Consider the following 144179-nt stretch of genomic DNA (forward strand, 5'->3'; position numbering starts at 1 on the left):
ATAATTCTGGACCTAACTGTATATGCCACTCCAAACTACTGCTACATGTGACCAAATCTATTTATTTTTTAGTCTATGTTTTCGGTGGTGTTTGTAACATACATTTCAAATGTTGGAAACATGACCCCTAATGTAACAATAAATATACGCTGATTAGCCATAACATTAAAACCACCTGCCTAATATTGTGTAGTTCCCCTTGTGCCATCAAAATGGCTCTGACCTGTCGAGGCATGGACACCATGAGACCTCTGGAATTCTATTGTATCTGGAACCAAGACTTTAGCAGCAGATCCTATAAGTTGAGAGATAGGGCCTCCATGGATTGGACTTGTTTTTCCAGCACATCCCACAGACGCTGGGGAATTTTGAGGTAAAGTCAACACCTTCAACTCTTTGTCATGTTCCTCAAACCATTCAAACCAACAATTTTTGTAGTGTGGCTGGGAGCATTATCCTGCTGAAAGAGGCCACTAGGCCATTAGGGAATACTGTTGCCATGAAGGGATGTCCTTGGTCTGCAACAATGCTTATGTAGACGGTATGTGTTGACATCCACATGATTGCCAGGACTCAAGGTTTCCCAGCAGAACATTCGCCAGGCCAGCACACTGCCTCCGCCGGCTTGCATTCCTTCCTTAGTGCATCCCGGTGCCATTTCATACCCAGGTAAGTAACGCACACACACCCAACCGTCCACAGGATTCAAAAGAAAATGGGATTTACCAGGCTGAGGCTATCTTCTTCCATTGCACCATGATCCAGTTATGCTCACTTGCCCGTTGTAGGCGGTTTTTCATGGTGGGCAGGGCTCAGCATGGTCGCACTGACAGGTCTGTGGCTACAATTTGGCCCCTATCAAAGGTTCTCAAATCCTTACGGTATCACCACGATCGTAACGACCTGTATAAATAATGTTAACATGTTGTTATAACCGCACATTGAACAGCTTAAAAAGACATCCGTAAAATAGATTTATTTTTCCATTCCCCTTCCCATAACCTGTGACTGGGAGGTGCAGATAGGTTGCTATAGTAACAATGGTCTGCCATCTCGTAGGGCATAATAGGCTGCCAGTAAGTTTTTCCACAGTCAGACATAATACAATAAAATACAGAAGTATTGTAGCGTTTTATGTAAGCGATCAAATGATTGCATGGTCAAGTCCCCTAGTGGTTCTCAAAAGTAAAGAAAAGTTTAATAAAGACTGTAGAAAATAAAAACTCAGACAAAACACTTTTTTCCTTTGCAAAGTCCTGAAATATCTAAAAAAATAAAAATGGAAGAACGGTACATAATTTGTATGACCACGTCTGTAACAACATTAAAAAAACAATAAAATGAATATATTATTTATCCCGCACGGTGAACAAAGTACAAAAAACAAAAACTAAATAGCAATACCAAAATGGAATGCAAAGTGATCAAAAAGTCATACAATATGTATCCTAAAATGGTGCCAATGATAACTAAATGTCGTCCCACAAAAAACAGGCCCTGACAACAGCTTCACCAACAGAAAATTAAAATGTTGAGTCTCTGAATGCAGCGACATAAAAACAAATTGTTTTGTAAAAAAAAAAAAAGTGGTTTTATAGTGTAAAGGTAGAAAAACATTAAAAAAACAAAACATAAATTTGGTATCGTCGTAATAGAGACTCGGAAAATAAAGTAATCATGTCATTTAAACCGCATGGTGAATTTACCCCATCTGGCCGGGTTATTTGCTATGGACTTTTTATACTTTTGCTTATAATAAACCATTACTCTATGGTGCTGGAATTTCTTTGCATTTAGGGTCCTCTTTCACAAGGAGCAATGATTGGTTATGTATGGGGAGGAGCGATGGTTACTACGATCACTCGTCCTCGTACATTTCTATCATGTTGTCAGCACGTCTCCCTGTTTATACAGGGAGATGTGCTGCTGTCAAGGATAATATTTTCTGCTGCATAAACGATACAATCCGCTGATAAATGAGCGTTTGCTTGTTCATCGGCTGATCCTTGCCCTGTTTACACGGGGCAATGATCGGGGAACAAGCGTTCTGTGAATGCTCGTTTTCCCGATAATTGGCCCGTGTAAAAGGGCCCTTACACTAAAACGAAACTTGTTGTATATTTGGATTAGCTTTTGAGATTTGTTTGAGTGGGGGAAGACGCTGCATGAAGAGATTAAATAAAATGTCAGTTTGTTGCTGCTTTGTGGCCCACTTATTTCCTTATTAACCTACAATAGGGGGTAAAACTAAACTCCTCATTCAAACTGCCAGGATCAATGTATTTTAATCTGTAAATCCATCTAGCTTCAACAATCTACAGTATTTAGATTGCCCTTCGTTGGTTCTTACTGAACGTAATGAGTTCTCAAAAATGTAAAAACATTTCTCATGGTTAGGGCTCATGCACACAGACACCGACTGTATGGCTCCTTAGTACCCAGCGGCACCCTACGTCGCGATCAGGAAATCGCATGTTTTAGTCCCTTAGGAGTACTAAAACAAAATGTAGAAAAAGTTTAATAAAATGTTCAATAATTATATATATCTATATATATATACATAATATGCAACCTATTTAACCCCTTCCTTGATATCTGATGTACTATTAAATCATAGCAAGCCGGTCGTTTTCATAAACTGACGTAATAGTATGTCACAAGGATGGCGTGTTATAGGAGGTGAGGAAAAACTGGATTAACTTGCTCATCGCTGCTCCTCGTTAGTAGCATAGTGGTGCAGATCTTTTGAAAACGTTTCCCAACGGAGTATCCCTATGAAAATAGTGGAAGCGAAATAAACTAAAAGTATTCTTCAGGCTTAAAAAACACATGATGCTGAAATGCCAGCAGTGATTATATATCTTAAAAAGACCAAAGCCAAACTGAGCTGTCAAAGGGGTCAGATGTTAAAAATCAAACTTTTTTTTTTACGTACATAAAAAGTTACTGCAAACTAAAAGGCATTCGTTATAATAAAGGAAGTGAGACTGTGTATATTTAGGTGCAAATGAATAGTGGGGGGGGTACGTATTGGAGTGCTATGTCAGAGGCGTAGCTAGGTTCTCCAGCACCCGGTGCAAAGATTCAGTTTGGCGCCCCCCAACCTCTTTCCCGACATTTTCCCCCCTTGCCATGTTTGTTTTCTCTACCAATCAATGATGTGTCATTTCTTTTCCACATTTCTTTTTATGTAACTCGAGCATAAAAACATTTGTACATTTTACAAGCAATGTAGTTCTATACACAACACCAGAACAAAGCTCAGTACATATATACAGCACCAGAACCAAGTTCAGTACATAAATACAACAACAGCACAAATACAGCTCAATTTAGTGCAACCCCTGCCGTATAGGTTTGTACGGCGTAAAACTACAGCTCCCAGCATGCCCCGAACACTGGTAAGGATATGCAGGGAGATGCTGTTTCACAAAAAATAAATCATATCATAATCCTACCACCCATCATCTCACTGCAGATCATACAGTGACTACAGTGCTGATTAGAGGCAGAATAAACATTTACATTAAATGACTCACCGGTGATGTCTCAGATTCTAGCTCTTTTTCTCCATCCGGTCCAGACCTCTATGATGACTTCTCCCGGTCACAGACCATTTCTGCAGTTTGCCGCTCAGATGTCTTCAGCTTCTCACTTTTCCAACATTTCTACACCTATAAATAAAGATAAAGTTCTCATTATATCACACACTACGCCCCTAAATATAATAGCGCTATACACTGCACCTCTAATTTATAATAGCACCATACACTGTGTCTCACACACACACCGTGCCCCCTATAGATAGTGCCTGCCATAGAGCCCCCTGTAGATAGTGCCCCCATATAGCCCACCTCTGTATATAGTGTCCCACAAATAGCTCCCCCTATAGTGCTCCACAGATAGCACACCCCTGTATATAGCCCCCTGTAGATATAGCCCACCCCTGTATATAGTGCTCCACAGATAGCCCACCCCTGTATATAGCCCCCCTGTAGATATCCAAAAAAGAGAACGTGAAGCAGCACTCAAATAAAGTGAATTTATTCATCCAACATGGAACCATATCTAGCCCTCCTGTAGATATAGCCCACCCCTGTATATAGTGCTCCATAGATAGCCCACCCCTGTATATAGCCCCCCTGTAGATATAGCCCACCCCTGTATATAGTGCTCCATAGATAGCCCACCCCTGTATATAGCCCCCCCGTAGATATAGCCCCCCGTAGATATAGCCCCCCCGTAGATAAAGCCCCCCGTAGATAAAGCCACACACTTTTGTATTACAATAAAATAACAAACTATTCAAGCTCACCTTAATCCCGTTCCCACGCTGGCCGGCAGCAATGGAGACCTGCTCTCTTCTGCACAGGTCTCCTGGGGTTGAACGAAGCGTCTATGAAAGGCGCTGATTGGCTGGGCAGGATGACTTTCCCTCAGTCAGCGCCTTTCAATGACGGAAGCGTGATACTGCTTCACTCGTGGAAAAGCGCTGAATGGCCGGGCACGGAACGTACCCGGCCATTCATTGCTTATAATTGTACCTGTGTCCTATAGACGCAGGTACAATTATAGTCCTGGAGAGGGTGGCGCTGTCGCACCCTCTATGTTGCGCCCGGGGCACATGCCCCGCCTGCCCCCTAGCTACGCCCCTGGTTATGTGATCACAGTTGCGCTGACAAGTGTCAGAAAATCCATTATGTCAGGTATGGTCATCCGATCAAGTTACGGACGGAGGGAGGAAGCTATATGTCTGTGACACTTAAAGGGAATGTGTCGCTAGAAAATGTTTTTTTTTTTTTTTAGTCAAACAATTATTATTTAAGTGATTACACATTGTTTTAATTTTTTTACAAGTCAGGAAATATTATAAATTAGATTCTAATTTATAACATTTCCATGTGCTGGCCACTAGAGGGAGCAGTTCCCAAAATTGCAGCATGGTCAATGTGGTAAAGCAACCTCATTGATTTACACCGTGTTCCAAATTATTATGCACATTGGATTTAAGTGTCAAACATTTAATTATTAGTTTTTCAATTAAACTCATGGATGGTATTGTGTCTTAGGGCTCTTGGATCATTGTAATCAATCTCAGACACCTGTGATAATTAGTTTGCCAGGTGTGCCCAATCAAAGGAAAACTACTTAAGAAGGACGTTCCACATTATTAAGCAAGCCACAGGTTTCAAGCAATATTGAAAAGAAAAAGGATCTCTCTGCTGCCGAAAAGTGTGAAATAGTGCAATACCTTGGACAAGGTATGAAAACATTGGATATTTCAAGAAAACTTAGGCGTGATCATCGTACTGTGAAAAGATTTTTGGCTGATTCAGAGCACAGATGGGTTCGTTCAGATAAAGGCATAATGAGGAAGGTTTCTGCTAGACAAATTAATAGGATTAGGAGAGCAGCTGCTAAAATGCCATTGCAAAGCAGCAAACAGGTATTTGAAGCCGCTAGTGCCTCTGGAGTCCCGCGAACCTCAAGGTGCAGGATCTTCCAGAGGTTTGCAAGTGTGCATAAAGCTATTATTCGGCCACCCCTAAACAATGCTCACAAGTAGAAACGGTTGCAGTGGGCTCAGAAATACATGAAGACTAATTTTGAAACTGTGTTTACTGATGAGTGCCGTGCAACCCTGGATGGTCCAGATGAATGGAGTAGTGGATGGTTGGTGTATGGCCACTATGTCCCAACAAGGCTGCGACGTCAACAAGGAGGTGGCGGAGTCATGTTTTGGGCTGGAATCATGGGGAGAGAGCTGGTAGGCCCCTTTAGGGTCCCTGACTGTGTGAAAATGACCTCTGCAAAGTACGTAGAGTTTATGACTGACCACTTTCTTCCGTGGTACAAAAAGAAGAACCGTGCCTTCCGTAGCAAAATTATCTTCATGCATGACAATGCACCATCTCATGCTGCAAAGAATACCTCTGTGTCATTGGCTGCTATGGGCATAAAAGGAGAGAAACTCATGGTGTGGCCCCCATGTTCCCCTGACCTCAACCCTATTGAGAATCTTTGGAGCATCCTCAAGCAAAATATCTATGAGGGTGGGAGGCAGTTCACATCAAAACAGAAGCTCTGGGAGTCTATTCTGACATCCTGCAAAGATATTCAAGCAGAAACTGTCCAAATACTCACAAATTCAATGGATACAAGAATTGTGAAGGTGATATCAAAGAAGGGGTCCTATGTTAACATGTAACTTGGTCTGTTAAGATTTTTTGATTCAAATAGCTTTTGATTTCTGTAAATATGACCTCCTGATGCTGCAAATTCAATAAATTACCATTTTAGTTCTCTTTACAACCTTTAAAATGTTTTGATCTCTGTTGTGCATAATAATTTGAAACAGTGCATTTTGAGTTTTTTACTTCTAAAAAAAAAACTTATCATTAGGAGATTTGTTCAATAAAATTTGCATTATACTCCAACGGTTGATGGTTTGAAGATTATACTGACTGTCATTTACATCGACTATTTAGGAAAATCAGCGAAAAATAACATTTGCATAATAATTTGGAACGCGGTGTATCTTGCAAATTTGGGGTGGAGACACTCTCTCTATTGTGTCCTCACACAATCCCCCCTCCCTTCTTCTGGCTAGTGCCAGAAGAAGGAAGGGTTTGAATCTTCAAACCTCCTACACTGTGTGCTGCCATTTTCTGAGCGACTGCACAGTGTAGGAGGATTAGATACAGTGCTCAGCAGACAGTATAACACGAACATAATACACACATCACATACACAAACATAAATTACCTTCTCCTGCCGCCGCCTCCGCTCCTATTCCTTGTGTCTTCGCTTCCTTGAACATATGGCCGGAAGCCGCGGCCGGAAGTCATCTTACTGTCCAGCAGCGGCTTCTGGTCCACATGAAAATGGCGCTGGATTTCGCTTTGCGAACGAGCTTCGTTTTGGTCTGGGTGGGAGCGGCGCATGCGCCGTTCCCACACAGACGGCGTACACTTCAGAGAATGGAATGGCTCCCGTTAATCGACACATACAGAGATGAAAAAAAAATGGCAGCCCCCATGGAGAAGTAAAAGTAGAACATGAGAACACAAATAAATAAAATTTATGTTAATATCATATTAAAAGCAATATGATAAAAATAAAATATTTCATGACACCTTCCTTTTAATAACTTTCGTGCGGTGTTGCCCATGATAGACACCGACAGTGAGTATATTAGATGGGACTAATGGTCTATAGTTTGAATCTGTGTCATTTTCTGCCAGCTTCCCCGGTTGTGGTGGTAGTAAGCGGGGACTACGGAAGTCTAGGGGTATCAAAAAGAAGTGGGACAGTAGTCGACATCCTTAACCGGTACTGATCAACTGATCAAATCACAGTGATCACTCGCCGGGGTTGATCTCAGAAGAGACCGTGGGTCTGAAACCCTCGTTGGGATCTATGTACTATGCTAATAGCATCTCCGTTTTTTATGGAAACATACGGAGGACTACGGAAGCCAGGGGACACCAAAAAGGAAATTAAAACGGACATTTGTATGACATCCTTGGTGGTTGTGGAGTCTGAGAAGTGTTCTTGATCGCTGTGTTGGTATGCAGAACTGCAGCAGAGGGCTGAGGAGGGCCACGAGAGGCAAGTAAAATGTATTTATAAAGTTGGACCGTAACTTGATTCTTTCAAAGTGACTAAAACAATGTGTTGTAAAGACATCTGATTTGGGAAAAAAGTGAGAATCGGGGTGACTTGGATGGTTGGGATACTATGTACCTATATGTATCTCAAGCATAAAATAAAAGATCAAGACAAATATATCCATAACAAAAACTATGGTCTTCTGAAACACAGATTAAGACATGGGTCTGACAAAAATGTGGTAAGGTTTATTTCTGGGTACAACAAACAATGGAATGTTATGCGTGATGTCTTCTATAAACACTGGTCTATATTATAAACTGATATACGCTTGTCTAAGATACACATGAACGTGTTATACGTCCTTGCTACGCGCGTGATTTTCACGCGAGTCGCACGGAGCTATGTTAGCGAATGGGGCCATTCAGACTGTCAGTTATTTTCACACAGCGTATGTGCGCTGAGTAAAACTCCCGACATGTCCTATACTTGCCCGTGGTTCGTGCAGCACGCACCCATTGAAGTCAATGGGTGCGTGCAAATCGCGCTCGGCACACGGAAGCACAACCGGGTGCCATGTGTGATTCGCGCAACAGTAGTAAAAAGAATGAATGAAAGCAAAATCACCCTCTTCTTTTATGTTTGTAAACATAAAAACAGTGTCATGATGATGCCGGCTGTGTGAAAATCACGCAGCCACGCACCATATACAGATGCCACACTGAGCTTTTACGCGCGCAAAACGGACATGTTCGTGTGAATAAGGCCTCACTCATGATCCAGCTATGACACCTTGTTGTAGTCCTAATCTACGTGATATGCTCATTCAGATTCACTATGTGAACCAATATATTTTTGCATCTAAGGGGCCGAAATGGGGTAATGTATCGTGTGGAAGATGTGGGGCTTGTCAGGTAATGGAGAGAACGGATTCCTTCTAGGGCTCAGATTGCACTCGAGTGTACAAGATTGTGCACTTTGTAAGTTGTAACACCAGGAATGATCTATTATGCGCAGAGTCCCTTCAGTAAGATCTATGTGGGGATGACTTTGAGGGAACTCAAAGTGCGCGTGATGGAGCACATTCGTGATATAAATGGCATCTTGAGCAAAGATAGTGAGGTGGAATTTGGAGACAGGAGTAAACCCCTTGCAAGACACTTTAGGGATCACCATGACTGCAATTGGAGGTTACTTAAGGTCAAAGGGATTGATCGTATTTAACCGGGTAATCGTGGGGGTGACATCTTTAAAAACCTTTTACGGAGTGAGATGAAGTGGATTGTGACTTTGGACACTACATCTCCAAAGGGTTTAAATGAATCACAGTTTTGCATCTTTTTTTGTAAATAATGTGTTGTATAGTATATGGCTAATTTTATTTTATTTTATTACTTTACTAGTTAATGGATACCGACCCTTACTAAAAGTGATGATAATGAATGATATTTGTTCGGGAGATTGGAGGAATACAACTCTGATAAGGAAATTTTAATTCTTATAGCTCAATTTTTTATTTGAATTATATATGTGCAATTTTGGACTGCGTATTTGTGACGCTTGTCTCTGCTCCCGGGAATAAATATATATATATATATATATATATACTTATTGTATTTTTCATCACCATATTGGATATTTTTACTTTTCACATATTGGTTTTTAATAATAATGATTGTGTATTTTTGTGAGTCGGGGATTTTTTCTATTTCCCCTTTTGCCAATTTAATATTGGTAGCATTTTTCATTCATTGATTGTGGGCTTGCCTATAGATTTGGACATATGCACAGACACATATATATATATATTTTATTATACAGCACACAAGAAAATGGCGACAGCACACTGCGAACAATATATCCCAGTTGAGCCACTAAATATAAATATATATGCATTACTGCTAAATCTACTTACAATAGGGAGGTTCTTAGCGCACATTTTGATCAAATTGTGTGAGCCCACCTGCCACGACAAGACGACCTCTATGAGGTGGGAACTTATGCTGCACATACACCCAGAACTGGAACTAAACATACATATTCTTGGGGATGGTAGGAACCAGCATTAAACTAATTAAAATCAGCCAGGGCAAAATGGGAGGAGGGCAAGATCAAAAAATGGATGCAGTCACTAACCCCACACATATGCATTACATAAACACAAAAGTTTGAACAGCACATTCTAACAAAATAAAACAAAAAGTGATACAGGTGAAAATCTCTTGGCAAATCTCTTTATTCAACACATCTTCCTCTTGTATGGCTTGCCCCTTCACATAGTGTCCGATCGGGGGGTTCAATTCACCTCAAAATTCTGGAGAACCTTCTGTAAACTCCTGGATGTGAGATTGGACTTTTCTTCAGTCTACCACCCTTAGTCCAATGGTCAGGTCGAGAGGATTAACCAGATCATGGGGAATTATCTCCGCCACTTCATCTCCATTCAGCATGATAACTGGGTATAGCTTCTTCCATGGGCCGAATTCTTGTATAACAACCACACAAGTGAGTCCACCACTTCCACACCAATCTACATTGTATACGGTCAACATCCTAGAATCCCACTTCCTGTGTCAGCTACATCTCAGGTACCCGCAGCTGACCCTGCATTTGGGGACTTTCTGCAAATCTGGCATGGCAATAGACCCAGTCCTCTATTCTGCTGGCAGTTGATCGCACGAAGCGAAAGGCGAATAGAAGAAGAGAGCCGCCCCAGTATCTTCCGGATACCAAAGTCTAGCTATCCTCCAGGAGTATCCGTCTGAAGGTGCCTTCATACAAATTTTCTCCCTGGTTCCTCGGACCTTTAGAGATCCTGCAAAAGATTAACCCCCTGTCTCCTACAAGCTTCGGCTGCCTCCTTTCCTCAGAATCCCCAACTCATTTCATGTGTTGCTCCTGAAGACTGTGGCCCTGAACTGCTACACTAAAACCCCTAGCAATGCAGTTGCTCCCAGCGGTTCGTCTGACGTGTTTGATGTAAAGGAGATCCTGGACTTCAAGAAAGTAGGAGGAAGAACTTTTTATTTGGTGGATTGGAAGGGGTTTGGTCCTGAGGAGAGGTCCCGGGAGCCAGAAGAGAACCTCAATGTCCCTATCCTCATGAAGGATAAATGGAGGTTTTAGAAACAAATAGGATCTGTGATGGCGCTGCTGCGTGGTGGAGACGAGAAACATATACGGGAAGCGGTCCTATAAAAGGATTTTATTGCAACGCGTTTCAACGCCGAACTGGCGTCTTCATCAGGCATAGTGAGCACAAAAAGAAAACATGTATATATACAAAGATGGACACATCTTGATTGGGCCAATTCAGACGGAGCAAATGAGCAAAAAGCTGCCAAAACCGGGCAGGTCAAAGTTCACTAGGTACAATGAGTAAAAAGACATCTTATATACATTTTAGTACAATCGTATGGAAAATAAAAAGACACAAATGGTAAAACAGTGAGATGTCACATTTAAAAGGATAAAATTACAAATGAGAATAGTGTGACATGCATGGGGAAACTCGGCAAAGTCTTTCCCCGATCGTTTGCCATTATTAGCAATGTCGAAAAGAACGTATAATAAACAGGCAATGTATTCATTTATTTACAAAAAGTCTGTTTGCGGTGTCTGTTTGAACTTTTGAGTAGTTGGTTGCGATAGTTGGATAGGGCAAGTTCCTGTGTTGTAAATATCGGTCGTAGTCAAGGAGATTGTCTAAACTACGGGAGCCGGTGAGGTGCAAATGACGGTGGAACGCATGGTGACCCGCAAAACGCTAAGGGTCGCTTGTCTGCGCATTGGAAGGATGAAAAGGCAACACGCCCACTGACAGCAAGGTAGTAAATATGAAATAGATACATAATCGATTTCGGAATAATACATTAATTAACAGGGTACGTTGATGTGCATAAAAGATTGTGCTGGGAATAATATCAGTTGGTCCTGTTAAAGTGACCTAGATCGTAACTGTAGTCAAATGTTAATGATCAGTTAAAATATGATAGTAGATTAGTGCATATCTTTTTAATTATGTACAGAATTAGTTTTCTTAGAAACTCTCTATTAAAAGCCATGTAGGCCAAGGGCTTATGTGGAAATAGTGAGATTTATGCAGAAGAAGGTTTTAATTGCTATAATATTTGATGGATGCTAGAACTGCGTGGAACGGAGATGTATCAAAACAAAAGGACGGTAATGGACCAATATGTTTATATATGGCCATTAAAGATGCGATCCATAATTCTTCGAAAGACGTTTACATATGCTTAATAGATATCACATGTATTTGATATTATATATGTGCATGTCTACAGACAGATTCAATGTTACGATAACTGCCGAATACCTTGAACAAACGGAGTGGTCTGGTAAAGGTCAATCCAATGAGGACTCTGAGATGTCATTTAGACCCAATGGGTGTAGTGTATTCCTTTTGAAAATCCAAAAGTTTTCTCTTTGTTTTAGCTTGCTAAACCTGTTCGGAACATCAGGATGGATGTGTTCGATTGGTGTAATCCTGATTTTATTGAATTGGCACTCATGTGCCTGAGAAAAGTGACGGGACACACTGTGTTTGAGAAAACCAGTGTTTACATTAAATCGATGGTTATTGACTCGGGTCCGCAAGCATTGGGTAGTCCTGCCTATATACTGCAACTGGCAGGGGCACTCCATTAGGTAGATGACATATGAGCTACCACAGTTGAACTTTGACCTGCCCGGTTTTGGCGGCTTTTTGCTCATTTGCTCCGTCTGAATTGGCCCAATCAAGATGTGTCCATCTTTGTATATATACATGTTTTCTTTTTGTGCTCACTATGCCTGATGAAGACGCCAGTTCGGCGTTGAAACGCGTTGCAATAAAATCCTTTTATAGGACCGGTTCCCGTATATGTTTCTCGTCTCCACCACGCAGCAGCGCCATCACAGATCCTATTTGTTTCTAAAACCTCCATTAATCCTACCAAAGCGGTTACTCTGTAAACCGGCTCGGATCTGGCAGCAGCTTTTCGTGGACCCCATTGCTCAATGTATATGACCTCATGGTGAGCATGGTTTTTTTATTCCTTCACCTGTCTATCTCATTGATCCGCACTATGTGGCGCCGTGGTTTTTGCTCTCTTTCCTACCCTCATGAAGAAGTTCCTCTCTCGATCTGACCCCAAGAAGAGGGGGAGATACTGTAACATCCAAGGCCGCGGATGGCAGGACTACTTATCCCCCAACGGCCGCAGCCATGGACTTGTGAGCGCTGGTCCGCATCTCCTCCCCAGGAGACGCCAGCGCTCACTTCCGCTCCACTCTGCTGTGTCCCATAGGGCCCGCGCACATGCTCGCGCCCGGCCTTATAGGGCCAGTGTGTGCATATGTTAAACATCTCTAATTAGCCCATGATCACCCTGGACTTAAGTAGAGCCCTGCCCTTTTGCTCATTGCCTGAGCGTTGTTTGTATTCCTCTGTTAGTCTTGCAAATGGTCCTTTAGCTGTATCCTGTTACCTGTATCCCATGCTGTATTTGTTCCTGTGCCATCTCTAGTGTTGGAGTCTTGTGCCGTCTACTACGCCTGCTGACTTGGCACCAGACGTTGTGTATCTGCAACGTTTTGCATCAGCTGCCTCCAAGGCCCCATCTGTGCCATTGCTACTGTCTGGACTATTACAGGTATCCTTGTGCTGGACTTTGTATGAACTTTGTACACTGTTTGGCCAGCTGCTACCCCGCTACGGTGGTGCGGCCTAGTGGGTCCACATACCCACAGACCGTGACAGGTATCGGTACTTTTAGCAGTCTGCCAAGTCCTGCTGGAAAATGAAATCAGCATCTCCATAAAGCTTGTCAGCAGAGGGAAGCATGAACTATTCTAAAATGTCCTGGTAGACGGCTGCATTGACTCTGGACTTGATATGACAAGGATCAAATCCCCCTTATGTTTCATTGTGCAATGTCTGGATATACTATGTTGCAGGAAGTTGTTCATGCAATTGGATCTAGGTTTATTTAGTCGGTAGTGCAGAGTTTGTATAGTTCTACCGACATATTGCATGTGCAATTTATCAGGTATATTACGTAGCTGGATTTGAAGTTGAGGTTGAGCTTTGTACTAAAAATTTCCCCAGAATGGGTTGATTTAAATATTGTTTGTTTGTGGGTAATAATCATACAACATAGTTGTCCTGCATTTGTAGCTCCCTGGAGGTTCTGTGGGTTTAGAGGAGATTTTTTTCTTTTTTCCAATGGCAGATTTTACTGGGGGCTAACATGGTTTTTAGAGTAGGGGCTCGGCTAAATGTTATAATGGGTTTGATGGGTAGGATGGCTGTTAAATATGGGTCGAGCTCTATTATATGCCAGTGTTTATTAAGGCCTTCACTGATTATTATAATTATTTTTTTTTATGAGCAGTATTATAGGTTGTAATGAAGTTCAGGTTATAATGGGATGATGTTGAAGGCATTTTTTTGTTGCCAGGCATTCTTCTTGGGATAGTTTGGATGTTTTTTAAAAGCTTCTGTTAGTAAGTGCTTCAGGTAGCCCTTTTCTCTGAAGCGGGTGTTGAATATTTTGGATTGGGTGAAGTCTTTGTCAATGGAACCGTTTTTCCTTATTCTTTTATATTTGCTGAAGGAGATGTTGCTAATCCATTTGGAGACCTGGCCGCTAGTATATTTAAAATAATTGTTTGTGTCAACTTTTTTGAAAAAGGTTTTCGTTACAAATGCACAGTTGGTATGAGTGATGACCAGATCTAAGAATTCTATTTCCGTATCATTTACGGTGCTGATGAATGTGAGACCCCGGGTATTGTTGTTTAAAGTAATGCAGAAAAGGCGAGCTTCCTCCATATCTCCCTTCCACAGGAAAAAAATGGTTGTCGATCGCTTATATATTATTATGTGAGATTTTGCCCAGGAGTGAACCCAAATATGAGTGTAGTCAAAATCCCTCATAAAAAGGATGGAGTGGGCACACTAGGGCGTGCCTGCTGTATTTTACAGCCAACACCATGATTTATTGGCCAGGTTTGAACATAACTCCAATCCGGGCGTTAACCCCTTAAATGCTATTGGAACATACCACCAATCAGAAAGAGAAAAAAATTAGAGGCATAATAAGGTACAGTAAAGGCCCCATGCACCTCTATGGCAATTCTATTATGGTTCCATACAAAACAGAGCCGTAATATGGCCGTGTGTATGAGCCCTATGGAGTCTGTATAGCCTTGAATCGAGGCTGTGTTGCTCTGTGTTAAGGAGACGTACAGGCTCTGTGCCTGAGCCCTTAGAGTGAAAGAAGCGGACATGTTTTGCTAATGGGGTGTAAACATTCCTGGTTATGGAGCCCACATATTTTAGGACTCTACGTCTTAGCTACCTGATTAGATTTTCTTATTAGTGTAACAAAATAGTCAGTCAGTCAGCCCTCTCACAAAGTGATCATGGGGTGCCGATGGGTTGCTATGGCAGCTGGGAGCCTAACAATGGCTCCCATGCCTGCCATTTTAGTGCACCTAATAGGATGCCTGTCACAGTTAAGCCGACAGGAATAATACACTGCAATACAGAAGTTTTGCAGTGTATTATACCACTGACCAATCTGGCGATCCCATGGTCAAGTTACCCTGAACGCCATAAAAAAAATAGGAATTAAACCTACCGGTAATGTATTTCCAGGAATCCATCATGACAGCACTACAGGAGGTTGCCCTATTGACCTCTGTAGGGACAGGAAGACAGAGAGGTTAAAAGGCCCCTCCCACCACCCACTTGCCAGTGTTTTTCAATTACTACACCAGGATGGATGCAACCCTATTTTATTTCTAGGGATAATAACTGACATGTTAATTGCACAAATCAGAATTCAATAAGGGAGGGAATGTAAGGGTGCTGTCATGATGGATTCCTGGAAATACAATTACCGGTAGGTCTAATTCCTATTTTCCAGTACATCCCTCATGACAGCACTACAGGAGCAATACCAGATTATAATGCTCAGGGCGGGACTACGGATTGAAGGACTTTCCGTCCAAAACTTAAATCCGTATCGGACAGAACATCGAGCCTATAATGTTTGCAAAACGTATGATGGCTTGACCAAGTGGCAGCTCTGCAGATTTGGTCCATAGAGGCTTCTCTTCTTTCTGCCCAGGATGCCGAAACTGCCCTCGTTGAATGGGCTCTGATGCCTTGTGGGGCACATAGTCCTTGGGACTTGTAGGCTTCTTGTATGGTAGTTTTTACCCATCTCGCTAGAGAGCCTTTTGAGGCTCTTTTTCCTCTATTCTTTCCCCCAAACAGGACAAATAGATTTTTATCTCGTCTCCAGGAGGAGGTTCTATCCAGATACTGAAGAATTGTTCGCCTGACATCCAGGCAATGGAATTTTTCTTCTTGTTGGTTTTTTGGATCTGGATAAAAGGAAGGTAGAATTATTTCTTGTTCTCTATGGAAAGCAGTAGATACCTTTGGAATAAAGGAAGGATCCAGCTTTAGAATGATCTTATTCTCTTGTACTTTTAGGTACGGTTCTATGACTGACAGAGATTGGATTTCTCCAATCCTTTTTGCTGAAGTAATAGCGACTATGAATGCAGCTTTTAGAGTTAAAAGGTGCATACTAATTGTGTCGAGCGGCTCAAAGGGAGGCTCACAAAGAAAGAGTCGTTAACACCACATTCAAATCCCAGGTAGGAACTGATTTCTTTAGGGAAGGTTTCAGTTTAGAGACCGCTTGAGTGAATCTTCTGATCCACCGATGTTCAGCCAGGGGAGTATTAAAAAAATTTCCTAAGGCTGAAATCTGTACTTTTAAGGTACTAGGACTAAGCCCTTTTTTGAATCCCGATTGTAAAAAATATAGGATTTTCGCGATGTTGGGAGAAAAGGGGTCTGGTCCTGGGTCTCCATACCAGGAACAGAATTTCTTCCAAATTTTTTGATAGATTTTTGAGGTAACTTCTTTATGACTTGATAAGATAGTTGAAATTACCTCATCTGACAGACCGTGGTTCCTCAAGATCTGCCTTTCAGGATCCAGGCTGACAATTTCAGAGTTTCTATTCCCTGAAAGAATAAGGGACCCTGGGAGAGAAGATTCTCCCTGACTGGGAGCATGATAGGGTCTTCCAACGCTCTGTATTTTACGATTGGAAACCAACTTCTTTTTGGCCAATAGGGAAGAATAATGATGAGCTTTGTCAAATCTTCCTGGATTTTTCTTAATACCATTGGTATTAGAGGAAACGGAGGAAAGGCATAGGCCAGATCCTTGCCCCAGGGTTGGGACAATGCATCTACTCCCCATGGGTTGTCTCTGAGATTTAGGGAGAAGAATGTCTCTACCTGGGAGTTCTTCCTCGTGGCAAACAGGTCTATTTGTGGATAACCCCACCTTCGGGTTAAGGACAGAAAGACTTCCCTGTTTAGGGACCATTCTCCAGGGACTCCCTTGTCTATGTTGTTTGTGCAGAGCCACCACAGGAGGGATGATTTCACAGTCTCGGAAATTTGAATTCAGGGAGTTCTGTTTTCGATCCCACTGGGACAAGATCAGATTCTGTAAGGGTCTGGAGTGAAATTGGCTCTATGGAATAGATTGGATGCAAGACGTCATCATTCCCAACATCCGCATACATTCCCTTATGGAACAGGCGTCTTTCCCCCAAAATGTCCTTACTTCTGCCAGTAGGAGTATTTGTTTCTCTCTTGGGAGGAAGGAATGTTGAAGGGAGGAGTCTAGCAGTACTCCTAAGAAGACCTTCTGTTTTTGGGGAGGAAGTCTCGACTTCTGAAAGTTGATTATCCATCCCAATTCCTGTAGTATGGAAAGAACCTGTAACCGATGACCGTCTAAGATAGACGGAGTATCTGCCGTCAACAAGAAGTCGTCTAGATATGGGATAATTACTATGCCCTGACTTCTTACGAATGCCATGTTCTCTGCCATAATTTTTGTAAAAAATTCTGGGGGCGGAGGAAATGCCGAAAGGGAGGCAGACAAACTGGAAGTGGAGAATGGAAGGACCGTCCTGAATTGCGAATCTGAGGAATCTCAGGTACGCGGGGTGGAGAGGAACGTGATAATACGCATCCTTTAAATCGATCGTACACATTGATGCCTCTTCCCTTATTAGAGGAATAGTCGATCTGATAGACTCCATCTTGAATTTTCGATATTTCACCCATTTGTTTAGGACCTTCAGGTTGATTATTGTCCTGTAGGAACCGTTTGGTTTTTTGACTAAGAAGATTTTTGAATAGTGGCCTTTGCATATTTCGTTGTGGGGAACTGGAGAAATGGCTCTCAATTTGAGTAGTTTCTGGACGTCCTGGATAAGGATCTGATGAAGGTCTTTTGCTTGGTACTGGGTTATTAGAAATTTCTCTGGAGGAATGGAGGAAAATTCTATTTTGTACCCTTCTTCTATGATCTTTAGAACCCAGGGGTTCTGGGTTATTCTCGACCATTTGGGATAAAATTCCGTCAGGAAACCCCTTTTTCCTATCTGCTGCATTCTCCAGCATGTTATCGAGGAGAGGACCGAACATCAGAGACCCTGTAAACGGGATAGAACACAATTTATTCTTGGACTTCGTATCTCCTGACCACATTTTGAGCCATAATGCTCTTCTAGCAGCATTTGAGAGAGCCCCATTCCTGGCAGCAAATCTAATAGATTCCGCTGAAGCGTCTACCAAGAATCCGGTTGCCATTTTTAGTAAGGGTAGAGATTCTATTAGATCTTGTCGTGATGTCTTCATCATCAAATGGGTCTCCAGCTGGTTTAACCATATAAACATTGCTCTTGCTACTGATGTGGCCGCGATATTAGTTGAGATCAAAGCAGAGGAAGATTCCCACGCTCTTTTCAGTAGCCCGTCTGCCTTTCGGTCCATGGCGTCCTTCAACTGCGAGGAATCTTCAAATGGGATTGCGTTTTTTTTTAGCAACCCTGGCTACTGGGACATCTACTTTTGGGATCTCATCCCAAGGTTTAGTGTCTTCTGGATCAAAGAGAAGTCTGTTTTTAAAATCTCTTGAAATGAAAAACCTTTTTTCTGAATCTTCCCATTCAGTTGTCACCATTCTTTTGAGATTTTCGTTTACCGGAAAAACCTTTGTTTTCTTTTCCGTTAGACCTCCAAACATCTCATCCTGGATGGTATGTGGTTGGTCTTCTTCGGGAATATCCATGGTTTCGCGTATTGCCTGAATTAAGGTATCGGACATCTCGGAAGAGAAAATAAATAAAAATGTTTTCTCTTGAGTGGAAGAAGTTGAAGGCAAGAGTTCCTCTCCTTCTTCTAACTCACCCTCCGATACGTAATAACACTCCTGCTCCGAGTCAGACCCCTGAGAGGGAGGACAATATTTTTGATCCACTTCCATCCCTGGTCTTTTTGCCCGGGAGTGGGAGGGAGTTTCTTGAGGAGGGGCGAGGGAGGCTACTGACTGACCCACTTCTTCACGAATCATAGCCCTAAGTTCAGACATGAACGTTGGTTGTTCCTCCTTTAGTATTTTTGCAATACAATCCTGACACAATTGTTTCCTATGTGACTCTGGCAATTTTTTTGCACAAGTCGCACATTTTTTAACCTTCTTTTTATCAGTTTGTCTCGGAGAGGAATCTTTATCCTAGAGAAAACAGAAGGTAGGTAAAGTATGGTGTGCATACATAAGGAGTCATAACCCTTACCCCAAGGGTGAGACTCACGTGACCCTGGGACATATCTGGAGTTCCATCAGGACGAGGAAGTTCCATACCGCGACAGGTAACAGGCAATGCAATATGTAATCCACAAAAATAATCCAAGTTAAAGTTATCAGCTCAAACTACATACCTGTGCGTGTCCCTTTAAATGCGGGCGTTTTGAATTTCCCGCCTTCCAAGATGGCCGCGGACGGAAGTAGCCCGACGTAATTTCCGGTCGGCTATTCGTTCTTTCCTTTGGAGTGCAGCCGCCATAGCCGGCGACTGAGGCTTGCTATGCGGCGCAGCGAGGATCCCTGCCGGTGCGTCCACGTTTATGGAGCTGCCGGTCCCCGCCTGGTCCGCGGCCAGGCCGAAGCCTGCTTGGGAATCCCCAGCCCCCACACACTACCCGAACCCTGCCTAGGATTCCTCCGGTAGGTGTCTCAGGGTGGGAGCTAAGGGACCCCTCGTTCGAGGGGTGTTAGCCTGGGATTTAGGGGGAAGAGAAGGGGGAGTGCACGGACCCCCCGATCTTGCCCCCTGCCCGAGTTTTTTTTCTGCAGTAATACAGGAGCGACGTCTCTCTGCTCCTGACCCTGTGGGGACAGGAAGAACACTGGCAATTGGGTGGTGGGAGGGGCCTTTTAACCTCTCTGTCTTCCTGTCCCTACAGAGGTCAATAGGGCAACCTCCTGTAGTGCTGTCATGAGGGATGTACTGGGAAAAAACAATTCCAGAATTGCTTTAAAAAAAAACAAAAAAAACAGTCCTATGTACCCCAAAATTTTACTAATGAAAATGTATCTCAACAAGTCCTCACACAGCTCCGTCAGCAGAAAAATAAAAAAGTAATACGTTTTAGAAAAAACTATTCGGCAAAAGTGCTTTTATTGGGCAAAAAGTTTATGGTGAATGTCCTAAAAACCAAACCTGAAAAATTAAGGATTTGCTGTTTTATTACAAATAATAATAAAAAAACTATTATGAGAAGTTTTATTCAATACATTACACACTCCTCAACATTGAAATTGCAACACCAGGAAGGAAAACTTTTGGAATTGTGTAAATCACAGGATTGATAGACATGTTAATGATATGCAAATAATAAAATGTAAACAAAATATTCCAAACATCTTGATTTATTTAGTATCGAGTATGAGCGCCACGCGCAGAAATCCATGCACTTACACGCCTTGGCAAGCTTTCAATGAGGTTATTAATGGTTATCTAAGAAATGTTATGCCACGCTAAATGCACTTCAGCACGCAAACTATTAAGATTGGCAACTCCCTGCAGTTGCCGACCAATGACATCCCAGATTTTCACGATGGGAGACGCTGCAGGCCAGGTTAGCACGTTTAGTCCACGCAGGCTACTCACAGTAGCACGAGCAATATGTGGCCTGGGGTTGACCTGTTGAAAAATTGCTTCTGGGACACTGTGGAGAAATGACCGTATCACTGGTTCCACAACCAAATCAATGTAACACCGAGCTGTTAGTGTACCTGAAGACTACAGGGGTCCGGCTACCAAACATTATGCCACCCCAGACCATAATCCCGCGAATAGGACCAGTGTGATGTTCCTTTGTGAAGGCCTCGTCATGTAGTTGCCCATGTTGCCGCAAGACTAATCTCCAGCTATCATTGCATCTGAGACCAAAGCGGGACTGAAGAGGATAGACCGCCAATGCAGCCTAGTTGTGCACTATGATAGCCTTTGAGAGTGGTAGCATGTGGTAAATGGAACACCTGCAGCTGCATATCTGTCTTGTAGCCCAATGTCGTGCAAACGCCTTCTGATGGCTTTGCCTAGGTTCGGGATGTGACGTCTAATTTCACTTGCAGTATAGAATGGATCACTACATGCCATTCTTCCAATAAGACGATTCGCTCATGCAGAGGCGCACCTCTTGCTGTCAATTCCCGTTGATTGTTGTTCTCCCATCCTCGGCTGCGATCTGCCAGAGCCAGAGAGATAAAAAAAGGTCTCTCAGTTCAAGGATTCTGTCCCTCTCAGTTTGCAACAAGTGGTGATACCTGGCACGTCAACGAATAGGAGGCATCGCACAATCATCCCACAACACTTGATCCGATTTTTGAGGTTTCATGTGGCTAAAGAACTTTGCGTTCAATCTGGCTTTCTACTCCCACATGCCACAGTTTGGAGCAGGGTGATTGAAAATGTGATCATTTGCAGATCTTAGTGACACCTACTACTTCCTCGATTTGCCTAAAATTGGTGTTGCAATTTCAATGTTGAGGAGTGTATGTACCCCAAAATGGTGCCATTAACAAATACAACTCGACCCTCAAAAAACAAACCCTCCACAAGCCCTCATGCGTCTACAGAGAAAATAAACAAGTGATGGCTCCCGGAAATCAGGAATGAAAAGCCCCCCCCCCCCAAAAAAAAAGCCGTATCATAAAAGGCCAAAATTGGCTGTGGCGGGAAAGGACTGTCAGCTCTCCTGACAGTCCATTTTAATTAAAATGTGTATTCCACACAAAATACCAATTCTGGAGCATCCTTTCTTAGAAATCTGTGTTGTGCCTTTCCTTGTTATTCCCCCTGGAAAAGTATGAATAGCTTGACAACTGGGTGTTACCATTCCCTTTGTCAATTGTGTGTCCCTACATACTCTTAGAGCAAGACGCACATAGTGTTCCGGGGCAGCAACACATAAAGCCATAATGCATTTTAGCGCAAATTAGTGCTGTTTCTAAATGATTTCTATTGTTACGGTCTGGTTTCTGTGATAAGACAAAGAGCCAACCAAGCGGCACCACTCACCTATACCACCCTCTTTTTCCACTAATTCGGTTAGGGTCAAAGTTACTCATCTTGCACCAGGACTTTGGTTCCCCTCCATAGCCCAGTGGTTGATTTTCTGGATAAAATCAGCGGAATGGGAATCAGACTAATGATTAGAAGATTAGACATACAGTTGTTAAGAGTAACGGCCAACAGTCCAATAGCACATTTTGGGGGTAGAGAAGGAGGACTCACGTAATAAGGGATCAGCAACGGGTTTGAAGCAGTGTCGAGTATGTGCTATTCCTCCGGAGTTCAGTAGGGTAGTAAGACAATCCAGGATTTAGGCTCAGGCGATTTAGCAAAGTCAAGTATGTGTGCAATGGCAGGGGGTAGGGAGACGGACAAGTGAGCCCTAATCTACCCGCCACTCTGTCCCTGCCTACTTGCAACGACCCGCCCTAGGCGACGGGGTACAACTGGGCGGCGGTCCCTGCGCTCAGTAAGTGCACGACAAACACGACAAACATACAAAGGAACACAAGCAAGGAAAAGGGGCCGTTGCCCACGGCAACACCGTGAGCAACCAGAGTGGTGAACGAGCCGAGTCAAGCCAGGAGTGTGCGAGGTACAAAATGAAAAGCAGAAGAGTAGTCGGTAAGCCAGGGTCTGTATGGAGCAGGATCAAAAATAGCAGGAGCTGTAGCTGGGCCAGGAAACCACAAGGAAAGAATCACAAGCACCGAGGGACAGGAAGTGCAGGCTTAAATAGACCGAGGGCGGGAGCTAGCTGAGTCTGGCCAGGTTACGATAGGCTCTCCCACTCCTAAGCCTGCCAGCCTGAATGGTGGAAGCAGGAGTCAGTCTCAGGGATGTATTCTCAGGTGCTGACTGATTAGTTCTGGGAGTTAACCCCGAAGCTGTGCCTGGCAGATCCTTTACAATGTGATACAGTTCTGAATTTTAAGAGGGTAGTTAGACAATCGAGGGTTCAGAAACAACGAATGATGAATCGGGTATGCGGTATAGAGGATAAAGCCTTGCTCACACAGCGTGTATTTGGCGTGTTTTTGCCACGTTTTACGCGCCGAAAAACACAAGCTTTAAGCTTCTCATTGACATCAATAGGAAAACGCATTGTAGCGCATACAACGCTTTTATTTTACGTTGTTTAAAAAATGCATCATGTAAAAAAGCAGCATCAGGTCAATTCCTAATTATGCACCCAAAAAACAGCGCTTTGCAAAAACGCTAGCATTTTTGACGCGTTTACACGTTGTTTTTTTTGAGTGCCATGTCAACAAAGCTAATTCAAAAGAGTAGTCAGGACAAAAAAAATCAGGTCAAAACAGTAAGGTACAGGTGGAAACGAGCAAGAACATGTAGGGAAACTAACAATAACAAGCACTGAGGCCAACGTGCTGGCACGAATAAGGTGCCTAGCACTCTGACAGGTTAGATGTCCGTGCGCATTGCGCATGCACTGCCCGCCATCCTTACTGAGACATTCAGGTGTATTGCGGAAGGGTAGGTAGGTTACAGTTCTTGTCTGCTTGTTTTTGAAGGTAAACAGCAGTTTAAACCCTTAACCACTTCCTGACCAGAGGCTTTACCCCCCTTTCTGACCAAGCCCATTTTCAAGTTTTAGGCTATATTCACACCTCTCTGTATATGATGCCACACAGCCTCCCTGTATATGATGCCACACAGACCCCCTGTATATTATGCCATGCAGACCCCCTGTATACTATGTCACACAGCCTCACTGTAGATGCCACATCGCCCCGATGTGTATGATGCCACACCGCCCCGATGTATATGATGCCAATAAGCCCGACATGAATGCCCTACATACTCACCGATGCACCGCTGTGTTCTTCAGGTAAGGCCTCTCGTCTTCACGGGATCTGCAGCGACGCGATGACACATACTCACCGATGCAGCGCCGACTTCTCCTGGTCTGGTCACTAGTCTCACGGGATCTGCAAAGGTGAAGACGTCATCGCGCCACCTTCGCAGAACCCGTGAGACTAGTGACCAGACCAGGAGAAGTCGGCACTGTATCGGTGAGTGTGTGTCATCGAGCCGCCGATAGCCAGAAAAGTGATGCAGCGATGCAGTGCCGACTTCTCCTGCTCTGGTCACTAGTCTCGCGGGTTCTGCGAAGGCGGCGCGATGACGTCATCACTTTTGCAAATCCCGTGAGACTAACGACCAGACCAGGAGAAGTCGGCGCTGCATCGGTGAGTATCTATCATCGCGTCGCTGCAGATCCCGTGAGGACGAGAGGCCTTACCTGAAGAACACAGCGGTGCATCGGTGAGTATGTGTCATTGCGTCGCTGCAGATCCCGTGAAGACGAGAGGCCTTACCTGAAGAACTAGTAGTTCCCTTGCAAATCCCCATGTCACAGATCCGTTTTTAACGATTGTTACATGTATTGACAGCCGTTAAAAACTGATTAATTGACTTCTATGGGGGCCGTCAAAAAGGCCAAAAATAGGACGTCCTATTTTTGGACGGCCATTATTCATGGGCCGTTAAAAAAACGGCCGTGTGAATACACCCATAGAACATCATTGTTCTGAAAATGGTCGTGTGACGGCCGTTAAAAGAACGGCCGTCACACAGCCGTTTATCACTGTCGTGTGAATAAGGCCTTAGGCTATATTCACGCAATAGTAAAAAAAAAAAAAAAAAAAAGGCCATTAACCCCTTAGTGACCACTAATACGCCTTTTTACGTGATACACTAATGGGCTTTAGGCTAGGCTGACGCCTTTTCACGTCAGCCTAGTCTAAGTCCTGCACGGGTCTCCCGTGCAGGCAGGAGCCGGGGCTCTGCTGTCTGACGAAGTTTACTTCGATCGCGGCCGTTTAACCCGTTAAATGCCGCCGTCAATAGCGACCGCGGCATTTAACTTTGTTTACAGAGGGAGTGCGCTCCCTCTGTCACCCATCGGCGGCCCGCGAATGCAATCGCGGGTCTCCGATGGGGTGTCATGGCAGCCGGGGGACTGATAAAAGCCCCCAGGTCTGCCCTGGACATATGCCTGTTAGGACGCGCCGGAGGCACGTCCTAACAGATTGCCTGTCAGATTTACACTGACAGGCAATAATGCTCTGGTATACGAAGTATACCAGAGCATTATAGCAGCGATCGGAACATCGCACAGTAAAGTCCCCTAGTGGGACTAATGAAATAAGTCGTCAAAGTGAAATAAAGATTATTAATAAAAAGTACAGTAAAAAAATAAATAAAACCATTTTTTTCCCTAAAAAGTGGTTTTAATTAGTAAAAGTGTAAAAAAAAAAAAAAAGTACACATATGTGGTATCGCCGCGACCGTAATGACTCCATTAATAAAGTTAATATGTAATTTAAACCGCAAAGTGAACACCGTAAAAAAAAAAACGCAAAAAACGATGGCGAAATTGCCATTTTTTTCCATTGCCCCCCAAAAAAGTCATAATAAAAATGAATCAATAAGTCCCATGTACCCCAAAACAGTACCATTCAAAACTACGTCTTGTCCCGCAGAAAACAAGCCCAAAAAATCACTACATTGATGGAAAAATAAAAAAATTACGGCTCTTGGAAAGCGACGATGCAAAAACAAATAATTTTAGTTCAAGTATTTTTATTGTGCAAAAGTAGTAAAACATAAAAAAACCTCCACATATGTGGTATCGCCGTAATCGTACCGACTCATAGAATAAAGGTAACATGTTATTTACGTCGCATAGTGAACGGCGTCAATTTAAAAACGCATAGAACAATGGCGGAATTTCCGTTTTTTTTTATAATCCCCCCCAAAAAGGTTAATAAAAGTTAATATAAAAATTATATGTACCCAAAAATGGTGCTATTAAAAAGCACAACTAATCCCGCAAAAAACAAGTCCTCATACAGCTATGTAGACGAAAAAATAAAAACGTTATAGCTCTTTGAATGCGACTATAGAAAAACGAATAAAATAGCTTGGTCATTAAGGCCTAAAATGGGCTGGTCACTAAGGGGTTAAAAAATGATCAACTGTCAGTTTTTCATGGCTGTTTTGCATCAGTGTGTCTCCAAATTTTCATCCTTTTCCAGGCGGTCTGTCCGTTTTTAATGGCCGTTTTATATCCTTTTTGCATTCGTTTGTCATGGCCATTAAAAAAAACTGATGTGTTTCATTTGTCAGGCTTTCTTTGTCCCAACCCCCTGAAAACACCCAAAGGAAGGTCATTGTCATGATTGTCTCACAGCCCCTCTGTAGATGATGCCACAGACCCCCCCCCCCCGTAGGAATTTTCAGGGACTGTCTCTGTATATTCTGGACAGTCCCAGAAAATTCACTACAGTTGACCACTACGTAGAATGCCCCCTACACTAGCGCCACACTACCCTTGTAGTGAGCGCAACAATACACTACATTTAACGTTTGGCTGCCCTACATACTCACTGATGCAGCGCCGCCTCTCATCTGCACGGGATCTGCCAAGGCCGCATAATGACATCATCGCGTCACCTTCGCAGAACCCGTAAAGACGAGAAACACCTGAAGAGGACGGCGCTGCATCGGTGAGTATGCCAACGATAGCCAGGAAGGGAAGTAGTAGTTCCCTTGCCAATCCCCATGTCACAGATGCGTTTTTAACATGTATTGACAGCCGTTAAAAACGGTTCTATTGACTTCCATGGGGGCAGTATGGCCTCCCCTGTAGATAAGGCCCCACATAAAGCCTCCCCTGTAGATATGCCACTCACACTTTTCAGTGGAAAGAAAACAACAACTTTACATACTCCACCTTGATTCCGTTCCCACACCATCCTGTGCCAATGCAGGCCTTCTCTCGTTTGAGCAGGTCTTCTGCGGCTGAACAATGGCACGGATTGGCAGGGCAGAATGACTCGCCGCGTCAATCAGCGTCTTTCAACAACGGATGCGGTGCGATGACGTCATCGCGCCGCTAGCATCGTTGAAAGGCGCTAATTGGCAAGACAAGTCATTCTGTCCTGCCAATCAGCGTTATTGTAAGGCAGATACAATTAGTGCAGGAGGGGATGACGGCGGCTGGTTTCAGTGGCACCACCGCCCCCTCAGAGAGGCATTAGGCCACTGGGCGGCCAGCAGGCGGCCCACTATTCACCGGCCCATCTGGCATTTGCCAGAACTGCCAGATGGCCAGTACAGCACCGTGTGGAGGTATTATTCAGTCACTATGTGGTAGTAATATGTGGTCATAGTGTGGTGGTATTATTCAGTAACAGTATGGTGGTATTATTCAGTCACTATGTGGTGGTAATATGTGGTCATGGTGTGGAGGGATTATTCAGTAACAGTATGGTGGTATTATTCAGTCACTATGTGGTAGTAATATGTGGTCATGGTGTGGAGGGATTCTTCAGTAACAGTATGGTGGTATTATTCAGTCACTAGTGGTGGTAATATGTGGTCATGATGTGGAGAGATTATTCAGTAACCGTATGGTGGTATTATTCAGTCACTATGTGGTAGTAATATGTGGTCATGGTGTGGAGGGATTATTCAGTAACAGCATGGTGGTATTATTCAGTCACTATGTGGTAGTAATATGTGGTCATAGTGTGGAGGGATTATTCAGTAACAGTATGGTGGTATTATTCAGTCACTATGTGGTAGTAATATGTGATCATGGTGTGGAGGGATTATTCAGTAACAGCATGGTGGTATTATTCAGTCACTATGTGGTAGTAATATGTGGTCATAGTGTGGTGGTATTATTCAGTAACAGTATGGTGGTATTATTCAGTCACTATGTGGTAGTAATATGTGTTCATAGTGTGGTGGTATTATTCAGTAACAGCATGGTGGTATTATTCAGTCACTATGCGGTGGTAATATATGGTCATGGTGTGGAGGGATTCTTCAGTAACAGTATGGTGGTATTATTCAGTCACTATGTAGTAGTAATATGTGGTCATTGTGTGGAGGGATTATTCAGTAACAGTATGGTGGTATTATTCAGTCACTATGTGGTAGTAATATGTGGTCATGGTGTGGAGGGATTATTCAGTAACAGTATGGTGGTATTATTCAGTCACTATGTGGTAGTAATATGTGATCATGGTGTGGAGGGATTATTCAGTAACAGCATGGTGGTATTATTCAGTCACTATGTGGTAGTAATATGTGGTCATAGTGTGGTGGTATTATTCAGTAACAGTATGGTGGTATTATTCAGTCACTATGTGGTAGTAATATGTGGTCATAGTGTGGAGGGATTCTTCAGTAACAGTATGGTGGTATTATTCAGTCACTAGTGGTGGTAATATGTGGTCATGATGTGGAGAGATTATTCAGTAACAGTATGGTGGTATTATTCAGTCACTATGTGGTAGTAATATGTGGTCATGGTGTGGAGGGATTATTCAGTAACAGCATGGTGGTATTATTCAGTCACTATGTGGTAGTAATATGTGGTCATAGTGTGGAGGGATTATTCAGTAACAGTATGGTGGTATTATTCAGTCACTATGTGGTAGTAATATGTGATCATGGTGTGGAGGGATTATTCAGTAACAGCATGGTGGTATTATTCAGTCACTATGTGGTAGTAATATGTGGTCATAGTGTGGTGGTATTATTCAGTAACAGTATGGTGGTATTATTCAGTCACTATGTGGTAGTAATATGTGTTCATAGTGTGGTGGTATTATTCAGTAACAGCATGGTGGTATTATTCAGTCACTATGCGGTGGTAATATATGGTCATGGTGTGGAGGGATTCTTCAGTAACAGTATGGTGGTATTATTCAGTCACTATGTAGTAGTAATATGTGGTCATAGTGTGGAGGGATTATTCAGTAACAGTATGGTGGTATTATTCAGTCACTATGTGGTAGTAATATGTGGTCATGGTGTGGAGGGATTATTCAGTAACAGTATGGTGGTATTATTCAGTCACTATGTGGTAGTAATATGTGATCATGGTGTGGAGGGATTATTCAGTAACAGCATGGTGGTATTATTCAGTCACTATGTGGTAGTAATATGTGGTCATAGTGTGGTGGTATTATTCAGTAACAGTATGGTGGTATTATTCAGTCACTATGTGGTAGTAATATGTGGTCATAGTGTGGTGGTATTATTCAGTAACAGCATGGTGGTATTATTCAGTCACTATGTGGTGGTAATATATGGTCATGGTGTGGAGGGATTCTTCAGTAACAGTATGGTGGTATTATTCAGTAACAGTATGGTGGTATTATTTAGTCACTATGTGGTAGTAATATGTGGTCATTGTGTGGAGTTATTATTCAGTAACAGTATCGTGGTATTATTCAGTCACTATGTAGTAGTAATATGTGGTCATTGTGTGGAGGGATTATTCAGTAACAGTATGGTGGTATTATTCAGTCACTATGTAGTAGTAATATGTGGTCATTGTGTGGAGGGATTATTCAGTAACAGTATGGTGGTATTATTCAGTCACTATGTGGTAGTAATATGTGGTCATGGTGTGGAGGGATTATTCAGTAACAGTATGGTGGTATTATTCAGTCACTATGTGGTAGTAATATGTGATCATGGTGTGGAGGGATTATTCAGTAACAGCATGGTGGTATTATTCAGTCACTATGTGGTAGTAATATGTGGTCATAGTGTGGTGGTATTATTCAGTAACAGTATGGTGGTATTATTCAGTCACTATGTGGTAGTAATATGTGGTCATAGTGTGGTGGTATTATTCAGTAACAGCATGGTGGTATTATTCAGTCACTATGTGGTGGTAATATATGGTCATGATGTGGAGAGATTATTCAGTAACAGTATGGTGGTATTATTCAGTCACTATGCGGTAGTAATATGTGGTCATAGTGTGGTGGTATTATTCAGTAACAGTATGGTGGTATTATTCAGTCACTATGTGGTGGTAATATGTGGTCATGGTGTGGAGGGATTCTTCAGTAACAGTATGGTGGTATTCTTCAGTAACAGTATGGTGGTATTATTCAGTAACAGTATGGTGGTATTATTCAGTCACTATGTGGTAGTAATATGTGGTCATAGTGTGCAGAGATTATTCAGTAACAGTATGGTGGTATTATTCAGTCACTATGTGGTAGTAATATGTGGTCATAGTGTGGAGAGATTATTCAGTAACAGTATGGTGGTATTATTCAGTCACTATGTGGTGGTAATATATGGTCATGATGGGGAGAGATTATTCAGTAACAGTATGGTGGTATTATTCAGTCACTATGTGGTAGTAATATGTGGTCATGGTGTGGAGGGATTCTTCAGTAACAGTATGGTGGTATTATTCAGTCACTATGTGGTGGTAATATGTGGTCATGATGTGGAGAGATTATTCAGTTACAGTATGGTGGTATTATTCAGTCACTATGTGGTAGTAATATGTGGTCATGGTGTGGAGGGATTATTCAGTAACAGCATGGTGGTATTATTCAGTCACTATGTGGTAGTAATATGTGGTCATAGTGTGGTGGTATTATTCAGTAACAGTATGGTGGTATTATTCAGTCACTATGTGGTAGTAATATGTGTTCATAGTGTGGTGGTATTATTCAGTAACAGCATGGTGGTATTATTCAGTCACTATGCGGTGGTAATATATGGTCATGGTGTGGAGGGATTCTTCAGTAACAGTATGGTGGTATTATTCAGTCACTATGTAGTAGTAATATGTGGTCATTGTGTGGAGGGATTATTCAGTAACAGTATGGTGGTATTATTCAGTCACTATGTGGTAGTAATATGTGGTCATGGTGTGGAGGGATTATTCAGTAACAGTATGGTGGTATTATTCAGTCACTATGTGGTAGTAATATGTGATCATGGTGTGGAGGGATTATTCAGTAACAGCATGGTGGTATTATTCAGTCACTATGTGGTAGTAATATGTGGTCATAGTGTGGTGGTATTATTCAGTAACAGTATGGTGGTATTAGTCAGTCACTATGTGGTAGTAATATGTGGTCATAGTGTGGTGGTATTATTCAGTAACAGCATGGTGGTATTATTCAGTCACTATGTGGTGGTAATATATGGTCATGGTGTGGAGGGATTCTTCAGTAACAGTATGGTGGTATTATTCAGTAACAGTATGGTGGTATTATTCAGTAACAGTATGGTGGTATTATTTAGTCACTATGTGGTAGTAATATGTGGTCATTGTGTGGAGGTATTATTCAGTAACAGTATGGTGGTATTATTCAGTCACTATGTGGTAGTAATATGTGGTCATAGTGTGCAGAGATTATTCAGTAACAGTATGGTGGTATTATTCAGTCACTATGTGGTAGTAATATGTGGTCATAGTGTGGAGAGATTATTCAGTAACAGTATGGTGGTATTATTCAGTCACTAGTGGTGGTAATATGTGGTCATGATGTGGAGGGATTATTCAGTAACAGTATGGTGGTATTATTCAGTCACTATGTGGTAGTAATATGTGGTCATAGTGTGGAGAGATTATTCAGTAACAGTATGGTGGTATTATTCAGTCACTATGTGGTAGTAATATGTGGTCATAGTGTGGAGAGATTATTCAGTAGCAGTATGGTGGTATTATTCAGTCACTATGTGGTAGTAATATGTGGTCATAGTGTGGAGAGATTATTCAGTAACAGTATGGTGGTATTATTCAGTCACTATGTGGTGGTAATATATGGTCATGATGTGGAGAGATTATTCAGTAACAGTATGGTGGTATTATTCAGTCACTATGTGGTAGTAATATGTGGTCATGGTGTGGAGGGATTATTCAGTAACAGCATGGTGGTATTATTCAGTCACTATGTGGTAGTAATATGTGGTCATGGTGTGGAGGGATTATTCAGTAACAGCATGGTGGTATTATTCAGTCACTATGTGGTGGTAATATGTGGCCATGGGGAGGAGATATTATTCAGTAATAGTATGGTGGTATTATTCAGTCACTATGTGGTAGTAATATGTGGTCATAGTGTGGTGGTATTATTCAGTAACAGTGTGGTGGTATTATTCAGTAACAGCATGGTGGTATTATTCAGTCACTATGTGGTGGTAATATGTGGTCATTGTGTGGAGGGATTATTCAGTAACAGTATGGTGGTATTATTCAGTCACTATGTAGTAGTAATATGTGGTCATTGTGTGGAGGGATTATTCAGTAACAGTATGGTGGTATTATTCAGTCACTATGTGGTAGTAATATGTGGTCATGGTGTGGAGGGATTATTCAGTAACAGTATGGTGGTATTATTCAGTCACTATGTAGTAGTAATATGTGGTCATTGTGTGGAGGGATTATTCAGTAACAGTATGGTGGTATTATTCAGTCACTATGTAGTAGTAATATGTGGTCATTGTGTGGAGGGATTATTCAGTAACAGTATGGTGGTATTATTCAGTCACTATGTGGTAGTAATATGTGGTCATGGTGTGGAGGGATTATTCAGTAACAGCATGGTGGTATTATTCAGTCACTATGTGGTAGTAATATGTGGTCATAGTGTGGTGGTATTATTCAGTAACAGTATGGTGGTATTATTCAGTAACAGTATGGTGGTATTATTCAGTCACTATGTGGTAGTAATATGTGGTCATAGTGTGGTGGTATTATTCAGTCACTATGTGGTAGTAATATGTGATCATGGTGTGGAGGGATTATTCAGTAACAGCATGGTGGTATTATTCAGTCACTATGTGGTAGTAATATGTGGTCATAGTGTGGTGGTATTATTCAGTAACAGTATGGTGGTATTATTCAGTCACTATGTGGTAGTAATATGTGGTCATAGTGTGGTGGTATTATTCAGTCACTATGTGGTAGTAATATGTGATCATGGTGTGGAGGGATTATTCAGTAACAGCATGGTGGTATTATTCAGTCACTATGTGGTAGTAATATGTGGTCATAGTGTGGTGGTATTATTCAGTAACAGTATGGTGGTATTATTCAGTAACAGTATGGTGGTATTATTCAGTCACTATGTGGTAGTAATATGTGGTCATAGTGTGGTGGTATTTTTCTGTAACAGCATGGTGGTATTATTCAGTCACTATGTGGTGGTAATATATGGTCATGGTGTGGAGGGATTCTTCAGTAACAGTATGGTGGTATTATACAGTCACTATGTAGCAGTAATACTATAGGCATGTCCCTGGTTAGCACCTGCTGTAAGAATACATTCACGTGCATCGGCACAGGACACCCCCCCCCCCCCCCCCCCCCCAATAATAATATGTCATTTATAACCATAATGCCCCCTTTTGTGGCAGAGGAGCCTTTGGAGCCACTTCGACACTAGGGTCCGGATGAAACTACAAACTCTGCACCTGTGACGCCCTTGTGTATTCATGTAATGCAACATCTGGCTGCGGCGATTCTAGGAGTATGTTCATACGCAGAGTTTTCAGGCGTATTTCGGGGACGTAAACGCCTCAAAATACTCCTGGAAAAAACATCTGGCCATTAAAATAAATGGGAAATACGGCGTTTAGTTCAGACAGGGCGTTTTTTTATGCTGCGGTTTTAAAGAACTGCTCGTAAAAAGGAGCATGCCAATTCTTGAGCGACTTTTCATTGGGTCAATGGAGAAACAGCTTCAAAAACGGCTGAAAATCAGAGGTGGTTTTCCCTTAAAAGCCGGTCTTCTTAAGCCGGTTTTTAATTTTGCATGTGAACATACCCCAACACTGAGAACGCACAGGAGGGATGACAGTGCATGAGAAAAGTGTAGCAGTTGCCTATAGCAACTACATTCAGTCATGTTTTAGAGGCCCTTTGGAAAATGAAAGCTGCGACCTAATTGGCTGCCACGGGGAACAGCTCTTTGCATCCGAATAGGTCATTATTTAGGATTTTATTTATAGACGCTCCTTCGCTGCGGTATTATTAAGAGTCTTGCGCATTTACGATGTACATTAGGGATAGGAGGAAAGCGGTTTTACATAACCTGTTTACAACGCGCAGACACTGACATTTGTAGACGTGGAACCTCCTATAGGTCTAGCGAGCGGAAAAATAGATCAGTGACTGACAGCTGTGGGTATCCAGCCCCGCCCTTTCATTTGACAGCCAGTCCCACCCCTTAGTCACACGTTCTGCAGCCAGCCAAGTCCACTAATGAGTGAGGGACCTGCGCTATGCCTTCGTTACAGACCGCACGAGCAGTGCAGTGCGCCCTTGTAATGTCACCTGGCATACATGACGCAGCGCAGTTCTGCGTCGCTGGGCTGTGGGAGCTGCTCTTCTGGCCGAAGAGGCCACACCGCGCATATTCAACCGCGTATCCTACCCACACCGCTCAGATAATGGCAACGCGGGAAAAAACCTGGATTCAAGCGAACAAGCCCCGCCCTGTTTTTATCATCTCTCCCTCCCCATGTGCGTTCATTGGTACCGCCCCTTTCAACAAAACTTTCTATTGGGTGACTGCGTAGGGCTGGCTGGTAGGCCACGCCCTCGTGTCAGCGGCGCTGGTGAGTGCGAGTGCCCGGGTCTAACATAGGGCTCGGGACAGGGGGAGCTCGGGACGTAGCCGTTGGCATCTTGCGTAGTTTACAATTGCTCGGAGACGTGGAGAGGTAACTACGGGGGTACGGGACCGCCTGACATGCTGCCTGGCACCTGTCGTGAAACTTATCGGTGGAGACTTTCTGTAGTACTTTATACACGTATATAATGGCTGGACGATCTCGCAGGTAAGAGCTGGGCACAATTCTCTGGGTATAACCATGCAATCAGTTGACAGATCAGTGTGTTGCCCTGGTGACCGCTGCCCATGACTGCATTGCTCATTACGCTGTTGTACCATGACACATGCTGATCTGTACTAGTCTGGGATGAGAATCGCAGCCTGATGCCCTCTAGCTGCCAGGAAACTACAAAACTCAGGATACACCCAGAAAGAAAATGATGGGTCTAGTAGTTCTTTTATGCCAGCCGGAAAACCGCGGGTCTCGGTTCAATTAAAAAATCGGTGTCCTGCTTGTGTCATCACCCGGTGTTTTGTGGTCTTTTCTCTATTCGTCACCAAATGCAAATTGTGATCCCTACCTTATTTATATAACCTGTATCAGTCTCACCCCTCATGTTATTATATCTGTAATACACACTATATACATCGTGTAAACAGTATATGTCGCCTAGATCAACAATACCCGACGACTTTACTGCAGCAATTCACCTGTCCGTGTAGACCGACTAAAGCTCAGCTTCTCAATGTAACATTCTGATCACATGCCCGGAATATTTATCCTATGTATGTATAGAGATGGGTATATATATATATATATATTTGTGACCTCTATCTTCTATAATATCTAGTCTTCCCCGTCAGCATCCTGTCTAAACATCTGCCCATTAACCCCTGCAGTTTGATAAATACATCTCCCTGTCTGTCACCTGCTGCTGAGTCTTCCTCTGCACTGGTGCCTGTGTTATTTGGCTCATCCATATCCAAGACCTAGGTAAACCTGTTGAGGATGGGTATATAGGGTATATAGGTAGGTGCACTATGTACTGTGATCTTGGCTGTAATGTCACAACAATGAATGTTGTGTGAAGTCCTCGGTCTCTACCTGCTGCTGGACCTGATATTTGGATGTGGTGTAATATTTTTTTATTATTTCGATGTTGTAAGTAAATATTGGTTTTCAGGCAAATGAATAAGTGCTGGAAAAAGTTCCGCAGGAGCATCAAATAATATATAATAGCAATGTTTGCTAGACTGGCAGCGGTGCCATGTGCAATGATATTGTGCCCATTCTTTCAGACTGTCAGACTTTGTTACAGTGCAGATCAAACAGTTTGTTTCTCTATTTTTTATACCTCCCTCACTATTTTTTTTACATTTAGAAACGTATATTTGGTCTATAAATGTTATAAATCTATAAATGTTATTGTTAAAAATTCAGCTGTTATTTGAATGTTTTTGCATTTTTTTTTGCATCTGTTTTCTGTGGTCCGAAAAGCAGTTACAAATGGCCATTCTAATATTAGAATTTTATTTTATTTATTTGGTTACCTGACCAAAATAATGTTCAGATTTTTTTTTTGAAGGCCAATATTATCTGAATTTATGGCATCTTGTATACAAATGGCCTAAATGGCATTTTACCAATTATTATTTTTTTTGTCCACAATGTACACTTTGCACATCCTAAGAAGTGTCCTGCACTTCTTTGACGCGGGCGTATTTTTACTCGCCGTCTTTTGGCAGCGACGCGTAAAATTACAGGTCGTCTGAACAGAACATCGTAAAACCCATTGCAAGCAATGGGCAGATGATTGCAGACATAATGGAGCCGTCTTTCCAGGCGTAATTTGAGGCGTAAAACGCCTGAATTACGTCTGAAAATGGGTGGTGTGAACATACCCTTACTAGGCAAGAGTACATGGTGTTCGCAAAATTGTATTATTTGACACACTTTCTACACTCTATCGTTTTGAAAGTCTAGAAAAGCAGATGAGGCTAAAAAGTTTTGTAAAATGGGCCAAATTTATGTGCTAAATCGTGCACCATTTTTGTGGTGCAAAATATTGTTGTAAATGTATGCCAACTGTGAGGTGGTGTAAGGAAAATAAATGTTTCTACCATGCCCAGAGGGCTGCACCAAATTTACCATGTCGCATGGAATATTTTAATTAATTTGGCAAAATTTGTGCCATTTTCGTAAACTCCTAAATGTATGTATCTTATAACACCATTGATTATTAATGTTGCAGAATGCATTTTTTTTAACTTAAATGAGGTCTAATAAGCTTCATCATTCTAAACATATTTTGTGATCATTACATAGAAATCTATACATGGATTGAGTACTATGAGTAGTAGTGACTGAATACATAGTTGTAAAGATTATTTAATCATATGTTATCTGACTCTAATTTATCATGGATTCCTCTTAGTATAAATATCAATATTCTCATGGTTGGCCGTTCTATCAATGCTTGTGTTGGGACACACTTCGTGAAATTGGATTTAGTTTTCCCATTCGAATCCAGATCATCAGTGGTAGAAAAGTATTTTGACTTGGTAACCACACATTTAATAAGCCGTCATAAAGCACATCCTTTCCAAGCTTCTTTTCATACTAGCTGCAATTCCGCAGAAACCCCAGTGTAATGTAGCCCTGCTATTATGCATAATTCATGTGTGTGTGTCTAGGATGTTTGCACAACCCAGCGCCTAAGCGTGATCCAAGATGTGCAGTGAGGATGTTTATTGTGCAGATAAATTACAAGTGTGTGTGTTTGTATATCTAGCTCTGACAAAAGTATTGGGACACCTACAGGAGCTTTTGTGACATCCCTTTCTAAATCCATAGGCATTAATATGAAGCTCATCCCTCCTTCGCTGCTAAAACAGCTTCCACTCTTCTGGGAAGACTTTCTACAAGATTTAGGAGTGTGTCTGTGGGAATTTTTGCCTATTCATTCAGAAGAGCATTTGTGAGGTCAGACACTGATGTTGGATGAGAGGGCCGGGCTCCCAATCTCCATTCTAGTTCATCCCAAAGGTGTTGGATGGGGTTGAGGTCAGGGCTCTGTGTGGCCCAGTCAAGTTCTTCTACATCAACCATCTTCCAACCATGCCTTTATGGATCTTGCTTTGTGCACTGGGGCACAGTCATGCTGGAACAGAAAAGGGCCTTCCCCAAACTGTTCCCATAAAGTTAGAAGCATACAATTGTCCAAAACGTCTTGGTATGCTGAAGCATTAGGTTTTGTCACGGGCACAGGGTATGTGGACCCACTAGGCCGCTCCGCCGTAGCGGGGAGGCAGCTGACCAGGTCACAGTCCATGCGGAAGTAAATGGCAGACAGTAATGCTTGGGTACCTGAAATAGTCCGGGGCTGTGGCTTCAGCACGGATGGAGGCAGGTGCGGCAAGTGGCGCCAGACGTGGCGGGCAGTATCCGATGAAGCGGTAGACACTAGACGTGGCAGCAGACACTTGGCGTGGCAGAAGACACTTGGCGTGGCAGATGGCACTTGATGTGGCAGATGGCACTTGACGTGGCAGACACAGGAACAATACGGAATACAGGAACGGTAACAGGGCACGGGTAACAGCTGGAACGGGAGACAATAAGGAACCATTTGCGAGACAGACTGGGAAAGACTAACAACGCTCAGGCATCGAACTAGGGGGCTGGACCCCTCTTATAGCCCAGGGTACTCACGGGTCAAAGGTCGTTCAAGATGTCCGGTGCGCGCGCTGCCCCTTTAAGAGCGGGGACGAGCGTGCGCGCGCACCCTGCGGGCTCCGGCGAAGGTGAGTGGATGCAAGCGCTGGCGTCTCCTGAGGAGGAGGCTGGGGCCAGCGATTGCCGACTCGTGGCTGCGGCTGTCAGCGAGAGGCTGGAGCGGACAGCCCGCAGCCACGGACATTACAGTATTCCCCCTCTTACGCCCCCTCTTCTTGGGACCGGAGCGAGAGAGAAACTTCTTTAGAAGAGTAGGGGCATTGAGGTTCTCCTCTGGTTCCCAGGACCTCTCTTCGGGACCAAACCCCCTCCAATCCACCAAATAAAAGGTCTTTCCTCTCACTATCTTGGTGTCCAAGATCTCCTTGACCTCAAAGATGTCCGAGGAGCCGCTGGGAGCAACCGCAGGGCTGGGAGCCTTGGAATAGCGGTTTAGGATCACAGGCTTCAGGAGGGAGACGTGGAAGGAGTTAGGAATCCTGAGGGTAGGAGGCAGCCGAAGCTTGTAGGTGACAGGGTTGATCTGCTGCAGGACCTCCAATGGTCCAAGGAACCTGGGAGCGAACTTGTATGAGGGCACCTTCAAGCGAATGTTCCGAGAGGACAGCCAGACTTTAGTCCCCAGAAGATACTGAGGCGGCTCTCTTCTCTTGGTATCTGTCTTTCGCTTCATGCGATCTACTGCCAGCAAAATAGAGGACCGGGTCTGTTGCCAGATTTGCAGGAAGTCCCCATATGCAGAGTCAGCAGCGGGAACCTGAGATGAAGTCGACACAGGAAGAGGGACTCTGGGATGTTGACTGTACACGATGTGAAATGGAGTGGAGGTTGTGGACTCACTTGTGTGGTTGTTATATGAAAACTCGGCCCAAGGAAGAAGCTGTACCCAGTTATCGTGCTGAGAAGAGATGAAGTGGTGGAGATAATTTTCCATGATCTGGTTGATCCTCTCAACTTGCCCATTGGATTGGGGGTGATAGGCAGAGGAAAAGTCCAAATTCACATCCAGGGGTTTACAGAGTGCTCTCCAGAATTTAGAGGTAAACTGAACCCCCCCCGGTCGGACACGATGTGAAGAGGCAGGCCATGCAATCGAAATATGTGCTGAATGAAGAGACTCGCCAGTCAGGGAGCAGAAGGTAGGCCGGTCAGCGGGATAAAATGTGCCATCTTAGAGAACCGGTCCACCACCAACCAGATGGTGTTGCATCCTGCTGAGAGAGGAAGGTCTGTGACGAAGTCCATTGCGATGTGCTGCCAGGGGGCACTGGGTACAGGCAGGGGTTGAAGCAGGCCGGCAGGCTTGGAGTGAGTCACTTTATTAGAGGCACACACCGTGCAAGCAGAGACAAAGTCCAGAACATCCTTAGGTAGCGTGGGCCACCAAAAGTGACGAGTAATCAGGTCTTGGGTTTTACGGACACCAGCGTGCCCAGCTAGTTTAGAACTGTGTCCCCAGCGGAGAATTCTTTTACTGTCTGCCAACCGAACAAAAGTTCTCCCCGGAGGGATATTCCTAAGCTGCAGAGGATTGGCGGTGACAACGCAGGATGGGTCTATGATCGTCTGAAGGGACTCCACCGTGTCTTCCGTCTCAAATGATCTGGACAGGGCATCGGCCCTCACATTCTTGTCAGCGGGACGGTAGTTGAGCAGAAATTGGAAACGGGTGAAGAACAGTGACCATCTGGCTTGACGGGGATTCAGTCTTTGAGCGGACTGAAGGTAGGTGAGGTTCTTGTGGTCGGTGAAGATCAGGATGGAGTGAGCTGCGCCTTCTAAAAGATGTCTCCACTCCTCCAGGGCCAATTTGATAGCCAGTAGCTCCCGATCTCCAATGGAGTAATTGCGCTCAGCAGAGGAAAACAGTCTTGAGTAGTAGCCACATACTACTGCCTTTCCTTTGGAGCTCCTCTGGAACAGAAGTGCGCCTGCACCAACAGAGGAAGCGTCCACCTCTAGTGAGAACTGCTGAGATACGTCAGGGTGATGGAGGATCGAAGCTGAAGTGAAGGCTTTCTTGAGGCTAATGAATGCGGACTCTGCCTCTGGAGTCCACACCTTGGCGTTTACGCCCGTCTTGGTAAGGGTAGAGATTGGAGCCGTCAGAGAAGAAAAGTTTGGAATAAACTGCCGGTAGAAATTGGCGAAACCCAGGAACCGCTGTATGGCCCTTAGGCCTTGAGGACGTGGCCATTCCAGGACAGACTTTAGCTTCTCAGGGTCCATCTTAAGGCCTTGATCCGAGATGACATAGCCCAGGAAGGGCAAAGACCTCTTTTCAAAGGTGCATTTCTCTAACTTGGCATACAAGCGATTCTCTCTTAATCGCAAGAGAACTTGACGAACATGCCTCCGATGAGTCATCAGATCTGGGGAGAAAATTATAATTTCATCGAGATAAACTACAACACACATATAGAGGAGATCTCGGAAGATATCATTAACGAACTCCTGAAATACTGCGGGAGCGTTACACAGTCCGAAGGGCATCACTAGGTATTCGTAGTGCCCATCGCGGGTGTTAAATGCCGTCTTCCATTCGTCACCCCGGCGAATCCGGATTAGATTATAGGCCCCCCGCAGATCTAGCTTGGAAAAAATTTTGGCTCCTCGTATGCATTGAAACCGCTCGGAAATAAGTGGCAACGGGTATTTGTTCTTGACCGTGATCTGATTGAGACCACGGTAGTCAATGCAGGGTCGGAGAGATCCATCTCTCTTTTTAACGAAGAAGAAGCCTGCCCCGGCCGGGGAGGAAGATTTTCGAATAAAACCCCTCTCCAAGTTCTCCTTGATATAGGCTGATATCGATAAAGTCTCTGGCAAGGACAGAGGATATACTCGTCCACGGGGAAGAGAAGCATTGGGAACCAGTTCAATGGGACAGTCATAATTCCGATGTGGAGGCAACGTCTCAGCCTCTCGTTTACAAAAGACATCCGCAAAACTGGCATACTGAGAAGGTAGATCGGAGAGTAACTGAGGCAGAGGGGGCACAACAGGACTGACTTGTGACAGGCAATGGCTATGGCATCTGGGACCCCATTGAAGAACCTCTCCAGAGCTCCAGTCGAGTGTCGGGGCGTGTAGACGGAGCCATGGCAGACCCAGCAGGATAGGATTGATAGCCTTGGGTAGTACCAGGAAGGTGATCTGTTCTGAGTGAAGAGCTCCGACCCGTAGTGTCAACAGCTCAGTGATGAGCATGATTGGATCAGGCAACGGTAGACCATTCACAGAGGCAACTGCCAGGGGTCTCTCCAGACGGACTGTGGGTAGTTGAAACTGATCCACTAGATCCTGGTGGATAAAATTAGCAGCCGCTCCAGAGTCAAGATAGGCGGAGGAAGGATGTGATGTCTGTCCGGTGACGATGGCCACAGGTATCGATAATCTGGAAGAGGTTTTAACGTTTGGAGACGTTCCACCTAGAGTTGCCTCTCCAACCAACCCTAGGTACTGGAGTTTCCCGGTTTCTGTGGGCATTGGCGCACAAAATGACCCTTGAGGCCACAATACATACAAAGTCCAGAGGAGCGTCTGCGCTGCTTCTGTTCAGATAACCGGACTCTGTCTACCTGCATGGGTTCCTCAGGTAGCGCACTAGGAGTGGACAATAGTGGTTTCTGGGCAGAGGGTGCTGGTCTGTGGGCCCGGCTCTCCTGACGAACCTCTTGAGAGCGCTCCCGGATTCTCATATCAACCCGGGTGGCTAACAGGATGAGGGCATCCAAGGTAGAAGGAAGGTCGCGGGCTGCCAGTTCGTCCTTGATGTGAGAGGACTGTCCCTGCCAGAAGGTCGCCACCAGTGCCTCATTGTTCCATGCCAGCTCGGCTGCTAGGGTACGGAAGGAGATCGCATACTCCCCTACTGTGGAGCCTTCTTGCTTGAGGGTCAACAGAGTGGCTGCGGCAGAGGATGTTCGACCCGGCTCCTCGAACACGGCACGAAAGGACTGCAGGAACAAGGCTAGGTCCGAGGATACAGGTCCTTGTTGCTCCAAGATTGGGTTCGCCCATGCGAGGGCCTTGCCAGCGAGGAGGGAGATAATAAATGCCACTTTGGCCTCCTCGGAGGGGAAGAGATGAGGCCGTAGCCTAAAATGCACCGTGCATTGATTGAGAAATCCTCTGCATGCTCTGGGGTCACCGTCGTAGCGAGGAGGAAGAGGCAGAGGAAATGAGGATCCGGAACAAACGGGGAGCAACAGGCAGTGGCACGGCAACCGCTTCAGGGGAAGAACCGGGGGTGGAACAGCGAGTAGATCCAGGCGGACCAGGATAGAATTCACCGCCTCAAGGAGTTGATCCTGACGTGTGCGTAGGTCATGCATCTCTGTCTAAATCTTCTGTACTGGGGTCTTGGGCTTGCCAGCGGGTTCCATGGCCTGAGCGTACTGGTTTGGTGTATTGATGCTATAGTACAGTGTGCTTATGAAGCCAACATCATCTGGATCCTCAGCAGTTATTCTGGCAACACTAGTCCCTGGGTTCTGTTCCTCCGGAATGGTAAATGTTCTGCTTGTCCTGAAATAGTCTGGGCGGTGGCTGTGGCTTCAGCATGGATGGAGGCAGGTGCGGCAATTTGCGCCAGACGTGGCGGGCAGTATCCGATGAAGCGGTAGACACTTGGCGTGGCAGATTACACTTCGCGTGGCAGAAGACACTTGGCGTGGCAGATGACACTTGATGTGGCAGATGGCACTTGACGTGGCAGACACAGGAACAATACGGAATACAGGAACGGTAACGGGGCACGGGTAACAGCTGGAACGGGAGACCATAAGGAACCATTTGCAAGACAGACTGGGAAAGACTAACAACGCTCAGGCATCGAACTAGGGGGCTGGACCCCTCTTATAGCCCAGGGTACTCACGGGTCAAAGGTCGTTCAAGATGTCCGGTGCGCGCGCTGCCCCTTTAAGAGCGGGGACGAGCGTGCGCGTTCACCCTTCGAGCTCCGGCGGAGGTGAGTGGATGCAAGCGCTGGCGTCTCCTGAGGAGGAGGCTTGGGCCAGCGCTTGCCGACGCGTGGCTGCGGCTGTCAGCGGGAGGCTGGAGTGGACAGCCCGCAGCCACGGACATTACAGTTTTTCCCTTTACTGGAATTAAGGGGCCTAGGGCAACCCCTGAAAAACTAGCAACCCATAGAATTATCCCTCCTCCACCAAACTTTACAGTTGGCACAATGCAGACAGACAGGTAATGTTCTCCTGGCATTCCCCAAACCCAGACATGTTCATCAGATTGCCAATTAGAAGTGTGATTCATCACTCCACAGAACACATTTCCACTCTCCAGAGTCCAGTGGCGGCTGCTTTACACCACTCCATACGATGCTTGGCATTGTGCTTGGTGATGTAAGGCTTGCATGCAGCTGCTCGGCCATGGAAACTCATGCCATGAAACTCCCGGCGCAGAGTTTTTGTGCGGATGTTCATGCCAGAGGAGGTTTGGTACTCTGGAGTTATTGGGTCCGCAGAACGTTGGTGACTTTTATGCACTATGCACCTAAACACTCGGTGACCCCGCTCTGTAACTTTACGTGGTCTCCCACTTCATGGCTGAGTTGCTGTGGTCCTCTAACCTGATGCTACACTTCTCTCATATAAGAACTGTTTAGGGCCGGTTATGAATAAGCACGACCCCTCTTTATCTGGGATGAGGTGTATCATGAATCATCAATAGGAGTTGGTATCTGTCCTATCTATCTATCTATCTATCTATCTATCTATCTATCTATCTATCTATCTATCTATCTATCTATCTATCTCGTATGTACCACACTGCATACATTTGTGAGTTCCTCTATAACATCCTAACTTTTTAATGAAAAAACAAAAAACCCTGCATCCTCTTTACTGCTCATGTCATCTCTACAACTCTGGCCGCCCAGCCCTTGGCTTCACAGCAAAGGAATGCACTCTGGAAAATGTGACTCTCTCTTTATTGGATAAACCATGTAATGACAGAGACGCTTGTGTTGAATAATTTCAAAGGTATTAACTGTTGCCTTTCAAGCAACTTGTAAGTTCCAACTGTAAACATCATGTTTTGTACCTGCAAAAATTGTGACTGAACATTTAGTGTTATTTCAACCATAATAGCGATACGCTCTATATAAAATTGTTACATTATACTATGTGTGTGAAAGTATTGACCGTAAAATGACAAGGAATTGTTAAATAGATTGAATTGTTTATTGTAAATAAAGTTTATTGAAACGAGCATAAGGCTTCGTTCACATCTGCGCTATGGCTCCGTGCAGCCGTTTTGACGGAATCAATAGCGTAGTCTACTACGCTACTCATTCCGTCAAAATGACGCTACCCTTGCACAACGGAGACCAACGGTAACCATTGCCACCAGATCCATCACCACTGAAATCAATGGTGATGCAAAAGGAAATCTATGATTTCCGTTTGTGTCTGTTAGGGCTCCGTTCCGCCGGAAAGCTCAGACGGAACAGGGGTGTTGACTGATTTATAACAATTTTCCGCCACTTGCTACTATAAAAACGCAGATGAAGTACCTGACGGGTACATTAGTCTTTGTAAATCTGACCCTGTGTTCATGTTGTAATATACAGTATTTTTTTGCACAAAGAGCATTGTTTCAATAAACTTGATTAACAATCAGTTTGATAACCCCTTTAATTGATGTATAGCGTTCATTAAAATGGGCACTGGGTCCTACAAGCTTTGCATGAACTCAGGGGTGTACGTTGAAGTAAAGGGGCACCATTACAATAATCAGATTGTTCACATGATCCCATTCCTACACCCAGTTTGTTCACCCCCTTCCTCAAATTAGCGAAGGACAATGTGGCCACTGAGTCTGTTCTTCCCTCATTTTTGAGCGGTTTGTAAATGGGGGAGAGCCCTGTGTAAATCTTTACTGCACGTGTGGTAGGAGGAGGAGGGTAACCTGAGCCCCTTCTTTCACTGGGCCCATAGTAGTTGTCTTTACTGCCTGTATGACACGTATGTCCTTATATGAACTATCTTCTCTGAAGCTCTTCCTCTTCTCTGTCCCCAGTGAGGGCGAAGATGACAATCTTCATTATGCTGACCATGATTATGAAGTTCCAGTTCAGAAAATTGTGAAGAAAGTCTGGAATAGAGTCAAATGGTCCAAAGAAGAGGTAGCATTTACATGGTGTCTGACTTACTACTGCATCTCTTCCTGTACTCTTCAGTATTTATTTAAGATGTGTTTTTTTAACAGGATGAAAAGTTGAAGAAACTAGTTGAACAGCATGGGACAGATGACTGGGCTCTAGTTGCTTGCCATTTTATGGTAAGTTTTCTATAAATCGGCAGTAATAACCGAGGGCATAGTACAGGTGTGTGTTGACCTTTTCACATATATTGGCTTGATTGTAATAACCGCTATTCGTATATACTATACTGCTATTCGCTATACTATTCGTACATATTGTTGTAAAATATTAAACATTTTTGCCCGATTCTTTTGTGAATTTTAAATTGTCCAACATTCATAAAAATAAGTAAAATCCAAGCAGGTGGAAACAAGTGTTCGTATTCTGAGCATCCAGAAGGAGTCTGTAACCTCATTGGCTGTGCAAAGTTTTATCAGTGCAGGACTATTGGTCTGTTTATGAATTGTGATTAATAAATCCGATGTGTTGATCTGGTAATATGGAACCTACATCATATTGACGATGGATTATTGGCGTTTGATGTATAATAAACAAAAGGCACTACTATAAATGCTGCCAGAGATCTGATCCATCCAGTATCTATGAAAAATGAGAATAATCCCTGTCTTTTGTAAGTATATTTTCCAACACTTAAAAAAAAAAAAATCCTCTCGTGTAATAACATGGCGCTTAGTATCTTCCCCAGCAGGGCTACCCTGTTTGGCCATGTGTGGCCTCCTTATCTTGGATCACAGGTTTTCAGTTGCCCATGTAAAATACAATGGCAAACATGGATTACTCTTTGCCAACTAACAAGCACCTGGCTAAAGTATGAGCTCACACCAGAGACTTGAACTTGTAAAACAGGTTTGTGGGAAGTAGAACTTAATATATTTATGATGCAACTCAAAGTAATGAAAGATAGCGCATTTACATAAATGACATTTCCAATGAAAGTGGATCTGTCAGCTTATGCCGTCTTATGTATGGGCAGCATATTACAGCTACAGGCCCGTACCCTTAGTAGCCAAAATGGCACTTCATATATATATTATAGACAGCAGCCTGTCAATCACCAGCCAGAAGGGCATATATGTATTCTTTCAGGGCTCCTATTATCCTATTGCTACAACCTTTTCTTCATGCTGTTTGGGCTACTAGTAGCACAGTAGGGCAGCATATTAAGCTGCATAGATCTGTGTAAATTCTTGATGTGTTATTGCGGGTATTTTTCCATTAGCATGCTTTTTTACTAATATGGTCCTCTATTCGTCTTTTAGAACCGGTCAGATATTCAGTGTCAGCATCGATGGCAGAAGGTTTTAAATCCTGAACTTGTAAAGGGACCTTGGACCAAAGAGGAGGATCAAAGGGTAATTTGAGTGTCTATACCATCTTGTTTGACTCTATCACCGTTTTCAGTTATATTTTACACTTTGCAGTGCACACACATATATAACCTCTCACTCAATAATATATTCTCATATATATATATATATATATATATATATATATATATATATATATATATATATATATATGTGCACTTGTTTAAAGACATGACATAAATTCACAGTTATCTGTGTATTCTTGCCTATCCATATGGAAAGTCCTGTGCAGTCAAAACAACCCCTTCCCGCAGCCGAGGTGTTTGGGGATGGAATTTTAACATTGTATACTAGAAAGTGTGGGCGCTATGTGTGCTCTGTTATTTGTGCAATCTATGAATTCCTGGAAGCCCTTTTATTTTCAACTTTTATATGGAGGCTTCAGTTTTTGGAACCTTGACTCTATTTTAATAGAAAAATGTAATGCATTCTTATGATTTTTCTTTCTTCCAAAATCAGTGGCGCATGTGAATAATCTATATCTTAATAGATCATATTATGGGAAAGGGATTTCTTCCAACAGCCCGTAGTTTCCATTTTTACTTTTCTTATTATTATGGCCTGTCCCTCAAATGTCAGGAAAGACCTTTTGGGGGACTTTATTTATCTTTTTCTTTTACACCTTATTTGTCACTGTAACTGAGGCTGCCCAGCAGCCCCAGTTACAGGGGAAATCATCCCTCTTATAGTGACTATTGTCACTATTAGGGCTGTGCTGGGTCCAGTTAGACCCAACAGCAGCCTGCCACTAACGAGATCCCGGCAATCGTGTGACCAGTCACATGATCACTGGGACTAATAGAGGCAGCGGCGCTACCTCTATTCTATACACATTGCTCATTGAGCGAAAGCTGCTTCTATCTTCAAAACGGCTCCAAAAAGATATCAAGAAGTGACATGCAGTTCTTTTTATGGGGCGTTTTTTTAAGCAGCGTTTTTTCAAATGGCCGCGTAAAAAAGACGCCCCGTCGGAACGAAACGCAGTTTTTCCCATTGAAATCATTGGGCAGATGTTTGGAGGCGTTCAGCTTCTGTCTTTTTTTTTTTTTGTTTTTCAGCGCGTTTACGGACAGAAAAACATCTGAAAATAAGCCGTGTGAACATACCATAATCCTGCCTAAGAAGTGATTGTGATTGTTTTTCTGTAACAATAGTTGTGCTTTAGAGTTTCAAAAATAGGTTTGGCCTCTAACAAAATTCATTAGGTATGCCATTGCTTTCAATAAAATGAGTGTATGTTATCTTAGCGGCAGTGAAACCAAGAAGTGATTGGAGTGTTTTAGGCTTCATGCACATGGCCGTAGCCATATGCACGGTCCGTGGGTACGGCACAGATGGCCGCGGAGTGTCACCCACAATTCACGGACCATGCACACATTGATGTCAATGAGCCCGGACCGCAAATCCGGACAGTATATTGACATGTCCAATTTTTTTTGTGGTCCAGGCTCAGGGCATTACACGGCCTGTGGAAACCACGGTCGTGTGCATTGACCCATAGGTTAACCCGTGTTTTATACTATCTGCAACACGTTTGTGTGCATGAGGCCTTAGAGTAGCCATAATATGTATAAAAACATAACAACTTATATATTTTTCTTTAAATAATGTATAATAAAATCATGTGTGTAGTATATCTAAAATGTTTTATAAACAACAATAATTTATGTAGCAAAAAATATTTTTTTTATTTTTAAATGAATTATTTGTAAACACATTTTTTTCTCTTGCTGGGTATTAGGTGATTGAATTGGTTCACAAATATGGTCCAAAAAGATGGTCTCTTATTGCAAAGCATTTGAAGGGGAGAATTGGCAAACAGTGCAGAGAGCGATGGCACAATCACTTAAACCCGGAAGTGAAAAAGTCTTCTTGGACATTAGAAGAGGACAGCATAATCTACAATGCTCATGAACGACTTGGAAATCGATGGGCTGAAATTGCAAAACTACTTCCGGGAAGGTATATGTCTATTGTTATTTGTAGCTAGGTATCGTTATTTTTTTTTTTAGAATTTGTTGTGGAGCTCTGTTTTTGATGAATATTCATTTTGCTTGGTTTCATTAATAATATTTACACAAAAGAATGAGATTTCTTTTATCCGTGCGCTTGTTTTTGTGAAATTCCACATTACTGGAGGCTACAACAGAGAGATCCGATTAGGAAAATTCTGACTAAAGAAACAAACCGATGTTGTGTTAATTTTTTAGTATGGGCTTTTGTTCCGAAGGCTCTTTACCCTTACTTTTTATATACTTTTCTATGACTATCCAATAATCCAGAATATCTCTGACAACACTTAGGTTACACATTTGTAATTGTAATGCATTTATTATACAAAAATTCAAAATTTGTATTGCCTGGATGAAATAATAAAGATTTCTGGATATTTTAAGTTACATTTCACTGTAATGAAGTTGCAGATTGCATTGGGACTTGACTGTGGTGCTTTTGTTCATGCTTGTGTATGAATTATACAGAAGGAAGAAAAAGTAAATTAACCCTTTGGAATTACCTGGATTTCTGCATTGATTACTGAGTCACAATTCTAGACAAACACAATGTAACTAAACTAATAACACACAAACTGTTGTACTGTTCATGTCGTTTTTTTTTTGTTTTTTTTCTCAACTTACCCTCCATGACAGCGATGCAGGAGGTTGGGGCTCTGCCTCTAATAGGGACAGGAAACCGCAAGAGGTTAAATGGCGCCCCCCACCTCCCAATCCTCAGTGTTTTTCCTGTCCCTGTTAGTGCATGCAAAAGGATTGCTACCACTCCTGGTAGCACTTTCTATGGAGGTTAGCAGCGATTCTTACCAGGGTTATTTTTTCTGCTGCCTCCCCGATCGCTGATCCGGCCTCTGGTCACTCCTGTACAATTAGTAAAGTGAGACCTTAGGTGCCAGCTCCTGTTCCTCTGGGTTCTCCAGCTGTGCCCCCCCTCTTCTGGCATCAAGCCTGCAGCAACGGGACCGTGTTCCTAGCAGGAGAGGGGGGGGGGTGACCTCCTTGCGGCAGCCTCTCCAGCGTGCGTTCCATGTTGAGCGCACGCAACGTCACTTCCGGTTCTGCTATTTGCGCTTCCGGACACACGGTGACGTACTTGAGGTTCGTGTGATGAGGAAGCGGGAGGGGACTGCAGCGGTGGAGGAGGACCAATCTTCCATTGGAGGAAGACATCACATGCATCCCGGTGATCAAGGTTAAAGGTCACTCGGATTGAAGGCTCATTCTCTTCAGGTAGGACAACCTATTGTGCTATCATGTCTGAACAAGAGAAATTGGCTGTAAAGCCTGGTTCTATGGAGCCTGAAAGGAGCGTGACCCCCGGCCCAGTAAGTGTTTCTGGTAGGGGTTTTTTAACCTGGGAACTAGGGCGTTATTTTTGCCCCCTCTTCCCTTTTCTTTCTCTCTCTTAGAGTGATAAAGATCCTTCTCAGGAATCTAAGAAGGATCCTAAAATTCAGAAACGTGCTGTTTCAGAAAATTACCATCTTCTAATAACAAATGCTTATGCCAAATGTGTATTGAAAAGGTTATTAGGGAGGAACAGCTGTCCATTATGAATGAAATCAAAGGGATGGTAAGGGAGGAGATCTGGCTGGCTACCTTCTCTCAGTCCTTTATACATACCGAACCTCCTCCCATCATAAAAAAAAGAGAAAATTTTTTGTTGAGGAATCAGAAGGGGGTAGTTACCTTCTTTCTATATCAGAGGTAACGTTAGAGGATGGAGAGTTACCATGTGTGTCTATATCTAAGAGAGAAGAAAAGTACTCCTTTTCATCAGACCAAATGGATGAACTGCTTAATGCTGTTAGGAGTACTATGGAGTAGAGGAGATCCAGGAAGTTCATTTAGTGCAGGACGAGATGTTTTCAGGGTTACGTTCAAAAAAAGAGACTGTTTTTTCCAGTACATGAGAACCTCCTAGGGTTAATCATAGATGAATGGAAATTTCCTGAGAAACAACTTTCCCTTCTAGTAGAAATTTGTGACCGTTTTCCCTTGGATGAGGACCAATTTAAATGGATGGAAGTTCCCAAGTTTGATGCTCAGGTGGCCAAAGTGGGGAAAAAAACCTTGCTCCCAATTGAGGATTCTTCACAATTGAATGATCCCTTAGATTGTAAAGCAGACAGCTTGCTCAGAAATATTGGGAAGCATCCACTGTGCTTTTGCAAGCCAACATTAGTGCCACGAGTGTGGCAAGATCTATGTATACATGGTTTAACCACCTAGAGTCTCACTTACGGAAGTGCACACTAGAGAGGATATTATTGCCTCCATCCCTCCTCTTTCTATGGCAACTGGCTTCCTGGTTGATTCTTCAGCTGAATCTATTAAAATTGCTTTAAGAGCATGTGTTCTATCCAACACAACTAAAAGGGCCTTATGGCTAAAAATGTGGATGGGAGATCCCCTCTCAAAAACGAAACTCTGCGGAATTCCTTTTCAGGGTGAATACCTATTTGGGCCAGAGCTGGATAATATGATAGAGGAATCAGCTGATAAGAAAAGCCTTCCCGAGCCTAAAAATATCAAAAAAAGACAGCCCCTTCGTCCCTTTCGGAACACTCAGCAAAATTATAGAAGGAAAGGGAAATCGGGCATACCGAGCTATCCCAAAGGGGGTAGAGGCTGGATTGTTCTGTTCAACCAGAAACAAAATCAAAATAGACATAGATGCTATAAGAGTCGGGGGCAGGATCTCAAAATTCACAGACCGATAGCGAAATATAACAAACAACCAGTGGATCCTAACCTCAATTTCACAAGGGTCCAAAATAGATTTTGCCGCCTACCCCCTCTCAAAGATGGTCATTACTCGGGTTCCATCAGTCATCCAAGTGGCACTAAAAAAAAAGGCATCCAGGAATTACTACTCCAGGAAGTAATCTCTTCTGTTCCACTCAGAGAGGGGGCAAGGCCACTAATCTCATATGTTTCTAGTAAAAAAAAACAGGTGTAGCTTTCAGGATAATAATAAATCTCAAACCGCTGAACAAATATGTAGCCTATCACAAATTCAAGATGGAGTCGATAAAATCCACCATACCCTTAATCGGGAAGGACTATATGCTGGCAATGTTAGACCTGAAGGACGCATAGTATCAAATCCCAATGCATCCAACTTATCAAAAGTTTCTAAGATTTGCAATCTTACAAGATCAAGAGGTCTTTCATTACCACCAGTTCAGGGCACTTTCTTTTGGGATTTCATCTGCTCCACGAATCTTCACAAAGATAATGGCAGAAATAGTGGCTTCTCTCTGGAACTAAGAGATCCATATAATCCCATACTTGGATGACCTACTCCTGGTACCACCAACAGCTGTCTATCTCTCGTCACATCCAACAGGTTTCCCAGACTCTGGATTATAAGCAAAAGGAGATCAGATCATTTACCTGCAAGACAGTTTTTTTTTCTTAGGTACTACTAGACTCGCACATGCATATGCCTTTCCTACTTCAACAAAAAAAGATTGCTCTTAGAGAGAGAGAATATCTCTCTTCATTCAAAAAAATCAGGTCCCCATAAGAGTGGCAATGTCAATTCTGGGGTCTCTGACATCCTTCATTCAATCAGTGGCTTAGTCTCAAAGCCATTCCAGAGATCTGCAGGCGGCCAATCTTTTTCAGTGGGACAAGTCTGTTCTATCCTTGAACCAGAAATTTACACTGTCAAAAGCAGTAAAAAGATCCCTCCTTTGGTGGCTGAAACCTTAGAATCTGGAGAAGTGGGTAACTTGGCACCCCTTTCCAGTTATCACAATTACAACAGAAGCAAGCAGAGAAGATGGGGAGCGATTGTAGACCGGAATTCATTTCCGGGAATTTGGTGATTTTAAGAATAAGCCAACACTCCTCAGACGTCAGGGAGCTCAGGGTGGTACTGGAGACATTAAGAGTTGCAAGTCACCTTCTCAAGGCTTGTCCTTTCAAAGTCTACACCGACAACACAACTACGTTAACTTACTTAAGACGTCAAGGGGGCACACTCAGAGAAACCTTCAAAATCGAACAACTCAGATATTTTTATGGGCAGAAGTTCTGCTCTTTCTCTCTCAGCCATTCACCTGAAAGGCTCAGAGAATACCCAAGCAGACTTCCTTCCAAGTCTGAAAGACCTGAAACCAACAGAGTGGTGTCTAAACCAAAAATATTTTCTCCAGATTAACAAGGAATGGAGTTCTCCAGAAGTAGACTTGTTTGCAACTTGGAAAAATGCAAAAACCCCTCAATTATTCTCCCTAGATTCAAGGGAAAATGGCCTTCATATAGACTCTCTAGCTCACAGCTGGAACATCAATCTGGAGTATGCTTCCCCCCCCCCCCTATTCCTCTGCTTCCCAGAACACTCCAAAAGATCAGAGAGGAAAGGGCAAAGATAATTCTAATCGCTCCGTATTGGCCAAAAAGGACTTGGTTTTGCCTGCTAAACAGCTAGAGCTAAAGGCTTATCTGAAGCCGTTATACTTACTTTACAGAAAAGTAGAAAAGAGATAACAAATTCCATCTATAATTTGTGGAAAAAGTTTCTTTCCTGGTGTGGGGATAATAAGCCAGAAATAGATCATCCTAATGTGGCCCAGATTCTTGATTTTTTTTTTTGCAGGCAGGTCTTTAAAAGGGCCTTAAACCCAGTACCTAAAGGTACGGATAAATGAAGAGAAAAAGCACGGCGCCACATAGTGTGAGTAAGCCCAGGAGTAGCAGTCAGTACAATACAAGTGAATACTTACCACAGGACCGTAGAATAATCTCGCTGAAATTGCTTATAGGAGTGAGTGCTGCTGCCGAAATCCCAACCGGTCAAGCCAATTGGCCACCGCAATGAAGACAATGTATAAAGTAGGAAAGACGGGAATAAATGCGGCGCTGCTTCTCAATGAACATACAAATGATGTAAAGTGATGAAGTTTTATTGATCAATCCAGGCTACGCGTTTCAATGCCGCAGCGGCATCTTCCTCAGGCCATATAGATTACAGTACAAACACCAATGGTTTATTTAAAGCATTGGTGTTTGTACTGTAATCTATATGGCATGAGGAAGATGCCGGTGCGGCATTGAAACGCGTAGCCTGGATTGATCAATAAAACGTCATCACTTTACATCATTTGTACGTTCATTGAGAAGCAGCGCCGCATTTATTCCCGTTTTTCCTACTTTAAAGGTACAGATGTCCGCTTTGAAGCTCATATTTTGATGAAGATTTAGCTTCTGACAGGTGGATAGAAAGTTTTTTTTGTAGCAGCCTATAGGTGATCTCCGAAGAGATCTCCCTTCCCCACCTGGGATTTGAAAGTAGTCCTTAAGGGGTTAACTTTTTTAAGTCCCTTTGAGCCAATTACAGATTGTAACATCTGGAATCTCTCCTGGAAGGCCCCTCTTCTGGTAGTAGTCACCACGGCTCGTAGACTACGTGAAATTCTGGCCCAATCCATCCGTGAACCTTACTTAAAAATTTTAGAGGATAGGATAGTATTTAGTCCTGAACCCACTTTTCTGCCTAAAGTGGTATCCGGTTTTCACATGTCTCAAGAGATAACACTTCCTTCTTTCTGCCAAAACCCAGCTAACAGGAAGAAAGAGGAATTTCATTCTCTAGATATGCGAAGAACTATCCCCAAGTATCTAGAAGTCACAAAGGACTTTTGGAAAGATTTCAAGCTTTTTGTCCAGTTTTGAGGTCCAAATAAGTGGAGGAAGGCCTCAAAGGGCACAGCTGCCAATTGGATTAAAAAAGCTATTCATGAAACATATAATTATAAACATATAATATATTCAGAATTTAACCCCTTCGGTAAAAATCTAAGCCCACTCTACTCGTGCGGTGTCAGTTCCTGGGCAAAAAGAGCAGAAGCCTCTCTAGGTCAAATCTGCAGGGCTGCAACTTGGTCCCCAGTACATACATTTACCAACATTACAGACTTAATTTACTGTCCGGCAGTGTCTTTTCTTTTTCAACCATTCTTTAGTTACAATGCATTTGGAAAGTCTTTAAAATGCATCCGGAAGGACCAGGTCAGAATAAGCGCTACTCTTAGCAGATTGCAAGGCAAGCTACAGCCTATTTTGTGCCATGTCCTCGCTTGAACGCTTTTAACAACCACATGGGTGAGTGCCGTCATTTCACTTTCCTTACTACTTGTTGCATTCAGAAAGACCCTTTCAATTTTTTCACATATTGTTATGTTGAGGCCTTGTGCTAAAATAAAGATTCTAGTTTTTCCCCATCATTGTGCACTCAATATCATTCTGACAAAGTGAAAACAGAATATTAGTAATCTTTGCTAATTTATTAAAATGGAAAAACTAAAACATTGCACTGTCATAAGTATTCAGACCCTTTACTTAGTACTTAGTTGAAGCACCTTTGTCAGCGATGACAGCCTCCAGTCTTCTTGTGTATGATGCCACAAGGTTTGTACACCAGCATTTGTGGATTTTCTGCCATTCTTCTCTGCAGATCCTCTCCAGCTCTGTCAGGTTTTATAGGGACAGTCGGTAGACAGCTTTTTTCAGGTCTCTCCAGAGTTGTTCGATTGGATTAAAGTCAGGTCTCTGGCTGGGCCACTGAAGGACATTCCCAGAGTAGTCCCTAAGCCACTACTGTGTTGTCTTGGCTGTGTGCTGAGGGACATTGTCTTGCTGAAAGATGAACCTCTCGGTCTTGAGGTCCAGAGCGCTCTAGATCTGGTTTTCATTAAGAATATCTCTATACTTTGTTCCATTCATCTTTCCACAACATTGACCAGTCTCCCAGTCCCAGCCGCTGAAAATCTCCCCACACAGCATGATTCTGCCACCACCATGCTTCACTGTAGAGATGGTATTGGGCAGGTGATCAGCAGTGCCTGGTTTCCTCCAGACATTACTCTTAGAATTGAGGCTGAAAAATTCAATCTTGGTTTCATCAGACCACACAATCTTGATTCTCACAATCCGAGAGTCCTTTAGGTGCTTTTTTTGGAAACTCCAGGTGGGCTTTGTGTCTTTTACGGAGGAGAGGCTTATTTCTGGCCACTGCCATAAAGCCCAGATTGGTGTAGTGCCACAGTGATGGTTGACCTGGAAGTTTCTCCCATCTGCACATAGGATCTTGGGAGCTCAGCCAGAGTGACCATTGGGTTCTTGGTCACCTCTTACCAAGGCCCTTCTCCCCTGATTACTTAATTTGGAGGGGCGGCCAGCTATAGGTAGTCCTGGTTGTTCCAAGCTTCTTCCATTTAAGAATTATGGAGGCCACTGTGCTCTTGGGAACTTTTAGCGCGGCAGAATTTTTTTTTGTATCCTTCTCCAGATCTGTGCCTCCACACACTCCTGTCTCTGAGCTCTACAGGCAGTTCTTTCCTTCTCATGGCTTGGCTTTTGCTCTGAAATGCATTGTCAGCTGTGAGACCATATATATATATATATATATATATATATATATATATATATATATAGCAAAAATCAGGCAGCACTCCGTTTATCAAGGTGAAAAAAGAGGGTACTTTTATTGTCCCATAGGCAACGGTTCAGCTCCTTCCCCTGGAGCCTTTCTCAAGGCTTGAGAAAGGCTCCAGGGGAAGGAGCTGAAACGTTGCCTATGGGACAATAAAAGTACCCTCTTTTTTCACCTTCATAAACGGAGTGCTGCCTGATTTTTGCTTTCTATATAACTGGGATTTTGGTCTATCCCTTGGGCTTGCACCCACGCTATACTGGTGCTGCTGGATCCATTTGTCTATATATATATATATATATATATATATATATATATATATATATATATATATATATATATATAGGGGTGGGTCTTTTCAAATCATGTCCAATCAAATGCATTTATCACAGATGGACTCCAAGGTGTAGAAACATTTCAAAGATGATCTAGAGAAATTTAAGGCCCCCAGAGCTAAATTTCAAGTGTCATAGCAAAGGGTCTGAATACTTATGTCCATGCGAAATTTGAGGTTTCATTTTTAATATATGTGAAAAAAGTGTCTGAAGACTTTCCGAATGCACTGTATGTAGTTAGTATGGTCGAAAAAAGACCAAGTTCAAACAAGGGATGGGAGAAATTATAGAACTTTGTTTTACCCCTATTGATGCAGAGGAAGGTTTATTCTGACTGGATCAACATTCAAACAAGAATTCTACAAAGTCAGTATAGTTAATTTTCTTGTGGGCTTTGAGTCATTGTCTTGTTGCATTATCCAAAGTCTATTCAGCTTGAAGTCATGGACTGCTGCCCTTACATGCTCCTATAAAATGTTTTGACACACCTTTAAATTAATTGTTCCCTCAATGATCACTTGGTGTCCAGTACCTGAGGCAGCAAAGCTGCCCAAAACCATAATGCTCCTTCCACCATGCTTCACAGTTGGGGTGAGGTTTTGGTATTGGTTTGCAGTGTTCTTCTTTTTTTTTTCCCTCCATAACATTGTGTATTTGTGCTGAAAAGTTCCACATTTTCTCATCTGTCCATAGAACATTTTCCCAGAAGCATTGTAGAATATCCAGGTGGTCTTGGGCAAACTTGTGACAGGCCACAATGTGTCTTCAGACAGCAGCAGCTTCCGTTGTGGTGTCCTTCCATGAACTTCATTCTTGTTTAGAGTTTTTCTAATAGTGAACACATGAACAGAGGTTTTTGCAGTTTGTAGAGTCTTTAGTATGTCTTTTGCTGTTACCCTTGGGTTCACTTCTAGGGAGAGTAGCAACAGTCCTGAATTTTCTTCATTTGTAGACAATTTGTCGAACCATGGTCTTTAGCAATGCTTTTGCAGCATTTTCCAGATTCATTTATATCTATCAATTCTCTTGAGGTCTGTCACGGGCACAGGGTATGTGGACCCACTAGGCCGCTCTGCCGTAGTGAGGAGGCAGCTGACCAGGTCACAGTCTAAGCAGAAGTAAATGGCAGACAGTATGCTTGGGTACCTGAAATAGTCCGTGCGGTGGCTGTGGCTTCAGCACGGATGGAGGCAGGTGCGGCAAGTGGCGCCAGATGTGGCGGGCAGTATCCAATGACACTTGACGTGGCAGGTGGCACTTGACGTGGCAGATGGCACTTGACGTGGCAGATGGCACTTGACGTGGCAGAAGACACTTGACGTGGCAGATGGCACTTGAACGCGGGTAGGCACAGGAACAACACGGAATACAGGAACGGTAACAGGACACGGGTAACAGCTGGAACGGGAGACACTACGGAACCATTTGCGAGACAGACTGGGAAAGACTAACAACGCTCGGGCAAGGATTAGAAGGCCAGGGGCCTTCTTATAGACCAGGAAATCGTGGCAGTTGATGGTGATGACGATTTCCTAATTGCGCGCGCTGGCCCTTTAAGGCCAGGCGCGAGCGTGCGCGCGCACCCTACGGGATCCAGCTGAACGGAGCGGAAGTGAGCGCTGGCATCTCCTAGGAGGGAGACGGAGGCCAGCGCTCACAGATCCATGGCTGCGGGCGTCGGGAGGTGAGTAAACCCGACGACCCGCGGCCATGGGCGCTACAGTATCCCCCCTCTTACGCCCCCTCTTCTTGGGGCAAGAGTGAGAGAGGAACTTTTTAATAAGAGCAGGAGCACTGAGGTTCTCTTCTGGCTCCCAGGACCTCTCCTCAGGATCAAACCCTCTCCAGTCCACCAAATAGAAAGTCTTTCCTCCTACTCTCTTGCGGTCCAGGATCTCCTTTACCTCAAATACATCAGAAGGACCGCTGGGAGCAACTGTGGAACTAGAGGTCTTGCTGTAGCGGTTCAGGACCACTGGTTTCAGGAGGGACACATGGAAGGAGTTAGGGATTCTGAGGGTAGGAGGCAGCCGCAGCTTATAGGAGACAGGGTTAATTTGTTGCAGGACCTCGAAAGGATCAAGGAACCTGGGAGCGAACTTGTATGAGGGCACCCTCAAGCAAATGTTCCGAGAGGACAGCCAGACTTTAGTCCCCGGAAGATACTGAGGCGGCTCTCTTCTCCTAGTATCTGCCTTTCGCTTCATGCGTTCGACCGCCAGCAAAATAGAGGACCGGGTCTGTTGCCAGATTTGCAGGAAGTCCCCATATGAAAACTCCGCCCATGGAAGAAGCTGTACCCAGTTATCGTGCTGTGAAGAAATGAAGTGGCGGAGATAATTCTCCATGATCTGGTTGATCCTCTCAACTTGCCCATTGGACTGGGGGTGATAGGCAGAGGAAAAGTCCAAACTCACATCCAGGAGTTTACAGCGGGCTCTCCAGAACTTGGAGGTAAACTGAACCCCCCGGTCGGACACAATGTGAAGAGGCAAGCCATGCAAGCGGAAGATGTGCAGAATGAAGAGACTTGCCAGTCGAGGAGCAGAGGGTAGGCCGGTCAGCGGGATAAAATGTGCCATCTTAGAGAACCGGTCCACCACCACCCAGATGGTGTTGCATCCTGCTGAGAGAGGAAGGTCCGTGACGAAGTCCATAGCAATGTGCTGCCAGGGGGCGCTGGGTACAGGCAGGGGTTGAAGCAGGCCGGCAGGCTTGCTGTGAGTCACTTTGTTGGAGGCACACACCGTGCAAGCAGAGACCAAGTCCAGAACATCCTTAGGTAGCGTGGGACACCAGAAGTGACGAGCGACTAGGTCTTGGGTTTTATGGACACCAGCGTGCCCAGCCAGTTTAGAACAGTGTCCCCAGCGGAGAATTCTTTTTCGGTCTGCCAACCGAACAAAAGTTCTCCTCGGAGGGATATCTCTAAGCTGCAGAGGATTGGCGGTGACAACGCAGGATGGGTCTATGTCTGAAGGGACTCCACCGTGTCTTCCGTCTCAAATGATCTGGACAGGGCATCGGCCCTCACATTCTTGTCAGCGGGACGGTAGTGGAGCAGAAATTGGAAACGGGTGAAGAACAGTGACCACCTGGCTTGACGGGGATTCAGTCGTTGAGCAGACTGAAGGTAAGTAAGATTCTTGTGGTCGGTGAAGATCAGGATGGGGTGAGCAGCGCCCTCCAGAAGGTGTCTCCACTCCTCCAGGGCCAATTTGATGGCCAGTAGCTCCCGATCTCCAATGGAATAGTTGCGCTCAGCAGAGGAAAACAGTCTTGAGTAGTAGCCACACACTACTGCCTTTCCTTTGGAGCTCCTCTGGAACAGAAGTGCGCCTGCACCAACAGAGGAAGCGTCCACTTCCAGTGAAAACTGCCGAGATACGTTAGGGTGATGGAGGATTGAAGCTGAGGTGAAGGCTTTCTTGAGACTAATGAATGCGGACTCTGCCTCTGGAGTCCACACCTTGGCGTTCACACCCTTCTTGGTAAGGGTAGAGATGGGGGCCATCAGAGAAGAAAAGTTCGGAATAAACTGGCGGTAGAAGTTGGCGAAACCCAGTAACCGCTGTATGGCCCTTAGGCCTTGAGGACGTGGCCATTCCAGGACAGACTTTAGCTTCTCAGGGTCCATCTTAAGGCCTTGATCCGAGATGACCTAGCCCAGGAAGGGCAAAGACCTCTTTTCAAAGGTGCCTTTCTCTAACTTGGCATACAAGCGATTCTATCTTAGTCGCAGAAGAACTTGTCGAACATGCCTCTGATGGGTCATCAGATCTGGGGAGAAAATTAGAATCTCATCGAGATTAAACTACAACACACGTATAGAGGAGATCTCGGAAGATGTCATTAACGAACTCCTGAAATACTGCGGGAGTGTTACACAGTCCGAAGGGCATCACTAGGTATTCGTAGTGCCCTTCGCGGGTGTTAAATGCCGTCTTCCATTCGTCACCCCGGCAAATCCGGATTAGATTATAGGCCCCCCGCAGATCTAGCTTGGAAAAAATTTTGGCTCCTCGTATGCGATCAAACAGCTCGGAAATGAGTGGCAACGGGTACTTGTTCTTGACCGTGATCTGATTGAGACCGCGGTAATCAATGCAGGGTCGGAGAGATCCATCCCTCTTTTTAACGAAGAAGAATCCTGCCCCGGCCGGGGAGGAAGATTTTCGAATAAAACCCCTCTCCAAGTTCTCCTTGATATAGGCTGACATCGATAAAGTCTCTGGCAAGGAGAGAGGATATACTCGTCCACGGGGAAGAGAAGCATTGGGAACCAGTTCAATGGGACAGTCGTAATTCCGATGTGGAGGCAACGTCTCAGCCTCTCGTTTACAAAAGACATCCGCAAAACTGGCATACTGAGAAGGTAGATCGGAGAGTGACTGAGGCAGAGGAGGCACAACAGGACGGACTTGTGACAGGCAATGGCTATGGAATCTGGAACCCCATTGAAGAACTTCTCCAGAACTCCAGTCGAGTGTCGGGGCGTGTAGACGGAGCCATGGCAGACCCAGCAGGATAGGATTGATAGCCTTGGGTAGTACCAGTAAGGAGATCTGTTCCGAGTGAAGAGCTCCGACCCGTAGTGTCAACGGCTCAGTGATGAGCATGATCGGATCAGGCAACGGTAGACCATTCACAGAAGCAACTGCCAGGGGTCTCTCCAGACGGACTGTGGGTAGTTGAAACCGGTCCACTAGATCCTGGTGGATAAAATTAGCAGCCGCTCCAGAGTCAAGGTAGGCGGAGGAAGGATGTGATGCCTGTCCGGTGACGATGGCCACAGGTATCGACACTTTGGAAGAGGTTTTAACGTTTGGAGACGTTCCACCTAGAGTTGCCTCTCCAATCAACCCTAGGTACTGGAGTTTCCCGGTTTCTGTGAGCATTGGCGCACAAAATGACCCTTGAGGCCACAATACATACAAAGTCCAGAGGAGCGTCTGCGCTGCTTCTCCTGTTCAGATAACCGGACTCTGTCTACCTGCATGGGTTCCTCAGGTAGCGCACTAGGAGTGGACAATAGTGGTCTCTGGGCAGAGGGTACTGGTCTGTGGGCCCGGCTCTCCTGACGAACCTCTTGAGAGCGCTCCCGGATTCTCATGTCAACCCGGGTGGCTAAAAGGATGAGGGCATCCAGGGTAGAAGGAAGGTCGCGGGCTGCCAGTTCGTCCTTGATGTGAGAGGACAGTCCCTGCCAGAAGGTCGCCACCAGTGCCTCATTGTTCCATGCCAGCTCGGCTGCTAAGGTACCGAAGGAGATAGCATACTCCCCTACTGTGGAGCCCTCTTGCTTGAGGGTCAGCAGAGTGGCTGCGGCAGAGGATGTTCGACCCGGCTCCTCGAACACGGCACGAAAGGACTGCAGGAACAAGGCTAGGTCCGCGGATACAGGTCCTTGTTGCCCCAAAATTGGGTTTGCCCACGCGAGGGCCTTGCCAGCGAGGAGGGAGATAATAAATGCCACTTTGGCCTCCTCGGAGGGGTAGAGATGAGGCCGTAGCCTAAAATGCACTGTGCATTGGTTGAGAAATCCTCTACATGCTCTGGGGTCACCGTCATAGCGAGGAGGAAGAGGCAGAGGAACTGAGGATCCGGAGCAAACAGGGGGAGCAACAGGCAGTGGCACGGCAACCGCTTCAGGGGGAAGAACCGGGGGTGGAACAGCGAGTAGATCCAGGCGGACCAGGATAGAATTCACCGCCTCAAGGAGTTGATCCTGACGTGTCCGGAGGTCCTGCATCTCTGTCTGAATCTTCTGTACTGGGGTCTTGGGCTGGCCAGCGGGTTCCATGGCCTGAGCGTACTGTCACGGGCACAGGGTATGTGGACCCACTAGGCCGCTCCGCCGTAGCGGGGAGGCAGCTGACCAGGTCACAGTCTAAGCAGAAGTAAATGGCAGACAGTATGCTTGGGTACCTGAAATAGTCCGGGCGGTGGCTGTGGCTTCAGCACGGATGGAGGCAGGTGCGGCAAGTGGCACCAGACGTGGCGGGCAGTATCCGATGACACTTGACGTGGCAGATGGCACTTGAACGCGGGTAGGCACAGGAACAACACGGAATACAGGAACGGTAACAGGGCACGGGTAACAGCTGGAACGGGAGACACTACGGAACCATTTGCGAGACAGACTGATAAAGACTAACAACGCTCAGGCAAGGATTAGAAGGCCAGGGGCCTTCTTATAGACCAGGAAATCGTGGCAGTTGATGGTGATGACTATTTCCTAATTGCGCGCGCTGGCCCTTTAAGGCCGGGCGCGAGCGTGCGCGCGCACCCTACGGGATCCAGCCGAACGGAGCGGAAGTGAGCGCTGGCATCTCCTAGGAGGGAGACTGAGGCCAGCGCTCACAGATCCATGGCGTCGGGAGGTGAGTAAACCCGTTGGCCCGCGGCCATGGGCGCTACAAGGTCTTTGGAAAGTAGTTTGCCTCGAAGTATGGTTCACGCTAACCAATCTTTCTTGAGGAGAATAGATTTGTTAGTAACCAGGCTTTGTGCCTTTTTATTTAATGGGTAAAGGACCTGTGAAACCAACACTTCCAACCTTTTATCCTTAACCCCTTCCCTCGACAGCCAATTTTCAGATTTTGATTTTCGTTTTCTCCTCCCCACCTTCCAAAAGCAATAACTCTTTTATTTTTCCGTCGATTGAGGAGTATGAGGGCATATTTTTTGTGGGACAAGCTGTAGTTTTTATTGGTACTATTTTGGGATACATGAGAATTTTTGATCACTTTTTATTCCATTGTTTGTGGGAAATGAAGTGACCAAAAAACAGATTTTCTCTTCTTTTTTTAATTTTATTTACAGGGTTCACAGTGTGGGTTAAATGTTATAGTGTAATATATATGAAAAAAAACTTGTACTTGTCTCCCTAGGGGACTTAAACCAGCGATCATTGGATCCCTTACACTATATTCTGCAATATATAGTTGAACAAAGATGTAGGGTATAATAGGTGTACAATGATGGCAGACCTGAGGGCCTTCATTAGGCCCCCAGGGTGTCATGACTACCATCGGCACCCTGCAAACGTGTCGCAGGGGACCGATGGCACATCAGAGGTGGCCGCCTCCTCATTCTAATGGCTGAGATGCCCCGGTCACTATGATCATGGCATCTAAGGGGTTAAATGAGCGGGAACCCACTCGTTACACTGCAATTTGGATGTTTCATACAGCCGACACACTTATTCTATGGAGCGGACTCAGCCCGTGAGCCTGTTTTACACTGCCCCCCCCACCCGACCTCCACCGTATTTATATGGCGGATGTCGGGAAGGGGTTGCACCAGAATCAAAAATGATCACCTACAAAGGATAATTGTCTGATCGTTGGGGGCCCCACTGTTTGTGAGAATGTGTGTCCTGAACCCGATGTTTCTCCTCACTACTCTATTGCAGTGAGGATGATATTGAATGGAGCAGCAGTTGAGCATGCCCGCTGCCGCTCCCATCAATGCCAAAGGGAATGAAGGAAACCGCAGGGTACATCGCTCGACTGTTTGCGTCAATCCCATAGACATTGGATGGAGCAGGAGGAACGTGCTCGACCACCGCTTCAGTCGACCTCCCTGCGGGGTGGGGGGGATGCAGTACGGAAGATCTGGGGGTTTGGGACCCCTGTTTTCATGATTGGTGGTGGTCTCAGTGATGGAGGCCCCCAAGCGATCAGACTGTTATTACCTAGCCTGTGGATAGGTGATAATTGTCGATTCTGGGAATACCCCTTTAATTGAAACACCTTTTGCCAATTCGTCATTAACACAGAGGTTCACTTACTTACTTTTTTTCTCTTCACCCATGACCACACCAAGAGAGGATCTATCTCCAAGGACAGGAAAGCTACAGATAAAAAGATGGAGTCTCTCCTCACGCCTCAGTGATTTCCTGTCCTTGGAGGAGACCTACAAACCATTGTGTGCCAGAGTGAATGAAACTTTTTTGATTTTGGTACCTGGAAAGTGGGTGCCTTCCAGGGAATTCTTGTCCTAATATCTTCCAGGGGAAATTGGTCGGGTGTGGCTCTTTTTTTCTTTTAGTGCTGCAGCAGGAGCGGGACCGGAGGATCAGCGACATCAGGCGCACGCGGTGAACATATTCTATGTCATCACCGGGTGCTTGCTTCTGATTGAAAGGCAGAGCGCTCGGTCAGACTGGGTCAGCTGTGGGACACTGGTGTACTTCCAGCGGTAGTGGGCGTTCTGGAAAACCGTGGCAGAATTAAAAAACAGCCTCCTTCTGGCAAAATGGTGTCGCTATTGAGACAGTGGCAGCTGTTGCAGTGATTTAAAAAGAATGGAAGACTCTTCATCTAAAGCAGACCCTGCTAATTCCCTTTCCAACCCTGGACACGATGGTTTCCGCTGCATACAGGTGGTGGGGAGTACATTCGAAGTATAGTTTTACTTATTGTTCTTAATGTATCTTTTCTAGGAAGGAATTGTCTAAAAATAAAGAATGTGCATTATGCAAACTAAAACTTTCATTATCGTGCGAGAAGAGATTATGTAAAATCTGTATTGAATAAACTATTTCTGAAGCGTTTCTTTTCCTTATTTAAAGATATCAAGTCCATGATTTAGTCAGAAATCATAAGCTCCCTGAAGGGGAAGAACCTTTCTAGGAATGCCTAAGTACGTCCTCCAGGAACGGTGAGGTTGCCCTGACCTAGTATATAGCTCAGAAGAGCAAGATAATATGTATTTGAAAGTGGAGAATTATATGGTGATTCCTCCTCCTACATCTCCATCTCCTCTATGAAAATTAAAGATTCTGTCACAATCTGTGGGTAAGTGGACCCACTGGGCCGTACCGCCGTAGCGGGATAGCAGCTGGCCAACAGAGTACAAAGTCAATATATAAATAGTCCAAGCACAACGGTACCTGTAGTGCTTCAGACAGTAGCAATGGCTAGGCACAGATGGGACCTTGACAGCAGGCACCAGACGTGTTGTAACACAGCAGGCGGAACCGGCAGCACAACACGACTCCAACAGACTCCAGGCACAGGAACAAATAGCATGGGATACAAGGTACAAGTAGCAGAGCACAGGTAACAATGTGAACAGGATAACTATAAGGGACCATTTGCAAGACTAACATGGGAATACTAACAACGCTCAGGCAATGAGCAAATGGGCAGGGCCCTTCTTACAGTCCAGGGTGATCTTTGGACTTATTACTAATGTTTTGCATGTGCGAGCTGGCCCTTAAAGGCCGGGCGCGAGCACTCTTCGGGATACAGCAGAGTGGTTCAGAAGTGAGCGCTGGCGTCCCCTGGGGAGGAGATGCGGGCCAGCGCTCACCAGACCGTGGCTGCGGCCGTCGATAGGTGAGTAATCCCGATGGTCCGCGGCCATGGTTGTTGCTGATGCTAACATAGATCTGTGCATGTTGTCATGTTATAAGGTTTTCAGGGGAGTAAGAAGAGATGTTTTCCAGTACATGTAAATGTTTTGCCTTTTATTAAAAAGGAGTGGAAAAAACAGACAAAAATTGCAATTGGGATAGAGCCCCTAAAATTGATGTGGCAATTTCCAGAAAGTTTCCAGAAAGACGTTCATACCTTTTCGATTAACATGGGACTGTTTAAAGATCTGTTAGGCAAAAAGCAGAGTGTTTCTTAAAAAGCAGCCATCTTTAAACCCAACATTGAGTCTACCTGCACTGCTAGGGCCCTTGTTATTCGGCTTGATTAGCTGGAATCTCTGCTTAAAATTAAATGCTCAAGAGACCAGATTCTGGCCATTCAAATCAATCATTTGTACCACTTACCTCTCTAATTCAGCTTGTATAGCTTTATGGTTGAAAAACTGTGGCCGTTACTTGCCTTCTAAATCTAAGCTTTTTGCTATCCCTTGTCAAGAGGAATTTCTGTTTGGCCCTATCTTAGACAATATTTTAGAGAAGGCCGCAAATACAAAAAGGGGTTCCCAACTGCCTTCTTTGCCAAGTTTAAAAAACCCTTTTGTCTCTGAAGAAGGTTTAGGCAGTACAAATCAGTCAGGGAAGGGAGATAGAAGTTTTCCCAGGAGTAGAGGGAGAGGTGATTTTTTTTTTTTTTGTATTTTTTTTTTTGACAACTCCTCCTTTGACAGTAAAAGAGTCAACCATCAATGATGCACTTGGCGGAAGGTTAATATTGTTTCTGCCAACTTAGTCAGCTATTTCAAAAAGCAAATAGATTCTGGACAAAAATAGCTAAGGTGTTGAAACTGGAATTTTAATTTTCTTCCTCCAGAAAGGTTTCAGATAACAAAACCATTCTGCAAAGGGGCAATCTGCCCTGAATTCATAATTATTAGATTTATTAGAAAAACAAGTATAATGGTATGTTCACACGCAGTGTTTTCAGACGTGATTCAGGCATTTTACGCCTCGATTTACACCTGAAGAAACGTCCCTAATACGTCTACAAACATCTGCCCATTTCTTGCAATGGGTTTTACGGTGTTCCCACGTGGTGTAGTTTTACGCGTCGCTGTCAAAATACGGCGCGTAAAAAGACGCCTGCGAAAAAGAAGTGCATGTCCCTTCTTGGGACGTTTTTGGAGCCGTTTTACATTGACCCCATTGAAAAACAGCTCCAATAAAGTCTGTAAAATATGCCGCGAAAAACGCGAGTTTCTACAAAAACATCTGAAAATCAGGAGCTGTTTTCGCCTGAAAACAGCTCTGTATTTTCAGATGTTTTTGGTCACTGTGTGTGAACATACCCTTAATCTCAGTCTTGGAGGGAGAAGAAGGAAGGGAGTTTTATTCCCCTCCTTGATCTTCTTCTTTTTTTTTTTTTTTTTAAAGAACAGACTCCTCCTTCGGGACGATAATATATTTAAACCCTTCAACCAGTTTCTAAAATACAAGAGATTTAAGATGGAGACTATAAGATCTATGGTAAATCTTCTGTACCTTCACTGTTTTATGTGATTATCGACTTACGTGACGCTTACTATCACATCCCTATCCATTAAGATCATCAAAGATTTTTGAGGGTGGCTGTAAAGGTTTAAGGGGTGCTGTATCCTCTCCAGTTTTAGGCTCTTCCATTTTGGAAATTCTATGGCTCCTCAAGTGTTCACAAAAAATGTAGGAGAAATGTCGACTCACTTCAGGGAGAGGGGCATTCCTTTTGTTCCATATTTGGACGATTTTCTAATTGTAGGAAAAACACAGAAGACCTGCGCTTATCACGTGAGTCTGGTATCCTCTATCCTTTCAGGCCTAGAATGTATTATAAATTTTAAAAAATCAAGACTAACACCAATTTAAAAAAAATCTGGTCTTTCTGGGGATCCAAGAATATCATACACAAAAGGTGCTATTTACCAGAAAAGATCAAAAAATGTCCTCGATCGAGTCTCTGACCTAATGCAAAATCCTTGTTTCTCTAAGACAGGCAATGTCCCTTCTTGGAACCTTGATGGCCTGTATCCCAGCAGTAATATTGTCCCAGAGTCTTTTCCAGGATTGTTTAGTGGGAGATCCAGATTAAATGGGACAAGAACGTTCGTTCTTGATTTCAGACAGCGTTTTTTAGTCCCCCTTTTGGTGGAAGCATGGGGAAAATTTGGCCCAGGGAGTTCCCTGGAAGGTCTCATTCCCAGGGTAATTACTACCGATGCCAATCCTTCAAGTTGGGGGGTTCATATGGAATACCAAAGATTGTAGGGCTGATGGAAGGGCTCTCTCCAATCAGGCTCATCAAATCTAAAAGAGGGTGCCGCTATCAGACTAGCACTGACAGAGGCTCTTCCGAAAATTGTAAAAATCCTGTCCGACAATATAATAGCAGTCTCATATGTCAATCTCCAGGGGAAAATGAGATCAAAAGCTTCTTGGTGGAATCGGGAAAAATCTTGAAGTTGGCAGAATATAATTTTCTTTCACTTTCAGCCCTTGATAGCAAAGGAGTACAGAACAGGGCAGACTTTGAGTCAACATCCGATAAGTCAGGGGGACTGGATCCTCAACCAATCTGTCTTCCAGAAGACTGTGGCCTTGTGGGGCAGATCAGAGAGTGACCTATTTGAAACCAACAGGAAGATGGACGCTTTTTTTTATTTATTTATTTTTTTCCTCCCTGAATCCCAGACATTTCCCATTTGGAGTGGATACCTTTCTTCATAGATGGAACTTCAGTCTGGCTTATGCCTTTTCACCTATGTCATTAATACCAAGAGAGTTGAAGAAAATTTGGGAAGACAAGGAGAGGGCGATTTCTAATTTCTCTCATTTGGCCAAGAGGCTGGTTTACCTGGCTAAGGGTAATGTCAGTCACAGATGACTGGGTACTTCTGGAAATTCCGGATCTCCTCTTCCAGGGACCAGTTGTGCATACCCAAGTTTCCAACCACCATCTGACTGCATGGAATTTGAGCGGAAATTTCTAAGCAACAAAGGGTTCTCTCAAGAGGTAATTTTAACCTTATTGAAGAGTAGAAAGAGGGTGACTACGAGCATTTATGCAAGAACATGAAGAACATTTTTAAATTTCTAGAGTCTAGAGCTTTATTAACTTAGTCCCTTTTAAACCAGATTATAGAATTTCTTCAGAGGGGCTTGGAGAAAGGGCTATTCACTACACCTTAAAAGTCCAGATTTCTGCCTTAGGGGTGTAGTTTAACTTTAGGTTGGCTTACCATCCCTGGATGAGAAGGTTTGTAAAGGCTTCCTATAGGTCCATGCCAATTGTCTAGAATCTATCCTTGGGATCTTATTTTAGTGCTGAATGCCTTAATCAAGCCTTCTTTTGAGTAGAATCCCCATTAAAATCCAGACTCTAGACCATTCTTCTGATTGCCCTAACATCTGCCAGAAGAGTCAGTCAATGAATTGCATACCCTTTCTGTTAACCCGCCTTTTATGGCGGTATTAGAAGACAGGATGGTTATTAAACCAGGCATGGCATTTCTACCTAAAGCATCCTCTAAATTCCACTGGTATTAGGAGATTATTCTTCCCTCATTTTGTGGACCCCCTACCCCATTCTTTAAAATCTCAAAGGGAAATTTAATTCCATTGCCTAGATGTTAGGAGATGTCATCTTAAGTATAAATAATCCACCTCAACATGGAGGAAGTCAGATTCCCTGTCTGTCTAGTTTCAGGGTCCTAATAAGGATAGTACAGCCACCAAAAGTTCCCTAGCTAGGTTCATCAAAATCACTATTGTTCTAGCCTACACTTCAGCAGGTCAGACTCCACCAGTAGGATTAAAAACTCTTTCCCAAGCCCTCATCCTGGGCAGAAAGAGTGAATGCCTTGGTTGAGCAGATCTGTAAAGCGGCTAACTGGTCCTCCTCATTTACTGTCTTTAAGCACGATCAGTTGAAAATCGGTTCCTTTTCTAATCTTGCGTTTGGTAGAAAGGTGCTGCAAGCGGTGGTCCCTCCCTAAAGGGTACAATGCCTATGTTACTCTCTCTCGGTGCTGTCATGGGTGAGGGGAAAAATGATAATTACACTCACGGTAATTTGATTTTCCATCACTCATGGTAGCACCCCCTTTTTCTCCTCCTTTTTACGTATTTTTACATCTTGGTTGTGGGTGTTCTGCTCTGATTCACGTGTTTCAGCAAAAAAAATAAAGCGTGAGGAGAGGCTCCACCTTTTTATCTGTAGGTTTCCTGCCCTTAGAGGCGGATCCTCTCTCGGTGCTGTCATGGGTTCTGGACAATCAAATTACTAGTCAGTGTAATTATTATTCTCTCTGTACTGTGGATTTTTACTTAATGTTCTTAATAAGACAACTGTTTTGTGTTATTAGTTTAGTTACATTATGTTTGTCTATAATTATGACTTAGAGAACAATCAGACCATATTTTATTTGAAATCCATTCAGAAATCCAGTTAATTCTAAAGTCTTTGCTTACTTTTTCTTCTAATTGTATAGTGTGTGTGTGTGTGTGTGTGTGTGTGTGTGTGTTGACATACATAATGAAATTTCTATGATTCTGCAATTTTTTTTTTCTAGGACTGATAATTCCATAAAGAATCATTGGAATTCAACTATGAAACGAAAAGTGGAACAGGAGGGATATTTGCAGGATTTAAATGAAAAGGAACAATCTGCAAAACACCATCATAAAGCTTGTGCTGCACTTGCTCAATTGCAGGCACAGAACATGTACTATATGCCCGTCCAGTCTCAAGTAAATGTCCTCTCTTTCTCCATAGATTTACCTTATCCCTCTAAAAGTGCACCTTTAGCGTCCCAACCATGGAGGTATCTATTTAGAGCTGAACTCTATTCACCAAGAATCAGTGATGTCCCTCATTCTTCGTGAATCATGGATGATGCCTTCATTACTTGTCTCCTCAGGCCACTCCTATCCTTTCTTTTGGCATGCTCCTTGTAGTTGACCTCCACCCTGGGCTACTCTCTCCATATGGCATTCTGCACCACTACTTCATACATGCATCCGTCACTGTCATCTAGGAAGAATCGCCCATTTTGTTCAGCTGCTCTGCCTTTCTACGCTACTGTCTCTAGGGACGGTTTGCCTCTGGCCCATTTGTGTTCCCTTTACTCCAATATACTATTTTTCTATACTTTACTTTACCAACCCTCTCAAAATGTTCGAAATGGTCTTAACCTGACACGTTCTCTCCCTAGATGAATATATGTGTATTTCATGATTATTCTTCCCCATGTCTCTACTGTTTTGTTGACCACCCACTTCTCATTTAAAATTCTTTTGTTCTCTTTGACATGACTTTCCCCATTCTTGTTCACACTCCATCTGTTCTTCATTGTTTCCTTTTCTTTAACTTGTTTTTAAGAGTATTTCAGTACTCAGTCTTCATCTTTTTTCTTCTAATCCACAGATCCTTATGTAAAAAAAAAAAAAAAAGCTCCGTATAATGACTTGGCAGAGTTTGAGTAATGTAACAGAGGCCCAGTTTGTAACATACTATAGTTTTATTGTAAATCACTGAGTATAAGGGTCAGTTACAAGTGATTGGCTGGAGAGCTTGAGAAATGTTCTATAAGAAAACCAGATGGTGAAGTGTCCAGCATGAGAATAGTAAGGAAATTGGGCAAAAAAAAAATAGCTAAAAAATACAAAGAGGGTAAAAAAGTTTCTCAAAAACATGGCATGGTCCATAGAAACTGAGAGAGGTTTGCTTTCTTCTTCAAAATTTAAAGCTACTATGACCTCTTACTATTTTTTATAACGGTTAAATGTCCTCCTGTATCTCTGCATTGCTATTAATAGAAGAAAATCCTATATGCAATCCTATATTGTTACGCCACTTAAAAGGCTGGATAAATATAGTTGAAATTATGGGGAGATGGGGCCTTATTTTCTAATATAGTCTCTATCACAACTTGATAACTGAGCTCCACTTCCAGGGACTTTAGCTGCGCGATGGAAGGATTAATGTTTACTTACGTCTATTCCATGGACCAGGGATATATCTATAGGGAACTATATGTATTGCTAATATATGGACGGGTGCATCCCATATCCCCACCTCCGTTTGCACCACCTAGGCCAAAGTTTAGTGCTTGAGAGACCATTATAACTGAGACGGTGTTAGCAAATTAGAACACACTTGGTGCTCAGTTTATTTTATCTATTTCGTGTAGTCCTGGAGACATATAGTTTTTTTGTTGTTTTTTTTATAGCGGCAAAGGTATTATATATAGCATAGGGCAATAAGGGTGGCACATGTGAGCAGATTCTGCCATCCCATGTGCTGATAAGTAAGGTCCCGGGGTCAGGCTTATGTCATGATTATCACCTGGTTAAGTTTTCTAAACCGTTACTGGGAGAAGTGAAACAAATTGGGGTAAGAAAGTTCCAATACTTGTAAAATATTTTCAATGCCAAATTGCTGTTTTTAACATCATGTACTGAATGAATAGCTTTATATTAGTCAGTGAGGTATAATACATATGGTTTGTCAATGTCTCTTTGTACCTCTCGTCAAGTTAAATGCTTTGTTTGTTCTCGGTCCTCAGATTCCAGGATACCATTATATGTCTTCTGACAACAGCCGCATTGAAAATGCTCAGAACACTTATGCTTTTATTCAGGTAAAGTTTACTGTACAAAATTCCTACATAAGCATATACAGACTAGACAGGACCAGTAATCTTATAAAGCCTGTTTACAGGATGCATGTTCTTATTAAGTAGGGATAGACATCTACTTACCTCTAATAATAATTCTACCCAAACATCACTAGTAAAGTCCTGGTCTAGCCCTTCTTGCTTAAAGGGGTTTTCCATCAGGGACATTTATGGCATATCCACAGAATATGCCATAAATGTCAGATAGACGTGGGTCCCACCTCTAGAACCCTATCTCTAGGACAGGGCCCCCTAAAACCCCGTTCTACCTTTCTGTTTTCCGACCAAGCTACCCGGTTTCTGTAACTTCCATTCACTTCTATGGGAGTTACAAAAACAGTGTAGCTCAGCAAACTACGCTGTTTCCTACTTACATGGTTGGAAATCACAAGTGGCAGCAGGAACACTGAAAGGTAGAACGGGGGTTAGGGGGCCCCATCCTAGAGATCTGTGCGGGTCCTAGAGGTGAGACCCGCATCTATCTGACATTTACGGCATATCTTGTGAATATGCCGTAAATGTCCCTTCACCAGAATTTAAATGCCTACATAATCTGATCGACGCTGTAATGTAGATAACAGTGGTTTTTTATTTTGAAAAACAATCATTTTTGAGCAAGTTCTGAGCAATTTTAGATTTATGCTAATTAGTTTCTTAATAGACAACTGTGCGTTGTACAGAGGAGTGTATGACGGTGACCAATCAGTGACCAATCGGCGTCATACACTTCTCATTGTTCTTTCACTGCACAATCACACTGTAACAATGGGCTGGAACAAAGAGAAGTGTATGACGCTGATTGGTCAGCGTCATACACTTCTCTCCACAACGCCCAGTTGGTAAAAAGGTAAAAAATGCCCAGTTGTCTATTAAGAAACTAATTTGCAAAAATCTAAAATTGTTCATAACTTGCTCAAAAATGATCGTTTATCAAAATAAAAACCACTGTTGTAATCTACATTACAGCGCTGATCACATTATGTAGGAGATAGGACACTTATAATCTGGTGACAGAGTCTCTTTAAGTAATTTTATTCAGTTGTTTCTTAGCTGTGTGACAAACAACGTGGCTGCCATGGATATGTAATTCTGTATTGTTTCAGCACTTCTATTAGCCAAACTAAAAAGGTTTGTGCTGTTTCGGCTATTCAGCAGCGCACGTACCTGTAGCTGTAATATGCTTCTCTTATAATATGCTGACAGATTCGCTTTAAATACTTTCAGAATAGAAAAAAGTACATGTGCTGTAGGCTTTGAGGTCATATGCCTGTTTGGATAGCACCTTGCAGTCTGATGGTATGTGCGCTGGGATATAAATGCTTTATATACATACAGATCTGTTTATACTTTATCACATATTATAGTGCATCGTAGGACGGCTTTTACTTACTGATCACCTTCATTGTGCTGCACTTTCCTAAACTACTACTGTGTGGATGCTCCTCTGTCTGTCTCCTTGACTGTTGTTTCCCCTCTTCTCTGGTTCTTTTACATGCCTCTCAGCGGCCCTTTGTTGATGTGGATGACCCTGATAAGGAAAAACGGATAAAGGAACTTGAATTGCTGCTTATGTCAGCTGAGAATGAAGTCAGAAGAAAAAGAGTGCCATCTGTAAGAAGGCCGTCCGACTCTTTTTCTATGCTGCTCTCACTATTGCATGTTGTGTGTATTCTCATTTTCCTTACAATTGATGGCAGAACTATGACATTGGTCTTGTATGGTATAGTATGGATATTTTAGGTCAGTCCAGAGGTGCACCTTGTAATAATTAACAGATGAGCAATCACTATATACAGGGTTTTTCTACAGTATACATATAGAAGTACATCCATGACCTATTTACTTTAAAAAGCCAAACTGTATTGGACATCAACATGTCTAGTTTAGAAAAGCACACCGCAAGAAATGAAAATATACCAGCTTATTTAAAGGGGTATTCCAGGCAAAAGGAGGAATTTACAGTAAATGGAGTGGCAGTCGAGCTTGCATATTTCTGCTCCATAAACACATCATGAGCACAGCTCTATCCACTGGATAGGTTATAAATGTTTTTGGCCAGAATACCCCTTTGGCCCTGTTCACACACAAGATTTTTTTTTTTAAGGCAGAAAATTACTGCCTGGAAAAATCAGCTTTGGTTTTCTCTAAGTGGTCAGGTCCTATGTATAATATTTAGAGTGAATAAAGATATAAAAATAGTTGATAGAAAACGTGCTTACGGTTTGTTGCATTGTCTGCTGCTTTGTATTAAACTGTTTAAAGTCGCTTCCTAAGTATTTGGCGCTTCTTTGCTTCATTTAATTCTTACAAAATATGTAGCAAGCCCTGAAGGATCAAATATTTTAACTTGTTTAAAAAAATCGTTATTAGGAAAACCGTTTTCCAGGTGTACAATTTTGCTTCAGGTTCTGCAAGCAATTCCTAAAGTCAGCATATATTCTGCAGGTTATATTTTTTACATAGAGCAGTAAGAGGTCATTCAACAATTCGAATGTGCTCCATGTAATTGTATGTACCTTTTAGGTATAAACTGTTCACCTATTTGGTGAGAATTACTAAGACTAGTATTGAGCTCCTGACTATGCCCGTTAGAATTTACAGATTAGTGCGTTCTATATGCGCTAACAAGGTGCAGACCCGTTACAGAATATGGCGCAGGTAACGGAGCAGTGCCAGGTTATACCTGCTTTTATCTAAATACAAAAGTAGAAAAAAATCTATATGGGATGCACACCTATGTTGATGGTGTGGTGCAATGGGGTTGGGCTGAAGTCCCAATGTCTATAGTCACGATTACCCCAGCACTCACAAGAAAATATATTGCAAGTTGAATAGATTTATTTTTTCACAAAGTCATATATCATATATTATTTCATATGTAATCAATGTTTTTATATGAATACTAAGTATGCATATAAAAACGATATAATGAAATAATATATGATATACGACTATGTGAAAAAATAAATCTATTCAACTTGCAATATATTTTCTTGTGAGTGCTGGGGTAATCGTGACTATATTTCTAAATACAAAAGTCATGGAAAATCAGATCAGTGACCTTTAATGCAACACGACCCCTTTTAGCTTAAATGTGTCAGACGACCCTCTAAAATATGAGATTTTATTGCAATTATTTCAAAAACGAGCATGATTGCATTAATAACCCATCCTAGATGTTCTTGACATAAGTACTCTGTTTCATCTTTTCATCCACACCTATGTCTATTTCAGACTGGGAGTTTGTCGAGTTGGTCTGAAACTATTATTGTGGATGACAGCATGTCTAATACACTAAACAGTCTAGAGGAACAGACCAGCGAATTCTACAGTATGGATGACTCCAAGAACATGACTGGCCAGATGAACTCTCCAAGGAATTTATTGTCTGAGGAAACCAAAGCTGTAATACCCTCTCTTGGTGCCATCCCAGAATTTGGGGAACCATTTGACCATATTCAAGTTGTGAGTACTGCGGCTCTGTTTATTTTTAATCTTTGGAATATGTTAACCATTACCATGTTGACAATGGGTTGCCCATCGATCTGTGGTATTAATCAAATATTTCTAAAAATGTTGGAGACCCTTTTTTCTAGTCTCCTATTTAAAGTGTATACTTTAACTATTTAACTATACTTTTTACCATAATACTATTTTACTTTAGAAAACACATTCAATTTCTTTATTTTATGGATTAGGTTCTCATATATGTCAATAATATACTCCTAACAAACAATGCTTATGTCTAGGTGTTCCTGTACTAAATTTGATAATAGTGTATAAAAAATCCTACGAATTAAAGAGGACCTGTCCCCTCTCCCCATGAAATAACAATTCAGGGACATTGTCTTAGAACTTTGCGTTATGCCATTCCTCTGTTAATCCGCCTAGAAATGTATGAATAAATGAAAAACTGGGTGTGACCATTCTATTGTTCAATGGGCGTGTCCATACACCTTATCACTCTGTCAGCACTGATTGGACAGTGTCAGTCTATGTAGGGACACACCCCCAACTGGTAACACCCAGTTGTCAATTTATTCATAAATTCCTAGGAGAAATAACAAAGGAACAAGCCATCGTACAGTTCTAACAAAAGATGCTCCAGAATAGTTTTTTTTTTATGGGGAATACAATTATTTACTAAAATAGACAGACATGTCAGGAAGAGGTGACAGGTTTAAAGTGGATTCACACAAACATCACTTATTACCGATCTGCAGGATAAGTACAAAATGTTAGATCGCTGAGACCACCACAATCACAAGTACGGGAGAACTGCAGTCCCAAGGAATGGGAGACTGGGGTGATTGGTGGGGCCCCATTAAACAAGTATTTTGCACCTATCCTGTAAAAATGTATATGGTTAGTGGGAAACCCACTCATTGAATTTGTGTTAATAGATTATTGATTCAGATCTAAGATTCAATTCCCAGTTTGGCTACCATGTATGGAAGTCCGGTTAAATTGGGACATTTCCTAGTTGAAAGTTTTGCCTTCTTTTGGATAAACCGCACGCGTTTACTATGTCATTGATCTGTTAAACTTTGTAACTGGGGGTATCTGACTGTGACTCTAGTACATTACATAGCCTTTATATGGAGGTAAATATAATTCAATAACTGTTGTCTAAATAGGACCATCCTACCTGGAGTGATGTTACAAGTTTTGAAGCTTCTATTGAGATCACTCCTGCCAAAATGAACCCAGTAAAGCATATTCCAGTCCAGCAAGAAGGTTCCTGGGATTGTTCATTAAGCTGCAGTTTGGAGCTACTTGATGTGGATTCTACTAATGTGGAAAATAAAGTGCCATTTGTTTCCCCCATTATGTCTAAGTTTAGCACACCTCCTACTATACTGAGGAAGAAAAAACTTCGAATCAGGCCATCTCCTGGCTTGAAGGGGAATGAAATGTTTGATTCTAACAATGGTGTGCTTAAATGTACTCCAGTCAAAGCACTTCCATTTTCTCCATCACAGGTTGGTACAGGAAGTTACATACTTTTACTGTTCCTTAATTTTGTGTATTAACCACATTACTAACCTTGCTCTGCCCTTCAAAATAAACATTGTCCTAACCACGGCCATTTGGAATGCATAATGAAGGCCTTCTCTCTAAACACTTTCTGGCCCGTATACATAACCACATTGTAATGACAGGGTAGGGAGACAGACAGGTGAACCCTAATCTACCCACCACTCAGTCCCTGCCTACTTGCAACGACCCGTCCTAAGCGGCGGGGTACAACTGGGCGACGGTCCCTACGCTCAGTAAGTGCAAGACAGACAAAGGTACACAGAAGCTAGGGAAACGGGGCAGCTGCCCACGGAGACACCGTGAGCAACAAGAGTAGTGAACGAGCCGAGTCAAACCAGGAGAGAGCGAGGTACAAAACGCTGAGCAGAAGAGTGGTCAGAAAGCAAAGGTCAATAACAAGCAGAGGATGAGTAGTACAAGCAGTAGCAGCAAGCCAGGAAACAAGCATAGAAGAATCACAGGCAAAGGAGGGACAGGAAAGGCAGGTATAAATAGACAGTGGGCGGGAACTAGCTCCGTCTGGCCAGGCTGTGATAGGCTCTCCCACTCCTAAGCCTGCCATCCTGAGTGGTGGAAGATGGAGTCAGTCTCACAGATATAGGAGCAGGTGCAGACTGATTGCCCACGGGCGTTGACACAGAAGCTGTGTCTGGCAAATCCTTTACAGTACCCCCCTTTTATGAGGGGCCACCGGACCCTTTCTAGGTGGACCTGGTTTATTGGGGAAACCAAGGTGGAACCTCCTGAGCAATACCCCAGCGTGAACATCCCGGGCGGGTACCCAAGTCCTCTCCTCAGGCCCGTATCCTCTCCAATGGACCAGGTACTGGAGGGAGCCTTGGACCATCCTTCTGTCCACAATCTTGGCCACCTCGAATTCTACCCCCTCAGGGGTGAGAACATGGACCGGAGGTTTCCTCGAGGGAGCCAAGGACGGGGAGCAGCGTTTAAGGAGGGAGGCATGAAAGACGTCGTGCACTCAAAAAGACGGGGGCAACTCCAGTCGGAAGGAGACAGGGTTAAGGACTTCAATGACCTTGTACGGCCCTATAAACCGGGGAGCAAACTTCTTAGACGGGACTTTAAGGCGCACATTTTTAGAAGATAGCAACACCAGATCCCCCACCACAAACAAGGGGTTAGCAGAACGTCTTCTACCTGCCTGAGTCTTTTCTATGCTCTGGGACGCCTCTAGGTTCTTCTGAACCTGGGCCCAGACTGTGCACAGTTCCTGATGAACGACATCTACCTCGGGATTGTTGGAACTACCAGGTGAAACGGAGGAGAACCGTGGATTAAACCCAAAATTACAGAAAAAGGGGGAGACCCCTGACTAGTTACTGACCCGGTTATTAAGGGAAAATTCAGCGAGGGGAATGAATGAGACCCAATCATGTTGACAGTCAGAGATAAAACTCCTTAAATATTGTTCTAGAGACTGATTAATCCTCTCTCCGTTTGGCCATTCGTTTCAGGATGGAAAGCTGAGGAGAAGGACAGATCAATCTCCAACTTTTTACAGAATGCTCCAAAACAATGAAACAAATTGTACCCCTCTGTCAGAAACAATATTGACAGGAACCCCATGGAGACGCAGGATGTGTTTGACAAACAAGGTAGCTAACGTCTTAGCATTGGGTAGTTTTTTGAGGGGCACAAAGTGGCACATCTTACTGAAGCGGTCTACTACAACCCACACCACCGACTTGCCTTGAGATGGAGGCAAATCGGTGATAAAATCCATGGAGATATGGGTCCAAGGTCTCTGGGGAATGGGCAAAGAACATAGTAAGCCCGCTGGTCGGGACCTGGGAGTCTTGGACCTAGCACAAACCTCACAAGCGGAGACAAAGGCCTTAACGTCTTTAAGCAACCCAGGCCACCAGTAGTTTCTGGCAATGAGGTGCTTGGTACCCAGGATGCCTGGATGGCCAGATAGTGCAGAGTCATGATTTTCCCTAAGTACCCTTAGCCGGAGTTGCAGGGGAACAAACAGCTTGTTCTCAGGAAGGTTCCCCGGAGCTGAACCTTGATCAGCCGCAATTTCGGAGACTAAATCAGAATCAATAGAGGAAATGATTATACCTGGAGGCAAAACACAAGCAGGATCCTCCTCCGAAGGAGGGCTGGCCATAAAGCTACGCGACAGTGCATCAGCGTTAATATTTTTAGACCCAGCCCTATAGGTGACCAAAAAGTTGAATCTGGTAAAAAATAACGGCCATCGAGCTTGTCTCGGGTTTAGCCTCCGGCAGATTCTAAGAAAACCAGATTCTTGTGGTCGGTAAGTACCGTTACCTGGTGCCTAGCCCCCTCCAGGAAGTGCCGCCACTCTTCAAATGCCCATTTAATGGCTAAGAGTTTGCGGTTGCCAATATCATAGTTACTCTCAGTGGGCGAAAACTTCCTGGAGAAGTAGGCACAGGGACGGAGATGGGTGAGTGATCTGGTACCCTGGGACAAGACAGCACCCACTCCCACCTCGGAGGCGTCAACCTCCACGATGAATGGCTCCATTTGGTTGTGCTGAACCAGCACTGGGGCCGAGATAAAGCACTTCTTAAGGACCTCAAAAGCCTGGACAGCCTCAGGAGGCCAGTGGAGGAGATCAGCACCTTTGCGAGTGAGATCCGTAAGAGGCTTAACGATGACCGAGAAGTTAGCAATAAATCTCCTGTAATAATTAGCGAAAACCCGGGAAGCACTGTAACGCCTTCAGGGAGGCAGGTTGGCCCCATTCCGCCACAGCCTGGACCTTGGCGGGTCCATGCGGAATTCATGAGGAGTGAGGATTTGACCCAAAAATTGTATCTCTTGCACCCCAAACACACATTTTTCGGTCTTAGCAAATAGTTTGTTTTCCCGAAGGACCTGGAGCACCTTCCTGACATGCTCAATGTGGGAGGACCAGTCCTTGGAAAACACAAGTATGTCATCAAGGTACACTACAAGAAATACCCCCAGATAGTCTCTTAAAATCTCATTTATGAAATTCTGGAAGACCGCGGGAGCATTACACAACCCAAAGGGCATGACGAGGTATTCGAAATGACCTTCGGGCGTGTTAAACGCAGTCTTCCACTCATCCCCCTCTTTGATGCGGATAAGGTTATAAGCCCCCCCACCCGTAGATCAAACTTAGAGAACCATTGGGCCCCCTGAACCTGATTGAAGAGATCACGAATCAAAGGAAGGGGGCACTGGTGTCTTACAGTGACCTTATTCAAGTTCCGGTAGTCGATGCACGGCCTAAGACCACCATCCTTCTTCCCTACGAAGAAGAAGCCAGCACCTACCGGAGAAGTAGAGGGGCGAATGTAACCCTTGGCCAGGCATTCCTGGATATACTCTCTCATGGCTTCACGTTCGGGACAAGAGAGATTGAATATCCTACCCTTAGGGAGCTTAGCTCCTGGTACCAAATCGATTGCGCAATCGTATTCTCTATGAGGAGGTAACACTTCGGAGGCCTCTTTAGAGAAAACATCAGCGAAGTCCTGAACAAACTCAGGGAGAGAAATAGAATTAACAGAAAAACATGACGTCATGCATTCATTACCCCATTTGGTAAGATCCCCACTATTCCAGTTAAACGTGGGACTATGCAACTGCAACCAGGGAAGACCTAAAACCAAATCGGACGATAATCCCTGCATCACCAGTACAGAGCACTGCTCCAAATGCATGGAGCCAACAAATAGTTCAAAAACAGGGGTATGCTGTGTAAAATAACCATTAGCAAGAGGAGTGGAGTCGATACCCACTACCGGGACAGGTTTAGGCAAATCAATCAATGGCATAGCTAGAGACATACCAAATTCCACAGACATAATATTAGCAGAAGACCCTGAATCCACGAAGGCACTGCCGGTAGCAGACCTACCACCAAAAGAGACCTGAAAGGTAAGCAAGATTTTATTAGGTTTCATCTTTACGGGAAATACCTGTGCGCCCAAGTGACCTCCCCGATGATCACTTAGGGGCGGAAGTTCTTCCGGCTGCTTATTCTTACGCCCAGGACAGTTGTTCACTTGATGCTTGTCATCCCCACAGTAGAAGCAGAGACCATTCTTCCTGCGGAACTCTCTACGTTGTTGGGGGGGGACACGGAGGCCCCGAGTTGCATAGGTTCATCCGAGTTTTCCGTGGAAGAATGAAGCAACGAAACCTGGGGAGCCATCATGGAGTCAGAGGAGAAAGCACAAAAACGTTCGAGTCGTCGTTCCCTGAGACGTCGGTCAAGTCATACCGCTAAAGCCATAAACTGATCTAGGGAGTCAGCAGAGGGATAGCTAACTAGCAGGTCTCTCAGGGCGTTCGACAGACCCAATCTAAACTGGCACCTCAAGGCAGGGTCATTCCACCGAGCAGCTACACACCACTTCCTAAAGTCAGAACAATACTCCTCTACAGGTCTCTTACCCTGACGTAAGGTCACCAGCTGACTCTCGGCAAAGGCAGTCTTGTCAGTCTCGTCATAAATGAGCCCGAGAGCAGAAAAGAAAAGATCAACGGAGGAAAGTTCAGGGGCATCAGGAGCCAAGGAGAAGGCCCATTCTTGGGGCCCGTCCTGGAGCCGGGACATAATTATACGCACCCGCTGGCTCTCAGAACCTGAGGAGTGGGGCTTTATGCGAAAATAGAGCGTACAACTCTCCCGAAAGGAGAAAAAAGTCTTCCGGTCCCCTGAGAACCGGTCAGGCAACTTGAGGTGGGGTTCAAGAGGTGAGGTGGGGGGCACTACCAGGGAAGCATCACGCAGATTGTCCCTCTGAGCCAGGGCCTGGACCTGTAGGGAGAGGCCCTGCATTTGCTGAGCCAGGGTCTCAAGGGAGTCTATAGAAGTGTCAGGGACCAGGGTAGACTAGGTATATGGCCTGTGATTATGTAATGACAGGGTAGGGAGACAGACAGGTGAGCCCTAATCTACCCGCCACTCAGTCCCTGCCTACTTGCAACAACCCTTCCTAAGCGACGGGGTACAACTGGGCGACGGTCCCTACGCTCAGTAAGTGCAAGACAGACAAAACAGACAAGGGTACACAGAAGCTAGGGAAACTGGGCAGCTGCCCACGGAGACACCGTGAGCAACAAGAGTAGTGAACGAGCCGAGTCAAACCAGGAGAGAGCGAGGTACAAAACGCTGAGCAGGAGAGTGGTCAGAAAGCAAAGGTCAATAACAAGCAGAGGATGAGTAGTACAAGCAGTAGCAGCAAGCCAGGAAACAAGCATAGAAGAATCACAGGCAAAGGAGAGACAGGAAAGGCAGGTATAAATAGACAGTGGGCGGGAACTAGCTCCGTCTGGCCAGGCTGTGATAGGCTCTCCCACTCCTAAGCCTGCCATCCTGAGTGGTGGAAGATGGAGTCAGTCTCACAGACATAGGAGCAGGTGCAGACTGATTGCCCACGGGCGTGGACACAGAAGCTGTGTCTGGCAAATCCTTTACACACATGGTGTTGAAATTTCATGTATGTTTACACTCCAAAAACATTACTCTAGTGTAACCAGAAGCCGGATATTTAAGTGGAATATGCTATTTTCCATTTGTGAATATAGAGCCAAGTGAAAAATAAGCTGGGACTGTTATACATAACCAGTAATGTGAGGAGTTGGTTAACTAAGAGAGACAGAGTTTTACTGTGTGGAGTACGTTCCATCAGCATTATCGAAATAAATAAAAATAACAATTTCTGGTTTTTTTTAATGACAAGATCCCTTTATTTTTATTTTAAGCATACCCATGAGTCACTGATATGTATTTTTTGCAATCACTTTCCTAGTTAGTAGAACTATCACAAAAGCTTGTATACCACCACTATAAGAAATGCGAGAGGTCCAGCTTACTATACAGGTGTGATAGATTTAATTCCTATACACTTAATAGGAACTGGTCACCTAGGTAAGGCTCTGTTCGCATTACACTTTGGTCCTACGCTTAGCATGTATGTCAAGAAAACTTCCAACAAACTCGCTAAACGTACCCATTGAGCTCTAGTAGCCTGCTGAAGGCCAAAAGAATGTTGTTTTGGCCTTGCTCCTCGCTGGTGTATGTCCGTAAACTATTCCATCCAATGGGCTTTTTGTTTTACGTGGGCGCCTATGGATGACGTATGGCATACATCCGTAAAATGTATACTGCATAAGCTTTTCAATAGCTTTTCATGATGTATCTGTTAAACGCATACCATAATAGCCTATGGGCGATGGATGGCTAACAATTGAATTAGTCACCCATAGGCTATTATGGCTTCCCTTTAACGTTTACGTCATGTTAAGGGTAATAAGAGTTCATGACATATCTGTTAAACAAATCTCAAAATAGTCTATGGGTGACGGATGCCACTGTTTGGCATCCCTCACTGCCTAAGTTTTAACGTAATACATCAAGAATATACAGGGGTGTTTTCATGCATGCAAATTGTGAAAATGTTAATAAAAAATTATTTGATTCAAAAGCATATACAGTACCCTGGTCTCTGTAATGTATTATCTCAGATTTTGAAATTTAAGGTTTTTTTGTTTTTTTTACCTAGTTTCTCAACGTTTCTTCAGGAAATGTTCAAGAACATTTCAATCTTGAAAATCCTGCCTACACTTCCACTCCAATATGTGGGCAGAAGATTCTGACAACTCCCCTGAGGAAACAGTCAACCCCTAAAAAGGAAAAAGAGAATATTGGGCAAGTCAATAGGTGTTTTGTATTTTCAGCTCTATAATGTGTATCCGTGATTATTTCATATTCATCCTTGAAGGTTTATCCCCAACTCATACATTTGTGGTATATTCGCAGGATATGCCTCGAATGATTGACAGATGTGGGTCCCATTTTTGGGACCCGCGCCTATGTCGACAATGGGGGTCACCCAACCCTGGTTTCGCCTGGTGAGCAGCCACTGGCTTACTTGGCTGTTTCTGTAACTCCCATAGAACATAATGGAGAGAGCCACACGCATGCGCAGCACCTCTCAACTTAGTCCTCGCCTGGTATTGGCAGCCAGAAGCACCGCACCAGTCAAAACATAGGTGTGGGTCCCAGAGCTGGGACCCGCCTCTATCAGACATTTTTGCCATATCCTGTGAATATGTGATACATTGCTTTTTGATATGTTGTAAGTAATTCGAGTGTTTTCAGTGAAGGTGACCAACGAGTCAAAGCAGTCAGATGATCTTGAAGGAGTGTATATGCGTGTCAGACTATTAGTTTTATGGCATGTTGACGTAATAGAGGGAGAGTCTGTCAATCAGGACCTTACCCATAGCCAAGAGTTACATCAATCACCGCTCTGCTGTTTAGAACGGTTTGTCATAGGTTTCAATTGGGGCTGCATGATGCTTCTATTTCGCTGTAACAGCCATTCAATAATTCTTGTGTAGGCATCAAATAATGCCAAATCACATAAAAAAAATAAAAGCATAAAACAAAAACGTTGATTCCCCCCCCATATATGTACGCTATATGTGTTTACAAGAGAGAGAGAGTATGTATGTGTGTTTATTTACACTTAACATTGTTTTTTTCTTTTACAGATTTTGTACACCCACAATACGGAGGTCATTGCTAGGAACAACACCTAGAACTCCGACCCCATTTAAAAATGCTCTTGCTGCACAGGAGAAAAAGTATGGACCATTGAAAGTTGGGGTATGTATATAAATTTTGTATGTACGTATGTGTGAAAACTGTCAGAGATCAGAATATAGGATTAACAAAGAGCCAGCTCGCAGTTCTGCAAATTTTTGCCTATTTTTTGTCTGGCTTGGCCATATGAGTAATGTTATGAACCGCAATCTCTGCTCTCCAAATCATTAGTGTTTGAAAGAGTTTAGAAAAGCATTAGGCAATTCCTCAGTTGGGATTTTTATCACTTAGCCTGAGTAGAGAGCGTCTACAATTAATGTGTGTCTCTCTCTGAAGGACCGAGACTGTGCATCAAATGGACAGCCCATAGATTTCATTGGGCACCATGTAACGCTTCACTTCTCCTGCGGTGGTGGTGGTGGTGCTGTAGGGAACACTTGTTGCCAGATTACCGCAAGGGGACACACGGTGAACAGATTATATGTGGGGACCCTTCTAACAGAGTGATGAAAGCAGACAAGCAAACAACTTTATAATATAGAGCATCAAGTATACCTGCGCCTTGATAAGGCCTTTGACACCTTTTAGGGTGGTGAAGCTTTCTCTACTTGCTACAATTGTTGCGACAGTAATGTTTTTAAGAACATGGGTTGCTTGCTTCACACATTTTATATGCTCTGTAATAAAAATTTTATAAACTTACTTGGATTTTGCTAAATTTCAGTTGCAGCCCCTCGCTTATCTTGAAGAAGATATACGTGAAGTACTGAAACAGGAGACCGGGCAGGATATATTCTTCAAGGAGGAAGATGATGAGACTGTGTATAAGGCAGAAAAACAGGTTAAAATTTAAGTTTTTGGTTTATTCTTTAGTATCTGAAAAAAACTTTTCTTTAACCCGTACTTTCTGTTTTTAGCATGTTTCTGCGGTTAAAAAGGTCCGAAAGTCATTGATTCTTGATGCTTGGGATAAAGAAGAGTTAGGCGCTCATCTGTCAGCAGAGAACTCTTCTGGCTTGCTGGTATGTATTAAGGAATCTCATTTCTGTTTCAAATATACTGGTTACCAGAATGTACATTACATTTGTCCATACTATCACATCAGTAGGTTGGCTCTGTCCGGTCCAAGGCTCCGTCCTGAATCGGATAAACTGCATTGAGAATATTCTTTTGAATATGAGATGTTTCCTTTGCTACTTTCCTTCCTGTACTTTTCCTTTTTTAAGAGATAACGGCAGCGATATGGTTATTCGGCAAGACGTTCATCTATAACTAGACAAAGTCTTTAACCCCTTAGTGACCAGCCCATTTTAGGCCCTAATGACCATGCTATTTTATTCGTTTTTCTATAGTCGCATTCAAAGAGCTATAACTTTTTAATTTTTTCGTCTACACAGCTGTATGAGGACTTGTTTTTTGCGGGATTAGTTGTACTTTTTAATAGCACCATTTTAGGGTACATATAATTTTTTTATTAACTTTTATTAACTTTTTTTGTGGGGATTATATATATTTTTTGGGCTTGTTTTCTGCGGGACGAGACGTAGTTTTGATTGGTACTGTTTTGGGGTGCATGGGACTTATTGATTCATTTTTATTATGACTTTTTTGGGGGGCAATGGAAAAAAATAGCAATTTTGCCATTGTTTTTTGCGTTTTTTTTTTTACGGTGTTCACCTTGCGGTTTAAATTACATATTAACTTTATTAATGGAGTCATTACGGTCGCGGCGATGCCATATATGTGTACTTTTTATTTATTTTTTACACTTTTACTAAATAAAACCAATTTTTATGGAAAAAAAATGGTTTTATTTTTTTTTACTGTAATTTTTATTAATAATCTTTATTTAACATTTATTATTTATTTCATTAGTCCCACTAGGGGACTTTACTGTGCGATCTTGAGATCGCTGCTATAATGCTTTGGTATACTTCGTATACCAGAGCATTATTGCCTGTCAGTGTAAATCTGACAGGCAATCTGTTATTACGTGCCTCCGGCGTGTCCTAACAGGTATATGTCCAGGGCAGACCTGGGGGCTTTTATCAAGCCCCCGGCTGCCATGACAACCCATCGGAGACCCGTGATTGCATTTGCGGGCCGCCGATGGGTGACAGAGGGAGCTCACTCCCTCTGTAAACAAGTTAAATGCCGCGGTCGCTATTGACGGCGGCATTTAACGGGTTAACTTCAATCGCGAGTGTTGGAGCAGGAGCCCAGCTGTCATCAGACAGCTGAGCCCCGGCTCCAGCCTGCACGGAAGACCCGTGCAGGACTTAGACTAGGCCAACGTGAAAAGGCGTCGGCCTAGCCTAAGGCCCCTTCGTGACGAACGTGAAAACGCGTATTGTTGGTCACGGGTTAAATATGATTATAGGAACTGTCTTTAACTGTCTCATAGTGGGGCGTCTTGAGTGAAGTCCATATGCCCTAATGTGGCATATGAAAAAGGTTTGTTAAGATGAGACAACCCCTTTAACTCACAATACAATGACAGTAAATCAATTGCACAGCAGTATGTAAATTCACTGACCATCCGTAAACATAGGGAAATGTTTCTGTGAATCTTTTGAAGGCGGGTTGGGGGGGCTTGTGCAGGTTTTTGCGATAGTAATAATCAGTTCACAGTGGATTCTGCTAACGTGAGCTTTAGATAAGTATAAAATAGAATTTTTAAGGGGTTCTCTGCTTTGGAAAAATCTTACTTGTTAGAAGGTTGCCTTGCCAATAAGCTGCTCATAGTGTCCTCCTGCTTGGACTCCCAGTGATCAGCTGTAATCACAGGGGGAAATCACAGGGGGAAATTAAGCATTACACAGTGCCCCAAAAAAAGAACTATTTATTTAAAATCACGAAAAAAAGCCATTCTTACTCATATGAGGGCAGGTACAAACACCAGTTCCCAGCAGGATGCAGACAAACCACATAGAGGGAGATTGTACAGGTACAAAATACTGATGAGCATCCACTCTCACGACTACTGTTCATGAGGGAGTTGGCTGCTTAGTATTATCATTGCTCACCGATATTTCTTCTATAAGTGTGCCAGTCAACGGTTATGTGTAATGCCCATTACACCGTGCCCATTCAACTCAATGGGTTGTCTACGTAATATAGGACAGGTCCCCCGAGAGAGAGCTAGACGCTCTTTTTAAACCCTCTCCACTCTTTCCAAGAGATGAGAATCTTAAACCTGAATTTTAAGTTGGCTCAGATGAACTTTAGATATAATGTGCAATATCTGACGTACGGCTGCTGTACTGTTTATATGGATAAGGAAGTGCAAGCATTACAGGTTCAGTTAAACTTGTAACGTGAAATTAGAATTAAAGAGATTTTCCACTGAGAAGAAATTGAGGGCATGTCCTCAGGATAGGTTTTGAAGGGGCCATGGCGCACGCTGCTTCTTTATTCCTTACCTGCTCTGTACTGTGAAACACCGGCACACTTGTAGCGGTGGATCACAGTATTACAGCCTTCTTCCATTCACAGGAGAAGGCTGTGATACTGTGAACCGCAGCAATGAGAGTGCTGGTGTTTCGCAGTACGGAGCAGTGACCGGAATGGATTTCCAATGTGTCCAATCTTTCCCAGATTTTTGGCTAAATTATCTAGAAAAAATGTAAAACAAAGTTGGTAACTGTAATTACCATAATGAACACTAATAGTCTTGCTTGACCATATAAAAAGAACTTGACTGTAACAGCCCCTTTTGCAAACACCTACAAATATATGGGAGCATGCTATAAATTTAATAAATTGGCATCATTTTATTATTACGTTTTTGTCTTTAAAGCATGAAAATGAAATTAAGACTGAAAAAGGTCTTTCTGCGTCTTCATTAACAACATCAATGGCTGAAAGGGGTGACTGGAGATGCAAGTATAGCCCTGAAAAGCATAGACATAATGTCACAAGAAAGAAGCCAAGCACTGACTCCCCAAAAATCAAATTGAAAACACTTGACCAGGTATTATAAGATAACTTGAATCTTATGAAATACTGGCTGTTGCACATATTTAACACAGTGTGATATGTTTCCTTATTTACTTTAACACCAGTTTCTGTAGTATATCTTTCATTTTACAAGTGTTGTGTTTGTGTAGCAATTTAGTTTACACTCTTTATAGTTAAAAATAATTGGCAAATCGATGTTTTCTTGGCAAAAGGGCTGCACAGTTGAATTATTGACAGTCTGTGTCGCAAAATGATGAACATTGGTAACATGTCTATTAATTCAAATTCGAATAGTACATGAAGACCCTTTACACGAGGCAATAACAGGGAAAATGAGCGTTCATGTGAATGCTCGTTCCCAATCATTGCTCTGTGTAAACCGGGCAACGATTATTGGATGAATGAGCAAACACTCATTTATCGGCTGATATGCCCGTTTAAGCAGCCAATAAAATGGTCTCTAGTCTACACAGGAATATGTGCTGCAAACAGGGAAATGTTCTGCCGACATGATGTAAATGTATGGGGACGAGCGATCGCAGTAATGATCGCTCATCGCCATACATAACCAATCATTGCTCCTTGTTAAAATTGATGAGCTGTCTCATTGATCGGCGTTTGTTTTCACTGCCCATATTGGGCCGTATAAAAGGACATTTACCCACCACTTATTTATATTTCCACTGTTTTTTCTTAGCAGAGGCTAATACTCCGCTAAATACATTACCATTACATTTGTTACCACAATTTGTTTAGTTTCTTTAAATAGACACCGTTACTTAGAGTTATTTTAACGGTTTTTATTATATCATTAGGAGAAAGCTAATCAGAATCACCTAGTTCTCAGTTAAAGGGGTATTTCCATCTTCAACCGCTGAAACCCTCACATATTTGAAAACAAAGGTCATGTGCCCCCCATTCTCTGATTCATGCCGAAGGATTTTCCCATAGAAGTGAATGGAGAGGTGATCATGCTTGCACACGTCACCTTTCCATTGAAGTTAATGGGAATTTCAGAAAGAACCAAGCACTGTGGCTCGCCTCTTTTCGTAACTTATATAGAAGTGAAAGGAAAACCGCACCGGCACCTCTCCATTCTCTTCTATGAGGAAAGTAGCCAGCGTTAATCAGTGGCCACAAGACCGCTGTTCTAAAGATAGTTGTGGGTCCCACTATTGTTTTGCATTATTAGGAATTATATTTATTGTTCACTTTATTGGGGTGGCTAATGATGGGGTATAAAGATATGAGACTTGGAAAACATTTATGTGTCCCTGTTATGCATTACTGATAAGGAACCTTTGTTAATGCCCCTATTAAAATGAACAAAAACTCCATAATCTCTGGAGGGAAGAATTATCCAATGGTTTCCAATTACTTTAAACCTGAAGACATTACTTAATCTTGGTAAAGCAGCGTGCTAATCTCTAGGACTGTAGCTGCAGTGGGCAATTATTTACATGCAGCTTATCCATACAGGCTGCTCTATGAGCGAGGAACATGTCAGGAAACAATGCCCCCCTTCCGCCCCAACTTCATCTGTAGCCACTGGGGACTATCTTTTCTATTCGTAAGCAGATGTGCTGTATTATTTTAACCAGCTTTACGAAATCCCAGAGAATCCTATTCATCACTTCAACTCTTTCCGATCTCTTGTCATTTGACCTTGAAAATTAATCAAACAGTTAAAGGAACATTTTTGGTGAAGTTATCACATAACGGAATGGTCCAGATTGCATTTTTGGTTCTAGATATTAAGGGACAAAGTCCATTTTCTGTAAACACCGTTTTCTGTTACATACCTGAGTTTGCATTGTTTCATAGCTTGCCAGAGGTATCCGCATAAACCTTGGGGCTTGAAAGCCACAAACAACTGATGGGAGGTTCTCTTGTATTTACTTTCTTCACACGGGGTAAAACAGGAAAATTCTCAGATTAATTATGTTTTGATTTTGCGAAAAGTATAGATTTTTGACAGATGTATCATTTCTTAAATCCACTGCTTCAGATTAGTGAGTTCTATAGGTCCATGAGAACATCATGTTTGTGTCACTCACACCTTTTAAATGAATTTCAAACATCCTATATTTATCTAATGTACTTTAATATGATAACTCATCTCATCTGAGATGAAGAAACCAAGGAGGACCCTGTGTCTTAAACAATGATAAATACTGTATAAATCAGTAATATGATGCATGTGTCAGAGTAAGTCCAAATGTATAATGTTTGAAGAAAATACTTAAAATCACTATGTATCTGTTTCCAGTCCTTTTATGAATGGGAAGCAGTTGTATTTGGGAAGACAGAAGACCAGTTGATCATGACTGAACAAGCAAGACGTTGCCTTGATACCTACAAGACGTCCACCAGCTCTACATCCAGACCTCTAATTCTATGAATGTAGGATATTAAACTGGTGAATCCAGTGTCCTCCTATACATGCACTAAAATGAGACATTTCCAAATTGTTGATAAGACAATGCTTTGCTTTGTTTTGCAGGCCTGTATTATGCATGAAGGCTACAGTGTAGCAGCATTTTATATAAAAGCCAGATTTAAGCCTACCAGGTATCTATACAGTCAAGTAGTTCTAGGGGAAAAAAAGAAAAATCAAAACATATATTTATACAAAAGTAGAGTGAGAACTGTTCTACATGATTATAATATATTTTTTTTCTTTTAAGGCTATTTACACTTTTAGGCAACTTTTTTTATTATTAAATCTGTTTTACGTGTTTATAAGCATTTTTTTTTAATTGACATTTTTATTAAAAATCTAAAAATATTTTTTCGTTCTTCCACTAGTGCTCCTACGTATCCTCTATACACAGAAGCTGTATTGTTCGCTATTAGCCAAATCCGTCACTTTAGCTGAACTGACGGCTCGGCTGAGAGCAGGTACTGTGTCTCTCTAACACACAGGATCACCATAATTACAATCGTATCGAAGTTCCTCAACTTAGATGTAATCAATATTATTGTGATCCTGTGTGTCAGACACACACAGGATCTGCTCTAAGCGGAGCTGCCGGTTCATCTGAACTGACGGATTCGGCTAATTGCGAATGATACAGCTTCTATATATAGAGAATACATTTAAGCTGTATCGTAAAAACTAAACTAAAGTTACTAAAATCTATTAAAAAAAGTCGCTCAACTCATAAAATAAAGAATGAATGAAAAAAAAAATTGCCTACAAAGATGTACATAGCTTTTAAGAAAAATACAACCTTCACGCAGACAATAAACAAAGTTAACTAGTAAAACAAAATAAGTCAATTTTTCAGATCTTTCGATTTTTGGTACCTACAGTACATGTTTTCTGAGGTAGTTGACTTTATTGTTGTATATCACATTCAACCATTTGCATTGAAAAAACAAACAAAATTTGGATCTGATCACTTTTTTTATCCCCTTGTCACTCGAGTTGTAATGTTGACCATTGTTAAATTATTATTGTGTTAAAGGGATGTTTCCGCCATTGTATCTTGTAACATTTCCCCATTGAAGACCAGGTCCAAGACTTTTTCAAGACCTTGTTAAAAGCCTTCCACTAAATTGACCTTATGATATATCTAAATGACATGATAGAAGATACTGTTTTGGGAATACCCTTTTTACTCTTGTAGAAAAATTCTTCTTTTGTCTTTTGAGCAAAGCATCTCTTTCTGCCGCGTATAGACTGTACAACAGTGCAGAGGTGACCTATTTGTAATTCGTTTTATCTGTAAGCCTTATATTATAAATGCAAAATAGATTATAGTCTGAATGTGGCGTGTGAGAGAGAGCTAATGTCAGCTAATTCATGGTTTATACATTTTTAGAACCTTCTCTCTTACTTGTTTTATATGTTTTAAGTACTTTGACTTAGTTCTGGTATTTTTATATACATATTTTATTTTTATATTAGGCACGTGTAGAGAGCGTTTGCACTTATACTTAACAGCTTCCCAGACTTCTGTTTATACTGTAGATGCTCAAGTGAACAGGAAGTTGCACTAGTAGGATTTTAATATGCTGCATAGTAACACATGAATGAGCTACAGTGTTATATATTTATATACGAAGGTACTTCATGCAGAACTAGGCGAAATGCAGAATTACGTTTTTTATCAGTATTTTTATTCTCAAGGTTAGGATAATACTATGTTTGAATGTAATGTACAGGGCATAGGAGCGAGGAAATGGGGTTCCTGCGGATTTTTTAATTTATTTAATGCTTGCAAGTAGAGATTTGTGCTATTACTGTATAGGTAGGTTTTATAGTAGCCTAAATGGTTTCCTGCTTTGTTAGCGTCTGGGAGGAGTCTCCTTCCTGACATTCATCCCTACTTATTATTTGTAAGGGACGGCAATATCTGAAATTCAAGTCGGCTTATATGAAATTTAACTTCAATACACAATCTCTGACATACAGCGACTTTAGTGTCCGTAGGGAGGAGAAAATGCAAATGTTACAGAGTGAGTTAAGCTTGTAATGTAAAAAGTACATTTCCAATATTTTTTTTGTCAGACCAAATAGCTTAGCATGCAAGCTATAACAAAGAAAATATACAAAAATCAGTACTGTTAACATTTTAAACATGCTAATTAAAGGGATATTCCATATATATGTCTGATATATGTTGGTCCCAGATCTAGGACCCGCGCCTGTGTTGAGATCGGAGGTACCACGATGCCATGTATATCATATTAATGTCTGAGATGGGAATAACCCTTAAGGTGGTATGGCCCAATTTTTAATTTTTGCAAAAGTAGGGTTAATTTGGCCATAGTAGATCTAGAAAACCAGGGTTTAATTCCTGCAAGGACTCTTTACTCCTTTACTTTCCTCTGAGCGCATGATCTAATTTGAGACCGACTAGACTGGTTGCTATGGATGTTCTGCCTGATTACACAATAAAGAATAAATTGGTTGATATGCAGTGTATCCCTAGTAACCAGACTGTCAGATTACTCCGCTGTGCAGCTCAAAGCTATAATGGACAAAAGGGGAAAAGAGCAGTCAAGTTGCATCATTCCCGGGCTCTGTTTTTCATCAGGTTCTTGGACTAATCTAGCTAGAAAATAGCTTTCATTTTTAGTCATGTCCATAACTACATTTGACAGATACAATTTTTTTTTTTTTATCTTTGACTACACTGCTAGAATGTTGGGAATTTGGCATCCAGCCCTAATGTAAGCCCACTTTGACACCTTGGCCATTGGGTAATTGTTGGCCACCTTTAAAAGTCTTTTTCTTTATTTTATTTTTTAGTTTAAACCTCTCATATCAGCCTTCTTGAATTATAGGTTTGTGCCCCTGAAATGCGCATAATAAGCCAAAATGGTCTTTGCTCAGACAAACTGCTGACATTTTCCCCTTTATCGGTTTCCATTCGATATGAAAACCAGCTGTACATTTTGTGCCAGGGTTCTTCACATCAGATCTGTGTCGCCTGCACAATCGTTGAGACTGCGCATACCTCTTAAGAACAATATGACATGTTGCACTATATCATTAATCATTTAAACGAAAGCAGGCAAACCATACCGTCACTAATATAACTGTAGCCTCGGGAGCTACATTTCGGAGTATATATGACACAATACACATGTTCTTGCTCAGTTGTTTCAGATTGCACTCCAGTCAGTTCTAGATAGCATTATGGCCATAGTTGTTTAACGCATTTGGTCTTTTTAAGCTTTGCACATCTTAAACAGGCGACATCCGTTGCTTCATTTGCCTATTTTTAGGTATTTGCACTTATTATTTATTTCTTTGTTTTAGATTTTGAAGGATCTTTTTGCTTGTAATGTAGAAAATGTGTTGTATGTAGCATAATGTTGTGCTTGGAGAAGTATTTACTAATTGGTAAATTGTGTGCTATACTGTAGTGTTTGGGGTTTATTTTATCTTTATTTATAGATCTTAAGTTCCTCTCCACTTCTGAGATGTGCTGCTATCCCTGACAGCAGAATCGGCTTGCTGCTACTGAGAGATGGAATAAAAGAGCATTATATGCACTGTAAAAAGATTGTATCCATATTCCCGCTTTCCAAATACAGCAAGACGTCCTCTTTCAATGTACCATATTACGTTTCAGTAACCTTAGTCAGAATATTAAAACACTTCATAGGGAAAGCACAGCAGTACAGTGATGTCCTTCATGGAAAATGTTTTTTTTGGGGGGGGGGGGGGGGGGGCTTGCTATGTTTAATACTTAGAAAATTGGACTAGATGTAAAAAAAAAAAAAAAATGAAAATACTACTTATTTAAAAACAAGTTTTTGGACAATTTTCAAACCAAATTAGATAAAGAAACATTTTCAATTTAAAAGGTGCCATGTGATCAACTTTTAATATTAGTATGACAGAAGTATTTCTATTTAGCTAAGAGAATTTTTAAAGAAGTCCTCCAGGAGTACATAAATAAAGCTGAAATAACTGAGCACGAGACATTGTGGGGGGAGATTCATGAGGACTAGTGCAAGGCAAAGGTATTGCAGCCAATCCGATCCCGGCTCTCATTTCTGAGAGGTCCTTTGGAGAATAAAAGAAGTGATCTAACTGGGAAAAAAATTGTATGGGAGCATGGACCGTAACATGTTCTATCTTTAGCAGTACACTTTTATGGCCCAGACCCCTTCCTGTAGAAGGTATCAGTAATAGAAGTGAATGCGTCTGTAATTGGGGTCTTACTCCCACACAGTTTCATGAATTTGCACTCGACAAGAAAGACTACATTAAGAATTAGAGTATGTCTGGTGCTCAGTGATTTTAACTACATTTATGTTCTTTTGTAAGGATCGCTCCAGTGAAATATGGAAAAATATGTTGTTGTTTTTTTTTCTCTGTCTCTACTATTATTATTGTACACACTCATCCTATTCATATATAGAAAGGCACTGTTACTTTTCACTAGTACTGGTTGAGCTCCTGTTATTTGCCTACGAGCTCCCATCTCTTTGTTTATAATAACCTTGTTACCCTTCTGTAGTAACTTGTTAATGGCAGTTATATATATTTTTGGATGTTTTGCCTTGATGTTGTACACTACCAACTTTATAATATGTAACTGTCAAACATGCGTGAACAAATTGTGAAGTAAGAATTGTATAGCCTGTATTGTCACTAGGCATGGATCGTCCAAGTCAAGTTCAACAATTCATCGAGTCCATCTTCTGCCTGACCAAAACACTAGGATCCCGGGCTTTCTGTTATTACAATATTACTCCTGCTTTTCATGCGCAATACACATTGTTTGCCAGTAATAAAAAAAATTAAATAAAGTAATACTTTCTTCTTTGTTTTTTAAAGCCCTCTCTGTTTTGTGTCAATTTTTTTAATATATATATATATATATATATATATATATAATAAATTTTTCTGTACATACTGTGCATATGCCGAGTTATCCTTTCTTTCCTAAATAAAGCTTAATCTTTGTATAATGAAACGTTATGCAACCTTCTATTATGTTTTTCTAGTTCCTCGCCATTTTCAAGATCCCTACTTGCTGTCAGTGAAATAAAACGTTTAGTATTCTTACATTCAGAGGCTGAACACCTGTCCCGATTATACCAACTGAACTCATAGTTCTTTAAAAAGTCTCTAATGACACCTGAATATGATGCTGGTGGATTGCCACGGGCCCGCTTCTAAAATCCTCAGCAATCAAGCTATTTTTGCCGGGTACATTTTTTGGCCAGTCATACCTTTTTCCCTGAAGCGGCCACTGCAAGAGAAATGTAGTATAAGGTCTCATTCAGACGAACGTGTCTGTTTTTGCATCCGCAAAAAAATGGCGCGTATTTCATGCGTTTCAGTTCCGTGTGGCGTCAGTGTTCCTGTTTTTTTTCTCATTTCTTTCGCAACTGGTGCGTGAAAAACACGGACAGAAGACATATGTCGTCCGTGTGGTGTCCGTGTTTTTCAAGCACCCATTGACTTCAGTGGGCGACGTGGTCCGCGAAAACGGACCAAAATAGGATATGCAGTGTTTCACGCGATGGACACGCGTAAAAAATCACGGACGTGTGAATAGCCTCATTGAATCGCATAGGTCACGGACATATAATACGCTCGTCTGATTCAGGCCTTACAAATCGCTGTCCATGTAGTACATAGATGGTTGAGCCTGCCCGAGCAGGTGCCGCTGATACACAAGAAATCCCCTCTGACATCTATAAGCCCTAATAGGGGACAGTTTTAGAGCTCCCTATTCTAATGATCCATGCTCAGTTGGACATCAGGATAAAAAAAATTCCATTCATGGAGGGTAAACAGATCTTGAAAATGGTGAGGAATTGATTTTGCAGTCTGCAAAATGGCAACGATTGTGGGCATGAACCCTGAATCTGTAGAAAATACAGAATACCACTGTCGCATTTTGTGGCTAGGCAGCAATGATATTTAGCATAGACGTGGCTATTCGAGTAAAAACATTGGATGTTACAAGCCTCTGCCGTTAATCACACAGGTAATGAGACAATGGTTCCTGTACGATCTCCTGTAAGGGTACGTTCACACATGGCAAACTTGTTGCAGAAATTTCTACAACTGAAAATCCATTACATATGTGTAAATGGGATTGTTTCTGCAGTATGTGAATTTACTTTTGCAAACCCATTAAGATGTATGGAACAGTCGGTTATTTTCTGCAATAAATCTGCATGTGAATATACCCTTATTTTTTTATTAATTTGTCATTTTGACAATTTATTTACGTTTTCCTACAGGTGGTATGTATTTTATAATAGGTCTTAAATAGAAAGCATAATTTTAATAGGGTGGATATGGGATACCTTGTCCATGTTCCTAAAACTGTTCGATGTAGATGTGACCGTTGTCTTGCTGAGTATTGGAGCATGGCAATATGGTTGCTACAAAAGCGTGAACCCAACACCTGTCACATTTAGGCCCCATGCACATGAACGTAAAAACGCCAGTTATTACGGGCCGTAATTACGGCACGTTTTTACGGGCCCATGGACTTCTATTGGCCACGGGTACCTCCCTGTATGTTTACGGGAAGGTGCCCGTGCCGTTGAAAAATATAGAACATGTCCTATTTCAAGCCGTAATTACGGCACGGGCAGGCCCATAGAAGTCTATGGGGCTCCCGTAATTACGGGTGACTACGTGTGTGCACCCGTAATTACGGGAGCGTTGCTAGGCAGCGTCAGTAAATAGTCACTGTCCAGGGTGCTGAAAGAGTTAAACGATCGGCAGTAACTCTTTCAGCACCCTGGACAACAACTACCGATCACAATATAGATCAACCTGTAAAAAAAAAAAAGACGTTCATACTTACCCAGAACTCCCTGCTTCTTCCTCCAGTCCGGCCTCCTGGGATGACGTTTCAGCCCATGTGACCGCTGCAGCCAATCACAGGCTGCAGCGGTCACATGGACTGCCCCGTCATCCAGGGAGGTCGGGCTGGATGTCAAGAGCGGGACGCGTCCCCAAGACAACGGCCGGGTAAGTATGAATTACTTTTACTGCGGAAAGGGCTGCCCCTTCTCTATCCTGCACTGATAGGGAGAAGGGCTGCCGATTAGTGCAGTGCAATTTTGCAGCAAAAACGTGCCCATAAATACGGGTGGAATACTGGTGACACCGGACCCGTATTTACGGGCACGGGTCCGTAAATACGGGTCGAATACGTGTGACCAAGGACCCGTATTTACAGGAGGACAAAAATACGTTCATGTGCATGAGGCCTTAGGGTATGTTCACATGTGGCGTATACACAGTGGAGAAGTCTGCAGCGCAAACAACCCAGAAATCTGTCCGCATGTTTGTGCTGATATTCAGCCGGATTGACCACTGTCGAAAACGGCCAACCAAAAAAAAAAAAAAGGCCTATACTCGCCTCTCCTGGCACTGCCCTAGCAGCAAGTCCCTGCTTCCCTGGCTGCTTTCTGTAGAGCCAGCATCCTGTGATGACGTTTAATCATGTGACCTCTGCAGGGGTCACAAGTAATGAAACGTCAGCTCAGTTGCCCCAAACGATCACCACACAGTGCACATAGATCGGCAGATGGAGGAGGGCCCCATCCTGGTCTGTGAGTTGCCAAAAGTGCACGGGGGGGGGGGGGCCCCTCCGTCTGCCGTGTGGCCTTGACAATCTATTACTTTAAAAATGTACGAGGAGGGGAGGGGCCTGTGTGGTGCGCTCTGTCTGCTGGTCTTACATCTGAGAGTGACGCTGGTCCTTAGGTGACCAAGACCAGCAGAAAGAGCGCACTACGCCTAGCAAGCAGCATCACCTCTCTTCAGACCGGTTATTGATCTGGAAAAGCGGCACTGCTGAAATTAAGCCTAACACTGGTTGGCTGAGCCTCTCTGCCAATCAGTGTTAGGGTTCCTCCTGCTCCGCCCCCTGAGCCTGCCTTGCTTACTCAAGCTATGTGCTTCTGTTGAGTTTTATAGAAGAGATGAACTGCAGCTAGAGCTGTTCAAATAAAGGTTATTATTATTGCCATTGTTCTTTAAGATGTACTAATGGAAGATTGTTACATGGCTAATGTATTTCCTCGAAAGGAAAATTTGGAGAAAGCAGAGCGGGTGGAGCTGATAAGGCAGGTGCAAATCTTGTGCTATAACATGAATTGTGGGCAACTGATCAAGCAGTGATAGACCATTCTGAAACATTCCGATAAGAGATACCTGGGAACGCTTCACCCAAGAGAAGCTAGGCTACAATCACACGACAGTGAAAAGTGGCCGTTGTGACGGCCAGTTTTTTAACGGGCGTCACATGGCCGGTTTTTAGACACTGAAGTTCTATGAGTGTATTCACATGGACGTTGTTTTTTTAACATGTTTTATTTTTGGCCATTCTTGTGGCCCGACAGCCCTTATAGAAGTCAATGGATCAGTTTTTAACAGCCTTTTTTCAGAAATGAATCCTTGACTCCCTGGGCACAGCTTAACCTTACGAAGCCCTTGACGTCACTGTTCATATATGGACAGTGATGTCAGGGTCTCCTCCTGGAATGGAATCCCTGCTCAGAGCATTGCCAATTCTTGGGATTCTGGCATCTCAAAGCTCCTTACGTCACTATCCATATATAGTACGTACAGTGCAATGAGCAAGATAATATCTTTTAAATCATTATAAGATAGTTACATGAGTGCTTTGTGTTCTACTCTGTTGGTAACTATGGAACTTATTTGTATTATTTATGTGTGTTCTAAATTAGTAATAAAAGCGTTTAGGTCATGGGGGGCCCAGGTACATTCTTTGCACATGGGCCCTCTGCAGTCTGTGTCCGCCCCTGGTGTGGACATGCTTTTAAAGTAAACCCAGCTGATTTTCATTGTGTGACGAATCGGTCACAGCATTGTAGTTTCCGTTACAAATGGAAGTCCCAACGCAGATGTGAACAGAGCCTTATTTTGTTGAATGGTGTGAGTACCTAATAAACTAATAACTCAGAGGGTGTGTGGATGTGTACGTATTATGTTTTCTATTTATAAAATGTATGCCTTTAAGACAGAATATTACACACCTTTTGATTCTTAACTTTGCGACCTTATTGTACCTAGAGCTGATCTTACCTAATTCTTTCGAACAAAATACAAATCTGCAATATTTGATGATAAACTGAATGGCCAGAACAGGTCAGCTGTATGTAGCATAAAGATCCAGTGTGGCATGAAATAATCCCATTGACTACCTTTTGTCCAAGCAGCCTGCTAGACTAGAGAGCAAATGCATGTGATTGTGCTGCGAGCATGGGCGCCACACCGAGCAGTCAATAGCCCGTCTGTTCCAGGACCACAGACCTCCTCTAGATCATTTCAGAGAAACGTGTTGATTTATAACCGAATCTCTCACCCCTTAGTGATATGATGTGTTGGATGCAGGTGCGTGTCTGGCTGTGTTGTCACAATTCATTGACGTTACACAACTAAAGGAAAAAAAAATAGCTGTCAGTCTAAAATATGCAAATCAACAGCCTCATTTGTGCTTAATGAGATGTCAGGGATGTTTGCATGCATGGTGTATGAAAAACGACTATTGTCTGAATTTATGAGGGTTTTTTGTACAGTTCATGCACAAATTCTGTTTGAATATAAGGCATGTCTGCTAACTGGTCAATGGTAAATACAATACAAATGATGCATGCTAGGATCGAGCTGTGGAAAGATACAGATTAGGGAATCTATAGCAAATCTAGGATGGAAGAAAGGAAATATAAACTCTGTGCAGGGAACAAACATCTATTACATCAAATTTGAATCAATTCATATAATGCCATGTGGCAGAAAAGAATTTTTCCATCCTATTGTTTTTCCCTAAAAAAAAAAAAGTGGTGCTGGAAGTGTCCAGAAACTACTCACCAACCCAATTCCTTAGGCAGAGGTGTGACTGCAGGGGTTGTAGTTCCACACAGGACCGTAACTTGATGGAGCCAAAAAGTTCTTTAATACCCCATATGAGGAGACCAGTACTATTAAAACATGTTATAGTTGGTTAATGATTCTGCATCGAGGACCAGGAGCTTTACGTTACACCACTGTCCTTAGGGATCTATATGTACAATTAATCAGGCCGAGAAAGGACAACCGGTGAACCAGCAACAGGTTGATGGGCGCCCAAGGCTTATTGATGCGTGTGAGGAGACATGCCACAGAAGAGCTACACTATCAGTGTGTTTGGTGCAACTTTCGAAATACTTTTCATTAAAAATTATTTTTACTTTTTGAGATGTAGCTGTTTTTTTATGCTATATACAGAGCAACTGTACCTAGAGCTGAAACTTGTATCTGTCAGGTCAGTGCACTGACGGGTTCAATGACAGCGGGTCCTGTGTGTCTCTGCCGCTTTCACTGATCCCGTCAGTGCCACTGACCTGGCGGATACAGGTTTCACCACTAGATACAGCTGCTCTGTATACAGGATAAAAAAAACAGCTATATCTCAAAATGTAAAAATAATTTTTAATGAAAAGTATTTAGAAAGTTGCACCAAACACACCAATAGAGATTTTTATTTAAAAAAAACAACCGATTTTAAAGGTATACATAGCCTTTAATGGTGGCTACGATACAAAGCTATCATAACACACAGTGCATCGCAGCTTATTGTGCATGGGTCTTTGAAGCCGCAGATCGGTCAGGGTGCTTATGCTTACCTCTGTCCAGCACTAAATCACCTACAATGGACATGTGATCATCAGAACTGGAACATGGAGCCATGAAAGAGGGTGACCTGGTTTGATTAATCACTTTTTCTTTTAAATCAAGTAGACGGCCGGGAAGAAAGCAAGCCAGCAGAGGCAGTGTGATGCTCTGAGCAATGTTCTGCTTGGAAACCTTGGGTCAGGGCATTCATGCGTATGTTACTTTGACACATACCACCTACCTAAACCTGGTTGCAGACCGAGTACCCACTTGCATGACAACAGTATTCCCTAATGGCAGTGGACTTTTTCAGCAGGATAATGCGCCCTGCCACACTGAAAATATTGATCAGGATTGGTTTGAGGAACATGAAAAAGAGTTCAAGGTGTTGAAATCCCAGGATCTCAAACTGATTAAGCATCAGTGGTATGTGCTGGAAAAACACGTCTTATCCATGGAGTCCACACCTCGCAGCTTACAGATCTGCTGCTAACGTCTTGGTGCCAGATACCACAGGACACCTTTAGGGTATGTCCCCACGGGCTATCTTTGGCCGTTTTTCGGGCCTTAAACGGCCGAAAAACAGGTGAAAAATCGGAAGCAGAACGCCTCCAAACATCTGCCCATTGATTTGAATGGGAAAAACTGAGTTCTGTTCCGACGGGCCATTTTTTTAGCAGTTGGCAGCTCTCTTTCCTATGAGTACCCCCCTAAGCCGTGGTCTCTCCTTTGTGCACGCCCTAAATCTGGTGCTCAGTAAATGCTGTCTCTCCTAGGTGCACCCACCTCAAGCTGGTATTCAGAAGCCACAGTCTCTCCTGTGTGCAATTCCCCCCTAGCTGTTGTTTAGTAGTCGTGCTCCCTCCTTTGTGCACCCCCCCAGCTGGTGTTCTGTCACCTCGTATGCACCACAGATGGATCATCTCTGGAAAGAAATTCAGGGACAAGGCTCACACTGAAATGTAAGTTGAATTAACTGATTAATTGGTTTATGTCACATACGTAGTAAGGCCCCATGCACACGACCGTAGTGGTGTGCACGGCCATGATTTTCGGCTTGGACGGCCGCGGAGTGTCACACGCGGGCCACCCAGCAAATCGCATTCATTTCTATGAGCCTGGACTGCAAAACACGGCCGTAATAAGACATGTCCTATCTTTTTGCTGTCCAGGCCCCTGGGCAATGCACGGACCGTGGAAACCACGGTTGTGTGCATGGGCCCATAGAAATGAATGTGACCGCAATTCACCAAAAAAAGGTGCAAAACTGGCACAGCAAAGATAGCTGATATGGAGGCATTTTTTTTTAGTATAGTCCCTCTCAGTGTATATTCACACGTGTCAGATTTGTTGCAGAAATATCTTTGATTAAAATTCTATTTCATTAATCTGAATGGTGTGTTCTGCAGAATGTGCATGGATTTCTGCAAGCTCCATTCAGACATTCAGATGTATGAGACATTTGCAGAAATTTATGCAATAAATCTGTTGCTTGTGAATATACCCCAACAGCAAAATGCACGTGATCGTTGCAGCTGATGGCTTCTGCTGATAGAGATACTGCCTGATGAAGCAGTATCTATGTCTGAGCCGTCTACAGTCACAGATAGAATAGCAAGAATAAGGAGTCTTGCAGACTTCAGTACAGGTAGTCAACCTCTTCACAGGGAGTTAACTACCTTTACTACACCATGCTAGACCACCAGAGATGTTATCATTAATCTGTTAACTGCCCTAGATCACCAGGGATGTTATCATTAATCAGTTCACTGCCCTAGAACACCGGGGATGTTATCATTAATCCGTTCACTGTCCTAGACCACCAGGAATGTTATCATTAATCCGTTCAGTATAGAGAAGGGAGGAAACCTCCAGCTCACCGGTTCTGCGTCTCCAGATATCTCACTCGGATCCCCGCAACGGCCCGCGGCGTGTAATACAAGAGAAAAGGAGAGATAATCCAGCGCTGAATGGAGTTTAAAAGGGAAAGATTGTTCCCACTTTTATTGAAAAAATAATTAAAAATGAAGCAGAGACGCAGTCTCAAGGCAGAGAGTAGTGCGGGTAAATACCCGAGCCAAATTAATCCGTTCACTGCCTTAGACCACCAGGGATGTTATCATTAATCCGTTTACTGCCCTAGGCCATCAGGGACGTTATGATTAATCCGTTCACTGCCCTAGACCACCAGGAATGTTATCATTAATCTGTTCACTGCTCTAGACCACCAGGGATGTTATCATTAATCTGTTTACTGCCCTAGACCACCAGTGATGTTATCATTAATCCGTTCACTGTTTTAGACCACCAATAATGTCATCATTAATCCCTTTTCTACCCTAGACCACTAGGGATGTTATCATTAATCCGTTAACTGCCCTAGACCACCAGTGAAGTTATCATTAATCCATTCACTGTCCTAGATCACCAGGAATGTTATCATTAATCCGTTCACTGCCCTAGACCAGCAGGGATGTTATCATTAATCCGTTCATTGCCTTAGACCACCATGGATGTTATCATTAATCCGTTCACTTCCCTAAACCACCAGGGATGTTATTATTAATCTATTCACTGCCCTAAACCATCAGGGATGTTATCATTAATCCTTTCACTGCCCTAGACCACCAGGGATTTTATCATTAATCCGTTCACTGCCCTAGACCACCAGGGATGTTATCATGAATCCGTTCATTGCCTTAGACCATCATGGATGTTATCATTAATCCGTTCACTGCCCTAAACCATCAGGGATGTTATCATTAATCCCTTCACTGCCCTAGACCACCAGGGATGTTATCATTAATCCGTTCATTGCCTTAGACCACCAGGGATGTTATCATTAATCCGATCACTGCCCTAGACCACCAGGGATGTTATCATGAATCCGTTCATTGCCTTAGACCACCATGGATGTTATCATTAATCCGTTCACCACCCTAAACCATCAGGGATGTTATTATTAATCCGTTCACTGCCCTAAACCACCAGGGATGTTATCATTAATCCCTTCACTGCCCTAGACCACCAGGGATGTTATCATTAATCCGTTCATTGCCTTAGACCACCAGGGATGTTATCATTAATCCGATCACTGCCCTAGAGCACCAGGGATGTTATCATGAATCCGTTCATTGCCTTAGACCACCATGGATGTTATCATTAATCCGTTCACTTCCCTAAACCATCAGGGATGTTATTATTAATCCGTTCACTGCCCTAAACCACCAGGGATGTTAGCATTAATCCGTTCACTGCCCTAGACCACCATGGATGTTATAATCGAGTATGTTAAAGAAAATTATAACTATTTGCCCATTTTCCAGAGACTCAACAGTCATTATTTATTTTAAATATGAGAAGTAAGTGTCAACCTCTGTAATATACAGAGTTAGGGCTTTGACAGCCTGTCTGATGATAGCTGGGCTCCTATTCTAATGGCCGAGATTGGAGGAGCCTCCGATCCTGGCCGTTTTGAAGTCCTTAGATGCCGCAGTCAATAGCAACCGCGGCACCTTATTGGTTTACAGATGGCACACAATCACAGGCCACTGATGGGCTGCTATTGCAGCCAGGGGCCTAACAAAGGCCTATCAGTATTACAATGACAGGTAGTAATGCTTTGGTATACTAAGTATACCAAAGCATTATATCAGTGATCAAAAGATCGCTTTGAAAAAGTCCACTAGAAGGACTAAAAAATGTATTGCATCAAGTGAAATAAAGTTTAATTTAAAAAGAGGTGCACAAAACAAAAAAAACATTTTCATAAATAGTTTTTTTGTTAAAGTGAAAAAATAAATACTAAACACATATACCGGTACGATATCGCCGCAATTGTAATGACCTGAACAATAAAGTTAACACAATATTAAACAGCATAGAGAGCGGGGTGAAATAAAAAAATGCAAAAGAAAACAACTGCGGAATTTCTTTTTTTTCCATCTACCCCGCAAAAAATTTATAAATGTTAATCAATGAGTCCCATGTACCCCAAAATAGTACCAATAAAAACAATCTTGTTGCAGCCCACATATGGCTACATCGAAAATATAAGAAGTTACAGCTCTTGGAATGCGACAATGCAAAAACAAATTATTTTGTAATACGGCACCCATAGAAGTCTACAGGGCGATAGTGTACCTCCATATGCCTCTGATTTTATAAAGTGCCACACAGAGATTCATACGGAATCCAACAGAAAATAACTTGTTCAAAAATCAGTGTGAGTGTGAATGCGTACAATTTCATAGTAAAATATTTCTACTACTTTTCATATTTTATTATTGTTTTAACTCATGCCTATGCTATATTATTTGCCATGAAGTATTAAGTGCAATGTATGTGCATTTAGAAGCAATCACTATCTAGTTAACTGTACTAAAAGGAATATTAAAAAGTGACCTTTCAGCCAATAGTAAAATGGTGTTGTTATTCTGCTTTGTGCTACTGTGCTATTAAACTGTCGTATTGTGTATGTGATGGATATCCAAAGTTTGCCTTTGTCTTTTGTAAAGGCCTCTTGACTGACAGAAGTGTGCCGCTGTTTAGAGAGGAAAGCCAAATAATTCAATAGACAATCAGTTTACAAATTCATGAATGGTCCTTCAAGCTAAAGAAATGGCCGGGTCAACATGTGTTTGGGGTGTTCCTTTATATGAGGGCTAGGATATATACATCCCCCCTGCTCTGACGAATGCCCGTGGCTTTGTCTTTTCCAGACACCAGATGGGAGGCAATTATATGAGTGACAAGCAGGTCATCTGGCAGGCATATGAAGAACCTGCATATATTTTAATGGAAAGGCACTTTTACTCCTTTTTCAGCTGTAAAATAGAGCTCTAATGATCACTTCTTATTATCGCCTTCTTTTGTGTTTGCATTTTAGCCAAGGGACATTAAATTTTGTTTGTAATAAGACTGAGCTGTATTTATTTTTGCCAAGAAAGAAATTGTTTGCTTACTAGGCTGTTAATGTTATATACATTTCTATTTTTTATTAAAAGTGTATACATTTTATTTGACATCTTTATTATAATTGTGCATTACTGTAATTCATAATAGATAAATATAAGATAAATTGATAATTATACTAATATATAGTTTTTATTATATAAAATAGATAGATAGATAGATAGATAGATAGATAGATAGATAGATAGATAGATAGATAGATAGATAGATAGATAGATAGACAAACAAAGAGACTAGCTTCCATAAGATCAAAATGTATATATACACTGAATTGATAATCACATTAATGTATAGTTTTATATGATAAATATATATAGATTTATATGATAACAGACCACATAACAAGTGAAACCACATAATGGATTAGGGATAGAATATCTCAACATAAATTGTCCATAGATACAAAATAATTGGAATTGCGTACCAGTTCCCAAATTTATTAGCTTTTTTGTTTTAAAAATATACAAGAAAAAGGTTTGGGAACAAACAAAGGTTGTAAACGAGGGAGGTATTTTTAACCCCTTGAGTACCCAGCTCATTTTGGCCTTGAGGACCAGACCCATTTTTTCAAATCTGACATGTGTCACTTTATGTGGTAACAACTCTGGAATGCTTTAACCTATCCAATTTATTCTGAGACTGTTTTCTCGTGACATATTGTACTTTAGGTTAGTGCAAAAATTTGGTCGATAAATTCATTGCTTATTTGTGAAAAACACCAAAATTTAGAGAAAATATGAAGAAATTATGATTTTTCCAATTTTAAATGTATCTGCTTGTAAAACAGATAGTAATACCACACAAAATAGTTACTAATTAACATTTCCCATATGTCTACTTTATGTTTGCATCGTTTTTTGAACATCCTTTTATTTTTCTAGGACGTTACAAGGCTTAGAACTTTAGCAGCAATTTCTCATATTTTTAAGAAAATTTCAAAAAGCTATTTTTTCAGGGACGAGTTCAGTTCTGAAGTGGTTTTGAGTGCCCTATATATTAGAAACCCCCATAAAACACCCCATTTTGAAAACGGCATTCCTCAAAGTATCCAAAACAGCATTCAGAAAGTGTTTTAACCCTTTAGGCGTTTTACAGGAATTGAAGGAAAGTAGAGCTGAAATTTTCAAATTTCATTTTTTTTACAAAATTCATATGTAATACATTTTTTTCTGTACCACAGAAGGTTTTACCTGAGAAATGCAACTCAATATTTATTGCCTAGAAATATCCCACATATGGCCCTAGTGCGCTAATGGACTGAAACACAGGCCTCAGAAGCAAAGGAGCACCTCTTGGATTTTGGGGTCTCCTTTTTTCAGAATATATTTTAGGCACCATGTCAGGTTTGAAGAGGTCTTGTGGTGCCAAAACAGTGGAAACCCCCAAAAGTGACCCCCATTTTTTAAACTACACCCCTCAGGGAATTTATCTAGGGGTATAGTTAGCATTTTGACCCCACAGGTATTTTGCTATATTTATTGGAGTTAGTCTGTGAAAATGAAAATCTACTTTTTTTCTGGAAAAACGTAAAAATTTCACATTTTTGCAAAGAAATAAAGGAGAGAAAGCACCCCAACATTTGTAAAGCAATTTCTCCCGATTACGGAAATACCCCATATGTGGTAATAAATTGCTGTTTGGACCCACAGCAGGGCTCAGAAGGGAAGGAGCGCCATTTGGATTTTGGAGCTCTGATTTTACTGGAATGGTTTTCGGTGCCGTATCACGTTTGCAACGCCCTGGAGGGACCTAAACAGTGGAATCCCCCCAAAAGTGACCCCATTTTGGAAACTATACCCCTCAAAGAATTTTTCTAGTGGTATAGTTAGCATTTTGACCCCACAGGTTTTTTGCTGAATTTATTGGAATTAGTCTGTGAAGATGAAAAGAGACTTTTTTTGGGAAAAAAACTGAATTTTCTAATTTTTATAAGGAATAAAGGAGAAAAAGCACCTCAACATTTGTAAAGCAATTTCTCCTGATTACGGTAATACCCCATATGTGGTAATAAACTGCTGTTTGGACCCACGGCAGGGCTCAGAAGGGACGGAGCACCATTTGGATTTTGCAGCTCAGATTTTGCTGAATTGGTTTCTGGGGGCCATGTCGCATTTGCAGAGCCCCTGAAGTAGCAGTACAGTAGAAATTCCCCAGGTGTGATCCCAATTTGGAGACTATACCCCTGAAAGAATTAAATTAGAGGTGTAGTGAGCATTTTGAGCCCTCAGGTTTTTTATAGATTTTATTAGAATTGGTCCGTGAAAATGAAAATTTTTTTTTTTCCAATAACCTGTAGATTTAGCTCAGAATTTTTCATTTCCATAAGGAATACAGGAGAAAAGACACCCCAAAATGTGTTACACAATTTCTCCTGAGTAGGGAAATACCCAATATGTGGTTGTAAACGGCTATTTGGACATACGGCAAGGGTCTAAACGGAAAAAGTGCAATTTCGTTTTTGGAGTGGAGATTTTACAAAATTTGTTTAGCCGTTGCTAGTCTTCCTGGTTGCCATTGCAACCATCAGAACCCCGTTATTTTTTGCGGGGGGGGGGGGGCAATGGGGTGCAGAGGGAGCCCCCTCCCTCTGTATCAATCACTTAAATGCCGCTGTCGCTATTGACAGCGGCATTTAAGGGGTTAAACTACAGCGATCGGAGAGGACAGTGATCGCTGTAGTTGCAGTGAGATGTCGGCTGTATATTACAGCCGACATCCGATGAAGATGGAGCGAGCACAGCTCCTGTGCCCGCTTCATCCTCAGAGCGTTACTATACGCCCATTTTCGGGAAGGGGTTAATAAAAATAGTGTTTTGTTTTTTTTACACCGCTTTCTCTGATCTCCTCACGGATCTCACAGAAATGAGGAGATCAGAGAAAGTGACTGGAGCTTTCTCCTGCAGACGACGTCACAGACGGCTGTGATTGGTCAGTCTTCAGAGACTGACCAATCACAGCAATCGCCGGCATAGGGGACTGCTAATTGGTCCCCAGACCGGTAGCAGAGACGGTTAGCTGTCAATGACAGCTGCCGCCGCTGTTATATAAATATGTGATTTCACATAGTGACAGTTTATTCCTTCTCCGCAATAGTACGGCGAAGGTACGCTGCAATAAGAGGCCAGCGACGTACTATTGCAGCAAAGGTACGCAAGGGGTTAAAAAAAGTTTTTATTTATGCTTTTTATAACAGAACAAGTATAAAACATTTGTGTAGCATAACAGTAGGCTGTACACCAATACAATGAGAGAATAAATCTTTCAACGTTATCAGAGCATTAAGTTAAGCAAGGTAAGGCTTCATTCACATCTGCATCATGGCTCCTTTCAGGTGTTCCGTCTGGGCTTTCCGTCAGAACGGAACCCTGACTGAAACAAACGGAAACCATAGGTTGCATTACCATTGATTTCAATGTTGACAGATCCGGTGCAAATGGTTTTTGTTTGTCCTCGTTGTGCAAGGGTTTCGTAGTTTTGACAGAATGAATAGCGTAGTCGACTACGGTATTGCTTCTGTCAAAACGACGGAACCCTTGTGCAACAAAGACGATCGGAAACCATTTGCACCAGATCCATCACCATTGAAATCAATGGTGATGCAAACGGAAACGTATTCGTGACCAAATTTTCTCGAGTTTGTGGGGGCAATTCCAATAATTTATGGTATAAGGGGACATATTTATTAACAAGCTGAAACCAGTGCACTATACTGGGAGGGTCTGTCGCTTTCCAAGCCATAATACGAATTTTCCTAACACCAAATAATATAAATCTAAAGAAAATCTTATCGTAATATCCCTGCACTACTTTATTCATAATTCCCAAGAGGCACATCTGAAGAGTGAGGAGCCAAAAGTGATTATGAAGGAATTCAGCAACCACCACCCAGAAAGGTGAGACTTTAGGACATAGCTATATGCAATGGAGATATTTGCCTGTATCATATAGACATCTAAAACAAGAATCAGAAGAAGAGGCACCAAACCTCTGAAGTCTTATCAGGGCATAGTATATTCTGTGTATAATCCTAGATTGAATTAAAAAGTCTCTGGCACTTACCACAGAATCAAAAAAGGAAAGCTCAAACTCCTGCCACTCCTCCTCCTCTAGCTCAGTGATATCACTACCCCACCCAGAGAAGGCTCTATCAAAGTGCCTAGGCCCTGCGGACTGTGGGAGTGCATAAACCTGTTTAAGGGGTTTATGAAGATACGGGGAACGGAGAAGGCACTTCAACATAGAAAAGCTAAACATAGGAGTCCGAGGAGCAAGCTGTGCTACACATGGCGTAACTGCAAATAATGGAAGAAAGCTGTCCTGGGAACACCATGAGGATCGACAAGGTCAGAGAAAAGCACAAACCCACTGTCAGCAGAGTAAAGTTGGCCCACAAACTTAATCCCAGCCCCGGCCCACAGCACCGCCCCCGGCAGAGGCTCTAGATGGGTAAGATATGGATTAAACCACAGTGGAGTTATAGGTGAGCATACGGAGGTGACAGAACCCGACATTGTATGATGCACAATTTTCCATACCCGAGTGACTGTTTGAAGCGGAAGGACCTCCGAATAGGGGGATTTATATCAGTACAAAAAGTTGGTAAGACTCTCATAGGAGCTCATAAGTGTACCCGCGAGTGCAGAGGCAACGTTGCTCATATAGATATCAATCCACCAACGGGCATACACCAGCTGTGAGGCCAAGTAGTAGAAATATAGATTAGGTGCTGCCATTCCACCCAAGGACCTTGGAGCTTGCAAACGTTTAAGGCCAAATCTACGGGTACCACCTTGCCAGTAAAAGGAACGCAAAACTCCACCCAGAAGTTTAAATAAGGTTTTCGGTAGTAATATCGGGCATACATGAAATAGGTAAAACAATTTTGGGAGATACACCGTCTTAAAGAGGTTAATTCTTCCATACAATGATAAAGAAAAGGGAATTACAAGAATTTAACTGTCGCTCAGTGGAAGTCATCAGAGGGGCCAGGTTAAGTTTGTAGTAATCTAATAGTTTTTTTGGGAAATTCTTTATTTTCGTGGCAACAGCCACATATTTACAGAATACACGATACAGCAAGTACATGTGGGAAAATATATCAACTTACAGAAAACCAAGATGTATGTATTTGAAATTTACAATGTAAACCTTCCACGAGGTAGTATTATATGTCATCTTTAAGGTATAAACATGAACTTCCCCACTATGCATAAGAAAGACATATTTAGGCAAAAGTACAGAATGAAGTAAAAGAGCAAGAAGGGGAGGAGGAGTAGTCACTCCCACCGAGGAGACCCCCGCCACCCCCGAACAGGGCCCCACAAGCTATCCATCAGTGTCCACTCTTCCAAGAATGTCAGTGTAGAAGTCGGAGTCCTGAAACACGATCCACGGGGCCCACGTGCGGCAGAACCTAGCGTGTGCATCGTGAATGGAGGAGGTTAGGTCCTCCATATGCATAAGGTCATTGACCTTCGAGATCCAGAGGGACAATGTCGGCGGAGAGGATTTCTTCCAACGTAAGGGGATACAATGTCGTGCAGCCATCACTAAAAAGTGAATCAGAGAGCGTTTGTATGTGTTAGCCGGAATGTCACAGTGATGGAGGAGGAAGAAGGCCGCATCCATGTTACAGGTAGCATCCGTAACCTTGAAGATCACCCTCTTGACTCCGTCCCAAAATCCCGTTAGTCGTGAGCATGACCAGAAAGTGTGTAGAAGGGTACCATTGTCCAAACCGCATCTCCAACAGAGAGGTGAGACAGTCGGGAAGATGCGATGAAGGCGGACCGGGGTCCTATACCATCGTGAGAGCAACTTAAAGCTAGCCTCCTGATATCGTGAGCTAATTGATGTTTTATGAGCTAGGGTAAGAATTCGGGAACATTGACTTGTGGTAAATGTGATTCCCAAGTCAGCCTCCCATTCCGAAATGTACCCAGGCGTCGGTAGGTCCGGCGGGTTTAGTAGAAGACGGTAAATTGTGGACAGAGTATGGCGCGCCGGCCCATCCTCGGCACATATCGCTTCCAGCTGAGATCTAGGGGCGTGGAATAGGGCCGAAGAGGGCAATGAAGAGTAGAAGTGACGGAGTTGGAATACACGCCAGTAACCCAATGGGGGGAGGTCAGGCATCCGTGTCAACTCTGCGAGAGAGAGCCACTCGGAGTTCTTCAAGAAGTGCTCTGCCCTAAATACCCCTGCCGACGACCAGGACTTGAACACCGGATCTGTCAATCCAGAGGGAAAGGAAGGGTTTCCCAGAATCTGAGTCATGGGAGAGCAGAGAGGGAGGAGACTCGATCGAACCATTGGAAGTGCACAACAACGGAGCGTGGGGCCTATCGTGGGATGGCGGTGAAGGGACGTGGGAAGTCCCTGTTTCAACCATGGAATCGTCTCTAAAGTAATCTCCGAGAAACCTTGCTCAAGGCCTATCCAGGCCTTAAAGGGGGCGTGCCTACACCAATCAACCACTCGCGTCAGATGTGCTGAAATGTAGTACGAGCGAATGTCAGGAAGTGCCAGTCCCCCCGTCTCCCGGGAGCGGCATAGGAGCGCACGACTGAGACGTGGGTGTTTGCCATTCCATACAAAGGACTTTTGAATGGCGTTAATCGCTTTGAAGAATGAAGGGGGGACCGCTATAGGAAGGGCTTGGAAGAGGTACAGCAGACGGGGTAGTATATTCATCTTAAAGATCGTGCAACGTCCCATCCACGTAAATGTGCCCCCCGTCCATCTGGCGCAATCTGCTTTCACTTCCGCGAGAAATCCTGGAAAATTTAAGTTGTAGAGCTCCTTAAGGTCCGCTGGAATGCGCACTCCCAGGTACTTAAGGGCCACTGGGTTCCATTTGAAACTAAAAGATTGCTCTAGTGAAGACAGCAGGGAAGGGGGTAGGGAGATATTCATGGCCTCGGATTTGGAAAAATTTATTTTAAAGTTAGAGAGGTTGGAAAATCGACTAAACTCCTGCATTAGATTCGGGAGGGAGACGGTGGGGTTAGTAAGAAAGAATAGCAGGTCGTCTGCGTACGCTGCCACTTTAGTGACCCGGGATCCCTCTCCTATTCCCTTAATGTCCTGATTTGCACGAACATGTCTGAGGAAGGGTTCCAGGGTAAGGACAAAGATCAAGGGGGACAAGGGGCGTAATCTAATAGTTTGAGAGAAACTAAAACCCTGTGGTATTTAAATTGAGTAACAATCTGCAGAAGGACCAGAAAAGCCTGCCGTGCGCCGTACTGCAAGGAGAGGAGAAACAATACTGATTTAGACCAATTCACCAGTAGCCCTGAAAAAGACCCAAAGGTCTCAATAAGGCTCTGTTCACGACTGCGTTGGGGTCCCTTTCTGACGTTCCGTCAGAGCTTACCGTCAGAACGGGACCCTGAACAGACACAAATTGACACGAACGGAAACCAGAGGTTTCCGTTTCCATCACCTTTGATTTCAATGGTGACGAATCCGGTGCCCATGGTTTTCGTTTGTCTCTTTTGTGCACCAGACCCGTAGTTTTGTCGGAAGCAATAGCGTATTCGACTAGAAGAAGGACCATCATCCGGCAGATAAACTAGGGCATTGTCTGCATATAAGGATACTGTAAAGGATTTGCCAGACACAGGTTCTGTGTCGACGCCCGTGGGCAATCAGTCTGCACCTACTCCTATGTCTGTGAGACTGACTCCATCTTCCACCACTCAGGATGGCAGGCTTAGGAGTGGGAGAGCCTATCACAGCCTGGCCAGACGGAGCTAGTTCCTGCCCACTGTCTATTTATACCTGCCTTTCCTGTTCCTCCTTTGCCTGTGATTCTTCTATGCTTGTTTCCTGGCTTGCTGCTGCTGCTTGTACTACTGATCCTCTGCTTGTTATTGACCTTGGCTTTCTGACCACTCTCCTGCTCAGCGTTTTTTACCTCGCTCTCTCCTGGTTTGACTCGGCTCGTTCACCACTCTTGTTGCTCACGGTGTTCCATGGGCAGCTGCCCCGTTTCCCTAGCTTCTGTGTACCCTTGTCTGTTTTGTCTGTCTTGCACTTACTGAGTGTAGGGACCGTTGCCCAGTTGTACACCGTCGCTTAGGACGGGTCATTGCAAGTAGGGAGGGACTGAGTGGCGGGTAGATTAGGGCTCACCTGTCTGTCTCCCTACCCCGTCATTACATAATCACAGGCCCATATACCTAGTCTACCCTGGTCCCTGACTCATCTATGGACCCCCTTGAGACCCTGGCTCAGCAGATGCAGGGCCTTTCCCTACAGGTCCAGGCCCTGGCTCAGAGGGACAATCTGCGTGATGCTTCCCTGGTAGTGCCCCCCACCTCACCGCTTGAACCCCACGTCAAGTTGCCTGACCGGTTCTCAGGGGACTGGAAGACTTTTTTCTCCTTTCGGGGGAATTGTAGACTCTATTTTCGCTTAAAGCCCCACTCCTCAGGTTCTGAGAGCCAGTGGGTGGGTATAATTATGTCCCGGCTCCAGGATGGGCCCCAAGAATGGGCCTTCTACTTGGCTCCTGACGCCCCTGAACTTTCCTGCATTGATCTTTTCTTTTCTGCTCTCGGGCTCATTTATGACGAGACTGACAAGACTGCCTTTGCCGAGAGTCAGCTGGTGACCTTACGTCAGGGTAAGAGACATGTAGAGGAGTATTGTTCTGACTTTAGGAAGTGGTGTGTAGCTTCTCGGTGGAATGACCCTGCCTTGAGGTGCCAGTTTAGATTGGGTCTGTCGAACGCCCTGAGAGACCTGCTAGTTAGCTATCCCTCTGCTGACTCCCTAGATCAGGTTATGGCTTTAGCGGTACGACTTGACCGACATCTCAGGGAACGACGACTTGAACGTCTTTGTGCCTTTTCCTCTGACTCCCCCATGATGGCTCCCGAGGTTCCGTTGCTTCATTCTTCCACGGAAACCTCGGATGAACCTATGCAACTCGGGGCCTCCGTGTTCCCCCAACAACGTAGAGAGAATGGTCTCTGCTTCTACTGTGGGGATGACAAGCATCAAGTGAACAACTGTCCTGGGCGTAAAAATAAGCAGCCGGAAGAACTTCCGCGCCTAAGTGATCATCGGGGAGGTCACTTGGGCGCACAGGTATTTCCGGTAAAGATGAAACCTAATAAAATCTTGCTTCCCTTTCAGAGATTTGGTTTTAGGCCTTCCCTGGTTGCAGTTGCATAGTCCCACGTTTAACTGGAATACTGGGGATCTTACCAATTGGGGTAATGAATGCATGACGTCATGTTTTTCTGTTAATTCTATTTCTCTCCCTGAGGAGGTGAACACTCTACCTGAGTTTGTTCAGGACTTCGCTGATGTTTTCTCTAAAGAGGCCTCCGAAGTGTTACCTCCTCATAGAGAATACGATTGCGCAATCAATTTGGTACCAGGAGCTAAGCTCCCTAAGGGTAGGATATTCAATCTCTCTTGTCCCGAACGTGAAGCCATGAGAGAGTATATCCAGGAGTGCCTGGCCAAGGGTTACATTCGCCCCTCTACCTCTCCGGTAGGTGCTGGCTTCTTCTTCGTAGGGAAGAAGGATGGTGGTCTTAGGCCGTGCATCGACTACCGGAACTTGAATAAGGTCACTGTAAGGAACCAGTACCCCCTTCCTTTGATTCCTGATCTCTTCAATCAGGTTCAGGGGCCCAATGGTTCTCTAAGTTTGATCTACGGGGGGCTTATAACCTTATCCTCATCAAAGAGGGGGATGAGTGGAAGACTGCGTTTAACACGCCCGAAGGTCATTTCGAATACCTCGTCATGCCCTTTGGGTTGTGTAATGCTCCCGCGGTATTCCAGAATTTCATAAATGAGATCTTAAGAGACTATCTGGGGGTATTTCTTGTAGTGTACCTTGATGACATACTTGTGTTTTCCAAGGACTGGTCCTCCCACATTGAGCATGTCAGGAAGGTGCTCCAGGTCCTTCGGGAAAACAAACTGTTTGCTAAGACTGAAAAATGTGTGTTTGGGGTGCAAGAGATACAATTTTTGGGTCAAATCCTCACTCCTCATGAATTCCGCATGGACCCCGCCAAGGTCCAGAATGTGGCGGAATGGGTCCAACCTGCCTCCTTAAAGGCGTTACAGTGCTTCCTGGGATTCGCTAATTATTACAGGAGATTTATTGCTAACTTCTCGGTCATCGCTAAGCCTCTTACGGATCTCACTCGCAAAGGTGCTGATCTCCTCCACTGGCCTCCTGAGGCTGTTCAGGCTTTTGAGGTCCTTAAGAAGTGCTTTATCTCGGCCCCAGTGCTGGTTCAGCCCAACCAAATGGAGCCATTCATTGTGGAGGTTGACGCCTCCAAGGTGGGAGTGGGTGCTGTCTTGTCCCAGGGTACCAGGTCTCTCACCCATCTCCGTCCCTGTGCCTACTTCTCCAGGAAGTTTTCGCCCACTGAGAGTAACTATGATATTGCAACCGCAAACTCTTAGCCATTAAATGGGCATTTGAAGAGTGGCGTCACTTCCTGGAGGGGGCTAGGTACCAGGTAACGGTCCTTACCGACCACAAGAATCTGGTTTTCTTAGAATCTGCCCGGAGGCTAAACCCGAGACAAGCTCGATGGGCGTTATTTTTTACCAGATTCAACTTTTTGGTCACCTATAGGGCTGGGTCTAAAAATATTAAAGCTGACGCACTGTCGCGCAGCTTCATGGCCAGCCCTCCTTCAGAGGAGGATCCTGCTTGTGTTTTGCCTCCAGGTATAATCATTTCCTCTATTGATTCTGATTTAGTCTCCGAAATTGCGGCTGATCAAGGTTCAGCTCCCGGGAACCTTCCTGAGAACAAGCTGTTTGTTCCCCTGCAACTCCGGCTAAGGGTACTTAGGGAAAATCATGAATCTGCACTATCTGGCCATCCAGGCATCCTGGGTACCAAGCACCTCATTGCCAGAAACTACTGGTGGCCTGGGTTGCTTAAAGACGTTAAGGCCTACGTCGCCGCTTGTGAGGTTTGTGCTAGGTCCAAGACTCCCAGGTCTCGACCAGCGGTCTTACTATGTCTTTGCCCATTCCCCAGAGACCTTGGACCCATATCTCCATGGATTTTATCACAGATTTGCCTCCATCTCAAGGCAAGTCGGTGGTGTGGGTTGTAGTAGACCGCTTCAGTAAGATGTGCCACTTTGTGCCCCTCAAGAAACTACCCAATGCTAAGACGTTAGCTACCTTGTTTATCAAACACATCCTGCGTCTCCATGGGGTTCCTGTCAATATTGTTTCTGACAGAGGGGTACAATTTGTTTCTTTGTTTTGGAGAGCCTTCTGTAAAAAGTTGGAGATTGATCTATCCTTCTCCTCGGCTTTCCATCCTGAAACTTATTGCCAAGCGGAGAGGACTAATCAGTCTCTAGAACAATATTTAAGGTGTTTTATCTCTGACAGTCAACATGATTGGGTCTCATTCATTCCCCTCGCCGAATTTTCCCTTAATAACCGGGTCAGTAACTTGTCAGGGGTCTCCCCCTTTTTCTGTAATTTTGGGTTTAATCCTCGGTTCTCCTCCGTTTCACCTGGTAGTTCCAACAATCCCGAGGTAGATGTCGTTCATCAGGAACTGTGCACAGTCTGGGCCCAGGTTCAGAAGAACCTAGAGGCGTCCCGGAGCATACAAAAGACTCAGGCAGATAGAAGATGTTCTGCTAACCCCTTGTTTGGGGTCGGGGATCTGGTGTGGCTATCTTCTAAAAATTTGCGCCTTAAAGTCCCGTCTAAGAAATTTGCTCCCCGGTTTATAGGGACGTACAAGGTCATTGAAGTCCTTAACCCTGTCTCCTTCCGACTGGAGTTGCCCCGGTCTTTTCGAGTGCACGACGTCTTTCATGCCTCCCTCCTTAAACGCTGCTCCCCGTCCTTGGCTCCCTTGAGGAAACCTCCGGTCCGTGTTCTCACCCCTGAGGGGGTAGAATTCGAGGTGGCCAAGATTGTGGACAGCAGGATGGTCCAAGGCTCCCTCCAGTACCTGGTCCATTGGAGAGGATACGGGCCTGAGGAGAGGACTTGGGTACCCGCCCGGGATGTTCACGCTGGGGTATTGCTCAGGAGGTTCCACCTTCGTTTCCCCAATAAACCAGATCCACCTAGAAAGGGTCCGGTGGCCCCTCATAAAAGGGGGGGGGGTACTGTAAAGGATTTGCCAGACACAGGTTCTGTGTCGACGCCCGTGGGCAATCAGTCTGCACCTGCTCCTATGTTTGTGAGACTGACTCCATCTTCCACCACTCAGGATGGCAGGCTTAGGAGTGGGAGAGCCTATCACAGCCTGGCCAGACGGAGCTAGTTCCCGCCCACTGTCTATTTATACCTGCCTTTCCTGTTCCTCCTTTGCCTGTGATTCTTCTATGCTTGTTTCCTGGCTTGCTGCTGCTGCTTGTACTACTGATCCTCTGCTTGTTATTGACCTTGGCTTTCTGACCACTCTCCTGCTCAGCGTTTTGTACCTCGCTCTCTCCTGGTTTGACTCGGCTCGTTCACCACTCTTGTTGCTCACGGTGTTCCGTGGGCAGCTGCCCCGTTTCCCTAGCTTCTATGTACCCCTGTCTGTTCTGTCTGTCTTGCACTTACTGATTGTAGGGACCGTCGCCCAGTTGTACCCCGTCGCTTAGGACGGGTCGTTGCAAGTAGGCAGGGACTAAGTGGCGGGTAGATTAGGGCTCACCTGTCTGTCTCCCTACTCTGTCATTACAGATACCTTTTCAATCAGGCAAGCTCTAGAGATACCTTGTACAGTGGAGGATTCGTGAATAGCCAGTGCCAATGGTTCGATGGCAAGAGCAAATAGCAATGGGGACAATGGACAGCTCTGTCGAGTGCCACGTTCAAGAGGGAAGGAATCAGAGATGTTAAGATTTCTTCTAACCCGAGCAGTGGGAGTCTCGTATAACAACCGAACAGTTAGGCCAAAAGTTCAACCGAGACATAAGTACCGAAAGGTATTGCCATATAACAGAGTCAAATGCTTTACAAGTATCCAGAGAGAGAACAAATCCTGGATTGGTGTCATAACGTGCAGCAAAAAATATTGAGATATATGTTAATATCCGTACCCTTCCCAGGCATAAAGCCAGTTTTGTTCGGATGTATGAGGGACAGAATTACATTATTCAGTCTATGAGCAATCTATGAGCAAGTATCTGAACAAGAATTTTTATATCTGAGTTAAGAAGAAAATGGAGCGGTGGGAATCATGAAGAGTGGGATCCTTTCCTGGATTCAATAGGACAGTAATGAGCGCTTCACGCATAGATGCAGGCAAAACTCTGCTCTCAACAGCAGCAGAATATAGTTCAAGAAGTTTAGGTAACAAGGGAGGTATTTTCAATTATTTGTCTCAATACCATGGCACCTAAAGGGTTATATAGGGACTTTAATCTAGAATATATCTTTATATAAATCAATTATATTGTATTGTTTAATTTGATTCAGTCAGTTGCACGAGGTACTTTATTTTCGCATATCTATATCTAATACATACTAAGCTATGTGCACACTGTGCCATATTGATTATGCTGATAAATTGCAATACGTGTCACATGTTTTTTGGTCTACATATAAGGTGCAGTCGAATCACGTTTTTTCCCACAATTTCTATGAAAAACACGACAAAATTGCAATTTGACTGCACAGTGTGAATAAGCCCTTATATTCTAATTGTGTTGTCCACTTCTCTCTCTCGTGACACATATACTTATATATACACACAGATATACAGTGTATAGAATATAGATCAGTGACAACAGCCAAAACACTAGATAGTGGATTAGACTACAGCAGAAATTGCACTGTATTAAGCTGGGTTCACACCTGCATTGGTGTGTTTAATTTTTTCACTCTGTCAGAGGAGCAGAACAAGGGAATAATGGAAACAACAGTTCCGCTGCACAACGGATACCCCTGGTTGCCTACGAAACCCATTGACTTTAATGAGTTCCGTTGGCTTTCCGTCGGGGTGTCCGTGATTTTACTGGACACAATAGCGCAGCATGCTTCGCTATTGTCTCCGGTAAACTCCGGCAAGCCCTCTCGGATCTGCGACGGAGGCCCTTAAAGGGGGCCTTCAGCACGGATGTGAACATAGCCTTACACTGGGTTTCTTCAATCGTTTATTTGGCACTCCCTTTACTCCAAATTGGAGATGAGAAAATGCCACTCCTGACAATAATGCCCCTACTCCTGCAGTGGCACCACATATTATCTCCCAATGATAGCTGCACACCTGAATTTGTCCCCTGATTTATGTTGTTTTTCGTGGCAGACAGCCTGGAATCAAGACGCAGGCCCCAAGTGCTTAATTTGTAACCCCCTACCCCTTGTTGGTCAAGCTATTGTTGGTCACTATGGATATAATCTAGTTTAGATTAGTGGTGCTACCAAACAATGGATTAATCCCCACAAATCCTGTATTTACAGTGAAAGCTATTACATATAGATAAGACTAGCCCGGCAAATATGCATAGGAAATCATCTACTGTACTGAATAAATATCACAAAGAAAACTCAACTAAGTATATGATTTGATTTATTATTATTTGTTTTAATAGTATTTCACCTTTTCCCTTATTCAGTTTAAACTATAAGCAACTAGATATGCATTAACATTTAGTGAGATTTATGACCCCATCAGCCCACCCATTAGGTGATCCAGATAAATGATTATTGATATCCTGTTATCACACTGGAAAGACTGCGCTTTCCATTGTTGTGGAGACTTCTGAGAATTGATCTCTACACAAGGAACACCTGTCTCTGCTGGTAATACTTTCACCACAAGCCATGGGTCTCTTTTAACAACCAGCTGGCATAGAAAAGGGCAAAAGAGATTAAAGTGCAAAGCAGGCAATCATTGCAATATACCAGTAATTACTTTAATATAGCTGCTGATTTCCAGTCACTAAATGCCATGCTACTCAGAAGTGTTCTTGTGAACCCTCACTCACACTGAATTAGAATTTGCAGTCATAATACAAAATTAGATTAAAACCCTACATTTCAACATATATTTCAGCCCAATGTTCATTATGTGATGCATACACAGAATAGACATTAGTGAAGAATTAAAGGGGTTTTCCAGCCACTAAAAATTGATGGCCTATCCTCAGGATAGGCCATTATAGCTGATGGGTTGGGTTCATTTCTTGCTCACTGTGAATCGTCGACACACATTTAGTGGAGATTCACAGGTATTGCAGTCTCTTCTCTCATTGAAGTGAATGGGAGAAAAGGCTGCAATACCTGTGAATCGCCGCTAAATGTGCGTTGACGATTCACAATGAGCAAGAAGAAATGAATGGGAAGCAGCGCTCGTACGAGCGCTGCGGCCCCTTCAAAACAGCTGATCGGCAGGGGTCCCAAAAGTCAGACCCCAACCCATCAGCTATTGATGGCCTATCCTAAAGATAGACCATCAATTTTTAGTGGCTGTAAAACCCCTTTAAGCATCTGAAAAGCTATAATCTCCCTTGACATCAGTAATACTTCTTGGATGAAGCTACACTGAACGTCTATGTATATATATATATATATATATATATATATATATATATATATATATATATATATATCTTCTTAGCACCATATATGTGTCTGTATGTTACATTGGGCATCAAATATGCTCTATGTTCTAGAATATGAAACAAAACTAGATGAGTGGATTAAACATGAATAAAAAAACATTGTACCATTTACACTGCCTGCATTAGACGTGACAGCTCTGCGTACAAGACATTGCATTCAATTTCTATACATTAATATCAGATATGACAGATACACTGTTCAACCATAATATTAAAACCCCTGACCAGTGAAGATAATAACATTGATTAGCTCATTACAATGGCACCTGTCAGGAAGTGGGATCTGTCAGGTGGCAAGTGAACAGTCAGTTCTTGAAGCAGGGGCAGATTCAGGATTGAACTCTATGGTTGGCTGAAAAAAGTGCTGCACGCCGCAACGTATTTTACTTTGTTTAGTCACGCCCCTCGCTATTCCCTTAAATATGTGAGATACACCATCAACACAAGACACAGAATAAGAGGAACACCGAAACACTTAATCTCAGTCAGTGACAGGTCTTTCAGTCAGGGACATTTGTACACCTCTACTATACAAAAATCAATATAACCAATAATACCGCCATAGACTTACCATATAGTGGACAGATACCACTTCTACACAGGAGATCTGCAGAGTATCATCTTGCTGTAGATTATACAAGAGAATGTAGTACTGATTAAACCCAAGCAGAATAAACCGCAACTACATCCATAGATGCCTTCTCTGATTAGAGTTGTTAACTTTCCTTTTCATCTTAATCCGGCCCAGACTGCCATGACGTCATTTCCCAACGACTGTAGACTTTGTTTCCCAGACATCTTTGGCCCCTCGCTTCTACAGCCCATCCCCACCATTTATAGTAACTCAAATTCAGACCCAAATCAAACCCCTAAATTAATTCCAGACCCCAGACCAGACCCCTACATTTCTTCATACCCCAGACCAGACCTTTAAATGACTTCAGACCCCAGACCAAACCATTAAAATTAATTCAGACCTAAATAAGACCCCACATTAATTCAGGCCCAAGACCCCAGACTAGATCCCTAAATAGATTTAAGCCCCAATACCGGACCTCTAAATTAATTTTAGACCCCACACCAGGCCCTAAATTTCATTCACACCCCGCTACTAGATGCCAAAATTAATTTCAGACACCAGACCCTTAAAGGGGGGACATGAGGGACATTTATGACATATCCACAGGATATGTCATAAATGTCAGATAGATGCGGGTCCTACCTTAGGGGAACCCGCACCTATCTCTAGAATGGGGCCCCTTAAACCCCATTCTGCCGCTCTGTATTGTGGCAGAAGCAGGTGAATTCTGACCATGAATTAGGAAACAGCGTAGCTCGCTGAGCTACGCTGTTTCCGTAAGTCCCATAGAACTGATAGGTAGTTACGGAAACAGCGTAGCTCGCATGCTACACTGCTTCCGTAACTGCTACTCACTACTATGAGACTTACGGAAACAGCGTAGCTCAGCGAGCTACACTGTTTTCGTAACTCCCGACCATACAACCAGGAAGTGGCCGGGAGGCAGCGATAGCAGAAAAAGGTAGAACGGGGATTAGGGGGCACCATTCTAGAGATAGGTGCGGGTCCCAAAGGTGGGACCCGCATCTGTTTGACATTTATGACATATCCTGTGGATATGTCATAAATGTCCCTCATGGGAAGCCCCTTTAATTACTTTAGACCCCAGACTAGGCCACTAATTAATTCAGACCTCATACTCAAAAAATAAATCAGACTCAAAAAATGTAGACCCCCAGACCAGATCCCTAAATTTTTTCAGACCCCTAAATTAATTTTAGGCCCTAGACCAGACCATTAAATTAATTCAGATCCCAGACCAGACCCTTAATTAATTCATACCCCAGATCAAACCAATACTTTACATCAGACCCCAGATCCCTTATATAATCAAATCCCAGACCAGGCACCACTATATACTTCTTCTCTTTCCGGGCTCCTGTACAGTGTAAGGATCCAGTACAGCGGCGTCCAGTACGGCAGCAGAGCCAGGATCAAGGAGAGGTAAAAATGATCACTGTTTTTTGTTAGCATAACCCAAAAGATAATGGTTGATTTAAAAAAATAAACTGTACTTCCCTAAATCTGCCCCTGTCTTGAAGTTGATGTTTTGGAAGCAGGAAAAATGGGAAAGTGTAGGGACCTGAGCGACTTTGACAAGGGACACATTGTGATGGCTAGATGACTGGGTCATAGAATCTCTAAAATGGCAGGTCTTGTGGGGAGTTCCTTGTATGCAGTGGTTATTATCTACCAAACGTGGTCCAAGGAAGGACAATCAGTGCAGCGGGGAAAGGGTCATTGGCACCTGAGGCTCATTGATTTATGAGGGGAGCAAAGACTTGCCCGTCTGGTCCGAATCCCCAGGAAAGCTCCTGTAGCACAAAGTGCTAAAACATGTATTGCTGGCTATGATAGAAAGGTGTCAAAACATACAGTGCATTGCAGCTTGCTACGTCAGAGTACCGATGCTGCCTACTGAAAGCGCATACAATGGGCACGTGAGGATCAGACCTGGACCATGGAGCAATAGTAGAAGATGGTCTGGTCTGATGAATCCCATTTTGTTTTACATCATGTGGACAGCCGAGTGCGTGTGTGCCGCATAAAGAGGCTCTGCCACCAGTTTATTAATTCCCTATCTCATAACTAATCTAATAGGCGCTTTGCTGCTGATAACTACAATGTGATTTTTTTTGAAAAAATAAAAGGTTATTATTTGCAAAGTTATGAGCATTTTTCGAAATATGCTAATGTGGCTCTAATAGCCAAATAGGGGGCGACGCTTTCTTTACACTCTGGGCAGTGTAATGTTTTCTGTATGACGCTGTCCAATCAGCATACAGCTTCTCCCCCTTCCCTGCCCAGCCACACAGTGTGACCATATAGTATACAGCTTCCATTCCCGACTGTGTTTTCAACTGGCGATATCTCCGGTTGTGTCACAGCTAGAACTGCGATCCTGATGTCATATGAAAGATTAGAATCTCCTCTTTCATATGCCACCATATGAACTACTATTCTAGGTGGGTCACAGCCTGAGATATGGCTGTTTGAAGTGATGCCCCCTTCCCTCCAGCCTCAGTCTCTCACACTGTGTGAAGCAGCTTCATACTGATAGGACAGCATCAGAGGCTGTGAGGAGGCTCCACCTCAGGAGAATCGGTGCTGTTACCTCCCAGTTGTCTAATAATGGCTCATTTACATATTTAGACCAAAGCTCATAACTTTTAAAATAATAAATGTTTTGGGACACAATTGTCACTAGCATTATCAGTGTGACAGCGTCTATTAGATTATCTAGGAGATTGGGCATTACTAAACTAGTGACAGATCCTCTTTAACTAAGGAAAGCAAGGCATCAGGATGCACTTTGGAAAGAAGGCAAGCCAGTGGAGGTGAAGTGTAATGCTCTGTGTAATGTTTTGCTGTGAAACCTTGCGTCCTGGCATTCATGTGGATATTACTTTGACACATACAACTTACCTAAATATTTTACCGATTAAGTACACCTCTCCATGGCAACTGTATTCCTAAATGGCAGAGGCCTCTTTCAGCAGGATAATGTGCCGGAAAAACAACCCTAATTGGAGAAGACTCCTAGGTCTTGGTTTATTTTGTGGCAATAAGTGGCATTTAATTTCTCTACCAAAAATATACTGTTGATGTCCACTAAGGTTGATTGGGTAGGTTTATGCTTGCCTGTAAAGGACTTTGAAAATTGTGGCTCTGTAGCAGATTCTCCAGATTTGGCACAAGGTTTGGGTATCACTCCTGTCCCTCTGTAGAACTCCATTTGTATTTGTGCATTAAATTGCACCACTTTATCCAGGGGGATCTGCAAGGTTTTGCACCCCAGGTCTTAAGTTGTCAGTAGGAGGTATCCATTCAAAAACGATTTCTTTTTTATTAATTCATTCTCTTACTTACCCTATTATTTTTGGTTACTCCTGGTTAGTCCTCTGCAATCCAGTAATCTATTAGGGTTATGGCGAATTAACCCAATGGGGAAAATCCTGTTCAGGGAAGGTTTTTAAACCCCTTATTCGCCACTACTTTACACATTCTGCCCACAGAATACCACAAATATGTAGATGTGTTTTGCAAGAAGACCGCTGATGTTCTTACCCCTCATAAGGAAGATGACTGCCCCATTTATCTGCTTTAATGCTCTAAGATTCCCAAGGGGAGGACATATTGCTTGTCTGCTCCTGAGACCTAGTGGTGGAGCAATATATATTAAGTAGAACCTGGAGAAGGTATTTATTCGTCCCTCCATGTCCCCAGCTGGTGCTGGATTGTTTTTTTTGGTATCCATGAAGGATAGCGATCTTTGTCCATGTATGGATTACAGGGGACTGAATAGGATCACTAAACGTAAACACTAAGCACTTCCCATCATCTCTGAATTATTTGACCAGCTCAAGAAAGCAGTCATATTCTCTAAAATCAATCTCAGGGGAGTCTATATTCTCATTAGAATATGTAAGGGCATTATGAATAGCTGGTGATGCCCTTCGGGCTTTGTAATGCCCTGGCTGTCTTCCAGGATCTTATTAACAATGTTTTTAGAGAATTTTCGTGTCAATTTGTGGTCAAAATGTTGTTTTCTTCCGGCTCTATTTTAAGACATCCTGATATTGATCTCCAGTTTATTGTTGAGGTAGATGCCTCCAATGTGGAGCCTAATCTATACTGTCACAAGAAAATGCTGAGGATTCCCAGTTACACTAATGCGTTTACTTTTCCCGAAAGTTTTCGGCAGCTGAATTAAACTATGATGTGTGTAATCGTGAGCTGATGGCTATTATATTGGCTTTCGAGGAGTGGAGGCATTGGTTGGAAGGGGCCAAGTTTCTGGTCATTTTATAAACAGCACACAAAAATATATTGTATCTTGAATCTGCCCAGAGGCTTAAAGAGGCTCTGTCACCAGATTATGAAATCCCTATCTCCTATTGAATGTGATCGGCGCTGCAATGTAGATAACAGCAAAGTTGTTGTTTTTTTAAAAACGATAATTTTTGCCCAAGTTATGAGCAATTTTATATTTATCCAAATGAGCTTTTCAATGGACAACTGGGTGTGTTTTCTCGTTTTACCAACTGGGCGTGTATTGTGTTTTTACCAACTGGGCGTTGTGAATAGAAGTGTATGACGCTGACAAATCAGCATCATACACTTCTCATCATTCCCACCCAGCTTCTTTCACTGCAGACACACAGCATGACGTCACCCACAGGTCCATCATCCTTGGCGTCGGACAAAGAAGATACATCAGTTCCAGGCGTCCAAAAGGTTAATATGCTCGTCTCTAGGCAGTTTGCTATGCTTACCTGCACATGGAGATGCTGCAGCTGATTCAACTATACCCTCTGATGCCTGGAGCTGATGTGTCTTCTCTCTTCCGACGCCAAGGTTGAAGGACCTGTGGGTGACTTCACGCTGTGTGTCTGCAGTGAAAGAAGCTGGGTGGGAACGATGAGGTCACCCACAGGTCCTGCAACCTTGGCGTCGGAAGAGAGAAGACACATCAGCTCCAGGCGTCAGAGGATATAGTTGAATCAGCTGCAGCATCTCCATGTGCAGGTAAGCATAGCAAACTCCCTAGAGACGAGCATATTAACCTTTTGGACGCCTGGAGCCGATGTATCTTCTTTCAATACCTATACCAGACTGTGAAGACTACTAGTATATCCAGAAAATGAAACACACATAGCACAAGTCATGTACCATGACAATATAAAATAAACTTTATTGAAATATACATAACACATTGGCCATCAAAATATAAAAACAATATAGCACACAGTTAAAAAGGAGAGTATGGAGGAGCATCCTGCGATGTGGTAACAAATGCAGATATCTATAGAAAAGATAATCATATAGATCAAGTATTTGGACAACAGAAGCACATAAATATATTTAGCACCTAACAGAAGAGCACACAATTGTGCATGCATATAAGAGTATACAGCTAAAGCTCCAAGTTGCACCCAAAACAAAGACCATGCTTTATAAATAAAGGATATTGCACAAACCCATGGACTGCATGATAGGAAGCACGCAGGAACACTCCACACTGACCGCCCCCGACGCACGTTTCGCCGTCAGCTTTCTCAAGGGGTACTGACTGATGGGATAGTGGTTGTTTTAAATATAAAATGCAGAGGGAGGGGACTACACAAATAGCCAAACACTAAGCAGTGTTCACAGCATATGGAGATCTGCAATCACAGATCAAATTACACCTACCATGCTGCAGGCACCATTAGGCTATGTTCACACGGGGTATCTTGCAGGAGGAATATCTGCCTCAAAACTCTGTTTGGAAGTCTGAGGCAGACATTCCTCTCCCTGCACGCCGATTTTCGCGGCGATTCTTGCGCCGTTTTTCACCCGCGGCCATTGAGCGCCGCGGGCACAAAACAGCGCGAAATACGCTTTCTCTGCCTCCCATTGAAGTCAATGGGAGGTCAGAGGCGGAGGTGCCCGAAGATAGGGCATGTCGCCTCTTTTTCCCACGAGGCAGTTTTACTGCTCGCGGGAAAAAGACGCCGACACCTCCCATTGAAATCAATGGGAGGCGTTTTCGGGCCGTTTATGCCGAGTCTTGCGACGCGGTTTCCGCGTCAAAAAACGCGGCAAAATACTCAGCGCGAACATAGCCTTAATGTGCACGGACGACGGAAGCCACATTCGTCTCTGCGGACAGCATCATACCTGCTTGTCCTGTGGGGATGGCGCGTATAGTGTGTGAGGGGTGGAACGAAGACGCATGTAAAAGAGCATTTACAGCAGTTTTTTTTGCGAAAAATAGTGGTTCTGAGCTTACCCGTATTTTGTACAGAAATCTTGATGTCCAGAAATTCCATAAAGTCCTGACTAATCACATTTGTCAGTTTGATGTTACATGTATTGGTATTTAAGATGGTTAGAAATCGATCAAGCTCAGCTCGTGTACCCTGCCAAATAAACAGTATATCGTCAATAAAGCGCATCCAACTGACCACGCTACCTGAAACCGTATCCATAACTGCTCTCACAATCTCCTGTTCCCAATGGCCCAGAAATAGGTTAGCATAGGACGGCGCACAAGTAGCACCCATCCCTGTCCCACGTAACTGTAAATAGAATTTGTCTCTGAACAGAAAATAATTATGTTCCAAGACAAAACGCAAAAGGTGGATGAGAAAGTGGACCAAATCCTGTTCAAGGTTGCCTGCTCCTAGAAAATATGAGACCGCGGATCAAATCATGATTTATACAAGTGTAAAGGGATTCTACATCACAGGATACCAAAAACATATCCTGCTCCATTGTTACACCATCAAGGTGTTTCAGCACGTCCGTAGAATCCTTGATGTATGATTGGAGTCCCTCCACACATGGACGGAGATAAAAGTCTAAAAAACGGCATGCCGATTCACATAAACTACCACAGCCAGACACAATTGGTCGACTGGGAGGTCTCTTTTGGTCTTTATGCACCTTGGGCAACAAGTATAGTGTAGGGGTGATGGGAAATTTCACAATAAGCCCATCCAGAACTTTTTTAGTGATAATATTGTCCACCAATGCATCCGCAAGCATTTTATCCAACTGTTCCTTAAAACCTTCAGTAGGGTTGGATGTATCTTCTTTGTCAGCGTCATACACTTCTATTCACAATGCCCAGTTGGTAAAAACAATACACGCCCAGTTGGCAAAAACACAATACACGCCCAGTTGGTAAAACTAGAAAACACGCCCAGTTGTCCATTGAAAAGCTCATTTGCATAAATATAAAATTGCTCATAACTTGGGCAAAAATGATCGTTTTTAAAAAAAAACTTTGCTGTTACCTACATTACAGTGCGGATCACATTCAATAGGATATAGGGATTTGATAATCTGGTGACAGAGCCTCTTTAACTGTAAACAGGTTAGATGGGCATTAACCTTTTGATTATGTCATAACCTTTTGCCCAGGCTCCAAAAACCTTAAAGCCGATACCCTTTCTCACAGTTTTTTAAAGCAGCAAGTGAAAACCCCTGCAACTTTTCCTATTATCCCTCCTGGTTATATCATAGCGAGATTAACGCAGGATATTTCTGAGCTGCATTCACAGGCTCAAGTCCAAGTTCCCCCAAGGAAACCTGTTCAACTTCCATTTGTTCCTAGGGACCTAAGGTCCGCCGTGTTCTTGGAATGTCATGGCAGTAAGATGGCTGGCCATCTGGGTATTCCAAAGATGTGTAAGGCCTTGTCCTGATTTGTCTGGTGGTCAGCTATAAAGAAAGATTTAGAGAGATTTATTGGGAATAGTGACATTTGTGCCTGCAATAAAATACCCAGGGCTCTACCCTATATCCATTGACTTTATTGTCGAGTTTCCGATCTTAGGGGGGCTGGATACCATATGAATAGTAGTGGACAGATTCAGAAAAATGACACATTTCATTCTCTTGTTCAACTTACCCTTTGCTGATACGCTACCGTGTTTGTCCAGCACAATATCAAGCTCCATGGTATACCAAAAAACATTGTGCCAGACAGGGGCTCCCAATTTGTAGCCAGGTTTTGGAAGGCATTTTGTGCTAATTTGCGTATTGGTCTTAGCTTCTCTATTGCCTATTACCCAATAACTAATGGGCAAATAGAGAGGGTGAATCAGACCTTAGAGCTATATCACCCGTATTACAACTCTGAATTACAGAATGATTGGTCTTAGTTTCTGCCTTGGGCAGAAGTTGCATATAACAATTTGTGTCATGCACCCACTAATGTCTCCCCCTACTTCTGTAATTACGGGATTAATACGAAAGCATGCTCATTTACAGGTAGCATGGGTTCTGGAGTGCTGTTGGTCAGAAAGGGGGACAGGATGCTAATATCAGTTTGGAATAAGGTCCATAGGACTTTAGATAATGTTGCCCTTCATGCCAAACACAAGTCCAATCCGGAGATAGAGAATGGTTGTCCACCAAGAACAGGTTAGGGCAACCATGTGGCAAGCCAAGCCCCAGTTTTATTGGCCCGTTTAAAATACTAAGACAGATAAAATCCAGTTTCTATTTTGTTGGACTTGCCCCAATGCATGAGAATTCACAAAAACTTTTTTTTAAAAAGAAATGCAAATTTTATTTACATAATCGTCAGTCAGTGAGAAACTAGAAAAGAAAAATCAATTTTATATTACATTCATCTCATATTTTGCAGGATAATGAGCAACTTCATTACAACTAGATCACAAGTTTTACAAATATCATCATTTTTAGCTGCAGACGAGATATTTAAACTCTCCACCTATGAATATAGACTTTTTTTTTTCTTTTATTCTTTATTTTCTGCTTATCATACAGAAGAAAATAAATAGCATAAGGGTCAAGAAAATTGATATGCTCATTTCCCCAAGCCATGTAACTGCAAACACCCCCTCCCCTTCCTGAGCACACAGAGAGAAAAAAAAAGTAATTAGCCACAAATTCAAAATGATCTTCTTAGCTGTCAGAGTTATGAATGAGATAATTCTCCTAATCTCAATTGGATATTTTTCAGTATTAAAAGTAAATATCCAGGGATCGAAATTTAAAGGGTCGTCTAATACAGAGTTTATAAACAAAAGTATTGAGTCCCAGAACCTTTGAATCAATGGGCACCAACACAGGCAATGCCATAATCCAGCTTTAGGGAGTGCATATTTTGGACATATATCAGTTGGTTGTTACTTCTCTGGGGTTTCTTTAATTAAACAGTTAGTGTATAGGTGATTAAACATTGTTCTAATTTATTAATTTTTTTCACGAGTCAGGAAATATTATAAATTGGATTCAATTTATAATATTTCCCAGCACTGGTCACTAGATGGAGCCATTCCCAAAATTGCAGCATTGCATGTGGTAAAGCAACCACATTGCTTTATGCTGCAAAATTGGGTAAAAATCTCTCGCTCTAGTGAGCTCTCAGAATCCCCCCCTCCTTTATCCTGGCTAGTGCCGGGATAAACGAGGGGTTTGAACAGTCTAACCTCCTACACTGTGTGTCGCCATTTTTTGAGCAAACACACAGTGTAGAAGGTTAACATACAGTAGTAAACACACTGAAACACGAACATACATAGAAATAACTTACCTGCTCCAGTCGCCGCCGCTCCCTCCGGTCCATCCGCTCCGTCTGCTGCCGCTGCTCCATGTGCACAAGTCCGGAAGCCGCGACCGGAAGTAGTAATCTTACTGTCCGTCCGCGACTTCCGGTCCACAGGAAAATGGCGCCGGACGGCGCGCATTTCAAATTGAACTGTGTGGGAGCGGCGCATGCGCCGTTCCCACACAGCGGCGTACACGAAAGTGGATGGAACGGGCCCCGTTCGCAGTCCCTATGGGACTGGAGCTGCCGTATTCCATGTCTGTATGTGTCGTTAATCGACACATACACAAATGGGAAAAAAAATGGCAGCCCCCATAGGGAAGAAAAAGTGTAAAAATAAAAAAAAGTAACACACAAACACACAAATTAATCCAAACGTTTTTAATAAAGCACTAACATCTTTAACATATTAAAAATTTTTTTGGGGGGAGACCGTTCCTTTAAGTTTAAAGTTAATATTAAAAGCACTATAAACTCTTAAACTTATCTTCCACTGGAGTTCCTTTAATATATCGGATTTTATCACTACATTAATATTCTTCCACCCATTATATAGTTTTTACTGTATTTGTATCAGGGTTACTCTAATATCTGGGTTAATTTCTTTTTCCCATTTCTTAAAGCAATTAATATTTAGATTTTTATAGTTTATCTGAGTAATATGTAGTATATGATAAATATGTGATACTGAAACTTTCTCTCCCACATTAGGTATAATTTTATACAAATAAATTGGGAGCCAAAGATTAGGATGATCTTACAGAACTGGTTCATTAAATGTCTCCACTGATGGTAATATAAATAATCCTTAGATGAAACTGAGAATTCCCTTAATATCTCACAAAAAGTGTAAATAGATCCAGTCTCTCGGTGTATCACTTGGATCATATGTTTTTATCCAAGTTCTTTCCATTTTGATATAACTCTTCTAGGTATTAGATTAACTAAAGACTTTTAAGCCTGTCTCATCTTTCAGGAAGTTTGTTCCTAGACCCCCACCTGTTCTGCTCCGTGGTCATCTGAAGTATATGGTAGAGAAGATTCTTGACTCTAAGTGTCGTGGCAGACAGTTCCAATATCTTATAGAATGGCGGGGTTATGATCCAGATGAGAGGTCCTGGGTACCAGCTAGAAACATCCACGCTGACAAATTTATCAGAGCCTTTTATGTTGCTAATCTGGGTAAATCCAGTGTTAAGGGCTCTTTAGCCCTTCCTTAAGGAGCAGTACTTCTATTCCTGCACACTCGTCATCTCCTAGCTATCGAGCAGTAGTTGAGGCAACTACTGCACAGCTGGTTCATCAGTGTAGGTCAGATGACCACACTGATGTGAGCCTGTGGCTTGTTTAGAGAGAGCGGCCTAATTAGTCTGCCTCTCCTTAAGAATCCCTGGCCTAAGATTGAGGGCATCGGTTATTGTACTTGCTATGTGTGTTTGTCATGTGCTAGTTTGATCATGTGCTGCAGTCTAGTATTGTGTTTTTCCAGCTCTGCCTAAGTATTTCCTCAGTCTTTGTTTGCTTCTGTTTTTAATCCTGTTAGTTTCATCCTTTTTGATTGTTTTATTTTATGCTTGCCTGGTTTTCCTGAGCTTTTGATCAGTTTATGCAGTTTTCATTTCCTTTGGTTCCTAGTGTTTTCCTGGGGCTGTGTTAGAGGCAGTGTCTCCAGATTAGGGATATTGTTTGGGACAGTTAGGGTTAGTAAAGTGGTGTTAGGGTCTGTGTTTAAGAACAGATCCAGGGATAGATATTGGGAGAGCTAGTTAGGGTTAGGTTGTTATGAATTACCATCATCAGTTTCCATCATTTCAATGTTATCCTCACCCATCGTCTGCTTGTTCTCATCATCCGTCTGACATCATCATCATCATCATCATCATCATCATCATCATCATCATGTTTAATCCCTGTCTTTAAAGGGAATGTGTTGCCAGCAAAACATGTTTTTCTTTTTTTTAGTTAAACAATTAGTGTGTAGGTGATTAAACATTGTTCTAATTTTTTATTTTTTTTCACGAGTCAGGAAATATTATAAATTGGATTCAATTGGATTCTAATTTATAATATTTCCCATTTTTGGTCACTAGATGGAGCCATTCCCAAAATTGCAGCATTGCATGTGGTAAAGCAACCACATTGCTTTATGCTGCAAAATTGGGTAAAAATCCCTCGCTCTAGTGAGCTCTGAGAATCCCCCCCTCCTTTATCCAGGCTAGTGCCGGGAGAAACGAGGGGATTGAACGGTCTAACCTCCTACACTGTGTGTCGCCATGTTTTGAGCTAACACACAGTGTAGTAGGTTAACATACAGTAGTAAACACACAGTAAAACACGAACATACATAGAAATCCCTTACCTGCTCCAGTCGCCGCCGCTCCCTCCGGTCCGTCCGCTCCGTCTGCTGCCGCTGCTCCATGTGCACAAGTCCGGAAGCCGCGACCGGAAGTAGTAATCTTACTGTCCGACCGCGACTTCCGGTCCACAGGAAAATGGCGCCGGACGGCGCGCATTTCAAATTGAACTGTGTGGGCCGTTCACCACACAGCGGCGTACACGAAAGTGGATGGAACGGGCCCCGTTCGCAGTCCCTATGGGACTGGAGCTGCCGTATTCCATGTCTGTATGTGTCGTTAATCGACACATACAGAAATGGAAAAAAAATGGCAGCCCCCATAGGGAAGAAAAAGTGTAAAAATAAGAAAAAGTAACACACAAACACACAAATTTATCCAAACGTTTTTAATAAAGCACTAACATCAAACTGATGTTATAAAAAAAAATTTGGTGACACTGTTCCTTTAATCGGTGAGTCCCTTATTCTTGTATTCCTGTTGCCGGTCAGTATTGTGATACATGATCAAAAATTCCCTTCCATTCAACTGTCCATTTGGTTGACAATTCAACCCTACTGTTGTCCTGGAATTGCTTTAGGTGAAGCCTAGCCTTGTGGCCAGTCGGCATCGTTACACCTGAACATTTTAATAGCAAATGTATATTTTCATTTTCATCCATTAATTTTTTTTTTTTTTTAAATACCGTTTGTGGAGGGAAAATCTGAAAGCTATCATTTTATACATTCTCTTATAAAATAAGAGCAGGCAAGGATGAGACAAGCTCTTGTGATGCCCAAGGCAGGGGTTTTAGAATGTAAAGTTTATCATAGCTGTCAATTGGACAATTATTGCACTACGGAGGTATACGGGACTCCATGTGCTGTCATACAATGATCATTGGGTGTCGTATGTACAGAGCTATGCTACTTTAGAAGAAATGCTTCTAGGGTAGACTATATCTGTAAAACGCATCTGATGGCATCTAGATAGAGTATGTCACAATTTTTTTTCTGATGGATTCATACAAAACAGCACAAAAGGTCTATGTATAACTTTGTATGAAATACGGCGGTACAGTAAAGACCCCAATGTGCACGAGGTATTAATGCCGTTGAAGAAAAGTGCTCATTGTACCCTGGTTTGAGAGAAATTTAATGGCAGTGTTTTGTTTTGTGTTTAATCCATAAATTGCTTGCTCACTCCACTTAATGGTTCCCTTGCTGAGTCCCTACTCCACCTACCCCTCATTCCGGCCATGAGAGCAAGAACAAAATATTATTTTACTATTACACATTTACTTATCATCTCCAATTTAGGTTAATGAGAGTGCAATTTAACTTTCTATCTGTGTTCCTGGGCTCTAATATTAGGAATATAGTAAGCCTCATGCACACGACCGTATTTTTTCCCACCCGTAAATACTGGCGTAAATACGGGTCCGGTGTCACACGTATTTGACCCGTTTTGCACCAGCATTTACGGACCCGTGCCCGTAAATATGGGTCCGGTGTCACCCGTATTCCACCCGTATTTACGGGCACGTTTTTGGCGGCAAAATAGCACTGCACTTATCGGCAGCCCCTTCTCTCTATCAGTGCAGGATAGAGAGAAGGGACAGCCCTTTCTGTAATAAAAGTTAAAGAAATTTATACTTACCCGGCCGTTGTCTTGGTGACGCGTCCCTCTCTTCACATCCAGCCCGACATCCCTGGATGACGCGGCAGTCCATGTGACCACTGCAGCCTGTGATTGACCTGTGATTGGCTGCAGCGGTCACATGGGCTGAAACGTCATCCAGGGACGGCCAGAACGTCGGGCCGGATGTCGAGAGGGACGCGTCACCAAGGCAACGGCCGGGAGACCGGACTGGAGGAAGCAGGCAGTTCTCGGTAAGTATGAACGTCTTTTATTTTTATTTTTTACAGGTTGCTCTTTATTCTGATCGGTAGTCACTGTCCAGGGTGCTGAAAGAGTTACTGCCGATCAGTTAACTCTTTCAGCTCCCTGGACAGTGACTATTTACTGACGTCGCTTAGCAACGCTGCCGTAATGACGGGTGCACACATGTAGCCACCCCTCATTACGGGAGCTCCATAGACTTCTATGGACTGTCCGTGCCGTTATTACGGCCTGAAATAGGACATGTTCTATCTTTTTTAACGGCACGGGCACCTTCCCGTAAGAAAACGGGAAGGTACCCGTGGCCAATAGAAGTCTATGAGCCCGTTATCACGGGTCGTAATTACGACCCGTAATAACGGGAGTTTTTACGGTCGTGTGCATGAGGCCTTAATGCTTCTTTATTTGGGGTTTTCCTGCAGGGCTTCTCTACTTTTAACAATCACAACTTGTTAGAAGGGTCTCTTGACAATAAGAAGATAACAAAGTTTCCCTTTACTGGGACCCCAAGTGATCAGCTGTAATCTGTGGGGAAACATTGCAGCAATTTTCTAGCAGCTCCACCACAGGGGAAATTAAGCATTACACCGTGCCCATTCAAATCCATGGGTTGTCTGCATAGTGTAGGACAGGCCCTTAAGAGCACTCTTTGTAACTGATCTCCAGTAATGCCAAGAGCTAACACTCTAATAGAAATATGTACCTTATTGCCTAGGCAACCAATCAGAATTCAGCTTTGAAAGTTCTGGAAAAATTTAATCTGTACTGTGATTGTTTGCTATGGGCAACAAAGATAGTATTCCTGTTAGATAGTTTTGATAAATGAGGCACATCACTTTTATGTAGCTATAAATGATTATAGGTTCAAGTGGTTGGCTGCCGTCTGCATACAGTTTTCTTGTAGGATGCAATCATAGGCCTCATGCACATAGTAAAGTCACATGTAGACATGGGCCATCTATTTCTTGAAACCAATTTCTGTTCTTCTTTTGTCTTCAGTCATTTTTCCCTGTGTCTGGCATATAAGAGGAGTCACAATACAGTATGCAGCAGACTGGCGCATTGTCAGTGACTTTCAGGCTGGGTTCACACGACCTATTTTCAGGCGTAAGCGAGGTGTTTTACGCCTCGAATTACGGCTGAAAACATGGCTCGAATACGTCGGCAAACATCTGCCCATTCATTTCAATGAGTTTGCCGAAGTACTATGCTGACGACCTGTAATTTTACGCGTCGCTGTCAAAAGACGGCGCGTAAAATAACAGCCTCGTCAAAGAAGTGCAGGACACTTCTTGGGACGTAATTTGAGCCGTTTTTCATTGTCTTCAATGAAGAACAGCTCCAAATTACGTCCGTAATGGACGCCTCGCAAAACGCGAGTACGAGCAATTACGTCCGAAATGCAGGAGCTGTTTTCTCCTGAAAACAGCTCCGTAATTTCAGCCGTAATTGACGTTATCGTGTGCACATACCGTCACACTACAGTAGGACAGCTAGACTCTCTTCTCCACAATAACCTAAAGACAGACCCAAACACACAGCGACTAGAACATTGTATTTCCTGCACAACCTCAAATGGCAAAGTTTGTCGAGAGCGCAATGTATGTGGTAAAAGGTAACAAATCAGGAGGGGGGAATATTAGCAATTGCAGCAAATGTCTATGCAGAAAGTAGCCATAGAAGAAAAACAAGACAGGGCACCAGTCACTATTGAATTATCTTCTCACAAACTGATGATCAACTGTTCCCTTTTGATTGCTTGGACATACTGAGAAAGTCAGTTTCTGAGAAGCAACTTCAAAAGTGACCACCAATTTCGTTGCACTCCCTCTCCCTGTTGTCACAATATTGTCCACAGCAGCAAAACAGAAAAATTAAACATATCTATTAAAGAAACATAATAACCAAACTTTCGCTATTCCTCTAACTTTTTAACTATTATATTATACTAATATATGTCAGTTTTATGTTTTGGGTGGAAATCCTCTTTAAGAATATAGTTGCACTACTGTTACCTGATAATATCACTGCCTATAGGACACTGACAAGGGATGAAGGTATTAAAAAGCAATTCTTGAATTGATGTTAAGGTGGCCATACACCTGAGATAGCTGTCAGCCGAACACCTATTCCTCCCAACCCCACTTGGGCTTGGCCGAGCGTGCATGTGTACTTAATGGGGAGAGATAGGCATGTCGAAATCCAACATGCTGATCTTACTTTCCCCTCAACATCTGCCGTGGGGGTGAGTTAGGACTCCCCTATACATATTAGTCCAACGTGTTTGGCAAACGTTTATCTAATGTGTATGGGCTGGGCAACTTTACTGATAAAAGACTATGTTAGTCAGTGGTGTCGTAGTTAAGATATTATACTGGGTTTTTCAAACCATCAACGTACTGTCTTGAAAAGTGACCACCACCTTTCCAGAAATGTACTAAGAGTGCTTGTGACTTCACTTCCCCAGGCAGCAAGTCATGTATAATGTATAATTCTGTTGGAACATGGAAGGATGCAACTCCCAGATAATTTAAAATCTTTGCTCTATCATGAGACATGATGTGGATGAAATTAACGGGGTTGTCCACTACCGGACAACCGATGACCTATACACTAGTCATCAGTACATGATCTGTCGGGGTCCGGCACCTTGACCCCACACCGTTAAGCCGCTCTGGCTGCCTCCGGGCACCAGACGTCTATGCCGGAAGCAAATTTCTCCGGTCATGGAATAGTGGCCGAGCTGCAGTATAGCAGCTCTGCTCCTATTCAAGTGGCCAACTGCTTCCGGCTCCGTACATTGCATGATGTGGCATAACATCTGGTTCCCTGCAGGCCACCGGAGCAGCTGATCAGTGCAGGGTTCGGGTGTCGGAACCGCACCGATGATATACTGATGACCTATCTGATGGATAGGTCATCAGTTGTCCGGTAGTGGACAACTCCTTTAAGAAAGATGTCAAATAGATGTCCAGGAGTATAACATTCAGGCTGGGTTCACACGACCTATTTTCAGGCGTAAACGAGGCGTATTATGCCTCGTTTTACGCCTGAAAATAGGGCTACAATACGTCGGTAAACATCTGCCCATTCATTTGAATGGGTTTGCCGACGTATTGTGCAGACGACCTGTAATTTACGCGTCGTCGTTTGACAGCTGTCAAACAACGACGCGTAAATTGACTGCCTCGGCAAAGAAGTGCAGGGCACTTCTTTGCCACGTAATTTGAGCCGTTCTTCATTGAACTCAATGAAGAGCAGCTCAAGATATACGAGCGTCACAGACGCCTCGTATATTACGAGGAGGAGCATTTATGGCTGAAACGACGCAGCTGTTTTCTTCTGAAAACAGGCTGTCATTTCAGCCGTAAATGACAGCTAGCGTGTGAACATACCCTCATGATGAAGAATTATGATGAGCAGGCCTCTAAGCGGTCTGTGGAGACTACATTGTGATGACCAAATGGAGTATGATAGCAACCTAATTCCTCAAGCACAAGGTAAAGCAATGTGCACGAAGGCTGTACAGTAGCTCAAGCGGTTCCTATTGGTCTAAACTACAAAGCTATAGATAATTAATGTGCTGCCGCATGCCTTCATACTGCACCATATTCTAGCCTAAAAGACACGATGCGTCCAATGGAGCATACACCAGTTATATGGCATGTGATGAAACACTTCCCCCGAGAATAAACCCTGTAAACCTCTTTATGAAATCTTAGAGGCACACAAAGGTATTGTATGGGCCCATATATTTTTTTGGGGCACCAGATCCATATAACATGCATTTGTAATACAGCCATATGTATGAACCCTTAAAGGGGTTTCTTCCAATAAGTGTGCCACACCTTTCCACAGGTTGTGTGTATTATTGCACCACTTCATTGGCGCTGAGCTGCAATGCCAGACACAACTCGTAGACAAGTATGGCGCTGGTTCTGGAAGAACAACACAATTTTTTTTAACCATGTACGGCTCCTTTTAAGCATGTAAAATATGCAAAAATTGGGTCAAAATAAGACCGATTCATATTAAACACATTATACATAATTTTATTGACATAAAAAAAATCACACATCAAAATATGGCCTTTAACTTATTTACATCAATCATTCATCCTTCCATAATAATATACAATAACATCCAGCAGAAACATCCAGAAATACATATAATAAGGACATTCAAAAATTTTATACTGAGTTCATTATAGAATGTTCATTATAAAATATATAGGTCCTATTTGCATGACAATACCTTGTGTACAGTAATAAATAAATACATTAGGCTACAAAAACATTGAATTCCTTCATTATAAAAAATGTAAATCAATAAATGACCATTTCCACTGCTTTGCTTCATGAGCGGGAAAAGGAGCTTTGTTGACATCGCCAAAATGTAACACCTTCTGTCTGGGGAGGAGCACAACCTGCGGTCCACCTGTGAGCCCCCTCTTATTGATCATTTTACACCAGCCGAGCATTTGGTAAATTAAAATATAATATTGCTGAAAAAGAACCAGCCCTTCCAGCTCCGGAGTGCCACAGATTATCCTCCATTATACTTATAATCTGATCTTTCAAAAGGAGTCAGCTTTATAAAGAGATTCATTACCAGGCAGCATCTTATCCGGTAACACAATACATAGTAGGAGATATAATACTAGATCATAATGCTGTGCTTTACCTCATTAACGCATTATCATGGGAGACCTCTTGTTCAATATTATATACTACACATATAAAACACAGTGGCAGAGAAAAAAATGGTGGAGTTTTTGTCTTAAAGTCCTAGGAACATGTTTAATTATTTGTAAGACTTTGGGCTTATGTATAAAAAGTGCCATGGGTGTATTATAAATGCAGGTAAAAAAATGGATCTTTTTGATGGCGCTGCTGTGTGGTGAGAATGATGTGGAACGGAGTCCCGAGTTATTAATAAGTTCAGTTTATTGAAAGTGGCTACGCGTTTCGACGATGAACAATCGTCTTCCTCAGGCCATGTACATATCAGAAAGGACACAACTTATATAACCTCAGCAAGCAATAGAGTCCAACCTTGTTGTAAAACAGTAGCAATTGATAACAGAGTATACAAAAGACAAATTCTGTTCTTCAAGTGCAGGATAAGGGGTTTTCTGCACTGCTATATAAATTTTGACCAGTCTCTTCCTCTGCAAATTTAATTTCTTCAGTGTGTATCTGTTTTAAAAAATGGACCGCACATGGAAGCCAACTTTATGCAGTCTGTTTTTTGCGGATCCATTTTTTGTGGCCAAATAAAAGGACAAGGATGTGTGCATGAACCCTAAGGCTGGGTTCACACGACCTCTATTCAGACATAATGGAGGCATTTTACGCCTCGAATTCCGTCTGAAAAAACGGCTCCAATACGTCGGCAAACATCTGCACATTCATTTCAATGGGTTTGCCGATGCACTGTGCTGACGACCTGTCATTTTACGCGTCGCTGTCAAAAGACGGCGCATAAAATAAGAGTCGTCAAAGAAGTGCAGGACACTTCTTGGGACGTAATTGGAGCCGTTTTTCATTGACTCCAATGAAGAACAGCTCCAAATTACGTCCGTAAAAGACGCCTCGCAAAATGCCAGTACATGCAATTACGTCTGAAATTACGGAGCTGTTTTCTCCTGAAAACAGCTCCGTAATTTCAGACGTAATTGCAGTTATCTTGTGCACATACCCTTAGAGATACTGTATTCATGGAAAACACCACTGGAAACATCATGCAGGACTTGGCTTTATTGGCTGGACATCTTTGTTCCATCCAAGAACACCACAGCATGCGGGGCCTTAGAAGATTCACTTCCCACAGGGGTGCCATTAATGGGTGAGGGAGGCTGCGTGACTGCTCAGAGTTGTAAAGAAATTAAAATGTCCTGTAGATAGTAGTTAGCAGAATACAGCCACTGGTTCTCGGAGTCTACAGTCTCGCAAAATATACCTCAGTCACAGTGCATAGACATAATAGGCCTCTGCATAGCAGTAGTGGAAATTCAAGTAAGCAGGAATGCTATATTTCAAGTCAAGGAATACCTCTTTGATCCTAGTACTCAGAGGCTGGCTCCTTACATGGTACAAATATTGACTACAATGCTTGGGTAACATTCTTGGTGGTCCATTAATTTAATCAGAAACACGGCATGCGGCTTTACATGCAGATAAACATGGATCTAAACAGGCCTTTTCTTTATAAACCATCATCTGGGTCACATACCACTATGGAGTTACAAGATCCTAACTGCTGGGACTTGTAGTTCCAAAACAGTTTGAGAACTGCAAATTGCTGTTTTCCTAAAAAATGCAATCGATATCACATGTCTCATCCTCGATATCACATTTCTCATCCAGGCCGTGCCTCACGTTCCAGTTATGTGGGAATCAAGTGCATTTGTAGAAAATAAATAGTAAAGCAAACACATCCTTTTTTGGCTTGAAAACATGAGCGCAGAACAGTGCTGCCCGTGTCATATATTTCTTTGTTCAGTCTTCCTCAAAGGCAGAGTTTGAAGCACCAATATACTCTACAGACTTCCTGAACTTTAGTCCCATTTTCTGGAGTAAGCTTGGCGATTTTTTTGGTGTCCAGACGGCAGTTAGAGGCAAATAGGCTTCATTTTCATAGATAATGTCCTCTTCAGTGTCAACAAGCATTGGATCATTGCACCTGCAATAAAACAATAGGAAGCAGTACAGATTATGGGCACACTTTTTTTTAAAATTTCTTTATATAAAATGTAGATTCATGATGCCAAATAGCAGTCGGACAGTTTACATCCATACTAAAAAGTACCTACTGTGCAAAGTGTTTTCCTATTGCAACGGCAGTGAAAGTGACTTCC

General features: G+C 43.0%; 2 protein-coding genes across 5 annotated transcripts in view; one reads left to right on the top strand and one right to left on the bottom strand.

The window, feature by feature from the left end:
• The first annotated feature begins 34163 nt into the window (after positions 1–34163).
• On the top strand, positions 34164–95436 carry MYBL1 (MYB proto-oncogene like 1). Of its 4 annotated transcripts, XR_012847628.1 has the most exons (18): positions 34164–34728; positions 45280–45385; positions 45469–45540; positions 46684–46776; positions 48533–48753; positions 70569–70746; positions 72564–72638; positions 74178–74285; positions 75909–76139; positions 77312–77656; positions 84251–84396; positions 85245–85359; positions 86021–86137; positions 86214–86318; positions 89096–89269; positions 91526–91659; positions 91760–91827; positions 95168–95436. XR_012847628.1 is itself a non-coding variant. In XM_075826170.1 (17 exons), exons 1-16 carry the CDS (start codon positions 34709–34711, stop codon positions 91655–91657), a joined length of 2238 nt encoding a protein of 745 aa, XP_075682285.1. In that variant the 5' UTR covers positions 34164–34708; the 3' UTR covers positions 91658–91659; positions 91760–92114. The 4 variants fall into 4 exon arrangements, 3 of the variants coding, with proteins under 3 accessions (XP_075682285.1, XP_075682287.1, XP_075682286.1); XM_075826170.1 differs by lacking the exon at positions 95168–95436 and having other exon boundaries at positions 91760–92114; XM_075826172.1 differs by lacking the exons at positions 77312–77656; positions 95168–95436 and having other exon boundaries at positions 34172–34728; positions 91526–92113.
• A 47652-nt stretch (positions 95437–143088) lies between these two features.
• VXN (vexin) overlaps positions 143089–144179 on the bottom strand; it is a 14219-nt gene continuing 13128 nt past the window's right edge. The window contains exon 6 of the mRNA XM_075828297.1: positions 143089–144004. Within this exon, the coding sequence (XP_075684412.1) occupies positions 143821–144004 (184 nt within the window). The 3' untranslated portion in view covers positions 143089–143820. The remainder of the gene's footprint in view (positions 144005–144179) is intronic.

The sequence above is a fragment of the Rhinoderma darwinii genome, chromosome 5 (genome assembly GCF_050947455.1).
Source record: "Rhinoderma darwinii isolate aRhiDar2 chromosome 5, aRhiDar2.hap1, whole genome shotgun sequence".
Lineage (NCBI taxonomy): Eukaryota > Metazoa > Chordata > Amphibia > Anura > Rhinodermatidae > Rhinoderma > Rhinoderma darwinii.

Coding starts and splice junctions, on each gene's coding strand:
- MYBL1 (XM_075826170.1), top strand. CDS start 34,709: ATGGCTGGACGATCTCGCAG. Junction 76,140..77,311: donor CATTTGACCATATTCAAGTT/GTGAGTACTGCG, acceptor TTGTCTAAATAG/GACCATCCTACCTGGAGTGA. Junction 86,138..86,213: donor TGTATAAGGCAGAAAAACAG/GTTAAAATTTAA, acceptor TTCTGTTTTTAG/CATGTTTCTGCGGTTAAAAA.